Below are 141500 nucleotides of genomic sequence, written 5' to 3' on the forward strand. Positions count from 1 at the left end.
CTCTGCTTTTCCAATGGATTTTAAGGATTGGGATCTCCATCAATGAGGGCTTGAATGAGAAAATTCCTGGAAAAAACTCCTGGAAAAATTCCTCCCTTCACTTTTCCAATGAATTTTAACGGAAACACGTCCTCGGGATGTTGGAAAGCTGCGGATCCAGGAGGAAGCAGCATGGAATCACAAGGAAATCCTGGGATAAAAAGTTGTGGAATTTTTTTAATGGAAATATAAACTCAGCCAAAACCTAAAGGATGGAAATCCTACTAAATATTCCAAGGGATTTTTAGGGAACACCTTGGAGCAGCAGCTGGAAAACAGCTGGAATACACCCTGTGCCCAAAAAAATTCCCGATTTTTTTGGGAATCCCTCTGGAATGAGGTATTTCCTCCAGGAATTTTATCCCGAGCTGGGAATGAAAGATTATTCCCAATTTATCCTTCCGGGATTGGCTTGGATTCGGGATCGAGAAATCCCTCGATATCCCATTGTTTGCTGAGCTCCGGGATCAGGAGCAGGGAAGGATTTTTGGGATCAAGCAGGGATTTAGGGGCTCATCCTGGGATTTCAGGATTTCAAACCCATCCCGGGATTTTCTGATTCTCTTCCCAAATTTTGGGAGAATTTCCAGCCCTGGGAATTTTTCCGAAGGCCTGGGAGCCAGCCAAGATTTTCCTCCATCAAATCCAAGATTTCAAGGGATTTTTGCTTCAAATATTTCCTTGCTGTTTTCCCTTTATTTTTCCTTATCTTTGGGGTTTTTTGGGAATTTTTTTCAGCTGCCAGAATTCTTTTCCTCTCCAGCTTTTTTTTTTTTCCTCCTCTGTCTGCTCCAGTCTGGCTGAGCTGGAATCGAATTATTCGGGATAACTCCATTATCCAATTATTTCCAGGAATAAACTCCTCGCAGAGCTTTTGCTTTTCCAGGAAAAAAAAAAAGGGAATAAAAAAAGCAGATCCGGAAATTCTCGCTGTTTATCCCGATTTTTGGGGCTTGGATGTTTTATTTTTGTTTTCTGGGAATTGTCTGGGAAAAAAAAGGGAAATTTTCCGGCTGGCTGGATCGCCCTTGGGATTCAGGGAAGGATAATTTGGGAATTCTGCGTTGTCAGGGGAAGTTCTGCCTCATTTCTTCCCTTGGGAATAGTTGGACAGCTCGGAAAACCTGGAATTCTTCCTGGAGCAGCAGCCTGGCCTTGGAAAGGATTCCTGGATTTATGGAATGCTCAGGTAGGAGGGGATGGGGGAAAAACAGAGATTCGGTTGGGAATGAGAGGCCAGAAATCCTGGAAAAAAATCAGGAAAAGGGAAAGGACGAGAGGCTGGAAATCCTGGGATAAAAATATGGGAAAGGAGGGATGAGAGGTTTGAAATCCTGGAAAAATGGGAAAGGGAGAGAGAAGAGGCCAGAAATCCTGGGGAAAAATATGGAAAGTGAGGGATGAGAGGATGGAGATCCTGGAAAAAAATATGGAAAGGGAAATCCTGGAAAAAAATCAGGATAAGGGTAAGGGTGAGAGGTTTGAAATCCTGGGAAAAATGGGAAAGGAGGGATGAGAGGCTGGAAATCCTGGGAAAAATATGGGAAGGGAAATCCTGGAAAAAAACAGGATAAGGGAAAGGATGAGAGACTGGAAATCCTGGGGGAAAAAATATGGAAAAGGGAAAGGGATAACAGGTTTGAAATCCTGGAAAAAATATGGAAAGGGAGGGAGAAGAGGCCGGAAATCCTGTAAAAAATCAGGAAAATGGATGAGAGGCTGGAAATCTTTGGGAAAAAAAAAAAATCTGGATAAGGGCAGGGATGAGAGGCCAGAAATCCTGGGGGAAAAACAGTGGAAAAGGGAAAGGATGAGAAATTTGAAATCCTGAGAAATTCCTGGAATTTTCTAATCCCAGAAATCGCAGCCAAATTCTGCTCCAGGAATTCCCAGGCGGAGCAGGGAAAAGGATCCAGAGGGGGAAATGTGAAAGGTTTTGGGAGCTGGGATTTGTGTTCCAGGCTGGAATTTCCCTCTGGAATTGCAGCTGCTCTCCCCTCCCAGATCATTCCCGAATTTTCCATAAATTTGGGAATGCAGAGTCATCCTTAGGGAAAAGCTCCTGTGGAGGGGCAGGAATTCCATGAAATCCCACAATTCCATGGAATTCCACAATTCCATGAAATCCAGGATTACAGGGAATGAGGGAAGGCGGGAGAGAGAAAACCCATCCCAAATATTTCCAATATTTTCCAAATATTTCATGGGAATATCCACCAGGAATAGGATTTTTTGGGATCATTTTTGCCCTGCTCCTCAAATCATTGGAAAACCGGGAAAAACCCGCGATTCCAACCCGAAATTCCCAATCAGGAAACACCAAAAATTCCCCAAAAAAACCTCTTTGGATCCACCTTAAATTGCCAGCCGGGTGTTTTCCAGGGAAATCTCCCATTCCCGGCCCTCATTCCCACTTTTCCAGAGGGTTTTTCCAACGGGATTTTTTTTTTTTCCTCACCTCGATCAGCTGCGCCAGGGAAAGTCGGGATCGGAGCAGGACGAGGCAGGAAAATCCCCAAAAATCCCAGCTTGGATCCCACGCCATCTTCTCCTCCTGGGATTTTCCACCTCTTGCCGAGGCTGGAATTTTTTGGGGATTTCGGGAAAAGTCCCGGCCTGGCTTTTCCAGCGGCGTTCTCCGCGCGGGAGCAGCGCTGGACGCCGTTAATTAATTAATTAAATTAATGAGGCGGTGTCGATGACGGAGCCCCGGGAAGGGGGATCGGGAGCACCGGGAGCGCTTCCTGCTGCTCCACAGCGAGGAATTCCTGCTGCTCCAGGGCCTTCCCACATTTGCTTTCCAGGCTTTTTTTTTTTCCCGGTTTCTTTTCCAGGTTTTTTTTTTTTTTTTTTCAAGTTTTTAATTTTTTTTCCATTTTTTTCACATTTCCCCCCCCCCATTTTTTTCCTTTTTTTCTCCCGTTTTTCTTCTCCCTTTTTTTTTCCCGTTTTTTTTTCTCCCGTTCCCCCCCCCCGAGTTTTTTCCCCATTTTTTTCCCCATTTTTTCCAGTTTTTTTTCCCAGTTTTTTTCCCCCAGTTTTTTTTTTCCCAGCTTTTTCCAATTTTTTTTCCATTTCCCCCCCAGTTTTTTTTTTCCCAGCTTTTTCCAATTTTTTTTTCCATTTTCCCCCCCAGTTTCTTTTTCCCCATTTTTTCCCACCCAGTTTTTTCCCCAGTTTTTTTTTTTTCCCCAGTTTTGTTTCCCAGGTTTTTTTCCCAGGTTTTTTCCCCAGGTTTTTTCCCCAATTTTTTCCCTAATTTTTTTTCCCAGGTTTTTTTCCAGTTTTTTTCCCCATTTTTTTCCCCCAGTTTTGTTCCCCAGATTTTCCCCCAGTTTTTTTCCCAGTTTTTTTCCAGTTTTTTTTCCATTTTCCCCCCAGTTTCTTTTTCCCCATTTCCCCCCCCCCCCCCATTTTTTCCCCGTTTTTTTTCCCAGTTTTTTTGGCCCCAGTTTTGTTTCCCAGGTTTTTTTTCCCCAATTTTTTCCCATTTTTTTCCTCAGTTTTTTTTCCCTTTTTTTTTCCCCCAGTTTTTTTTTCCCTAATTTTTTTCCCATTTTCTTCCAGTTTTTTTTCCCCATTTTTTTCCCCAGTTTTGTTTCCCAGTTTTTTTCCTCCAGTTTTTTTTTCCCTAATTTTTTATCCCAAATTTTTTCCCAGGTTTTTTTTTTCCAGTTTTTTTCCCCAGATTTTTTCCCCCCAATTTTTTTCCCATTTTTTTCCATTTTTTTTTCCTCCAGTTTTTTCCTCCGAGTTTTTCCCCCTTTTTTTTCCCAGTTTTTTTTTCCCCATTTTTCCACCCCCAGTTTCTTTTTTCCCCAGGTTTTTCCCCATTTTTTTCCAGGTTTTTTTTTCCATTTTTTCCCCAGTTTTTTTGCCCCCAGTTTTGTTTCCCAAGTTTTTTTCCCCAATTTTTCCCATTTTTTCCCCATTTTTTCCCCTTTCCCAGTTTTTTTTCCCTATTTTTTTTTTCCCGTTTTTTTTTTTTCCAGTTTCCCCCCCCCCCCCAGTTTTGTTTCCCAGGTTTTTTTTTTCCAGTTTTTTTCCCCAGATTTTTTCCCCCCAATTTTTTTCCCATTTTTTTCCATTTTTTTTTCCTCCAGTTTTTTCCTCTGAGTTTTTCCCCCTTTTTTTTCCCAGTTTTTTTTCCCCATTTTTCCACCCCCAGTTTCTTTTTTCCCCAGTTTTTTCCCCCAGTTCTTTTTCCCCATTTTTTTCCAGTTTTTTTTTTCCATTTTTTCCCCAGTTTTTTTGCCCCCAGTTTTGTTTCCCAAGTTTTTTTCCCCAATTTTTCCCATTTTTTCCCCTAATTTTTTCCCCCATTTTTCCCAGGTTTTTTTCCAGTTTTTTTTCCCCAGTTTTGTTCCCCAGATTTTTCCCCAGTTTTTTTCCCCCATTTTTTCCCATTTTTTCCCATTTTTTTTCCATTTTTTCCCAGTTTTTTTCCCCAATTTTTTCCCCATTTTTTCCCCAGTTTTTTTTCCATTTTTTTCCCAGTTTTTTTTCCCCAGTTTTGTTCCCCAGATTTTTCCCCAGCTTTTTTCCCCCATATTTTCCCATTTTTTTCCCAGGTTTTTTTTTCCAGTTTTTTCCCAGTTTTTTCCCCCAGTTTTGTTTCCCAGTTTTGTTTCCCAGTTTTTTCCCACCTATTTTTTTTTTTTTTTCCCAAACCTTGTTGCTTTAGGGATTGAAATTCTGGAATTTTTTTTCCCCCTTAAAAAAAAACAACCTGGGATTGAAGCCAAGATGGATGTTTGGAATTCTGGGATTTCAGGGATGTGCTCCTGAATTTTATGGAATTCCTGATTTTTTTTGGGATTTAAAGCTCATCCCGTTCTACAGGCAGCAGCAGCTCCCAAGATCCCACGGGATATTCCAGGGATATTCCAGCTTTTCTGGGAATTCCATCCCAAAATCCCACAAAACCTTCCCTGATTTTGGAATTTTTGGGATTTTGCGATTTTGTCCTGGAAGAATCCTGGGATTTCAGGCAGCACAAAAAGGGATCCAGGAGTATCCCAACATTTTTAGGGAATCCGAGAGAATTCCAGGATCAAATCATTCCCATGGGAAAGGAAAATTCCAGCAGCTCCAAGGTTTAATCATGGATCAGCCTGGGAATATTCCAGCAATTCGGAATCTTTGGATCTGGGGGAATTTTCCTGGAGAAAATCCTTGGGAATTCGGGATGTGGGAAGAGCCACGTGGTGGCAGCAGCGCGACAGGGAATTCCCGCTTCCCAAATTTCCTCTGGAATTCCAGGCTGGGGCTCCAAGATTTTAAGGAATTCTTCCCGGTGAATTTTATTTTTTGGGAATGAGGCTCCTGCATCCCAGATTTTCCTTGTTCCTCTCCCGGATTTCCCAAATTTCCTGGTTTCCAAAAAAAATCGGGATAAAACTGTGGGAGATCTCAAGGAATTCCTTGGTTTTTTTTGGGTTTGGTTAAAAAATTCCCTCTGGAAGTGAAAGGGATCAAATGTGGGGAAATCCTGGATTCCAGAGGTTTGGGAATTCTGGGCCTGGCCCATCCGTGGGGAATAACCCGGAATTCCCAAATCCACAACAAAGTGGAATTCTGGAATTTTTCCTTTTGGAAAACACCATGGAAATTAGGGATGTGGATAAGAGGATTTGCTGGGAATTCATTCCCAGTGCTGGGAATATCAAACCTGGGAATTCTGGGATGGGAATTCTGGGTCATTCCTGTCCATCAGTTGGGAATTCCAGCTCCTTCCTTTTATTCCCAGAGGTTCGTGAATTTTGGAAAACGCTGTGGAAATTTGGGATCTGGTTCAGAGGATTTTCTGGGAATGCATTCCAGGTGCTGGAATATTAAAGCTGGGAATTCTAGATGGGAATTCCAGATCATTCCCAGTGCCTCAGCCAGGAGTTGAGCTCCATCCTTTTATTCCCGGAGGCTTGGGAATGGAAATCCTGGGATCTGGATAAGAGGATTTTCTGGGAATCCATTCCATGTGCTGGGAATTCTGGGATGGGAATTCCAGGATGGGAACTCCATCCTTTTATTCCCAGAGGTTTGGGAATGGAAATCCCAGGATCAGGTTCAGGGAATTTTCTGGGAATCCATTCCAGGTGCTGGAATATCAACTCTGGGAATTTTGGGATGGGAATTCCAGGTCATTCCCATCCATAAAATGGGAATACCAGATCCTTAATTTTATTGCCAGAGCTTTGGGAATGGAATTCTTTCTTTTGGGAAAATGCCGTGGAAATTTGGGATCTGGTTCAGAGGATTTTCTGGGAATCCATTCCAGGTGCTGGAATAGCAATGGGAATTCTGGGATGGGAATTCCAGCCCCATCCATTTATTCCCAGAAGTTTGGGAATGGAAATCCCAAGATCAGGTTCAGGGAATTTTCTGGGAATCCATTCCAGGTGCTGGAATATCAATGGGAATGCCGGGCCCGGCCAATCCGTGGGAAGCTGCGATTCCCAAATCCATAATGAAGCAGAATTCCCGATTTTTCCTTTTGGAAATCACTGTGGAAATCTGGGATGTTGTTCAGAGAATTTTCTGGGAATCCATTCCAGGTGCTCGGGATATATCAGTTCTGGGAATTCTGGGATGGGAATTCCAGGTCATTCCAACATCTCATCCATGAGTTGGGAATTCCAGTTACTTCCTTTTGTTCCCAGAGCTTTGGGAATGGAATTCTTTCCTTTTGGAAGAGGTTATGGAAATCCCAAGATCAGGTTCAGGGAATTTTCTGGGAATGCATTCCAGGTGCTGGAATATCAACTCTGGGAATTTTGGGATGGGAATTCCCGGTCATTCCCATCCATAAAATGGGAATACCAGATCCTTAATTTTATTGCCAGAGCTTTGGGAATGGAATTCTGGGAAACGCTGTGGGAATTCGGGATCAGGTTCAGGGAATTTTCTGGGAATGCATTCTAGGTGCTGGAATATCAACTCTGGGAACTCTGGGATGGGAATTCCAGGTCATTCCCGTCCATAAAATGGGAATACCAGATCCTTAATTTTATTGCCAGAGCTTTGGGAATGGAATTCTTTCCTTTGGGAAAATGCCGTGGAAATTTGGGATCTGGTTCAGAGGATTTTCTGGGAATCCATTCCAGGTGCTGGAATAGCAATGGGAATTCTGGGATGGGAATTCCAGCCCCATCCATTTATTCCCAGAGGTTTGGGAATGGAAATCCCAGGATCAGGTTCAGGGAATTTTCTGGGAATCCATTCCAGGTGCTGGAATATCAATGGGAATGCCGGGCCCGGCCAATCCGTGGGAAGCTGCGATTCCCAAATCCATAATGAAGCAGAATTCCCGATTTTTCCTTTTGGAAATCACTGTGGAAATCTGGGATGTTGTTCAGAGAATTTTCTGGGAATCCATTCCAGGGATTTCAGTCCTGGGAATTCTGGGATGGAAATTCTGGGTCATTCCTGGTGCCTCAGCCATGAGTTGGGAATTCCAGCTCCTTCCTTTTAATCCCAGAGCTTTGGGAATGGAATTCTGGGAAATGCTGTGGGAATTCGGGATCAGGTTCAGGGAATTTTCTGGGAATGCATTCCAGGTGCTGGAATATCAACTCTGGGAATTTTGGGATGGGAATTCCAGGTCATTCCCGTCCATAAAATGGGAATACCAGATCCTTAATTTTATTGCCAGAGCTTTGGGAATGGAATTCTTTATTTTGGGAAAATGCCGTGGAAATTTGGGATCTGGTTCAGAGGATTTTCTGGGAATCCATTCCAGGTGCTGGAATAGCAATGGGAATTCTGGGATGGGAATTCCAGCCCCATCCATTTATTCCCAGAGGTTTGGGAATGGAAATCCCAGGATCAGGTTCAGGGGATTTTCTGGGAATCCATTCCAGGTGCTGGAATATCAATGGGAATGCCAGGCCCGGCCAATCCGTGGGAAGCTGCGATTCCCAAATCCATAATGAAGCAGAATTCCCGATTTTTCCTTTTGGAAATCACTGTGGAAATCTGGGATGTTGTTCAGAGAATTTTCTGGGAATCCATTCCAGGTGCTTGGGATTTCAGTTCTGGGAATTCTGGGATGGAAATTCCGGGTCATTCCTGGTGCCTCAGCCATGAGTTGGGAATTCCAGCGCCTTCCTTTTAATCCCAGAGCTTTGGGAATGGAATTCTGGGAAACGCTGTGGGAATTCGGGATCAGGTTCAGGGGAATTTTCTGGGAATGCATTCCAGGTGCTGGAATATCAACTCTGGGAATTTTGGGATGGGAATTCCCGGTCATTCCCATCCATAAAATGGGAATACCAGATCCTTAATTTTATTGCCAGAGCTTTGGGAATGGAATTCTTTCCTTTGGGAAAATGCCGTGGAAATTTGGGATTTTCTGGGAATCCATTCCAGGTGCTCGGGATATATCAGTTCTGGGAATTCTGGGATGGGAATTCCAGGTCATTCCAACGTCTCATCCATGAGTTGGGAATTCCAGTTACTTCCTTTTGTTCCCAGAGCTTTGGGAATGGAATTCTTTCCTTTTGGAAGAGGTTATGGAAATCCCAAGATCAGGTTCAGGGAATTTTCTGGGAATGCATTCCAGGTGCTGGAATATCAACTCTGGGAATTCTGGGATGGGAATTCCCGGTCATACCCATCCATAAAATGGGAATACCAGATCCTTAATTTTATTGCCAGAGCTTTGGGAATGGAATTCTTTATTTTGGGAAAATGCCGTGGAAATTTGGGATTTTCTGGGAACCCATTCCAGGTGCTCCGGATATATCAGTTCTGGGAATTCTGGGATGGGAATTCCAGGTCATTCCAACGTCTCATCCATGAGTTGGGAATTCCAGTTACTTCCTTTTGTTCCCAGAGCTTTGGGAATGGAATTCTTTCCTTTTGGAAGAGGTTATGGAAATCCCAAGATCAGGTTCAGGGAATTTTCTGGGAATGCATTCCAGGTGCTGGAATATCAACTCTGGGAATTTTGGGATGGCAATTCTGAGTCATTCCCATCCATAAAATGGGAATACCAGATCCTTAATTTTATTGCCAGAGCTTTGGGAATGGAATTCTGGGAAACGCTGTGGGAATTTGGGATCAGGTTCAGGGAATTTTCTGGGAATGCATTCCAGGTGCTGGAATATCAACTCTGGGATTTCTGGGATGGGAATTCTGAGTCATTCCCATCCATAAAATGGGAATACCAGATCCTTAATTTTATTGCCAGAGCTTTGGGAATGGAATTCTTTCCTTTGGGAAAACGCTGTGGAAATTTGGGATTTTCTGGGAATCCATTCCAGGTGCTGGAATAGCAATGGGAATTCTGGGATGGGAATTCTGGGATGGGAATTCCACCCCCATCCATTTATTCCCAGAGGTTTGGGAATGGAAATCCCAGGATCAGGTTCAGGGAATTTTCTGGGAATGCATCCCATGGGCTTGGAAATCCCAGGAATTCTGGGATGGGAATTCCAGGTCATTCCTTTTATTCCCAGCAGTTTTATTTTCAATTTTCTTGTATTTTTATTTTATTTCTTTTTATTTATTTTATTTGTAAAAAACTAAGGGTTTTTTTTTTCTTATTTTTAAATTTTATTTTGAATTTATTTTTTACTTTTTTTCTTATTTTTATGTATTCAATTTTAAATTTTTTTCCTCTATTTTTATTTTAATTTATCTTAAACTTTATTTTTATATTTTATTTGTCATTTTAAAAATTTCAAATGTATTTAATATTATTTTTCTTTATTTAACTTTTCTTTGACTTTTTTATTTATTCAATTTTCATTTTATGTTTTATTTATTATTTTCATTTAATTTTTCTCTATTTTTGTTTTAACTTATTTTACCTTAAACTTTATTTTTATTTTTTTTTTAATATTTTCAATTCCCTATTTTAGATTTCTTTAATTTAATTTTCCTTTATTTAATTCTTTATTTTTATTCATTAAATTTTTATTTAATTTGTTCTTATTTTATTCCGATTTGATCTCATTGCTGATTTCCTTTCCATTTAATTTTTATTTTTACTTTCATTTATTTCAATCTGAATTTTTAAGTTTTATTTTATTTTTAAGATTATTTTAATGTGTTTTAATAGGTTTGAATTGATTTCATTTTTATTTTATTTTATCATTTCATTTTATCAAATTTATTAAATCTGGGAAAATCCAAGAAAATCCTTCTCAAATCCCTTTGGCTGCAGGGAAATCCCTGGAAAATGAAAAATCCTCCCCTTCCCCTTCAGCATTTGGAATTCTTCCGGCGGATTGGTGCCGGAAATTCCTGGCGCGAAAAATTCCCCAGCAGCTTTCCCGGGAGGAAAATTCGGGAATATTGGGAATTGGGGAAATATTTGGGAATTTGGTGGCGTTTCCCTTTAAATCCCCTCCGAGCCATTCCCGGCTCGGATTGCAGCCGATGGAATTTTCCAGCGCCAGAGGTTTCCATGGAGACCGGGAATGCTGTGGTGCACCTTGGGAGAAAAGAATTCCAAGAATTTCGCTTCCTTCCCTTTGGAATTGGGGCTGGAAAGGAGCTGGAGCCAGGAATTTTCCCGTTCCCATGGATCCGAATCCCGGCTGATCCCGAGGTAAAAGGGAATTTTTGGTTTGTGGAGATGCCTCTGGAATTGTTCCCGTGGGATTTTGTGGGGATCAAGGGGTTTCAGCTCGGGAATTTTGGGATTTGGGAATGTCTGTGCCGATGTTTTGGAGCGTTAGGAAAGGATCCGAAGGCGCAAGGGAGGATGGGAAGCTGGGAATTCTGGAAAATGCTCGTCCATGGGAATGTGCCTCATTTCCTACAAATATTCCCAAATCCTGGAGATGGATGCAACATCGGGAATGGGATAAATATTCCCAAATCTCTCACAGAGATGGAACATTGGGAATGGGATAAATATTCCCAAATCTCTCACAGGGATGGAACATTGGGAATGGGATAAATATTCCCAAATCTCTCACAGGGATGGAACATCGGGAATGGGATAAATATTCCCAAATCCCTCCTGGTCCTGATGGATCATTGGGATATAATGGTGGGATAAATATTCCCAAATCCCTGCCGGTCCCGATGGAATGTTGGGAATGGGATAGAACAGTGGGACAAATATTCCCAAAATCCCTAAATTGGATGTAACATCGGGAATGGGATATAATGGGGTGGTAAATATTCCCAGATTCCTGCCAGTCCCGATGGAACGTTGGGAATGGGATGGAACAGTGGGATAAATATTCCCAAAATCCTTGAGTTGGATGGAAAGTTGGGAACGGGATAAATATTCCCAAATCCCTGCCGGTCCCGATGGAATGTTTGGAATGGGATGTAATAGTGGGATAATTATTCCCAAAACCCCTAAATTGGATGGAACATCAGGAATGGGATAGAACGGTGGGATAAATATTCCCAAAATCCCTGAGTTGGATGGAAAGTTGGGAATGGGATAGAACGGTGGGATAAATATTCCTGAATCTCTGCAATTCCTGATGGAACGTCAGGAATGGGACACAGTGGTGGGATGAATATTCCCAAATTCCCTGAGTTGGATGGAATATCAGGAATGGGGTATGATGGTGGGATAAACATTCCCAAATCCCTGCTGGTCCCGACGGAATGTTGGGAATGGGATACAATGGGGGATTCCCTGGAATGAGGAGTCTTGGCGTCTCCGGGTGCTGACGGATCTCAAGGAATGTCTGGATAACAATCCCAGAAATATTTTGGGATGTCCTGAGCAGGAGCAGGAGTGGGATGATCCTGGAGGATCCCGTTTTTTGTGGATCTTTATGGATGTCCCTCACCTTCGGAGGTGGGGACAGGGCCAGGTTGTCCCCATGGAGGTGGGAAAGGTTGGATAGGGATGGAAAGGTTGGATAGGGATGGGAAAGGCTGGATAGGGATGGAAAGGCCACTCCAAGGCCACCAACTCGTGTGGCCACAGGAAAAACGTCCTGGAATGTTTGGCATGGAAGGTGAAGGTTCTGAAGGTTCTGAAGCTTCTCCAGAGCAGCTAATTCCGAGATTTCGTCTCCGGGTGCTGACGGAACTCAGGGAATGTCTGGATAACAATCCCAGAAATATTTTGGGATGTCCTGGGCAGGAGCAGGAGTGGGATGATCCTGGAGGATCCTGTTTTTTGTGGATCTTTATGGATGTCCCTCACATTTGGAGGTGGCTTCCAGCGCAGTGGGACAGGGCCAGGTTGTCCCCATGGAGGTGGGAAAGGTTGGATAGGGATGGAAAGGTTGGGAAAGGTTGGATGTGGATGGGAAGGGCTGGATAGGGATGGGAAGGTTGCTCCAAAGCAACTCCAAGGTTGCTCCACCAACTCAAGTGGCCACAGGAAAAAAGTCCTGGAATGTTTGGCATGGAAAGAACTTCCAAAGGTTCTCCAGAGCAACCAGTTCTGAACCTTTGTCTCTCCTGTCTCTCCTCCATATCCAAAGGTTGGATGTGGATGGGAAGTTGGAGATGGATGGGAAATGTTGGATACAGATGGGAAGGGTTGGATGTGGATGGGAAGTTGGAGATGGATGGGAAATGTTGGATACAGATGGGAAGGGTTGGATGTGGATGGGAAGTTGGAGATGGATGGGAAATGTTGGATACAGATGGGAAGGGTTGGATGTGGATGGGAAGTTGGAGATGGATGGGAAATGTTGGATACAGATGGGAAGGGTTGGATGTGGATGGGAAGTTGGAGATGGATGGGATATGTTGGATGCGGATGGGAAAAGTTGGATGTGGATGGAAAGGTCATTCCAAGGCCACCAACTCCTGAGGCCACAGGAAAAACCATCCCAGTGGTGATGGAGCTCAAGGAATGTTTGGACAATGCCCTTGGAAGAACGGGATGAATCCAACGTGGATCCTTCCAAAGGAAGGGACAATCCCTTGATCCCGATCCAAGGGCTGACAAATCCCTGGGAATAAAATATTCCTGGGGCCTGTCGGTCGAGCCAGACTGGTTCCAGAACTCCTGGAGAAATTCCAGTGGCAGCCTGGTGGGGGAACTGCCCTGGGAATTCCCATGGAATTCCGGCCTCTCCTGGCCCACTCCTGTCCCATTCAATCCCACTCTTCCCTAAATCCTCCTGTTTATCCTAATGGGATTTTCCTAAAAGGGATTTTTCCAGAATTAACCCTGGAATTCCATCCTGGTTTCCAACAGCTCTTCAAAGCAAATTCCCACTGCTGATCCAAATTTTTTCTTGGGATTTGTTTTCCAATCCCTCCCTCATCCTTTAGGGAAAGGTTTGCGTTGCCTCAGTGAAAAAAGTGGGATTGGGTTTTGGGATCACAGCTCCTCATCCATGCCCCGTTTCCCAGGAACATGAAAACCTCAGCATTCTGGACTTGCAAGGCAAAAATTTGGGAATTTTGGGGTAGAATTTAGGATTTTTTTTAGGAGAAGCAGAAAGAGTTAAAAGTGGCTCAGGTGCAGCAGAGAACTCTGGGAGCTCCTGAGAGAAGGATTTGTGGGTTTGGGGTTGGTTTTAGGGTTTTTAGGAGGAGAGGAAATGGTTAAAGCTGGCTGAAGTGTCTGGGATATCCTGATGGATGAATTTGGGAATTTTGGAGTCGGATTTAGGATTGATAGCAGGAAGTGAAAGAATTAAAGGTGGCTGAGGTGCACGGAGAAGTCCAGAACCTCCTGAGGGATGGACTTGGGATTTTTTGGGTTGGATTTAGGGTTTTTTTAGGAGGAATGGAAAGAGTTAAAGGTGGCTGAGCTGGAGCAGAGAACTCTGGGATCTCCTGAGGGATAGATGTGCGGGTTTGGGGTTGGATTTAGGGTTTTTAGGAGGAGGGTGTGAGAGGCAGTCCGAAGTTCCCTTCATTTGCCTCACGACCGTGGCGAGGACCCTGCAGACGCTGACAGGAGCTCTGGCCTGGCCCGGGTGACGCTGGCCCGGTGACTGCCAGCGCTCCTGCAGAGCGCTGCGTTCCCGCAGGTTTTTGTCGGAATCTTCCCCAGATCGGGGTGGCTCCGGGTGGTGGTAAAGTCTCTCCTCCAACCCGTGCCTTCAAAGAAAGACTCAGCAGTCTTCAGTGGTCTGGTCTCAAGGCAGTTTATTGCAATAATCTCAAGGCACACACACTCCCTGGCATTGTCCCTGACTCCTTCTCCCTCTGCGTCTCTCTCCGTCTCCCTCCGTCTTCGTCTCCCTTCGTCTTCTTCTCTGTCTCCGTCTCTGTCTCTGTCCCTCGAGGGGCTGGTGCCATCTTTTATATCACACATTAAATGTTTATGGTTTTTCCCCAATGCCTATCACCTATGTTGAACAGTGGCTTTCTACTCTAAACCAATCTGGGAGTGCCAACACCACCAAGAACATGGGGAATAGGAAGGAGAAAGAAGGAGGACGGGGCAGGCCCAAATCCCTCCATCTTAGAACTCCTGACCCCCATGTGCAAAACTCAGACCCCTCTGTACAAAGCCTAAACCCCCCTGTACAGCACTCAAAAATCCTTCCTTTCACTTTGTGGCTACTTCTATTATAATATCTAAACTCTTGTGATTTATTGTTCTTCCTGCAAGGTTGGTAAATTGTTCCATGGGTCAAACTCAAAACCACAGGGGTTTCTGGCCGCCTGCCAGGCTCTCAGAGGCTTCCGCCCTGGACCCGGAACATCCAAGAGTGTCTGAGGGACACCTTGGGTTCCGACAGGTTGTGGCAAGCGGTGGCTTGTCCCTGCGTGCCAGCACCTGCTTCACAGGCCAACGGCTCTTCACAATGGCCCACTGACCTTCCCCACCTTCTGGCCAGTTGCCACTCGCTTTGTAAAGGCTCTATGAACCGTAACTTTTGGGAAGGCTTCAGAGCACCCCCGCGGACGACGGCAGATCCATGCGGCTGGACCATCGAGGATCTCACCTCTCCTCTGGTAGCTCTATTCCCCTTCCCCTCTTTTCTCTCTGTTCTTTATTTCCCTTTTCTGTCCCCTCTATGGCATTTGCTGTTGGCACCTCAATAAAGGGGCATTTGTTGGGATTAAACTGACGGTCCCCTGCCGTTTGCCTTTTTGCACTTTTGGGATCGGTTAAGGAACCATCACGACACCCCGCGCGAGCGGATCGTGACATAAAATTGGCGTCACGGGCAGGATTTCTGTCTAGACAGAAGGGCGCAGGTTGAAAGGCACCCACGCTGTCTTTGGAAATTCACAAAGGATCTCTCAGTGCAAAAGGCGGGACATTGGTGTTGTTTTGTTGTTGTTGTGTCTATCTGGACTGCCTGGGAAGGAAGGGACAACTTGAGGAACCTAAGCCCGGCCTCCCAGGCAGATTGTGTCTCTTCACCTGAAGCGATACGCGGAATAAATAAATAGACTCCGCACCCTGGGCTAGTTATGAAGTGGGTCTGTATTGTCAGATATCTCTCCAAAACTTGTGCCCCGAGCCTCGGTCTGACCCACACCCCTTTATTCCCAAAGATATTCCATGTGCAATACATTGCACAACCTTTCCATGCATATTCAACCCCTGGCCCCGCCTGTCCTCGCCTCTCACGCTAAATGAGTCCCCGCCCTTCTGGGCACGCGTGGCTTGCTGTGGTGGTCGCACGGGGGTCTCTCGGTGGTCCTGAGGCTGAAGATCGTGGTCTTCCTCATGGCTGAACTTCTGAACTTTTCCTCTCTGCGCGTGCGCTTTCGGTCCTTTGGTGTTATCTGAGTACGTCTGTCAGTCTTGATGGGCTTGGAGACAGAGGAGCTTCTTTATCTGGGTTCTTTGCCTCCTCTGGTATTGCTCTTTAGAAATTTGCATTTTCCTCCTCCCTTTGCGCCGTGGCAGAGGTTTGTCAAGTAAAAGGTTAAAATTCCGCACATGATTTTACAAGCCGAAATTTAAATGCTTCATTCCATTTGGTGGCTCAAGCGAACTCCAAAAATCTCTGTTTCACACCCGCCCAGGGAAGCGAAGGGCGACGCAGCGTTTGTGTAACCTCAGTCTTCACCTCCCTGCCGTGGCTTTTGGTCCCTTCACAAAACGAGCGATCACCCTAACCATAAAGCTAAAGCTGGATTTTGTGCTCTACACAACGCCAAAGCTTCTCCGGGAGGAGCGGAATGGGCACAGAGTCACTGGTTTAATTTGGAAAACTCGGTTAAAAGTGGCGGAAGTGTCTTGGATACCCTGATGGAATGGATTGGGGATTTTTGGACTCGGATTTAGGGTTTTTAGCAGGAAGGGAAAGAAAGAGTTAAAGGTGGCTGAGGTGCGCGGAGAAGTCCAGAACCTCCTGAGGGATGGATTTGGGAATTTTTAATGCTGGATTTAAGGGGTTTTAGAATGAAGGGAAAGAGTTAAAGGTGGTTGAGGTGCACGGAGAAGTCCAGAACCTCCTGAGGGATGGATTTGGGAATTTTTGGGTTGGATTTAGGGGTTTTTTAGGAGGAAGGGAAAGAGTTAAAGGTGGCTGAGCTGGAGCAGAGAACTCTGGGATCTCCTGAGGGATAGATGTGCGGGTTTGGGGTTGGATTTAGGGTTTTTAGGAGGAGCGGAAAGACTTCCTGGGGCTGAGGTGCCTGAGATCTTCCGAGGAATGGATTTGGGTATTTTAGGATTGGATTTAAGATTTTTTAGGAGGAAGGGAAAAAGTCAAGGGTGGCCGAGGTTTCTGGGGTCTCCATAAAAGGTTTTAGGAACTTTGGGGTTGGGTTTAGGGCTTTTTAGCGGGAGGAGAAAGAGTTAAAGGTTGAGGTGCAGCAGAGAACTCTGGGAGCTCCTGAGGGAAGGATTTGGGAGTTTGGGGTTGGTTTTAGGGTTTTTTTAGGAGAAGCAGAAGGAGTTCCTGGGGCTGAGGTGTCTGGGGTCTCCTTAAGAAGTTTTAGGAATTTTGGGGTTGGATTTAGGGTTTTTTAGGAGGAAGAGAAAGAGTTAAAGGTGGCTGAGGTGCACAGAGAACTCCGGAACCTCCTGAGGAATGGATTTGGGATTTTTGGGGTTGGATTTAGGGTTTTTTAGGAGGAAGAGAAAAAGTTAAAGGTGGCTGAGGTGCATAGAGAACTTCGGGATCTCCTGAGGGATGGATTTGGGAATTTTGGAGTCGGATTTAGGGTTTTTCAGAAAAGGGAAAGAGTTAAAGGTGGCTGAGGGTGTCTCGGGTCTCCTTAAGAAGTTTTAGGAATTTAGGAGTCGGATTTAGGGTTTTTAGGAGGAGGGGAAATGGTTAAAGGTGGCTGAGGTGCACGGAGAACTCCGGAACCTCCTGAGGGATGGATTTGGGATTTTTGGGGTTGGATTTAGGGCTTTTAGGAGGAAGGGAAAGAGTTAAAGGTGGCTAAGGTGTCTGGGATCTCCTGACCGATGGATTTGGGAATTTGGGGGATGGATTTAGGATTTTTAGGAGGAAGGGAAAGAGTTAAAGGTGGCTGAGGTGTCTGGCGTTCCCTTAAAAGGTTTTAGGAATGTTGGGGTTGGATTTAGGATTTTTTTAGGAGGAAGGGAAATGGTTAAAGGTGGCTGAGCTGTAGAAGAGAACTCTGGGATCTTCTGAGCGAGGGATTTGTGCGTTTGGGGTTGGATTTAGGGTTTTTTAAGGAGGAAGGGAAAGAGTTAAAGGTGGCTGAAGTGCACAGAGAACTCCGGAATCTCCTGACCGATGGATTTGGGAATTTTGGGGTCGAGTTTGGGGTTTTTAGGAGGAGGGGAAAGAGTTAAAGGTGGCTGAGCTGAACAGAGATCTCTGGGAGCTCCTGACCGAAGGATTCGGGAATTTCGGTGTTTCATTGGGGGTTTTTAGGAGGAAGGGAAATGGTTAAAATTGGCTGAGGTGCCTGGGACATCCTGGCCGATGGATTTGGGAATTTTGGGGTTGAATTTAGGATTTTTAGGAGGAAAGGAAAGAGTTAAAGGTGGCTGAGCTGCAGCAGAGAACTCTGGGAGCTCCTGACCGAGGGATTCGGGAAGTTTGGGGTTGGTTTTGGGGTTTTTAGACGGAAGGGAAGCGCCTCGTGGCGCATCCCGCGCCGCCTGTGAATGGCAGGAAAAATCTCCTTTTCCAAGGAATTCCTGGAATTTCCAGCAAATGGGAGCGAGCGTGGAAGGAGGAGGAAAAAATCCCAAAGTTTTTTTGGGAGAAGCGCTGTGGGAACAGAGCGAGGCTGAAAAGCGAAACCCCCCCAAAACCCCTCCTGACCTTTTTCCCTTTCACTTCCCCAAATTTCAACTTCCCGAAATTTCAACTTCCCCAAAATCCGGGATGACAAAATCCGGGATGACAAAATCCGGGATGATTTAAATAAAAAAAAAAAAAAAAAAAAAAAAGGGGGGGGGGGGTGGGGGGCGGGAAGAGGAGGAGCAGGAGTTTTGAGGAACCAAGATTTGGGATTTTGTAATCCCGGCTCCCGTGGGTGTTTGGGATTTGGGGCTCTGCCTCCAAATGTGGGAGGGAAAGATGGGAGGGAAAAATTCCAGCCTTGGGAACACCGACAATTCCCGGATTTCTGCGCCTCCCGGAGTTTTTTCCAGCCGGAAATTTTCCTGCGCTGCCTCATTCCAGGTGGGTCGCTCCAGAGTCCAGCAAATTTTGGGATTTCCCGCTTGGTTTCGGGATCATTTTGATTTAGTCCGGAGGAAATTTGGGAATGTTTTCCCTAGGTTGAACCGGGATCAAATTCCAAATTCCGGAGCGGATTTTCGCGGATTTCCCCACAAAACCCCCCCTTTCCCAGAGGAATTTCAGTTCTTTTTAAGGAATTTCACTCCCGGCGAAAATTAAACCTCAGTCTAAACCCCGTCCTTGCTCCCACCGCGGCTTTTCTAGGCGGGACTTCCCGATCCTGCTCCTGCAGGGAGGGATTTTCCAGCCTCGCCTGGAATTCCAGGGCGGATGAAACAAAGCTGGGAAAGCCGCGGCGGTGCCAAGAGATCGAGAATTAAAGCCGGGTTGATAAGCTCGGTTTAGCAGGTTTCTGTCCAGGAGGAGGCGATCCCAAAAAAAAAAAACCTTCCAGGAGCTCCGAAATTCCATGGAAAGTCGGGATCCAAGGCTCGGTTTTGAGGGGAAAGCGGCGCTTTGGAGGCTTTTTAAAAATAATAAAGAATTAAAGGCAGAGGAGAGGCTGGGTTTAGACTTCGGTTTCTTTTAGGGTTGGGTTTAGTCTGTGGTTTAAACTTGGGTTTAGTTTGGGGCTGGGTTTAAACTTGGGTTTAGTTTGGGGCTGGGTTTAAATTTTGGTTTATTTTGGGGCTGGGTTTAAACTTGGGTTTAGTTTAGGGCTGGGTTTAAACTGGGTTTAGTTTAGGGCTGGGATAAAGCTTTGGTTTAGTTTGGGGCTGGGTTTAAACTTGGGTTTAGTTTGGGGCTGGGATAAAGCTTTGGTTTAGTTTGGGGCTGGGTTTAAACTTGGGTTTAGTTTAGGGCTGGGATAAAGCTTTGGTTTAGTTTAGGGCTGGGTTTAAATTTTGGTTTAGTTTAGGGCTGGGTTTAAACTTGGGTTTAGTTTGGGGCTGGGTTTAAGCTTTGGTTTAGTTTGGGGCTGGGATAAAGCTTTGGTTTAGTTTGGGGCTGGGTTTAAACTTGGGTTTAGTTTAGGGCTGGGTTTAAATTTTGGTTTAGTTTGGGGCTGTGTTTAAACTTTGGTTTAAACTTGGGGTTCATTTGGGGCTGGGTTTAAATTTTGGTTTAGTTTAGGGCTGGGTTTAAACTTGGGTTTAGTTTGGGGCTGGGTTTAAACTGGGTTTAAATTGGGTTTATGTAGGCCTGGCTTAAAGCTGAGGCTGTTTAGGGAAAACCCCTTTGGAGTGTGCAGCTGCTCCCTGGAATGGTTTCAATCCCAAAGAGCAGGAAAACGGGAATTTTTGGGAATGTGGGCAGGATTAGCCAAAAAATCCATCCTCCAGTGCGTTTTGGAGGCCGAAAAAATCCGGGAATTCCAAAGAAATTTGGGAATAACAGGGAGGAACAGGGACTAAAGTTGGTAGTTTGGAGATTCCTGATTCCAGATGGTTTTTTTGGGAATAGGAACAGAATAAACCTTGGGAAGCTGCCAGGTTTAGGTTTGGTTGCTAAAACCAGCTCTAGTTAATCCCAGCCTAGTTGAGCCACAGGCCTGACCTGTTTGGGAATGTTGACATTCCAAAGGTGTTGGAAAAGGCCCCATGCAAAGCACCTGGAATTCCCTTGGGAAAGGCTTTGGGCAGGAAAGCGCCAGGGGAATTTCTCTGGGAATTGTGGGAAATTCCTCCAGGAATTGTAGGAATTCTTTCTGGGAATTGGGAGAATTTTCTGTAGGAATTGGGGGAATTTCCTCTGGGAATTGGGGGAACTTTCTCTGGGAATTGGGGGAATTTTCTTTGGGAAAAGAAAAACAATCCTGCTGAATTCTATTAATTCCTGAAGGAATTAATTCCAGGCTTTTCCGAATATTTTGTGGCCCTGGGATCATCGGGAATTTGGGAAAAGAGGGAGAAGAATGGGAATGAGAGGGGTGGGAAGAGATTTCTCCTTCATCCTTTGGATTTCCAGGATTTTCTCCCGGGAAAACCCCTCTGGAATGGGAAATTCCCCATCAGGATTAACACAAGGAATTAATTCCAGGCTTTTCCAGCCCTGAGATCATCGGGAATTTGGGAAAATTCAGGGAAATTTGGGAAAACTGGGCTGGCTTGTCTCCACTTGTGCTGTTTGGTTTCCGTTCCTTTCCCAACTTTTCCCGAAGATTTTTGGGATCGGCTCCACCCGGGAACGCCGCCAAGGGCAGGGAAGCTTTGCTGGAAATCCAAGGAAAAACCTTGGAGATGCAATCTGATGGATTTCCAGGGATTTGATTCATTCCCACTATTTTCCAGGCCATGTCCACAGCTGGAATTTCGGGAATTTTGGGATCATTGCTCCAGCTGGAGGAAAACTTCTCCTCCTGCCTGGCCCGGATTGACGCCCTCATCCTCAAACCTCTGCTCCAGGCAGGTAAATTTTGGGATTTTTTCTCTGGAATTCCCACCTGGAATCGATCTAGGAAAGGATTTCCAGCTGGAATTCCCGCTGGGAAGAGGAAATGTTTTGTGGGAATGTTTTCCCTAAAATCGGGGATAGGGAACGAGGCCAGGATGGTTTTTTTGGGATCAATCAGTGTTTTCACTGGGATCAGCATTCCTGATCCAGGAAAATTCCTGGCCTTGATTTTCCTGGGTGGGGCTTTTCCAGGAATTCTTTCTGGGATGACTCCAAGGAAACTGGAAATGGTTCCTTGGGAAAAGGGTGGGAATTTTCCCTCTGGGGCAGTGGGATGAGCGTCCAGAGAGTTTGGGATAGAGTTTGTCCCATTCCAGCAAAAACTGCTCCATGGCCTCCAAAAATTCCGGGAATTTCCCCTGTTTTTTCCATTTTTCCCATTGTTTTCCTCTCTATTTTCCTAAATTATTTAATTCATTCCTTCCAGCCAAAACAACTCTGAAAATTCCTGGAATTTTCCCATTTCCCAGAATTTCTCAACCACAAAATTCCAGAAAATCCCTTGGGAATTCCTCCTTTCCCATGGCATTTTCCTGATTTTTCCCTCCCAGAGCCGCAGGATCCAAAGGAAAAGGAGAACTTCCAGCTCTTGGTGCTCCTCAACGATCGCTTCCAAACCCTCTGGAATTTCACAGAGGAGAATTCCCGGATCCTGAGGGGGAAATCCCAGTTGGAAAATTCCGGTTGTATCCAGGATTTTTACATCCTTTGGAAAGGAGAACTTTTCCTCAGCCTCTACATCCAGTGAGTGCCAGGATATTCGGGGAAAAAAGGATCGGGTTGATCCCATTGGGAATATCGGGAAAAATCGGGATGAGAGCCCACAGAGGGAAAATATCCTTGGAGAATGGGTTGGGTGTGATTTTTCCCGGATTTTGTGGTTTTGGATTGGGATCAGAGATCCCAGCGGGAATGAAATTTTATGGAGAGCTGAAATTCCATAAAAATCTTCAATTCCATGTTTTTGCTTCTCCGTGGAAGCGGCCAAAGCTTTCCCAGTTTGGGATTTCCCAGGTGAATGAGGTTTTGGATGATCCAAAGGGATTTTCTTGAGATTTTATTCCTGTTTCTTTGGGAATTAAACCCGGGTTTAATGTGGGATTTGCATGGGAAATGTGGGATTTGCTGGGAGAAAATGTGGGATTTGCTGGGAATTTTTGGTACAGAAAATGCAGATCTTGGAAGAAAATTTTGGGAAATATGAGACAGAAAAAGAAAATTCCAAGTTTTACTTGGAAAAATAAAGCTCAGAGCTGGAGTGTGACAACTCCATTATTTCCATCCCAGAATTCCCAAATTTTCCCAGTTCAGATGGGAATTCTGTGGTGAAGAGTCTTCGAATGAACAGCTTGGAGCAGAAAATTCGTTCATGGAATTTCATTCCATAAAATCTGCTGGAAACGGATCCCGAGATTATCAGCACTTTTGCCTTATCTAAATCTGCCAGAAATCCTGGAATTAAGATTGGGAAAGAATTCCAAGATCCAATCCAACCTTTGATCTCAATCCATCAAACATCTGGGCCCGCATTTTTCCGGACGTGCTTTTATGGGATTAAGGGAACTTCCCAAAAAGTTGGGATCCATGAACTCATCCCGAATTTCCCTCTCGAACTTCTCCTTGGAATTTTTTCCAGGTATTTCGTCACCTTCGCCAACTTTGTTGTGGTCCAGGGTTTCGAGCAGGCCGCCAAGAGCAAGAGGTCAGCGGGTGGAAAATCCTTGGGAATTTTGGGAATCCTTGGGATATGGGGACACCAGAGAATCCCAGAATTCCAGAATGGTTCAGAAAATTCCCAAAAAAAATCCTCTCATTCCATCCCAGGCCAGCTCCCAGTATCCCAGGTTGCTCCAAGCCCTTTCCAACCTTGGACAATTCCAGGATTGGATTTTCCTCTTTCCAAGCACCCCCAGCTCCTTCTGAAGCTGGAAACTTGGGATTTGGGGATTTAGGGAAAAGATGGAATTGGAGAAAGGAATCTGTCTGGGAATTCCCACTTATCCCAGGTTTTTCTGGAAGCAGGAAATGAAAATGTGAATTTCTGAGGAGAACATTCCCAATTTTTCCATGGCTCCTGCTATCCCAGGTTGCCCCAAGCCCTGTCCAATTCCAGGATTGGAATTTCATCTTTCCAACCACCCCGAGCTCCTTCTGCAGTTGGAAACTTAGGATCTGGGGATTTAGGGAAGGGGTGGGAATCTGGCTGGGAATTCCCACTAATGCCAGATTTTTATGGAAGCAACAACTGCAAACGTGAATTTTTAAGAAGCGCATTCCCGGATTTTTCATGGCTTTCTCCATCCTCACCATGCAGAAAGTTTGGAAAACAGCAGAGTGGGAATTCCAGGGTAATTAACAACCCTTTCTCATCATTCCCAATTTTCCAGCGAGGCCTGGAAGCTGCACAAGGCGGTGCTGAAGGAATTCCTGCGGGATTTCACCTCGGAGAGCTCCCTGAGCCTGGCCCTGCACTCGGTGCTCCACAAACCCTTCCGGGAGCACATCCAGAGCTACCTGCGGCTCCTCTCGCAGCTCCAGGAGCAGCTCCAGGAGGTGGGAATTCCCTGGAATGCTCAGTGGATCTTCTTGATCGGTTTTGTGGGAAGAAATATTCCCGAAAATTCAATCTGGATCTCCTTTGCTAAATATTCCTGCAAATCTAACCTGGAACTTGTTTAGTCCAGGATGGACACATGGCTGAATATTCCCAAAAATCCAACCTGGAACTCCTTTCCTAAATATTCCCAAAATTCCAGCCTGGACCTCTTTTGATCCAGGATGGACGTATTGCTAAATATTCCCTAAAATCCAACCTGGACATTGCTAAATATTCCCAAAAATCCAACCTGGACCTTCTTTTCTAAATATTCCCTAAAATCCAGCCTGGAACTCCCTCATTCCAGGAGGGACACGATGCTGAATATTCCCGAATATCCTGCCTGGACATTGCTAAATATAAAATAAATAAATATTTAAATTTAATATTTAAATGGATAAATATTCCCTAAAATCCAGCCTGGACTTCCCCTTGACCCAAATTTGCAGCGTTCCTGGAGTTTTCCTGTCTTTTCCCAGGGGTCGGAGCGGGATGTGGTGGCCGCTGTGGCGCAGGAATTCGGGAAGCTGGAATCCTTCATCGGCCAGGTCCTGGATGAAGCCGGCTTCACCAAGGAGCTCTGGAAATCCTTGGGATACAAATTCACTGTGAGTCCCGAGGGAATTTGGGGTAGGTGGGAATTAGATATGGATGAGGAATTTGATGAGTGAGGACTTTGGTACGGATCGGGAATTTGGTTAGGATTGGGAATTTGATATGGATCAGGAATTGGAAGTGGATGGGGAATTTGATAAGAATGAAGAATTTGATATGGATTGGGAATTTGGTATGGGTCAGGAATTAGATATGGATCAGGAATTTGTAGTGGATTGGGAATTTGATGTGGGTCAGGAATTTGATAAGGATGAGGAATTCAATACGGATCGGGAATTTGATATGGATCAGGAATTTGATAAAGGCGAAGAGTTCAAAGTGGATTGGGAGTTTAATATGGATCAGCAATTTGGTGTGGATCTCAGATTTGATAAGGATGAGGAATTTGATATGAATCGGGAATTTAATATGGATTGGGAATTTGAGGCTGGAATTCAGTAGAGCAGAGCTGGGTGGAAGAGCTGGAGGAGCTCCCTGGGGGTTTCAAAGCTGAGTTTGTATCCCAAACGTGTCACTGCCACTGGAACCCTGAGCCAGAGGGAATTTGATGTGGATCAGGAATTTAATGTGGATTAGGAATTTAATGTGGATCGGGAGCTTGATTTTGATTGGGAATTTGATATGGATTTGATATGGATCAAGGAATTGAGGATTGAAGTTGACAGCAGAGCTGGGTGGAAGTCCTGGAGAAACTCCCTGGGGGTTTTAATGTTGAATTCTGTGTCCAGTGGTGTCACTGTCACTGGAACCCTGAGAGGCAGAGGGAATTTGATGTGAATCGGGAATTTGGTATGGATCGGGAATTTGGTATGGATCGGGAATTTAGAATGGATCAGGAATTTGGTATGGGTTGGGAATCTGAGGATTGAAGTTGACAGAGCAGAGTTGGGTGGAAGATGAATTTGTGTCCCAAGTGTGTCACTGCCACTGGAACCCCGAGCCAGCTGATCCCTGCAGGAATTCCTGCCTGGAATTCCATGTCCTCTCCCAATCCTGTTTTTTCCTGCTGCTCCAGGACATGCTGTGTGTCCCCGAGAGGAGGCTCCTGGAGGACAGCAGGAACCTTCCCATCGCTTCCGGCACCGCCCGCTCCGAGCGGCTCCTGCTCTTCGACGATGTCCTGGTGCTCATCCAGGTGAGTCCGGGATCCTCCGGATAAATGGACCTAAAATTCCAATGGAATGGCAGAAACTATAGGAATTTCCATAGGAATGGTGGTAAAATTCCAGTTTTTTTGATGTTGAACACACAGCAGAGTTTGGCTGTTGGGAAAACTTTGTCTTGGATCCACCTGCGTGTGGTTGGCTCTGGGAAAGAGCAGAGGAGATCCACAGAACATTTTCCCAGGAAATGTGGATTATCCACCACCACAGGCACCTTTTGAGTGGTCCAAACCCTTTTCCACAGGGAATTTTGGCCCTTGGTTATCCCAAGGGATTTGATGGATCAAGGATGACATTCCATGAGCTCCCACGCATTGGGATAAACAGGATTTTCCATGTTTGTGCCACGGCTGCAGACATTGGAGGTGGTTTTGGGGCTATTTTGGGAATTTTGAGGTGGGGGGATATGTTCCCATGAGGAAATTCCAGTTTGGATTGCGCTGGTGGCTAGGATGGGAACACGGGATCAGCAAATCCATGGAATTATCTCCATGTTCAATCCATGATTGCCATCTGTGTCTCACCTGCTGCTGCCGAGCTTTATGGAGGTTTGGGAATTCCAGCTGAATTGGGATTGGCCTGGTTGGGAATTTTGGTCCCTTCCTTGTCCGTTCTCCCAAATCTGGGAAAACACTGTGGAATTCTCTGGAAAACTCCATCCCTCCAGGAAGCAGCTCTGTGTGAACACCTGGATGTGAGGCAGGGAAACGAGATAAGAAATTAAAATTTTCCTTTTATTCAGATCGTTGGGAGTTTGTTTTGTTTGGGTGCTGCTGATCCCAAAAGTGACTCCTTAAATTTGGGATTTCTGGGATATTTCTGGTGGTGCCACTTGGAGTCCAAGTCCTAAGTAAATCCTGGAATGGATTGGATGGAAAGGGAGCTCAAAGATGATCCATTCCCACCCTATTCCATGGTTCCCGCCATCCCAGGTTGCTCCAAGCCTTGTCCAACCTTTCCTTGGATACTTCCAGGGATGGGCAACCACAAATCTCTGGGAATATTGGCTGGAATGATTTGGGAATGTTGCCATGTGATAGGGAAGGAATTCCTGTGGAGATCATGGTCATGTGGGAATGTTTTACTTCTGGATGTGGCCACGGAATTTTGGAAGAGCTTTAGGAGTGTTCAAATGAGAACTTCCCTCCTTTTCTGGTGGCTTTTCCATCTCCAAGGACTCTCTTCCCAATGTGGGATGGATGGACCAAAAAGTTGGGAATTTGTGCTGCCACTCCAGCTCTGCCATTCCATGGATGTTTCCAGCAATAACAGGACCATCTTTTCCCATTTTTTTCCAGGGAAACAGCTTCCAGAGTTTTGATCTGAAGCTGGTGTGGGTGGATGAAAACTGCGGAGAGAAATCGGCTCCAGGATTGTGAGTGAGAAATTCCCACTAGGAGTTAAAAAAAAAGGAATGATGGTTGATGGGAAAATGATCCAAAGCTTTGTCCCATCTCCTCTCCGAGCTGTGGGATTGGGATATGGATAATGGGGTCTCACCAGCTTGGAATCTGCTGCCAGATTGAAAGCCCAGAATTTTTGGGGTTGGAAAAGCCCTCTGGGATCATGAAATCCAACCTGTGTCCCATCCCCACCGTATTCCCAGCCCAGAATTCCTTGGACACCTCCAGGCATGGGCACTCCAAACCTCCCTGGGCAATTCCAATGCCTGACCACATTTTCCATGAAAAAATTCCTGCTGATGTCCAACCTGACCTTCCCGCGGCACAACCTGAGGCCGTTCCCTCTCATCCCATTCGTTGCAAATGAATCCCAAAATTCTTTAATCCAGCCCTGGAGAACTTGAGATCTCTCCAGAAAAACCACGTGGGAAAGCACCAGGATCTCCAGGAGGGGAATGGGAAGAGCTGATGGATTGGGAATTGTGTTTTCCATCCTTTTCTTTCCCCTCCCAGGTACAGCCTACGCATCACAACCCCGGAAGAGACGTTCGTCCTCTCCACCAAGGACCCTCAGATGAAGGTCAGGCTTTGGGATTTTCCCATCTCTTTATTACTTAAAACAGGATAATAATTCTGGTGAGGGTGGGTTGGGATTTTTGGCTCCTTTTCCAAAAAAAATCCTGGATTAGATGGCCAGAGGTGGCTCAGAGTTGATGGCTGGTGAGGAATGTTGGTGGGAACCCATCTGTTTCTTGCTGCTTTTCCTGAAGTTTCTCTTGCAAATCAACTTGAAATTTGTATTTCTTCTTTTTTTAACATCCAAGTGGAATTTTCCCCTGTTTTTTAACATCCAAGTGGAGATTCCTCCCTCACAGCTGTTGAGCCTTGCTGCAGTATCCAACTTCCAGGAGAAGTGGAAGCTGCAGATGGGCTTGGATGGGAACCTACGAGTTCCTCGCTGCTTTCCTGAAGTTGTCTCCGGTTGGTTTTCCTGGGGTGCGTGCTCATTCCCTGTTTTCCGTGCCCGCAGGCCGTGTGGCGGTGGAAGCTGGAGCAGGCCGTGCGCCAGGCGCTGAACGGGAAGCGGGATTTCCCGCTCTGGGGCCGCAGCGGGGAAGGCAGCGAGGCCCCATCCCGCCGCTTCTTCACCTACGTCTTCCGCATGGAGGGACGGCTCCGCGGGGCCACCTACGAGGGCGAGTGGCTCTGGGGGAAGCCCCATGGCAAGTAAGGAACCTCCTGGTCCCCCTTTTCCAAGTGGGAATAAGGTTGGAAGTGGCGGTTGGGCGTTTCCGTGAAAGATCTCCAAGGTCAACCCAAACATCTCCAGGTCACTCAACCACATCGTGAGGGGGCTGCTCCTTATCTGGGTGGGCTCAGGGGGACACCCATGAGGGCGAGTGGCTGTGGGAAGGAACCTTTTGGGCCTCTTTTCCAAGTGGGAGTAAGGCTGGAAGTGCTTGGAGTTTCCACGAAGGTTGGGAATGACCTCCAAGGTCAACCCAAACATCTCCAGGTCACTCAACCACATCGTGAGGGGGCTGCTCCTTTTCTGGGCGGGCTCGGGGGGGGCCACCCATGAGGGCGAGTGGCTGTGGGAAGGAGCCTTTTGGGCTCCTTTTCCAAGTGTCCAAGTGCTGGGATGCTTCCATCCTCAGAGTTTAGCTTGGAGTTTCTGTGAAGGTTGGGAAAGATCTCCAAGGTCAACCCAAAGATCTCCAGGTCACTCAACCACATTGTGAGGGGGCTGCTCCTTTTCTGGGCAGGCTCAGGGGGGACACCCATGAGGGCGAGTGGCTCTGGGAGAAGCCCCATGGCAAGTAAAGAACCTTCTGGGCCCCTTTTCCAAGTGGGAATAAGGATGGAAGTGCTGGGACGCGTCCATCCTCAGAGTTTAGCTTAGAGCTTCTGTGAAGGTTGGGAAAGATCTCCAAGGTCAACCCAAACATCTCCAGATCACTCACGAAGAGGCCGCTCCTTTTCTGCGCAGGCTCGCGGGGGGACACCCATGAGGGCGAGTGGCTGTGGGAAGGAACCTTTTAGGCCTCTTTTCCAAGCGGGAGTAAGGTTGGAAGTGCTTGGAGTTTCCACGAAGGTTGGGAAAGACCTCCAAGGTCAACCCAAACATCTCCAGGTCACTCACGAAGAGGCTGCTCCTTTTCTCGGCAGGCTCAGGGGGGACACCCATGAGGGCGAGTGGCTCTGGGAGAAGCCCCATGGCAAGTAAGGAACCTACTTGGCCCCTTTTCCAAGTGGGAATAAGGATGGAAGTGCTGGGACGCGTCCAGGAAAGATCTCCTTGGTCACTCAACCACCTCACCAAGGGTCTGCTCCTTTTTTGGGCACTTCCAGGGTGGGGAAAAGGTCAAAATTTGATTCTTTAATGAGGTTGTGGATGTGAATCCAGGCCTGGCTCTCTGATTCCTGCCTCACTCATTCCCAGAGGGAATTCTGGCCTTGAGGGCAGGATTAGCAAAGCCAGAGTCCTAAAACTTGGGATTTATTGTGGTTTATGGATTAAATCCTAAAGGCTGCCCCAAAAACGTGGTATTGGTCACCCTGAGGGTGCTGCATGAGCTGCTGCCTCTGCTTAGGATTTGGGCTTGGCCCAAAATCAAGATCTCAGCCTGGGGTATGAAAATCTCACCCTCACGATGAGGAAAATCCCCAATAAAAACCCTTTGTGGGGAATTTTATTTATACATTTTATTTATATTTGTTTTATTTTATTCTCTGCTGTCAGAATCTCTTTGGACTTTATCCAAATTTGAAATATCCAAACTTTTATCCCAGGAATTAAGAAAAGCTTAATTAAGAAAATTAAGCTTAGTTAAGAAAATCCAAAAGGAGCTCAAATGAGAACATTGAGGAATGTTCAATAAATCCAAGTTTAAGTGAGGGAATGTCTGTAAATCAAAGATCCCAACCAAAACTTTTTGGACATAGGATAGAGAACACTCTAGTTTTTTTTTGGGGAAGAAACCTGGAATATGACCTCAGCCACCAAACCATTGGGAAATTTTATTTTCCATGAGTTTTACACAGTTTGCTTTGGAAGCAAAATGGATGGAGAGTGACTCTGTTTGAGAAAGCCTTAAAATAATGAAAGAATTCAGAATATAAATGGCTTGGAAGGGACTTGAATCCAGTTCCAACCCCAAATCCAAAACTGAATCCTGAATATTCCATGGAAGAGGTTGTGCTGTGCCCTGGAACAGCCCTAAAGGAAGTTTTAGGGCAGGGGACCTTTGGGTCATCCCCCGCTTCGCTCCCTCAAAACCATCTCCGGGTTTTTGTCCTCTCCTGCTTTAGTGCTGGAAAACTGGGATTAATCCAAACCTCTCCTGCCCATGGAGTCACTCGGGTGAGGCATCCCAGGAAATTTCTGGCAGAACTGAGGGACTTCAGGTGTTCAATTCCTTGGATTTGAGTTCCCTTCTCACTCAAATCCCACTTGGATATGAATTCCCAGAGGAACTCCTGGAATTCCTCTGTTGTGATTTTGTTGCTGGAAGGTTCTGGAGCAGCATCCCAGCCTTGGAGGCTGCTCTGGGATTTCTGAGGGAGGGGCACGTGAGCGGAGCTGTGGGAGTGGGAATTTGGGCTCTTTGGCAAAAACATCATCGTTGTCCAGTGGCTTCCAGAGAGTCCTGGAATTCCAGAGTTCTCCAGCGGCTGTCCTGGAATTTTGGGTGACCTGGGCTGGGGGAAGGCCAGACTCCCACTCAGATGTGGCTTTAAACATCCTCGTGCCTGGAGCAGACATGGAATTATGGAATATCCTGAGTGGGAAGGGCTCACAGGGATCAAGTCCTGCACAGATCCCAACAATCCCACTCTGTCCACACTCCTGGAGCAGCCCTGGGAATGTGCCCATTCCTTGGGGAATGTTCAGTGCCCGACACGCTCTGAGGGAAGAACTTTTCCCTAAAATCCAACCTAAACCTGGCCCAGCTCCAGCTGTTCCCTCATCCCCTTTGGCCGATCGCCTTTTCCATTCCGACCCACGATGCCAAAGGAGATTTAAGTTAAAATTAAAATATTGGAATGTCAAACACGTCTGACCAATCCTCCGGAAAACCTGGAGAAGAGCCAGTCTCGTGGAGGTGTTTGAAACAACAGCCTCGGTGAAAGTCAAACAACCTCGTCACGGTTTTGGTGTTGCACCATCTCCTGGCAAACCGACCCAGAGGAGGTTTGGATTAAATGTTGGGAAAGAATTCCTGGCTGGGAGGGTGGGGAGGGGCTGGGAGGGAATTCCCAGAGAAGCTGTGGATGCCCCTGCATCCATGGAAGTGCCAAGGCCAGGCTGGACACTTGGAGCAGCCTGGGACAGTGGGAAGTGTCCCTAGCATGGGGTTGGAACTGGATGTTCTTTAAGATCCCATGAACCCCAAAAATTCCACAATTCCATGGTTTTGAATTGTTCCAACTGGGGCTTTGAGGCAAAGCAGACGAGCTCAGCATCAGCGTGGAGGGAAAATATTCCAACATTCCCTGAGGGATTCCAAAGCCTTGGCCTGCAGCTCCAAAAAGAGCTCAGAATTCCTAAAATCCCTGGTATTCCCTCAGCCTCATTCCCAGCTTTTATTCCAAGCTCAAGATCCATTTAAACTCAATTTGGGAGGGAATTCCTGGCTGGGAGGGTGGCGAGGAGCTGGGATGGAATTCCCAGAGAAGCTGTGGCTGCCCCTGGATCCCTGGAAGTGCCCAAGGCCAGGTTGGACACTTGGAGCAGCCTGGGACAGTGGGAGGTGTCCCTGCCCGTGGGATGAGATGATCTTTCAGGTCCTTCCAACCCAAAACATTCCAGCATTTTGTAATTCCATTGTGTCCGGCTGGGCAATGTGAATGTGCAGGGATCCGATTTTCTGGGATGAGGCCGGAATTAAAGCTGTCAGTGGGTGGGGGTGGAGTGGGATTCCGTGAGGGAGGGAAATCGCTCCAGAGCCGGGCAGGGCCAGGCAGGAATTTCACCAGCACTGCCCATTCCCGGCTCTCCTTGCTGCGGGATCACCTCCTGGAATCGCTTTTCCAGCCCCCACAAAACATAGGATGAACGATCCCTTGGGAATGGTTTTCCTCTCTGTTTTCCCAGTGGCTGAGCTGCAGGAATTCCAGGCTGTGCTGTCACCGTGTCCACGGGGATGTGCCAGGCTGGAACTGCAGTTGGATTAATCCCTGTAATTAATTCAGGATCAGGTGCAAGGTCCTAGAGGCACAAGGCAGCACCTCCACAAAATACTTTTGGGATTAGGGAATGGAATGAATTCTTCCCACTCATCCCAGAGCAGGAAGACATTATGGGATTAAATCCTCCCGCTGAAAACCAAGGCCTGGAGGTGCCTTTTGTGTCTCTGTCTTCCGAGGAATTGTTTGGGTGTTTGCCATAAAATCTGGGAATGGTTTGGGTCAGAAAGAACTTTGGGAAAGATCCAATTCCGACCCCCTGCCATGGGCACTTTCCACTGGGCTCCAAGCTCCATCTAAGCTGGCCTAAATATTTAGGCTGGGCTTTAGTAGGTGCTGTTCCATCTGGGAATGTCGTGATGTCCCTTGTGAGAGAATTCCTTGGATTCCAGGGGGACGCTGAAGTGGCGCGATGGACGCAACCACGTCGGGGATTTCCAGGAGGGCCTGGAGCACGGGTAAGCCTTGGGAAATTGGGTGTTCCCTGCTTTGGAAATAAACTGGAATGGTTCCTGCCAGACTTTGGAACCTGGACAGAGGGGACTGACCATGACTGACCCCAGGGGCTGGAATCTGATCCCAGATCCCAAAATCCGTGGGAATTTATTCCAAGGAAGTGTCTTAAAGTTATTTTTAGATCCCTTTAAAACCTCACTTAAATGAGTTTTTCCTCGCGATTTAAGAAACCAATCCATGAAATTCAAGTATTATTTATCTCAGTTTTATTGGAAGTAGGACTTTAAGATTCCTTATTTTTCCAAGTGTGGGGGAAACAATATCCCAAACACTTTGTGTTAGGAATCCCAGAATATTTAACTTAGCCCCTAAATCAGGGAAGGAAGAAATGGGGAACAGCAACACTGAAAGAAACTCTGCAGAAGGAGCAATGAGGATCTGGGAGTGCAGCTCCCAAAGGGATGAGTTTTCCTTTGGAAAAAGTCCAGCAGCACCTGGGGTACGTGTCCCAGGTACGGCTGATTCAAGCACATAAAGATTGGGAATCTGGACAATCCTTGGATTTTGAACTTCATCCGCTACAATGGAGTTGCTGTTTTCAATGCAGACATTTCCATCCAGCTGGAACCTGATCCCAGATCCCCAAATCCATGGGAATTTATTCCTAGGAAGAGTCTTAAAGTTATTTTTAGATCCTTTTAAAAACCTCACTTAAATGAGGAGTTTTACAGAAAAAAAAAAAAAAAAACAATCCCATGAAATTCAAATTGGTTTTTAAACTTCATCCACTACAACGGAGTCGCTATTTTCCGTGCTGACCTTTTCCATGGAGACATTCAATCCAGATGGAATCTGATCCCAGATCCCCAAATCCATGGGAATTTATTCACAGAAAGCATCTTAAGGTTGTTTTTAGATCTCTTTAAAACCTCATTTAAATGAGAAGTTTTTTACAGAAAAAAAAAAAAAAATCAATCCCATGATGGTAAAATTGGTTTTTGAAGTTCGTCCACTACAATGGAGTCGCCCTTTTCCACGCTGACCTTTTCCACGCTGACCTTTTCCATGCTGACCTTTTCCACACTGATTTTTCCACGCTGACCTTTTCCATGTGCCCCTGGTAGGTTTGGGATCTGCCTGGTCCCGCGGCGCTCCGAGGACCGCTACGACTGCTACAAGTGCCACTGGTACCAGGGCAAGATGAGGGGCTACGGAATCTGTGAGTAAGTAAAATCCAGGATGGATTCCAGGGAAAAAGGGGTTCCAGGGATTGAAAGGGGGAAATGTTCCCTGAAATCTTTGGAGCCTGATCTAGAAATGCTTTGTGGGCATTTAGAATTCCAGAATTGTTTGGGAGCTTAAGGATGATCCCATTCCATGGGCGGGGACATCTCCCGCTGTCCCAGGGTGCTCCAGCCTTTCCTTGGACATTCCAGGGATCCAGGGGCAGCCACAGCTGCTCTGGGAATTCCATCCCAGCCCCTCCCCCCTCCCAGCCAGGAATTCCTAATTCCCAATCTCCCATCCATCCCTGCCCTCTGGCAGTGGGAGCCATTCCCTGTCTCCTGTCCCTCCATCCCTTGTCCCCAGTCCCTCTCCAGCTCTCCTGGAGCCCCTTCAGGCCCTGGAAGAAGCTCTGAGCTTTCCCTGGAATTTTCTCCTCCGAGGTCACCCCCAGTGCTTGGGCCGCTGGGAACACTGGGCTGCCCCCGGCTCCTGCTCATCCCTATCCTTGATTTCTCCATGCCAAGTGGGACAGACCCAGCATTCCAGCTGGGATAGGCCTATGGGATAGGCCTGTCCTCCAGCCTGGATGTTCTGCTCCTTCGTTCGACTCGGAGCTGCTCTTCCCAGAGGGGCCACTCCAGGGAAGGGCTGGTGGCCACCACAGAGAGCTGGATCCAAGCCTGGCCTCCTTCCTATGGATTCAGTTTTCCAGCCTGGATTCACCAGAGCTTCCTGTGCCCAGGCTGATGAGAGGTCAAGGACTGAGTGGCCTCTCCCAGGACAATTCCAAGCCCATGTGTTGAGTCCTTGGATAATTTGGGAAGCTCTGGAATGTCCGGTTTGGGTGATGCACATTCCCAACAGCAAACAAGGATCCACTTCAATGCTGTTGGAAAAAAATCTTTGGAATATTTTGAGATGGATGAGCCTGATCTCCTCGCTTCCCTGGTTTTCTACTCCAGGAGTAGCTGTCAAATATTCCCAGGAATTCCGTCCCTCTTCCTGCAGGTATGGGAATGACCTGGTCTACAAGGGCTACTTCAAGGACAACGTGCGCCAAGGGTTTGGGATCCTGGAGAACTTCTCGGCTGAGCATCCCTTCAAATACACGGGACAGTGGGAAAAGGACAAAAAGAACGGATACGGAGTCTGGGAAGACAAGGAGAGGTAAAGATGAGGCGGATCTGAGGTGTGGGACAGCTTTGGGTTTGGTGGGATAAATCCTGGAGATTTGGGATGGATGGGGGGAGATGTAAGGCTTGAATTCCTTGGAGAACATTCCCGGAGCTCAGTTTGTGTGGGACAACCACTCCGGAGCGTTGTGTCAGGAAAAAAACCACCCTGAGCAGGACAAATCCAACGGATTGAGAGCTGGGAAAACAGGGAAAATCCATCACTGAGATCTTCCTTGCATTCCAGAGGGGAGAGGTACATCGGGATGTGGTTGGATGACCACAGACATGGAGAAGGCATCGTGGTGACCCAATCAGGGCTCTGCTACCAGAGGACATTCCATGCGGATAAAATGGTGGTGAGTCCAAGATCTCCGTGGAATCTGGAAATCCCTGGGATGGGGAATTCACCGCCGAGGGTGAGATCGAGGTTTCATTCCCGATTTCATCCTGGAGGACAAAGAGGGTTGGAGATCACAGGGAAAGGTTCTGCCCCCAGAGGGTGCTTGGGATGGACATTCCCAAGGGAATGGGCACATTCCAAAAGCTGCCAGAGCTCCAGGAATGTTTGGAAAACTCTCCAGGAAAGGGTGGGATTGTTGGGATGTCTGTGCAAGGCCAGGGGTTGGATTTGGATCCTGGTGTGCCCTTCAGGATATTCCATGATTTTCCTATAATCGTAGTTGGGAAGAACAAGGTCTTGGTTAAGTCTTGTTTCTTCTCCCCTTCCAGAGGGATTGATGGGATATTGGGAAGGAATTCCTGGCTGGGAGGGTTGGGATGGAATTCCCAGAGATTTGTTGCAGCCCCTGGATCCCTGGAAGTGTCCAAGGCCAGGATCTCTCCCCTGGGACAGTGGGAGATCCCTGCCCATGGATCCTGAAGGTCCCTTCTAGCCCAAACCATTCCAAGAATTCTGTAACGTTCCAACTTTACTGGAAATCACAAAATCCTTACTTTTCTGGTGGGAATTCACCCGTCCAGTTCATAGAAAGTTGGGAATTTGGTTGGGAAAACAAAGGGAATTGGCACTGGGATAAAACCATCGCTTCACGTGGAAAATCCATCCTTAAAAAAAACAACAACCCCATTCCTGCTTCCCGAATTAGGGAAAACCAGGTTTTATTTGGTTTCAGGAGACATTTTTGGTTGAGGGTTTGGGATTTTTTTTTTCTCTTTTTTGGGGTTTTTTTATTGGCTTTTGGGACATTTTTGGTTGAGTTTTTGGGGTTTTATGGGACAATTTTGATGGAGTTTTTGGGATTTTTTTTTAAATCTTTTTTTTTTGGGTTCTTAATTGGATTTTATGGGACATTTTTTGGTTGAGTTTTTCAGGTTTTTTTCATTCCAGAGGGAAATATTCCAGCTCTGGAAGTGACCACATTTCCTGGCTGGTTGGGGAATGAAGAAACCTTTGAATAAATCCCAGTGGGAAGAAAATTCCCTATGCATAGGAATTATTCCCTGGAATGGGCACATTCCCAACACTACCAGAGCTCGAGGATTTTCCAGGGATTCTTGGGATGGCTCCTGTGCCAGGAGTTGGATTTTGATCCTTCTGGATCCCTTTCCCACAGGGAATTCCACAATTCCACACAGTTGCTGGTTTCTTGGAATCATTTCCCAAAGAATTCCCTAAAATATCCCAGGATTGGGAGCACCATGAGTTTGACCCCGCGACAATCCTTGCTGGCTTTTCCTGGTTTTTTGTTCCCTTTCCATGGAAAATCCATGGAATAATTTTGTTGTTCCAAGTTTCCTGACCTCCTTCTCCGTGGATTTTCCCTGGAGCTTCTCCCAAACACTGAAAGGAGATGTTTGGCTTTTAAAAAATAAAAATTATTGGAATCTGCATCCCATAAATTTTTCTGGGATGAATTGGACCAGGTGGGAATTTCATTCCATGAATTCCTGACTTTTCCTTTCATCCCAAGGGCTCGGGAATTCTGCTCCTGGAAGATGACTCCGTCTACGAAGGGAACTTCACGGAAAATCTGACATTCGTTGGAAAGGTGGGAATTTTCATCCTGGAATTTCTCATGGATTCATCTCCCAGGTTCATTCCTTCCTGCTCCGCTTCCCCCGGCTTCCTAAAAAAAAAAAAACATTTTCCGAATTTCTGGAATATTTAGCGCAGAAGGAAAGCTGCAGCTGGAGATTTTGGGAATTTCAGGAATAATTTGGGATTTTCATGTTTTATTTACTTCAGGTTTGGTTGGTTTGGGTTTTTTTCATTGAGCTTTTGGGATTTATTTTGAGGTTTTACCGGACATTTTTGGTTGAGGTTTTGGGGTTTTTTTGGTTGGGTTTTAATTGGGTTTTATGGGACTTTTTTGGTTGAGTTTTTTGTTTTTTGTTGGGTTTTTATTGAGTTTTACAGGACATTTTTGGTTGAATTTTTTTTTTGTTTGTTTGCAATTTTATTGAGTTTTATGGGACATTTTTGGTTGAGTGTTTGAGGCTTTTATTGGGTCTTACGGAATATTTTTGGTTGAAGTTTTGGGATTTTTTTTCTCTTTTTTTCAGGTTTTTTTTATTGGGGGGACATTTTTGATGGATTTTTTTGTTTTGTTTTGTTCTTTCTCTTTTTTTGGGTTTTTTGTTGGGTTTTATGGGACATTTTTGATGGAGTTTCTTGGGGGTTTTTTTTCTCTTTTTTTGGGTTTTTTGTTGGGTTTTATGGGACATTTTTAGTTGAGTTTTTTGGGGTTTTTTTCTCTTTTTTTGGGTTTTTTTGTTGGGTTTTATGGAACATTTTTGGTTGAGTTTTTTGGGGTTTTTTTCTCTTTTTTTGGGTTTTTTGTTGGGTTTTATGGGACATTTTTGGTTGAGTTTTTTGGGTTTTTTTTCTCTTTTTTTTGGGTTTTTTGTTGGGTTTTATGGGACATTTTTGATTGAGTTTTTTGGGTTTTTTTTGTTGGGTTTTTATTGGGTTTTATGGGACATTTTTGGTTGAGCTTTTTTTTTTTTTGAGTGTTTTTATCAGTTTTTTTTTTTTTTGGGTTTTTGGCTGTGCTTTGCAGCTGCACCCAAAATCCTTTTTTTTTTTTAATCTTTAAAACAAAACCATTGCAGGCTTTGGGGCCGCAGGAAATGATGCAGAACCCGGAGCTGCCGCAACCGAGGCAGCGGAAATTTGGGATTTCGCGTTCCCCGACGCGTCCCGGCTTTTGCGCTTGGATTCCGACAGAAATTCCTGCTCCAAAGTGTTGGGAAAACCCCCAGGGCAGGGAAAAGTTTCCCAGAAATCCGGGAAGAGCGTGGCAGGAATTCTGGGAGATGGCACAATTAACGCTCGTTAATTAACGCTAACGAGCTTTGCCAGCCGAGGAAGAATTTGTCATCACCTTCCTCCTCCCAAGGACATTCCATGCTGAGAAAATGGTGGTGAATCCAAGATTTCCTTGGAATCTGGGAATCCCGGGGAGGTGGAAAATCTGGGAATCCCTGGGGTGGATTTTGAGGATTTCGATATTTTCCCTCCAGAATTCCTGGTTTGGATTTTGTGGCAAATCCGGAGAAATCCGGGATTTAGCTGCAGCTGGAATGTGCTTCCTGCTTTTCTGGCTGGAATTCCAAGGCAGATTTGGATTTAATTTTGGGGATTTTAATAATTAATAGAGAATTGAATAACGGGGAGTGGAATAATAATTGAGAATTTAATTATAAATAGGGAATTTATATAATCGTTGATTATATATATATATATATATATATAAATAAGTATATATATAATCTATAATTATATATAAATTATATAATTTAGCTATAAATAGAGAATTTAATAGTGAAGAATTTAAAATGAAAGAATTAATAATAGAGACTTGAATGATAGAGAATTTATATAAATAAAGGATTTAAAAGGAAAGAATTTAATAGTAAATAGAGAATTTTTTATCATAAATAGAGAATTTAATAATACAGAATTTATATAATACATAGAGTTTAATAATGAATAGAGAATTTAGTAATAAAGTGTTTAATAATAAATTTGATATGGAAATATTATATTAAATTAATAACACACAATTTAATAACAAATAGAGAATTTAAAAATTAAAAGGGAATTTAATAATAAAAATATAATTTGATAATAGAAAATTTATATAATTAATAGAAAGTGCAATAATAGAGAATTTAATAATTAGAGAATTCAGTAACAAATAGAGAATTTAATCAGAGATTTTAATAACAAATTAAAATTTAAAAAAAATGAAACAAGTTTAAAATAAAAAATATTAATAGAGAATTGATGTTGAGAAATTGAAATAAAGAATTTAATTTATAATTAAAAATAATGACATTTATCATTTTAATTTAATTCCTAATCCCAGATTTTTCCACAGGGAAAACTATCCAGAATTTAATACAAAAAAATTAATTAAGTAATAGAGAATTTGAGAACAAAGTATTTAATAACAATCAAGAATTGAACAGAGAATTGATACAGAGAAATTGAAATAAGTAATTTTTAAAAATTAAGAAATTTATAATTTTAATTTAATTTATAATTCCAGATTTTTCCACAGGGAAAGCTCTCTGGAATTTAATAATAGAAAATTTAATAATAAAAAGACAATTTAACACCAAAGAATTTAATAATAATCGAGAATTGTGTAGAGAATTGATGTAAAGAAATTGAAGTAAGTGATTTTTTGAAATTTAAAATTAATAAAATTTATAATTTTTAATTTTTAATCCTGGATTTTTTCCACGGAGAAGGCTCTCTAGAATTTAATAATAAAAAGAGAATTTCATAATAAATAGAGAATTTAATAATAAAAAGGGAATCTAGAGAATTTAATAATAAAGGGGAATTTAATAATAAAAATATTTAATAAAAAGGGAATTTAATAATAGAAAATTTAGTAACAAATAGAGAATTTAACAGCAAAAAATTGAATAATAATCAAGAATTGAATAGAGAATTGATGTAGAGAAACTGAAATACTTAATTAAAAAATATGTAAATTAATTAGTTAAAAAATTTTAATGTAATTTGGTTTTTTATTAATACATAATTTAAAAAAATATGTATAAATAATAACATTTATAATAAATAAAATAAAAATGACAGCTATTGTCATGGCTGGACACTGGCGCAATGCCAGCGCCCCCATGAAAATGCACCTTCCCCAAATAAATGCTGTGAGATGTGATCAGGAACAGAGCAGGGCAGGCCCAAGCTTAATAACAAAGGGAAAAAAAACTTTAATTATTAAACTACTACTAACACAGAAAACACATAAACTAAATCCAGGATGAAGACCCTTTAAACCACCCCTCCTCCTCCCAGTTTCTAAAACACCCACCATGAAACATCACCCGGGATTCCTGATCAAATTCCCACCCTTCAGATAATCAATACTCAGTCTATCAAGGGAGAGAGGAGTCTCTCCTGCACCACAGACCCCCCAGGAACCGCAGGTGCCACCTCCTGTGTTTCCCTGTCACACATGGCAACCGCCCGGAGAAAATCTGCCAGTGTGACACTCTCCTTTCCATGTGTCATGGTTGGACACTGGCGCAATGCCAGCGCCCCCATGAAAATGCACCTTCCTTAAATAAATGCTGTGAGATGTTATCAGGAACAGAGCAGGGCAGGCCCAAGCTTAATAACAAAGGGAAAAAACTTTATTAAACTACTACTACTACTGAAAACACATAAACTAAATCCAGGATGAAGACCTTTTAAAACACCCCTCCTCCTCCCAATTTCCTAAAACACCCACCATGAAACATCACCCGGGATTCCTGATCAAATTCCCGCCCTTCAGATAATCAATACTCAGTCTATCATGGGAGAGAGAGAAGTCTCTCTTGCACCACAGACCCCCCAGGAAACACAGTTGTCACCTCCTGTGTTTCCCTGTCACACATGGCAACCGCCCGGAGAAAAACATCTGCCAGTGTGACACTCTCCTTTCCGAGTGTCATGGTTGGACACTGGCGCAATGCCAGCGTCCCCATGAAAATGCACCTTCCCTAAATAAATGCTGTGAGATGTGATCAGGAACAGAGCAGGGCAGGCCCAAGCTTAATAACAAAGGGAAAAAAACTTTATTAACTACTACTAACACAAAAAAACACATCAACTAGGATGAAGACCTTTTAAAACACCCCTCCTCCTCCCAATTTCCTAAAACACCCACCATGAAACATCACCCGGGATTCCTGATCAAATTCCCACCCTTCAGATAATCAATACTCAGTCTATCAAGGGAGAGAGAAGTCTCTCCTGCACCACAGACCCCCCAGGAACCGCAGGTGCCACCTCCTGTGTTTCCCTGTCACACATGGCAACCGCCCGGAGAAAAACATCTGCCAGTGTGACACTCTCCTTTCCATGTCACAGTGCTCTCACCACCGTGCATGGACAGACTGCTCATAGGGCTCCTTTAAGGATGCTTTGCCACGGACCCAAGGATACAACAGTTCAGTTTCTCAACCTGGGACTTCAATCCCCCCCATTTTCCCCTGGGGCCGAGGGGTCCAAAAACAGGACTCATCTTCTTCCCGAAGACAGAGGGCATCACCATTCCCTCCTCAGCTTTCTTCGGTTCTTGCCATTCCTGTGCTGTTTGAAGCTGAAGCAGGTCTCCTTGGGTCACCACTGCATCCCCCTAAAATGCAGTCTCTATTGCAGGAGAGTTTGGTTCAGTCCATGGCTAACAAGAAAAGTCCAGCCAAAAGCTACTCCATCATCTCCTCCCACCTAAATATTTCTTCTTCTAACATCTCAGGTCCCGGACTGTCTCTCTTCCACTACAAATCAAGGAGGAGCAATATTTTACAAAGCCCTCATTTCCTGGAAAGGGTTAAAAGTTCAGACTCCCTGGACGGCTGATATCTCGGTCCGGCGTTCCGCCTCCCACGCTGGGCATTCCGCCCCGTTTCTCCTTCTCCTCTGCCGGCAAATTTCCAGGTGCCGCCAGGCTCTCTGTCTCTTTCCCTCTGTGGGGGAGGCAAAGGCATCTCCGCTTCTCTCCACCCTTCCATCCACAGGAGCTGGCTCGGTTCCAGACCCTCAGCCCCTCGGCCCACCTGGACAAGGCCGCGTGGCTTCCCCCACCCAGCCCATGGCCGGGCAGGGGAGAGTCTGCACTCTCTGACCACCGGAACCAAAGGGAGACAATTCCCTTGGGAATTCTTGCTTTTAACCCCCTGTGTTCTCAGAGGCGTGTCCATACTCTCAGTGGTCACTCCAGGTGCCAATATCCAAACCTGACCACTGATTGGTTTGACCCGACTTCCTGGAAAAAACTCACTTCCACGTCAAACCACGACAGCTATCTTTTACATTTAACAACGCATTTTAGGAAGGTTCCAAAATTAAATGCAATTAGTAAATTTTTCCGCAGGGGAAGCTCTCCATGGCCAACGGCTTCGTGCTGGAGGGGACGTTCAGCTGGCGCGGCGGCCGCGGGCTCAGCACCCACGGCGTGCTCAGCACCCACGGCGGGCTCGGCACCCACGGCGGGCTCAGCACCCACGGCGGGCTCGGCACCCACGGCGGGCTCGGCACCCACGGCGTGCTCGGCACGGCCACCGAGCCCCAGCGGCCGCGAGCCACAGCGTGAGCGCCGGGCCGGGGGCCTGGGGACGGGATCCTGGGGGCCGGAGCCTCGGGATGGGATCGCTGGGAATGGGATTGTTGGGAATGGGATTGTTGGGAATGGGATCCTCAAGATGGGATTGTTGCGAGAGGGATCATTGGGAATGGGATCCTTGGGATGGGATCATTGGGAATGGGATTGTTGGGAATGAGATTGTTGGGATGGGCTCATTGGGAAAGGGATCCTCAGGATGGGATCCTGGGGGCCGGATCCTCGGCAATGGGATCCTCGGGATGGGATCGTTTGGAATGGGATCGTTGCGATGGGATCATTGGGAATGGGATCTTCGAGATGGGATTGTTGCGAGTGGGATCATTGGGAATGGGATTGTTGGGAATGAGATTGTTGGGATGGGATCCTTGGGAAAGGGATCCTCGGGATGGGATCATTGGGAATGGGATCGTTGCGATGGGATCATTGGGAATGGGATCCTCGAGATGGGATGATTGGGAAAGGGATCCTCAGAATGGGATCCTGGGGGCCGGATCCTCGGGATGGGATCGCTGGGAATGGAATTGTTGGGAATGGGATTGTTGGGAATGGGATCCTCAAGATGGGATTGTTGCGAGAGGGATCATTGGGAATGGGATCCTTGGGATGGGATCATTGGGAATGGCATTGTTGGGAATGAGATTGTTGGGATGGGATCATTGGGAAAGGGATCCTCAGAATGGGATCCTGGGGGCCGGATCCTCAGGATGGGATCGTTGGGAATGGGATTGTTGGGAATGGGATTGTTGGGAATAGGATTGTTGGGAATGGGATCCTCAGGAACAGGATCCTAGGGATGGGATCATCGGAATGGGATCGTTGTGATGGGATCATTGGGAATGGGATCCTCGAGATGGGATCCTGGGGGCCGGATCCTTGGGAAAGGGATCCTAGGGATGGGATCATTGGGAATGGAATCCTCAGGAACAGGATCCTAGGGATGGGATCATCGGGATGGGATCGTTTGGAATGGGATCGTTGCGATGGGATCATTGGCAATGGGATCCTTGGGATGGGATCATCGGGAAAGGGATCCTCAGGATGGGATCCTGGGGGCCGGATCCTTGGGAAAGGGATCCTTGGGAATGGGATTGTTGGGAATAGGATTGTTGGGAATGGGATCCTCAGGAACAGGATCCCAAACAAAAATCAAAAACAGAGATCCCAATCCCGTGTTGTTTTCCAGCCAGCTGGGCCTCAAGGAATTCCCAGTGGAGAAGAGATGGACGGGAATCTTCGAGCAATTCCTGGAATTCCTCCATTCCGGCTGCAAGGAGGAAATGGAGGAATCTCTCACGGGATTTCACATCCAAACCAGCAAGGAGCTGAGGAAATCCCAGGAATATCTGTTCTGCCAGAGGTACTGAGGGAATCCTGGGAATTCCTGAGGGAATATCTGTTCTGCCAGTGAGGGAATCCTGGGAATCCCTGAGGAAATCCCAGGAATCCCTGAGGAAATCCCAGAAATACCTGTTCTGCCAAAGGCACTGAGGAAATCCTGGGAATCCCTGAGGAAATCCAGGGAATTCCTGTCTTGCCAATGAGGGAATCGCAGGAATTCCTTTTCCGCCAAAGAGGAAATCCCAGGAATATCTGTTCTGCCAAAGGAACTTTTACTGAGGAAATCCTGGGAATTCCTGTTCTGCCAATGAGGGAATCCCAGGAATTCCTGTTGGGAATGCAGGTCCTCATTCCCACCCAGGAGTGTTGTGTAATTCCAAGAATTTTCCAGTTGTTCCCACTCAGGAAAAAGGAGCAGGAATTTCCCACCTCAGTTGGAATTTTTGCTGTTGAGATTAATCCACATCCATAAAAATTTAATTTTTTGGCATTATTTTAATGCCCCTTTGGAATTTGCCAGTTGGGATTTATCCACGGGTGGTTTTCCCTCCTCAATTCCCGTTTTTCCAGAGGTGCTGAGGAGATTTCTTGGAAAATTGAGGAGATCCTGGAAGAGCTCGTCCAGCACCAGGAGCCGGAGTCTCTCCAGAGTTATTTGGAGAAGGTGAGGATTGAAATGATTTATTAAAATTATCAAAAAAAAAAAATCAAAAATTATTAAAATGATCAAAATCCAGGATTTGATGATAAATAATTGACTAACAGAGGATTTATAGAAGAAATCATTTCATAATAGAGAATTTAATAATAGAAAATTTAATAATGAAGAATTTACATTATAAATAAGGAAATTATTAATAAGTAATTTATACAATAAAAAGGAATTTAATAATTAAAATTTATTAATAAATAAGGAATTTATATAATAAACAGGGAATTTAATAATGGAGAATTTAATAATAAATAGAGAATTTCTAATAAATAGATAATTTATATAATCAGTAAATTGAATAATAGAGAATTTAATAATAGAGACTTTAATATTAAATAGGCAATTTAATAATAAAGCATTTAATAATAAATAGACAATTTACTTATGGAGATTTAAATAATAAATTGGGAATTTAATAACAGAGGATTTGCTATAATAGCTAATTTAATAATAGACAATTAATAGATAATTTAATAAGGGAGAATTTAATAATAGACAATTTATAGAATAGAGAATTTAATAATAAATAAAGAATTTATGTCATTTTAATGATATAACTCTTAACTCTTAATAACAAACTCTTAATTTAAGAGTAGAGATTTTAATAATAAATAGGGAATTTATTTTAAAACCAGTGAATTTACAGAATAGAAAAATTAACAATAAAGAATTGATCCAATCAATAGCAAGGTTATTTTTCCCTCACCCACTTTTCCCTGGAGCACCTTTTGTTCCCTCTGGAATATCCCAGCAAATCCCAACTGGAAAAGGGAGCAGAGAGCATTTATGGCATCCAAAAAACCCCAAATTCCAGCTGGGAATTCCGGGAGAAATCCAGGTGCCCTTTGGGGCTTTCCCTCTCCTCCTGATCCATGAAATTGGATTCTCCAGGCGTTGGAATCTTCCCTGCATCCCTTGGGAAAGCTGCTCAGGGCTCTGACCGTGGCGTTCCAGGCAACGTATTCCGGGATCGGCGCCAACCGGCACCTGCTGGCCATGGCGCAGGAGGAGGTCAAGTTCTACTCCAAGAAAATTTGGGAATTCTACCAGTGAGTCCAACCTGGAGGTTTCCCATGGGGCGGGAACATGGAATGGATCTTTGGGATCATGGGATTAGGAGCCGGGCCTTATTTGTGTTCCTGTTTTCTTGGGAGTTCTTTGGGAATTCTTGGGAGTTCTTGGGAATTCTTGGGAGTTCTTGGGAATTCTTGGGAGTTCTTCAGAATTCTTGGGAGTTCTTTGGGAGTTCTGGAGAATTCTTGGGAGTTCTTGGGAAATCTTGGGAGTTCTTTGGGAGTTCTGGAGAATTCTTGGGAGTTCTTGGGAATTCTTGGGAGTTCTTGGTAAATCTTGGGAGTTCTTTGGGAGTTCTTCAGAATTCTTGGAAGTTCTTGGGAATTCTTGGGAGTTCCTGGGAGAGTTGCTTCCTTGAGGTGACAATGTCAATCAGAGCACAAATCCCTGTGGTTGGAAATCCGTGACTGAAGGAAAAATGGGATCACGGAATTCTTTGGGTTGGAAATCTCATCCAGCTCCAATCCCTTCCTACTATCCCAGGTGCTCCAAGCCCCGTCCAACCTCTCCTTGGACACTTCCAGGGATCCAGGGGCAACCACAAATTTTCTGGGAATTCCATCCCAGCCAGGAATTCCTTCCTAAAATCCAACCTGAACCATTCCAGGATTCTCTGGCAAATCAAGACAAAGCCCAGCTGCTTTTCCAGAGTAGGATCGGGAATTGTGACCACTCTGCTCTTTAGAATCCATGGAAATTCTGGAATTCTCAGCCATTCCTGGTGCTTCTGCTGCTCGAGCAGAAACCCCTCAAACACTGCAGCAGCTCTGCTGGAATTCCAGGGATTTTCACTGATCTTGCACTGGATGCTGGGACAGCTCCTGCTTTGGGAACAAATTATCCTTAAAAAAAAAAAAAAAAAAGGGAAGGAACTAATCCTTGTTTTTGCTCTCCAGGGGTTTGCTCCGGCTGGCCCTGGAGCGGAAGGGCCGCGCGCCCTCCGAGGATGAGGATCCCAGGTTGGTGGCACCTCCGGAGGTTCCGCGTTCAGATCCCGGTGGGATTTACGAGGGGTCCTGAAATTCAGGAAGTGCTGAGCTCATGTTTGTCTGCTTGAGCCAGGCTTAGTGCCCAGGTTTTCCCAGGGACTCCAGAGATCTCCTGGAGCTCCAGGTTTTCCCAGTGACTCCAAAGATCTCCTGGAGCTCCAGGTTTTTCCTGGTGACTCCGGAGATCTGGAGCTCCAGGTTTTTCCCAGTGAATTTCCTGGAGATCTCCTGCTGCTCCAGGTTTTCCCAAGGACTCCGAAGATCTCCTGGAGCTCCAGGTTTTTCCTGGTGACTTGGGAGATCTGGAGCTCCAGGTTTTTCCCAGTGAATTTCCTGGAGATTTCCTGGAGCTCCAGGTTTTTCCTGGTGACTCTGGAGATCTCCTGGAGCTCCAGACTTTTCCCAGTGAATTTCCTGGAGATCTCCTGCTGCTCCAGGCTTTTCCCAGTGAATTTCCTGGAGATTTCCTGGAGCTCCAGGTTTTTCCTAGTGAATTTCCTGGAGATCTCCTGCTGCTCCAGGTTTTTCCTGGTGACTTGGGAGATCTCCTGGAGCTCCAGGTTTTTCCTGGTGACTTGGGAGATCTGGAGCTCCAGGTTTTTCCCAGTGAATTTCCTGGAGATTTCCTGGAGCTCCAGGTTTTTCCTGGTGACTCTGGAGATCTCCTGGAGCTCCAGACTTTTCCCAGTGAATTTCCTGGAGATCTCCTGCTGCTCCAGGTTTTTCCCAGTGAATTTCCTGGAGATCTCCTGCTGCTCCAGGTTTTTCCCAGTGAATTCCGTGGAGATCTCCTGCTGCTCCAGGCTTTTCCCAGTGAATTTCCTGGAGATTTCCTGGAGCTCCAGGTTTTCCCAGTGAATTTCCTGGAGATCTTCTGCTGCTCCAGGTTTTCCCAGTGACTCCAAAGATCTCCTGGAGCTCCAGGTTTTTCCCAGTGAATTTCCTGGAGATTTCCTGGAGCTCCAGGTTTTTCCCAGTGAATTTCCTGGAGATCTCCTGCTGCTCCAGGTTTTTCCCAGTGAATTCCGTGGAGATCTCCTGGCGCACCAGAACCTCTTAGATCAACCTGTGGCCACCACAACCCCAACCGTGCCAAGCTCGGAAGAGCAGAAAACAAGGAGAACCCCTTGGAAATCTCTCTTCCGTTGGTTTGGGAATATCCACATGGATTTCCCTGGAAAATCCTGGATTTTTTTCCCTCTTTTCCAGTCTCGGGAAGGGCTCCAGCCTGGTGCTGCCGCTGATCCTGCCCGGATTCTATCCCGAGCTCTACATGCTCTACATGCTCCAGCACCAGCGGGAGGACGAGCTCTACTGCCAGGGAATTGTGGAGCTCAGCCTCTTCCCAGATATCCAGCTCCTGGAATTCTTGGATGTGCAGAAGTAAGCGGGATTTTTCCATCCCCGGGGAAAATCCCAGAAAGGTTGAGTTGTTTTTGGATTCATCATTGGTTTTTTCCCAGTTTTTCACTGGGGTTTCTCCCAGAATTCCTACTCTGGAATGTTTGGCTGGAAGGAGAATTGGTAATGGAAAATTGCTTTTATCCCTATTAACCCTCATTTTTGTGTGGAAAATTCCCAAATTTTTTTGCTCCGAACCATCCAGAATTGATAAATGTCTTGGAAAAGGAATGTTCATTCCAGGGTATTCCCTGTTAAAATGTGGGAATACCGACTGAAAAGATGGAAAAAGTGGAGGCAGATGTTTCCCTTATCCATTCCTACTCCTGGATCCACCTCTGGAAGTGATTGGAAGCAGCTTGGGAATTTTCCTCCGGGAGTTCAGGAGCGCAGCAGATCCAGGGTCTCAATTGGATTCTGTCCAAAAGAAATGAGAGGAATTGGATCCAAAAGTGCCAAAATTTCTCATGGATTATCCCAGGATCATCCCTGAGGAAAGCAAACTCCAATGGGATTCCCAGGAAAGTGGGTCCATGGGATGGAGGCTCCCAAAGAGGTGGATCCATGGGATGGGAACTCCCAAGGAGGTGGATCCATGGGATGGGAATTCCCAAGGAGGTGGTGGGATGGAGGCTCCCATGGAAGTGGATCCATGGGATGGAATTCCCAGGGAAGTGGATCCATGGGATGGAATTCCCAGGGAAGTGGATCCATGGGATGGAGGCTCCCAGGGAAGGGGATCCATGGGATGGGAGCTCCCAAGGAAATGGATCCATAGGATGGAGGCTCCCAGGGAAGAGGATCCATGGGATGGAATTCCCAGGGAAGTGGATCTGTGGGATGGGAGCTCCCAGGTTCCTGAGGCAAATCCCACCTGGAGCAGGGCCAGGAGAGGAGCAAACGGAGCCTCCGAGGCTTTGGCAGCACCTCGGAGGAGGAGACGGAAGAAGCGACGGGATTTAGGATGGAATCCATCCTAAATCCCGCTTTTCCCTTTCCAGGCACCTGTGGCCTCTCAAAGATCTCACCCTGACCTCCAACCAGGTAAGGAAAACCCTCGGAGCCAGCCGGGAATGGCAATGGGACATGGAATTAGGCTTGGATGAGGACGGAGCTTCTCCGAATGAATCCCAGGAATCCGAGCTCCATGATCAGTTCCCATCCTGAGGTGCTTCCTGTGGATTTCCATGGAGATTTTGTGGGATGGCTCCGGAACCTCTGCCCCCAGTATTCCAAAGGTATCCCTGTCTCTTTTCCAGAGGCGCTCCCTGATCAAGGATAAATGTTTCCTGTCTGCCACCGAGTGTCTGCAGAAGCTCATGTGAGTCCCTGTCTGGCTCTTCCCACTGAAATCCAGGGATTTTTTTTTTTGGGAAGTGTCAGGAATTTGTACCTGTTTCAAAAGCATTCTCGGGCCATTCCATTCATTATTTAGGGAAAAGTTGTTTGGGATGTTCTTTCTAGTTCAAAGTGAATTCCATGGAATCTTTTCCTCCAAAATTCCATGAAGACGTTGATTGATGATGAAATCCAGCAACTCCCTGCTCAGCATCTTCACTTCCCACAGATATTCCCTGGGAAGGAATTCCTGGCTGGGAAGTTGGGGAGGGGCTGGGATGGAATTCCCAGAGCAGCTGTGGCTGCCCCTGGATCCCTGGAAGTGTCCAGGGCCAGGCTGGAGCAGCCTGGGATAGTGGGAATTGTCCTTGGCCATGGAATGGGATGATCCTTAAGGTCCCTTCCCACCCAAACCATTCCATGGTTTCTCCCGGTGGAAAATGGCACTGGAACAGCTCCTGCAGTCAGAGCTGGATTGGGATTTGGGTTGGGATTATTCCATGGCCATGTTGGATTTGGGATCCCTTAATATCCATTGCCTTTTCTGGGAACATTCCCATTCCTTCAAGTTGCCTTCCCCCAGCTCTGCCTTTCCTTCTCCAGCTGGAAAAGAACCTTGGGAAGGAATTTTCCCTGTGGGAATGGGGAGGGGCTGGGATGGAATTCCCAGAGAAGCCGTGGCTGCCCCTGAATCCCTGGGAGTGCCCAAGGAAAGGCTGGATGGGGCTTGGAGAATGCTGGGATAGTGGGAGGTGTCCCTGCCCATGGCATGGGATGAGATGTTCCTTAAGGTCTCTTCCAACCCTAAACCATTCTGGAATGATGATTCCACACAAAATCTTGGATCAAAGGGAATTCACTGTTTTCACCTGGAGAGCAAATTTGGCTTGGCTGGGATTTCCTGGGATTCCGTTCCTCTGTATACGAGCTCCAGGAGGTTCATCCATCCACTGGAGTATCCCAAGAGCTTGAGGGGATCCATGGGATGGAGGCTCCCAGGGAAGTGGATCCATGGGATGGGATCCACCTTGCAGATACCAGGAATTCCAACCTGGGAAAAATGGACAGGAATGCTCCATCCCATATTGGAAATCCCAGGAATGTCCCATTCCATATAGGAAACGCCAGGAATGTCCCATCCAATATTTGAGATCCCAGGAATGTCCCATTCCACCTTGGAGATCCCAGGAATGTCCCATTCCATATGGGAGACACCAGGAATGTCCCATTCCATATGGGAGATCCCAGGAATGTCCCATCCAATATTTGAGATCCCAGGATTGTCCCATTCCATATGGGAGACACCAGGAATGCTCCATCCCATATTGGAGACACCAGGAATGTCCCATTCCACCTTAGAGATCCCAGGAATGTCCCATTCCATATGGGAGACACCAGGAATGTCCCATCCAATATTTGAGATCCCAGGAATGTCCCATTCCATATGGGAGACCCCAGGAATGTCCCATCCCACCTTGGAGATCCCAGGAATGTCCCATTCCATATGGGAGACACCAGGAATGTCCCATCCAATATTGGAGATCCCAGGAATGTCCCATCCCACCTTGGAGATCCCAGGAATGTCCCATTCCATATGGGAGATCCCAGGAATGTCCAATTCCATATGGGAGACACCAGGAATGTCCCATCCCACCTTGGAGATCCCAGGAATGTCCCATTCCACCTTGGAGACACCAGGAATGTCCCATTCCATATGGGAGATCCCAGGAATGTCCCATTCCATATGGAAGACACCAGGAATGTCCCATCCCACCTTGGAGATCCCAGGAATGTCCCATCCCACCCTAGAACATCTCCTGGCCCAACCTTGGTGCCTCCTCTTTCCTCCACCCTTTGCAGCCAATCCATAAATCCTTTCATCCCTAATTTTTTTTTTTTTTTTTTTTTTTTTTTATTTTTAAATCCCGCTTTTCCGGGTGCAGCTTTTCCGGGTGCAGCTTTTCCATGGCTCTTTTATCCCCACAGCACCACGGTGGATCCCAGGGAGAAGCTGGAGATCCTCCGGAAGACCTACGAGGAGCTGGAGCGCACGGTGTCGCGGCTGCTGGACGCCGACTACCGGCTCCCCATGGACGACCTCCTACCGCTCCTCATGTTCGTCGTATCCCGAGCCAAGTGAGCGGAATTTTTTCCCTCTGGAATATTCCCGGGTGGAAGAATTCCAATGAAAACTTTTGGGATTTGGGGTTGGATGTGTTGGGTTTTTTTTTTTTTTTTCTTCCAAGAGGCACGGTTGGGTTTTTGGGATATAAAGTGCCGACGGAATTCTGGAGTGTCCGTGTTTTATCCCAAAGGATATTTCATGGAAATGAGATTCCTTTTATCCCAGAATTCCAGAGTGTCCGTGTTTTATCCCAGACAATATTTCATGGAAAATCAGATTCCTTTTATCCTGGAATTCCAGAGTGTCCATGTCTTATCCCAGAGGAATTCCAGGCTTTTAATGGAAAAAGTGATTTCTTTTATCCCAGAATTCCAGAGTGTCTGTGTTTTATCCCAGAGGAATTCCAGGCTTTTAATGGAAAAAGTGATTTCTTTTATCCCAGAATTCCAGAGTGTCTGTGTTTTATCCCAGAGGAATTCCAGGCTTTTAATGGAAAAAGTGATTTCTTTTATCCCAGAATTCCAGAGTGTCCGTGTCTTATCCCAGAGGAATTCCAGGCTTTTAATGGAAAAGTGATTTCTTTTATCCCAGAATTCCAGAGTGTCTGTGTTTTATCCCAGAGGAATTCCAGGCTTTTAATGGAAAAAGTGATTCCTTTTATCCCAGAATTCCAGAGTGTCTGTGTTTTATCCCAGAGGAATTCCGGGCTTTTAATGGAAAAAGTGATTCCTTTTATCCCAGAATTCCAGAGTGTCTGTGTTTTATCCCAAAGGATATTTGATGGAAAATCCCAGAATTCCAGAGTGTCTGTGTCTTATCCCAGACAGTATTCCAGGGTTTTCACGGCAAATGAGATTCCTTTTATCCCAGAATTCCAGAGTCTCCATCTTTTAGCCCAGAGAAAATTGGGATAATTGGAAGTCCCTGCCCATGGATCTTCTTTAAGGACTTTTCCAACCCCAAACACTCTGGGATTCTGGAATTCTGGGATTTCTACAGGAATTTTCCATCCTCAGCAGGAACTGGGATTCCTTTGGGAGAAAAAGAATCCAAAATTCCATCCAGCAATTGGAATTTCTTATGGATGGATCTGGAATTTTCTTGGGATGGAGCATCCCAAGCTGTGGCTGCTCCATCCCTGGAAGAGTTCCCGATGGGAAGCGCTTGGAAAAAATTGGGATAATGGGATATCCCTGCTCATGGGTCATCCTGAAGGAGCTTTCCAACCCCAAACACTCTGGGATTCTGGAATTCTGGGATTCTGAGATCCCAGATCCCTCCAGCAGATCAGGATGCACCTGCAATCGGCACCGGAATTCCAGAGTTCCTCTCCTCCTCTCCAAAATTCCAACCCCTCCACGTGCCCGGAGATTTTTCCCAGATTTTGGGGATTTGTTTTTCCCTAGGATCCAACACCTGGGAGCTGAAATCCATCTGATCCGGGATTTGATGGATCCGACCAACCAGGGAGGAATGTTGGACTTCCTGCTGACGGCACTGGAGGTAAGGGGATTTCTTCCCAGGAATTCCAGCAAAATTCCATTTTTTTTTGAATGGAATTTTTGGGATTTTATTCCCTTGCTAGGCTGGGAAAAAATCCTAATCTTTAATTCCGGACAGATTGAATTCTGTTGGAATTCTCCTTGGGATCAGCAGGGATTCTCTGCCTGCAGGAGCTTGGATTTAATCCCAGAGTTCCCAAATTTTTTCCCTAATTTTTGCTCTATTCCCTCCCCAGTCATGCTATGAACACATCCAGAGGATCCGGCTCCATCCAAAGGAAAACTCCCACAGCTCCTGATCCATAGGGAAAATCCCAAATTTGGGAATTTTCCCAAATTTTCCAGACCAAACCCCGCTGGAAAAAGCGGGAATTGTATCCCTGGCTGCCTTAAAGGGAAGAATTCCTCCCCAGCCGAGGTTTTCCTGATCCCAAAAACACTGGAAGGGCTGGAATTTCCATCTCCAAGGTTTTTTTTTGAGTTTTATCCCCTTTTCCCACAAATAATTCCCAGGAAAAAAATCTCCTTTTCCTGCTCGGGATGTTTTTTTTTTTTTTTTTTTTTTTTTTTTTCACTGGAGAATTCCCAGAAAAAGAAAGAATTTCTTTGGGAAAAACCAATTTTTAATGGGATTTCTTGGACTGGGAAGGAGAGCTCATCCCAAAACTCCTAAAAATTCTGGGAATGAGAGGAGATTTTTCCCGCCATTCCTTTTCCTACTTTTCCCAACTCAGGACTTTTCCAATTTCATTTGGAAGCTGCTATTCCCAAATTTCCCAATTTTCCCATGCTCCAAGATTTTTATTTATCCTTGGGAGACCTCAGGGGTGATCCCACACCTTGGATAATCCCGTGTTTCTTTGGAATTCTGGGGGGCTTGGCAAAAAAAAAAAAAAAAAAAAAGGATTTTTCCCGGATTTTGGGAAATTCTGGGAAAACAAAGAGAAATTATGGAATAAAAACTCCAATCCCAGCTGGATTCCTGCTCTGCCAACCCCAGAGGTGCTTTGTACTCCGAGCTGGAATTTCCCTTTGGAAAAAGAATATTTGGGATATTCCCAATGGATATTTGGGATGCTGTTCCCAGCATCCCAAAATAATTTAACAAATAGCCTAAAAAAAATCTTATTTTTGACAGTTTTTATCCTGTTTTTTTTTTTATTTTTCCTGGGATTTTTTTTTCTTTTCTTATCCAGGAAAATAAAACTCCCCAAGCTTTTTCCAGCTGTTTTTTCCCAAGTTTTCCTGATTTTCTAAATTAAGGAAAGTGCTCCTTGGTATTTTTGGAAAAGAAGAATTGGAAATCCAACGCCTTCAAAAATTGGGATTTTTGTTGTTTTTCCCTTGGGATTTCTTCATTTTTCCCAGGAATTTTTTGCCTTATCCAGGTGACTCTGGGAAAAAAAAAAACAACCAGGTTTTTTTTTCCTCCCATTTTTCCCGAATTTTATAATTTAATGAATAACAGATTAATTACAAGAATTAATATATTAATGAGAGAATCCCATGGGAAGATTGCCAGGAATTTTTATTTCAATAAAACTCTTGGAATTTTGAAGAAATTCCAGGATCCACGTGCTCCTTCTTCCAATCTTCTTTGTTTTCAGGAATTTGGGGATTTTCTAAATGAAGGGAAAATGGATCCTTGATATTTTTGGGAACGAAAAATTGGAAGTCCAAAGCTTTAAATAAATGGAATTTTTGTCATTTTTTCCCTTGGGATTTTTTCTTTGTTTTTTTAGTATTTTTCTCATTTTTCCAAGGAATTTTTTTGCCTTATCCAGGTGACTCTGGGAAAACAAACCCCCCCCAGGTTTTTTCCTCCCATTTTCCCCAGATTTTATCCTTTAATTAATAACAGATTAATTACTATATTAACTAATTAAGAATTAATATATTAACGAGAGACTCTCACTGGAAGTTTGCCAGGAATTTTTATTTAAATAAATCTCTTGGAATTTTGAAGATTCCAGGCTCTGCATGCTCCTTATTCCAATCTTTGTCGTCTTCAAGAATCCGGGAATTTCCTAAATTACGGAAAAACGGCTCCTTGATATTTTTGGGAATGAAGAAAAAAATGCAAAATTCCTACTGGAAAAGAACATGCAAAGTGCAGGGGGGGGGTAAAAATTCCAAGGAATTCAAGGAAAACGAGGCAGATTTTCAGTTTGACTTCCTAAAACTTCCCGAAATTCCAAGTTTTTCTCGGTTTTGGTTTCGGGAAGAATTCAAGCGAGGCCTGAAGGTAACAGTGTGCAGCCATTTGTGCTTCCAGGTTTTTGATTTTTCCAAGGAAAAGCAGGAGGGGGATGTTCCACTGGGAATATTCTGGGTGGGAATTGTGCTGTGGAAGAGTGCGGGAGGTGCTGGATCCACAAAAAATTCCACAAGGAATTTTTTCCCTGAGTGCCTGCTCAGAATCCTAAAAAAAATGGGATTTTCCTTTAGCTGGGATGGTTTTTTTTTTTCCTCTAATTCCTCCAAATCACTCAGAACTTTCCTGATCTTTTCTGGAGGGAATTCTGGGCCTTGGGATAGAGCGCGGAATTTTGGGAGCACATTCCCATTCCTGCTTTTTATTGGGATGAGTCAAGGCAGGTTTTGCTCCGAGCTGAATTAAATTTAATCCTGAACATCTCGGCTTTGGAAATCCCACTTTGGAAGACACGGAATCAACATTCCCAAACCCAGGCTCCAGCTCAGGCTTCCATGGAATTCACCAGCTGGAATTCCCTAAAAAAGGATGGAAAAGCTGAGCTGCACCTGGAAGTAGGAGAGGTTTTAACAACGCTGAGCTTAAGCACAGGGAATTTGCATCATTCCAACGCCAGATGATCCATAGGGAATTTTTTCCCTGAGTGATGCTCACAATCCTAAAGGAAGTTTGGGATTGGCTGGGATGGTTTTTTTCCCCCAATTCCTCCAAACCACTCGGAACTTTGGGAATGCTGTCCCTCCTCCTGCTGGAGTAAAGCTCTTGTCCAAGTCCATTTCCTCCAAACCCTCTGAAAAAAATCTTGGAAAAGCGGGAATTCCGAGCAGGGCCGTGTCTATGGCCGATTCCAGGTGCTGGCTCCAGCTCAGGCTTCCATGAAACTCACCAGCTGGAATTCCCTAAAAAAGGATGGAAAAGCTGAGCTGCATCTGGAAGTAGGAGAGGTTTTAACAACGCTGAGCTTAAGCACAGGGAATTTGCATCATTCCAACGCCAGATGATCCATAGGGAATTTTTTCCCTGAGTGATGCTCACAATCCTAAAGGAAGGTTGGGATTTTCCTTTGGCTGGGATGGTTTTTTCCCCGAATTCCTCCAAACCACTCAGAACTTTGGGAATATTCTCCCTCCTTTCATTCTCCCATCTCCCGCTGGAGTAAAGCTCTTGTCCAAGTCCATTTCCTCCAAACTCTCTGGAAAAAATCGTGGAAAAGTGGGAATTCAGAGCAGGGCCGTGTCTATGGCCGATTCCAGGTGCTGGAGCAGAGCCTCCGGAGGAGGAGACAGGGAAGTCAGATCCAGCTTCCGGAAATCCTCGTTAGCGCTTAACGAGCTCAGCACCTTCACCGTCCTCTTCAGGTCGAACACGGCGTGCAGCATTCCCAAGGTGGAGATGGCGGCTTTGGAATTGTTCTGGGATGAGGATTCCTCATCCAGGCCCTTCTCCAGGATGGAAATCCGGTTTTCCGCGATGACTTTGAGGAAGTTGTAGAATTCCTTGTAGTCGATGCCCGTGCAGGATTTCATGATCAGCTAAAGGGAAGAAACGGAATGAAAATGGGAATGACAGTGGGGGAAAAATCCAGGAAAAATCCCTAAAATTGGATTTTATGAAGCTAGGAATTCTTGGAATTGCTTCTGGAACCAAAGGCACTAGGTTGTTTTTCCCAAATATTAATTGTGGGAATTTTCCCAACTATTCATTTTTGGAAGGAAATCAACCCAAGAAGAGGGAACAGCTTCTAGGAAAAAACTTGGAATTTGGTTCATCCAGAAGATTTTGGAAGGAATCCCATCCATCCTCTTCCTCATGGAATTTTGGTTGGATTATGGAGTTTGGTCTTTTGGATTCTTTCCCAGCTCCAGGGATCCAGGGGCAGCCACGGCTTCTCAGGGAATTCTATCTCAGCCAGGAATTCCTTCCCAATATCCCATTGAAATTAAGTGGGAAGCCATTCCTTGTGTCCTGTCATTCCATGTTTATCCCAATTCCCTCTCCAGCTTTTCTGGAGCTTCTTTAGGCTCTGGGAGGGGCTCTGAGGTCTCTCCCTGGAATTTTCCCTTCTCCAGGTGAACATTTCCAGCTCTCTTGATCCTGAAGTTTTCCATCTTTCCAACCAACATTCCAACCTGGACACACAGCCAATAACCAGAAGCAATTCCCAAACTTTTACAGGGAACATTCCCAAACTTTTACAGGGAACATTTCCCAACAAAACAAAGCTGTCCCCAACTCCCACTTCCTTAAAAACCACGGAAATTCCGCTGGTTTTTCTGTGCGGAAAAAATATTTCCCCTGCGGAATTCCGGGCTAACCCAGGATCCAGAAGCTGAGATCAGAACTTCAGCTCCAATAATCCCGGAATTCCGGCTCCCTGGATAATCCAGGATCGGGCTGTACCTGGCACTGGAGGTGCCAGTCGTCCATGGGATCTTTCCATTGGCTGATTTCCCTCTGGACGGCCGCCAGCTCATCCTGCAGGAAGCACCACATGACGGCCACGTTGCAGCCGTTGACCCAGTTGTGGTTGATGGAGATGGTGTCTTCCTGAGGGAAAAATTTGGGATAATCCACGGATAATTAGTGATTAGCCACTAATTAAGTTATTAGGGATGATAATATGGAATTTGCTGCTCCAAAGACCTAATTCCTTCTTTAGAAACCCAGAATGTCCCTAATTCCCAAAATGCAGCCGCTGACCCACTCGTGGTTGATGGAGATGGTGTCTTCCTGAGGGAAAAGTTTGGGATAATCCACAGATAATTAGTAATTAGCAACTAATTAAGTTATTAGGGATGATACTATGGAATTTGCTGCTCCAAAAAATCCTATTCCTGAGCAAACCAGAATGTCCCTCATTCCCAAAATGCAGCCGCTGACCCAGTTGTGGTTGATGGAGATGGTGTCTTCCTGAGGGAAAAGTTTGGGATAATCCACAGATAATTAGTAATTAGCAACTAATTAAGTTATTAGGGATGATAATATGGAATGTGCTGCTCCAAAGACCTAATTCCTTCTTTAGAAACCCAGAATGTCCCTAATTCCCAAAATGCAGCCGCTGACCCACTCGTGGTTGATGGAGATGGTGTCTTCCTGAGGGAAAAATTTGGGATAATCCACGGATAATTGGTAATTAGCAACTAATTAAGCTATTAGGGATGATAATATGGAATTTGCTGCTCCAAAGACCTAATTCCTTCTTTAGAAACCCAGAATGTCCCTAATTCCCAAAATGCAGCTGCGGACACAGTTGTGGTTGATGGAGATGGTGTCTTCCTGAGGGAAAAGTTTGGGATAATCCACGGATAATTAGTAATTAGCAACTAATTAAGTTATTAGGGATGATACTATGGAATTTGCTGCTCCAAAAAATCCTATTCCTGAGCAAACCAGAATGTCCCTCATTCCCAAAATGCAGCCGCTGACCCAGTTGTGGTTGATGGAGATGGTGTCTTCCTGAGGGAAAAATTTGGGATAATCCACGGATAATTGGTAATTAGCAACTAATTAAGCTATTAGGGATGATAATATGGAATTTGCTGCTCCAAAGACCTAATTCCTTCTTTAGAAACCCAGAATGTCCCTAATTCCCAAAATGCAGCTGCGGACACAGTTGTGGTTGATGGAGATGGTGTCTTCCTGAGGGAAAAATTTGGGATAATCCACGGATAATTAGTGATTAGCCACTAATTAAGTTATTAGGGATGATAATATGGAATTTGCTGCTCCAAAAATCTGATTCCTTCTTTAGAAACCCAAAATGTCCTTAATTCCCAAAATGCTGCCGCTGACCCAGTTGTGGTTGATGGAGATGGTGTCTTCCTGAGGGAAAAATTTGGGATAATCCATGGATAATTAGTCACTAATTAAGTCATTAGGAATGATAATATGGAATGTGCCACTCCAAAAATCCCATCTTAAGGGATCTGAACACTCATCCCATTCCATCATCCCATCCCACACTTCCCACTATCCATGGTACATGGTGCTCCAAGCTGGAATTCCTCCTTCTCGGGAAGGATTTCCATCTTTTCCCAGGATCTTCCTCCTCCTCACCCCACTTCTGTGCCATGGAATTCCTGGAATGGTTTGAGTGGGAAAGGACCTTAAGGACCATCCCATTCCCACTCTCCCAGGGTGCTCCAAGCCTCATCCAAGCTATCCTTGGACACCTCCAGGGATGGAGCTTCCCTTCAACAATTCCAAGGCCTCAATTCCATCCCAACATCACCCAGGAGAAGGGATCAACCTTTTCCCTGAAAATCCCAATTTCCATCCATCCCAACAAAACCTTTGTGATCCCACTTCCCGATCCAAGAGCAATTCCCAGCGGGATCCATTCCCTCACCAGGTTATAAACCTGGTGGTGCCATCCACTGGGAATGAAGACGATCTCTCCGGCTTCCTGGAGAATTTCCAGAGGGGGCTGGCTCTGGCTGTAGCGCGGATAAATCCTCTTATCCCGAAGATCCGGAGCCGTCACGTCGAAGGGGAGATTCCCGTGGCGATCCTTCAGGAATTCCTCCTGTCCCGCGGGATACAGGAGCCATTTCTTCCTGCCACAGATGTTGGCTGACCAGCTGTAGGAGCGGAAGACGTCGGCGTGGAACGGCGTCCTGGGAAAAAACAGGGATGGGTGGGAATCAATCCCGAAAAATTCCAACAGGGATTTGAGTCGCTGAGAAGCTGAGGTGCTGATCCCAAAATTCCTCGTGGAATTTTGGTTGGATTATGGAGTTTCGACTATTGAAAGGCCATTATATGGATACTGATCCCAAAATTCTTCATGGAATTTCGGTTGGATTATGGAGTTCTGGCTATTAAATCACTGTATCCATACCAATCCCAAAATTCTTCATGGAATTTCAGTTGGATTATGGAGTTCTGGCTATTAAATCACTGTATCCATACCAATCCCAAAATTCCTCATGGAATTTTGGTTGGATTATGGAGTTTTGGATATTAAAAGGCCATTCTATGGATACTGATCCCAAAATTCTTCATGGAATTTTAGATGGATTATGGAGTTTTGACTATTGAAAGGCCATTATATGGATACTGATCCCAAAATTCCATGAGGAATTTCAGTTGGATGATGGAGTTTTGGATATTAAAAAACCGTTGTATCCATACCAATCCCAAAATTCCTCATGGAATTCTGATTGGATTATGGAGTTTTGACTATTAAAAGGCCATTCTATGGATACTGATCCCAAAATTCTTCCTGGAATTTCAGTTGGATTATGGAGTTCTGGCTATTCCTGATGGAATTTTGGTTGGATTATGGAGTTTTGACTATTAAAAGGCCATTCTATGGATACTGATCACAAAATTCTTCCTGGAATTTCGGTTGGATTATGGAGTTCTGGCTATTAAATCACTGTATCCATACCAATCCCAAAATTCCTCGTGGAATTTTGGTTGGATTATGGAGTTTTGACTATTAGAAGGCCATTCTATGGATACTCATCCCAAAATTCCTCATGGAATTTTGGCTGGATGATGGAGTTTGGGATATTAAAAAGCCGCTGTATCCATACCAATCCCAAAATTCCACATGGAATTTTGGTTGGATAATGTAATTTGGCTATTAAAAGGCCACTATACCCATCCTGATCCCAAAATTCCTCCTGGAATTTCAGTTGGGATTGTGGAGTTTTGGCTATTAAAAGGCCATTCTATGGCTACTGATCCCAAAATTCCTGATGGAATTCTGGCTGGATAATGGAGTGTTTTATATCCTCTGTGCTTCTCCTCTTTAATTTATCCCAAAAATCCCTCAAGGGCAGGGAATTCTGATAAAAACACCCCAAATGCATCTTTAGAACCAATACTGGGCTGGAATTCTCACTTGGAATTTTCCCCTGGAAAACACCGGCGTTATCCCTGCCATTCCAGGCTCCTGCCCATTCCAAGTGCTGATCCCAAGGGAATTTCTCCTCTAATCTCCCAGATGATTTTTTTTTTTTTTTTGTGGGCACAATTTGGGGTTTTCCCTTTTCCCTCCCATTCGGAGCCATCCGGGACACCAGGAAAACTGCCTGGTTATCCTGAGGGATAACAGGATAATTTCCTGGGCTTTTCTCAGCTGGAAAAGGAATTTTTTGGGATGAGAGCCTTACCAGGATCCCTTGGGTCCCATGTAGACGAACCTAAAATCATCCACGGCCACGGCATCCCAATATTCGTTGAGCCAATCCGAGGAAAAATACACGGGAGTGGTGTAAACATCCTGCTCTGGAAAAGCTCTGGAAAACAAAAACGCTTGGAAAAGCAGCTTGGGAAAACGGGATCCCCCAAATGCAGGGGGAAGAGCAAGGTGGATCCTTTAGGATGGAATTCCAGGGGTTTGGGGTGGAAAGGAGTTGAAGGAGCAGCTTATCCCAAATGTTCACTATCCCAGATTGTTCCAAGCTGGTCGGGGGCACTCCCAGGGATTCAGGGGCAGCCACGGCTTCTCTGGGAATTCCATCCCAGCCCCTCCCCATTCCCACAGGGAAAATTCCTTCTCAAGGTTCTTTTCCAGCTGGAGAAGGAAAGGCAGAGCTGGGGGAAGGCAACTTGAAGGAATGGGAATGTTCCCAGAAAAGCCAATGGATATTAAGGGATCCCAAATCCAACATGGCCATGGAATAATCCCAACCCAAATCCCAATCCAGCTCTGACTGCAGGAGCTGTTCCAGTGCCATTTTCCACCGGGAGAAACCATGGAATGGTTTGGGTGGGAAGGGACCTTAAGGATCATCCCATTCCATGGCCAAGGGCAATTCCCACTGTCCCAGGCTGCTCCAGCCTGGCCCTGGACACTTCCAGGGATCCAGGGGCAGCCACAGCTGCTCTGGGAATTCCATCCCAGCCCCTGCCCACATTCCCAGCCAGGAATTCCTTCCCAAACTGAGTTGAAATGGATCTTGAGCTTGGAATAAAAGCTGGGAATTAGGCTGAGGGAATGATATCAGCCTGGAATATTGGGGATTTGAGGAATTTGGAGCTGCAGGCCAAGGCTTTGGAATCCCTCGGGGAATGTTGGAATATTTTCCCTCCACGCTGATGCTGAGCTCGTCTGCTTTGCCTCAAAACCCCAACTGGAACAACTGCAAACCATGGAATCATGGAATTTTTGGGGTTGGATGGGATCCTAAAGAAGATCCAGTTCCAACCCCCTGCCAGGGACACTTCCCACTATCCCAGGCTGCTCCAAGCTGGCTTTGGGCACTTCCAGGGATGGAGCAACTTCTCTGGGAACTCCATCCCAGCCAGGAATGCCTTCCCAAATTAAGTGGGAAGCCATTCCCTGTGTCTTGTCATTCCATGCTCATCCCAAACCCTTCTCCAGCTTTTCTGGAGCTTCTTTAGGCTCCGAGGATTCCGTGGATCCTTCCCTTCTCCAGAGGAACATTCCCAGTGCCGGAGTGTTGGGAATGAGCCCTGACCTGCTCAGGTGCCAGTCCTTGAGGTAGAGGCAGCCCCGGGAGGAGCTGTAGCCGTTCCTGATGTATTCCCGCCAATATTCCACGTATTCCTTGAAGGGCAGCTGCTCCTTGGGGTTGGAATTGTATTCCTTGACATCGCAGTTGGCAACGGGCACCATGGCTTCTCCTGGAATTACAAATCCCTTGGGAATTCTCCACGGGAATGAGAAGGATTCATCAAATCATCTCCACCTCAAGCTCATCCCTGTGGAATTCCAGGCTTCAGATATTCCAGAGGAACCATCCCAATCCCAGAACCATCATTCCAAGGGAACGTGATCCAGAAATTACAAATCCCTTGGGAATGAGGAGGACTCATCAAATCACCTCCCTCAAGCTCATCCCCATGGAATTCTGGGCTTTAAATATTCCAGAAGAACCACCCCAATCCCAGAACCATCATAAGAAGGGAACATGATCCAGGAATTACAAATCCCTTGGGAATGAGGAGGACTCATCAAATCATCTCCACCTCAAGCCCATGGAATTCTGGGCTTTAAATATTCCAGAGGAACCACCCCAATCCCAGAACCATCATAACAAGGGAACATGATCCGGGAATTACAAATCCTTCAGGAATTCTCTGCAGGAATGAGAAGGATTCATCAAATCATCTCCACCTCAAGCTCATCCCCGCGGAATTCCAGGCTTCAAATATTCCAGAGGAACCATCCCAATCCCAGAACCATCATTCCAAGGGAACGTGATCCAGAAATTACAAATCCCTTGGGAATGAGGAGGACTCATCAAATCATCTCCACCTCAAGCCCATGGAATTCTGGGCTTTAAATATTCCAGAGGAACCATCCCAATATTCCAGGGAAACAACATCCAAATCCAGAGTGAGAGTGTGGAGTGACCTGAATTTTCCTGCTGTTTATTCCACGTGCCCCAAATTTTCCTGGTTTTTCTTTGCCGTGACCTGAATTTTCCAGTTTTTTCTTTAAAGGGAATTTTCCCCTTAAGTCCATTAGAAGGGAGGTGTTGATTAGGAATAATGAAATTATCCAAGATTTTTAATTTCTTTAAATAATAAATGATAAAGAAAATTTGGGAATAAATTTTAGCTTGGAATCTGCAAACCAGACTGGGAAGAAATGGGAAAAAAAAAATCCATGGATTAATTTTGGACAAAAGCTTGGAATTTGGGTTTTTTTAATGCTTTTATCCTGAAAATTCAGTCCTAAAAAGTTGAATCCTTTAGGATTTGCAAAAAATCCCAGGATTTACCAAACTTCTGCAGGAGATGCTCCAAGTTGGGTTTCCCATGGAAAAAAAAATCCACGGATTAATTTAGGATAAAAACTTGGAATTTAGGGGTTTTTCAAGTGCTTTTATCCCTAAAATTCAATCCTATAAAGCTGAATCCTTTAGGATTTGGATGAATTAAATTCTCCAAGATTTTAAATTTATTTAAATATAAATAAAAAATAAAATTTGGGAGTGAATAAATGGAAAAAAATCCACGTCATAGTTTAGGAAAAAATCCTGGAATTTTGTTTTCTTTTTAGTGCTTTTATCCTGAAAATTCAATCCCAAAAAGTTGAATCCTTTAGGATTTGGATGAATTAAATTCTCCAAGATTTAAAATTTATTTAAATATAAATAAAAAATGAAATTTGCGAGTGAATAAACGGAAAAAAAAATCCACGTCAGAGTTTAGGAAAAAATCTTGGAATTTTTTTTTTTTTTTTTTTTTTTTTTTTTTTTTTTTTTTTTTTTTTAGTGCTTTTATCCTGAAAATTCAATCCTATAAAGCTGAATCCTTTAGGATTTGGGAAAAAATCCCAGGACTTACCAAACTTCTGCAGGAGATGCTCAAAGTTGGGTTTCCCATCCCACGTCACCCAATTTTTCCTGCTGCCCCAATCCTCGGTGAACTTGGCCGAGAAAATGCAGGGATGGTTGGGAATGAGATAATCCCGGAAAAAATCGGAATAAGTGAAAGAATCGGCTTTGTCAATAAAATCCACGTGGCCCCCGGGAAGAGCACCCGGAGAAGAATTCCCAAAATCCCGGAAAAAAGCGGTGGAACAGGCAAAGGTTGCTCTGTCCATGCAGGCTGCAAAAAATTCCTGGCTGAGCCAAGGAATTTGGAAAAAATAATCCCAAAAAAATCCCTGCTAAAAATGGGATTTGAGGCTTTAAAAGTGGGGGAAATCATGGGGAAATTGAGGGGGAATAAGTGTTGGGATAATTTGGGTTTTCCATGGTTTTTTGGGATAGCTGGGAATCGCCCTATGGATGCTTTTTCCTCTTGTCAGAGCTGGTTCCGTCCTAAAAAAAGCAGGAAAAGAAAAATTCAGTGGGATATTTCCAAGGAATAAATGAACTGAAGGGGTGGAGGGAAAGAAATTCCTGAAATATTTGGGAAAGCTCTGGGATCATCCCTTTGTTCCCAGGTCTGGCACCTCCCACTTACTGCAGAGCTTTTCCGTGGATTTGGAGCAATGGCAGGATAAAAATAGGGCAAAAAATGGGAAAAAAAAAAGAAAAACGAGGGAAGACTGAGCACAGAGGGAATAAAGCAAAGAGGCTGCAGGGACAGGATTTGGGATACACTGAGGGAAAAGGGGATTTAGGGATCTCTGCGAGGGAATTCCTCCCTCAGAAATCTCCAAGGGAACACCGGGATTTGGGAACCTCCAGGAGGGAAATCCTCCCTCACGGAGCTCCAAGGGAATATGGGAATTAAGGGACATCCATGAGGGAATTCCTCCCTCAGGGAGCTCCAAGGAACTTGGGATATGGCAGTGGGATTAAAGGATTTCCAGGAGGGAATTCCTCCCTCATGGAGCTCCAAGGGAATATTGGGATTATAGGATATCCATGAGGGAATTCCTTCCTCAGAAGTCTCCAAGGGAATATGGGGATTGAGGGACATCCATGAGGGAATTCCTCCATCACAGGTGGAATATTGGAATTAGGGGAAATCCCTGAGGGAATTCCTCCCTCACAGATCTCCAAGGGATATTGCAGTGGGATTAAAGGATTTCCAGGAGGGGATCCCCCCCCTCAGAGATCTCCATGGGAACACCGGGATTAGGGAACCTCCAGGAGGGAATTCCTCCCTCAGAGATCCCCAAGGGAAGAGTGGGATTATGGAACATCCACGAGGGAATTCCCCTCAGGGAGCTCCAAAGGAATATCAGGATTGAGAGACATCCATGAGGGAATTCCTCCCTCATGGAGCTCCAAGGAACCTGGGATATGGCAGTGGGATTAAAGGATTTCCAGGAGAAATTCCTCCCTCAGAAATCTCCAAGGGAATATCGGGATCATAGGATATCCATGAGGGAATTCCTCCCTCAGAAATCCCCAAGGGAACAGTGGGATTAAGGAACATCCATGAGGGAATTCCCCTCACGGAGCTCCAAGGGAATATCAGGATTGAGGGACATTCATAAGGGAATTCCTCAATCACAGAACTCCATGGGAACAGTGGGATTAGGGAACCTCCATGTGGGAATTCTTCCCTCAGAGATCCCCAAGGGAACAGTGGGATTTGGGAACGTCCAGGAGGGAATTCCTCCCTCATGGAGATCCAAGGGAATATGGGAATTAAGGGACATCCATGAGGGAATTCCTCCCTCATGGAGCTCCAAGAGAATATTGGGATTATAGGATATCCATGAGGGAATTCCCCCCTCACAGAAGGCTATGGCAGTGGGATTAAAGGATTTCCATGAGGGAATTCCTTCCTCAGAGATCTCCATGGGAACAGTGGGATTAGCGAACCTCCATGTGGGAATTCTTCCCTCAGAGATCTCCAAGGGAATATGGGAATTATGGGACATCCATGGGGGAATTCCTCTCACAGATCTCCAAGGGAACACCGGGATTAAGGAACCTTCATGAGGGAATTCCTCCATCAGAGATCTCCAATGGAAATAAGGAACATCCATGAGGGAATTCCTCCCTCACAGAGCTCCAAGGAAACACCGGGATATGGCAGTGGGATTAAAGGATTTCCAGGAGGAAACTCCTCCCTCACGGAGCTCCAAGGGAATATCAGGATTAAGGGACATCCATGAGGGAATTCCTCCCTCACAGAGCTCCAAGAAAACACTGGGATATCACAGTGGGAATAAAGGATTTCCATGTGGGAATTCCTCCCTCAGAAATTTCCAAGAGAACCCCGGGATTAAGGGAAATCCCTGAGGGAATTTTCCTTCACAGAGCTCCAAGAGAATATTGGCATTAAGGGAAATCCATGAGGGAATTCCTCCCTCAGGGAGCTCCAAGGAACTTGGGATATGGCAGTGGGATTAAAGGATTTCCAGGAGGGAATTCCTCCCTCATGGAGCTCCAAGGGAATATCGGGATTATAGGATATCCATGAGGGAATTCCTTCCTCAGAAGTCTCCAAGGGAATATGGAGATTGAGGGACATCCATGAGGGAATTCCTCCCTCACAGGTGGAATATGGGAATTAAGGGAAATCCCTGAGGGAATTCCTCCCTCACAGATCTCCAAGGGATATTGCAGTGGGATTAAAGGATTTCCAGGAGGGAATTCCCCCCTCAGAGATCTCCATGGGAACACCGGGATTAGGGAACCTCCAGGAGGGAATTCCTCCCTCAGAGATCCTCAAGGGAACAGTGGGATTTGGGAACATCCATGAGGGAATTCCCCTCAGGGAGCTCCAAAGGAATATCAGGATTGAGAGACATCCAGGAGGGAATTCCTCCCTCACGGAGCTCCAAGGAACCTGGGATATGGCAGTGGGATTAAAGGATTTCCAGGAGGGAATTCCTCCCTCAGAAATCTCCAAGGGAATATCGGGATCATAGGATATCCATGAGGGAATTCCTTCCTCAGAGATCCCCAAGGGAACAGTGGGATTAAGGAACATCCATGAGGGAATTCCCCTCACGGAGCTCCAAGGGAATATCAGGATTGAGGGACATTCATAAGGGAATTCCTCAATCACAGAACTCCATGGGAACAGTGGGATTAGGGAACCTTCATGTGGGAATTCTTCCCTCAGAGATCCCCAAGGGAACACCGGGATTTGGGAACGTCCAGGAGGGAATTCCTCCCTCATGGAGATCCAAGGGAATATGGGAATTAAGGGACATCCATGAGGGAATTCCTCCCTCAGGGAGCTCCAAGGAACCTGGGATATGGCAGTGGGATTAAAGGATTTCCAGGAGGGAATTCCTCCCTCATGGAGCTCCAAGGGAATATCGGGATTATAGGATATCCATGAGGGAATTCCTTCCTCAGAAGTCTCCAAGGGAATATGGAGATTGAGGGACATCCATGAGGGAATTCCTCCCTCACAGGTGGAATATGGGAATTAAGGGAAATCCCTGAGGGAATTCCTCCCTCACAGATCTCCAAGGGATATTGCAGTGGGATTAAAGGATTTCCAGGAGGGAATTCCCCCCTCAGAGATCTCCATGGGAACACCGGGATTAGGGAACCTCCAGGAGGGAATTCCTCCCTCAGAGATCCCCAAGGGAACAGTGGGATTATGGAACATCCACGAGGGAATTCCCCTCAGGGAGCTCCAAGGGAATATCAGGATTGAGAGACATCCATAAGGGAATTCCTCCCTCACAGAGCTCCAAGGGAATATGGGAATTAAGGGACATCCATGAGGGAATTCCTCCCTCATGGAGCTCCAAGGAACCTGGGATATGGCAGTGGGATTAAAGGATTTCCAGGAGGGAATTCCTCCCTCAGTAATCTCCAAGGGAATATCGGGATCATAGGATATCCATGAGGGAATTCCTCCCTCAGAGATCCCCAAGGGAACAGTGGGATTAAGGAACATCCATGAGGGAATTCCCCTCACGGAGCTCCAAGGGAATATCAGGATTGAGGGACATTCATAACGGAATTCCTCAATCACAGAACTCCATGGGAACAGTGGGATTAGGGAACCTCCATGTGGGAATTCTTCCCTCAGAAATCTCCAAGGGAATATGGGAATCATGGGACATCCATGGGGGAATTCCTCCCACAGATCTCCAAGGGAACACCGGGATTAAGGAACATCCATGAGGGAATTCCTCCCTCACAGGTGGAATATGGGAATTAAGGGACTCCATGTGGGAATTCTTTCCTCAGAGATCCCCAAGGGAACACTGGGATTAAGGGACCTCCATAAGGGAATTCCTCCCTCACAGAACTCCAAGGAAACACTGGGATCAATGAATCCCCAAGAGGAAATTTCTCCCTCACGGAGCTCCAAGGGAATATCAGGATTCAGGGACATCCCTGAGGGAATTCCCCCCTCACAGAAGGCTATGGCAGTGGGATTAAAGGATTTCCATGAGGGAATTCCTTCCTCAGAGATCTCCATGGGAACACTGGGATTAGCGAACCTCCATGTGGGAATTCTTCCCTCAGAGATCTCCAAGGGAATATGGGAATTATGGGACATCCATGGGGGAATTCCTCCCACAGATCTCCAAGGGAACACCGGGATTAAGGAACCTTCATGAGGGAATTCCTCCCTCAGAGATCTCCAATGGAAATAATGAACATCCATGAGGGAATTCCTCCCTCACAGATCTCCAAGGGAACACCGGGATATGGCAGTGGGATTAAAGGATTTCCAGGAGGAAATTCCTCCCTCATGGAGCTCCAAGGGAATATTGGGATTATAGGATATCCATGAGGGAATTCCTTCCTCAGAAGTCTCCAAGGGAATATGGAGATTGAGGGACATCCATGAGGGAATTCCTCCCTCACAGGTGGAATATGGGAATTAAGGGAAATCCCTGAGGGAATTCCTCCCTCACAGATCTCCAAGGGATATTGCAGTGGGATTAAAGGATTTCCAGGAGGGAATTCCCCCCTCAGAGATCTCCATGGGAACGCCGGGATTAGGGAACCTCCAGGAGGGAATTCCCCCCTCAGAGATCTCCATGGGAACGCCGGGATTAGGGAACCTCCAGGAGGGAATTCCCCTCACGGCCCTCCCCGGGGTAGCGGGGGAGGACCCGGACACCACCGGGCGTCGCACACGCCATCCCCGCCTCCCCCTCCCGTCCCAGCCGCACCGTCGCTGCCCGCAGGAACCGGGAGCGCCCCGAGGGAGCCACACTCACCCCCGCCCCCTTCAGGGCAGCCCCGCGGCGCCAATGGCGGCGTCGGCGGCAACAATGACCGGCTATGGCGGGCGCCGCCGGAACCTCTGCGTCGGGCGGGTTGGGGCCGGGGGGGAGGTGAAAAGAGGAGCGCAGCGGCGGGGGGCTCAACCAATAGGAACGCTCAGATGAGCGAGGCTCAGCCAATGGGAGCGCGCGGAGGGCGCAGGCGCGGAGCGGAGCCGGTGCCGCACTGAGGGAGGTGCGTGGGGGGCCGGGGGGGCTCGGACGGGCCCGAGGTGGAATTTGGGGTTGGAAATGGGGTTGGAAATGGGGTTGGAAATGGGGTTGGGGGGCACAAATTGGGGCTTGGGGGCCACAAATTGGGGTTTGGGGGTGCTCTGGATAGGGAAAGGGGGACTCCGATCCATGGCCGCGGTGGTCTGGGACCGGGACCGGGGGGCTCGGACGGGGCTGGGAGGCTCCAAATGGGGCGGGAGGGGCTGGAGGTGGAGCGGGGTTGGAAATGGGGCTGGGGGTCACAGATTGGGGTTTGGGGGGGCTCCGATCCGTGGCCTCGGTCGGACCCGGAGCGGGGGAGTCCGGCCGGGGCTGAAGGGACTCAAAATGTCCCGGGAGGGGCTGGAGGTGGAGCGGGGTTGGAAATGGGGCTGGGGGGTCACAGATTGGGGTCTGGGGGGGCTCAGATCCGCGGGGTGTGGTCCCGGACCGGTACCGGGGGGTCCAAATGTCCCGGGAGGGGCTGGAGGTGGAGCTTGGGGTTGGAAATGGGGCTGGGGGGTCACAAATTGGGGTCTGGGGGGGTTCAGATCCACAGCCCTGGTCCGGGACCCGCGGGTTGGAGCCGGGTTCTGGCGGCTCCCGGCGGGGGCTGGGGCGGGTTTGGGGTCGGGGCTTGGGGAGGTCCCGGCTCGGGAACCGGGAGAGCGGCGGGGATTTGGAGAGGGAGGCGGGAGTGGAGGGGCTGGGATTGGGGCTGGGGGGATCCTGTGCTGGATCCGGAGCGAGACCGGGATCCAGGGAAAGCTCGAGCGGGGCTGGGATGAGCTCTGGGGCAGAGCAGGGATTTGGAGAGGGAAGGGCTGGTCTGGGGAAATCCAGGAAATTCCTGGATAACGCCGAGTTGTGTGGGCGTGGAGGGGCTGGGGAATCCTGAGGGAATCCTGAGGGAGCTGGGAATGTTCAGCCCAGGGAAAAAGAGGCTCAGGGGGAGCTTCCAGGGTCGGGCTCTGCTCCCAGGGAACAGGGACAGGAGGAGAGGGAGATTTTGGTTGGATGTTGAGAAAATTCCTTCGTGGAAGTGTCCAAGGTCAGATTGGATCCACCAGGAAGAGTGGGAGGATCCATGGGATTGGGATCATCCTTAAAGTCCCTCCCAACCCAAACTGTTGGAATCCTCTGGAATTCTCTGTTCCTTTGGGGTGAGGAGGAGGAAAACTCCTGGGAAAAAGGAAGAGGAGGGGATGGAGGTCCTTGGCAGGAGGGAGGGAATTCCAGGGAAACAGAAGTGAGGAATGAAGGAACGAGGTCAGGCCTGGATACGTCACAGCTCAAAGAATCCTAAATTTGGAATTTGTGGATTTATTAATCCTGGAATTGAGTCTTAATTAAAAAAGAGGGAGAGTGGCTGGATAGGATTTCTAAACTCATTTATTGAGTGTGGCTCCCAGGGGTTTTAAGCTCAGCATTTCCCAGATTTAATTCCGGGATTAAACCACCCTGTGGAATTCTCAGCCGTGCAGGAGGAGAGGAAAGAAACAATAAAAAGTGCAGGAAAGTTCTGGCCATCATTCCCAAAAAACCTGGGAATGAAACGTTGATGGGAACATCACCCAGGGATGGTGCCAGCTCCTCCTCCTAATTAACTAATTAGTAACGCTCCCGGTTAATTGATGCCACCGAAGGTGAATCAGCTCCTTTTTATGGAAGCAGCCCCTGGATGATGTTCCAGGGAAAGAATTCCTGCGAAATCCCCGTGACGCTGCTGCTGCCAAATCCTCATCTCCCTGGTGCTAATCCAGGCCCTGCTGGGGATGGAATTCCAGGAATTTGGGGCAGATGTGGCCAAAAACCCAATTATTTCCTAAAAAAAGAGTGTGGATAACGCGAGAGTCCCCATTTGATCTGAGAGCAAAAGGTGAGGGAACGTTTTGGGAAGAAGCTGAAGGAATTTCTTGTGGAATCCCTCAGGTGTCTCCTGGATGAAGGATTGTGACATTCCCAAGTTTGTAAACCTGTGACATTCCCAAGTTTGTAAACCTGTGACATTCCCAAGTTTCCAAAGCTATTCCTGAATTTACAAAGAATTCAGAAGCAATTTGGGGTTTTTTTGTTTCATTTTTCCATGGATTAGCTGCCAGATGTTCAATCCACATCTCCCTGGTGCTAATCCAGGCCCTGCTGGGGATGGAATTCCAGGAATTTGGGGCAGATGTGGCAAAAAAAAATCCAATTATTTCCTAAAAAACAAGTGGATAATGAGAGATTCCCCATAAGGAAAGACTTAATCTGGGAATAAAAGGTGAGGGAACGTTTTGGGAAGAAGCTGAAGGAATTTCTTGTGGAATCCCTCAGGTGTCTCCTGGATGAAGGATTGTGACATTCCCAACTTTCCAAAGCTATTCCTGAATTTACAAAGAATTCAGAAGCAATTTGGGTTTTTTTGTTTTATTTTTTCCACCAATCCCAACCTTTTCATGGATGTCAAATCCACCTTTCCCTGACAGAAATCCCAGGGGTTCCTGTGGATGGAATTCCAGGAATTTGGGGCAGATGTGGCCAAAAAAATCCAATTATTTCCTAAAAAAAGAGTGTGGATAATGGGAGAGTCCCCATTTGATCTGAGAACAAAAGGTGAGGGAACGTTTTGGGAAGAAGCTGAAGGAATTTCTTGTGGAATCCCTCAGGTGTCTCCTGGATGAAGGATTGTGACATTCCCAAGTTTCCAAAGCTATTCCTGAATTTACAAAGAATTCAGAAGCAATTTGGGGTTTTTTTTGTTTCATTTTTCCACCGATCCCAGCTTTTCCATGGATTAGCTGCCAGATGTTCAATCCACATCTCCCTGGTGCTAATCCAGGCCTTGCTGGGGATGGAATTCCAGGAATTTGGGGCAGATGTGGCAAAAAAAAATCCAATTATTTCCTAAAAAACAAGTGGATAATGAGAGATTCCCCATAAGGAAAGACTTAATCTGGGAATAAAAGGTGAGGGAACGTTTTGGGAAGAAGCTGAAGGAATTTCTTGTGGAATCCCTCAGGTGTCTCCTGGATGAAGGATTGTGACATTCCCAAGTTTCCAAAGCCATTCCTGAATTTACAAAGAATTCAGAAGGAATTTGGGTTTTTTTTGTTTTATTTTTTCCACCAATCCCAACCTTTTCATGGATGTCAAATCCACCTTTCCCTGACAGAAATCCCAGGGGTTCCTGTGGATGGAATTCCAGGAATTTGGGGCAGATGTGGCCAAAAATCCAATTATTTCCTAAAAAAAAAATGTGGATTATGGGAGAGCCCAGATCTGATCTGGGGACAAATGGTGAGGGAATGTTTTGGGAAGAAGTTGAAGGAATTTCTCATGGAATATTTGGGATAGTGGAACTGGATGATCCTTAAGATCCCTTCCCAAACCATTCCCTGATTCTCATCCTGAAATCCAGGATAATTCAGCCCTTTGGTTTTCCAAGAATTCCAACCAGTTCCTTTGTTTAACGTTGGGGAAAAAAATCCTTTTGTCTTTTAAGTGGAAATTTAAATTTCTTCTCGGAGAGAGAAGAATTCTCCAGATCTGTTGCTAGTGAGAATATCATTTTATTGGAAAAAAAAGGATTTTATTCCCAGCTGGATTTTTCCTTGGAAAAAAGGGATTTCATTCCCAGCTGGATTTTTCCTTGGAAAAAAAAAAAGGATTTCATTCCCAGCTGGATTTTTCCTTGGAAAAAAAAGTATTTTATCCACAACTGGATTTTTCCTTGGAAAAAAAGGATTTTATTCCCAGCTGGATTTTTCCTTGGAAAATAAAAGGGATTTCATTCCCAGCTGGATTTTTCTTGGGAAAAAAGGGATTTCATTCCCAGCTGGATTTTTGTTTGGAAAAAAAAAAGGATTTCATTCACAGCTGGATTTTTCCTTGGAAAAAAAGGATTTCATTCCCAGCGAGATTTTTCCTTGGAAAAAAGGGATTTTATCCACAACTGGATATTTCCTTGGAAAATAAAAAGGATTTCATTCCCAGCTGGATTTTTCCTTGGAAAAAAAAGTATTTTATCCACAACTGGATTTTTCCTTGGAAAAAAAGGATTTCATTCCCAGCTGGATTTTTTCCTTGGGAAAAAGAAAAAGGATTTCATTCCCAGCTGGATTTTTTCCTTGGAAAAAAAAAGGATTTAATTCCCTGCTGGATTTTTCCTTGGAATAAAAAAAAGGATTTCATTCCCAGCTGGATTTTTGTTTGGAAAGAAAAAGGATTTCATTCACAACTGTATTTTTCTTTGGAAAAAAAAAGTATTTTATTCCCAGCTGGATTTTTGTTTGGAAAAAAAAAAGGATTTCATTCACAACTAGACATTTCCTTGGAAAATAAAAGGGATTTCATTCCCAGCTGGATATTTTCTTTTTTTGAAAAAAGAAAAGGATTTCATTCCTGGCTGGAATTTTTCCTTGGAAAATTTGCCCTCAGGCAGAGCACGGAGCTGAGTCAAGCTTGGAGCTCTCAGGTGAGTCAGGAATCACGAGACTGGAGACAAATCCAGGTATAAAAACCTCGGGAAGTGACGGCTCTGCCAGGCCTTGGATTCATTTCTTCAATACAAATCCTGGAATTTTGGAGGAATTTTCATTTTGGGAACAGCCTCTGTCGTGTTTTCCTTTAGCTTCAAGGTTTGGTTATTTTTTTCCCCAAACTTGGAAGAGAAAAAAACTCTGAAGGGAAAAAAAAATTCCTCCCTGAGGGGGAAAAATGCTCCTGGAGAATTCCATGGATAAAAATCCAGGTAAGAAACTTGGGATAAGGATCAAGAGAGCTTCTTTTAATTTATAATTAGCTATAAATCCTTGATTTTTTTAAAGGAATTTTCATTTTTAGAACGCTCTTAGTTGTATTTTCCTTTAGAATTTTTTTTCTCTTGTGAAAACTTGGAAAAAAAAAAAAACCTGAGGGAAAAAATTCCTCCCTGAGAATTCCATGGATACAAATCCAGGTAAGAAATTCAGGATAAGGATCAAGAAGAGCTTATTTTAATTTATTATTAAATATAAATCCATTGTATTTTAAGGAATTTTTATTTTGGGAACAGCCTCAGTTGTATTTTCCCTTGGAATTTTTTCCCAGCTGAAAACTCGAAAAACCCTGAAGGAGAAAATTCCTCCCTGAGGGGGAAAAAATCCTGCCTGAAAATTCCATGGATCCAAATCCAGATAAGAAATTTGGGATAAGGCTGAGGAAGAACTTTTTTTTAATTTATTAAATATAAATCCTTGATTTTTTTTTTTTTAAGGAATTTTCATGTTGAGAACAGCCTCGGTTGTATTTTCCTTTGGAATTTTTTTCCTTGCTGAAAACTTGGCTGTAACCACTCCTTGAAATCAGATTTTCCTGGGATTTTGCTCCCTCGCTTTTCCCACAATTTTCTCCAGGGTTATGGATTTACTGGATCAAAAGAAGCAGAGAATTTTCACTTTAAATTCCAATTTTTTTGTTAATTTATGGCTGATTTTTTTCTCCATTTCATCTCTAAAATTAATAATGAAAAAAATTATTAAAAATCTGTGGAAATAAGGGATGGAAACCAAATAAAGGAGTTTTTTTTTTATATATAGCGTGGATTAATCCTGATCTTAATTATATTGAAATTTTGAATGTATTTAATTAAAAGAAATAATTAAAAATTATTTAGCTTAAAAGAATTTATTAACAATAATAATTAAAAATCTCTGGAACCGGACTTTTTAAGGAATTAATGATGCAGCAGCCTGAAAACGCTGGGAGATCTCAGGGTGGGATCAGGAATTCAGCATTCCTGAAGAAGGAATTTTTTTGTTTTCCTGAGAATTCCTCAACTTTTCCTGGAGGGAGCGGGTCGGTGTGAAACTAAGGAGGGTAATTAGTGGACACTTCATTAATGGCACAGCAGAATTCCAGAGCTCCTGGAATTGATCCTTGATCCCGTGGAATAGCAAAGCCTTGGAGAAGATGATGGATCGTGGAGCAATGAAGTCCCAGTGATGTCATCAGCATTCCCAAATTAATTCTGGGATGGAACCAGGCCTCGGTGCTGGAAACCGCAGCCATGAGGAAGATATTCCAGGAAAATTCCAACCATTGGCTCCAAGAAACTTCTGGAAGCATGGAGAGAAGCCATTCCATGGGTGGAATTGCCCATTCCAAAGTTGGGATTGTTTGGACGGAAGGAATTCCTGGGGAATTTTGGGAATTCCTGGAAAATACTGGGATTTCGTGGAGAATATTAACAAATCCTGGAGAATACTGGGGAGGAAGATATTCCAGGAAAATTCCAACCCTTGGCTCCAAGAAACTTCTGGAAGCATGGAGAGAAGCCATTCCATGGGTGGAATTGCCCATTCCAAAGTTGGGATTGTTTGGACGGAAGGAATTCCTGGGGAATTTTGGGAATTCCTGGAAAATACTGGGATTTCCTGGAGAATATTAACAAATCCTGGAGAATACTGGGAATTCCTGGGGAATACTGGGAATTCCCAGAGGATATTGACAAATCCTCAAGAATACTGGGATTTCCTGGAGAATACTGGGAATTTGCAGAAAATACTGGGATTTCCTGGAGAATACTGGGAATTCCCAGAGGATATTGACAAATCCTCAAGAATACTGGGATTTCCTGGAGAATGCTGGGAATTCCTGAGGAATATCGACAATTTTATGGAGAATTCCTGGAATGTGCTTAACGTGCCTGGATGTTGAGGTGCCAGAGGGGAAGGGGAGTGAGCAGGGATTTATAAAGAGGGATGAGCTGGAATTTTGGGATATCTGGGATTTTCCTCAGTGCCTGTTTTTCTGTGGGAAGCCAAGATGAGCTGGGAATGGGAATATTCCAGGATATGGATGGAATTATTGGGAAGTTGCATGGCCAGTGATGTTGATGGGCTTTTCCAGAGGAAATCTGGAATTTTGGGCTATCCTGGATTTTCCTCAGTGCCTGTTTTTCTGTGGGAAGCCGAGATGAGCTGGGAATGGGAATATTCCAGGATATGGATGGAATTATTGGGAACATGGGGTGATCAGTTTATGTTTATGGCTCTTTCCAGAGGAAATCTGGAATTTTCAGGTATCCTGGATTTACCTCAGTGCCTGTTTTTCTGTGGGAAGTTGAGGATGAGCTGGGAATGGGAATATTCTGGGATATGGATGGAATTACTGGGAAAATGCATGGCCAGTGATGTTGATGGGCTTTTCCAGAGGGAATCTGGAATTTTGGGCTATCCGGGATTTTCCTCAGTGCCTGTTGGTCTGTGGGAAGCTGAGGATGAGCTGGGAATGGGAATATTCCAGGATATGGATGGAATTATTGGGAACATGGGGTGATCAGTTTATGTTTATGGCTCTTTCCAGAGGAAATCTGGAATTTTCAGGTATCCTGGATTTACCTCAGTGCCTGTTGGTCTGTGGGAAGTTGAGGATGAGCTGGGAATGGGAATATTCTGGGATATGGATGGAATTATTGGGAAAATGCATGGCCAGTGATGCTGATGGGCTTTTCCAGAGGGAATCTGGAATTTTGGGCTATCCGGGATTTTCCTCAGTGCCTGTTGATCTATGAGAAGCCGAGATGAGCTGGGAATGGGAATATTCCAGGATATGAATGGAATTATTGAGAAAATGCATGATGGGCTTTTCCAGAGCAAATATTCCCGTGGTTAGAAATGCTTCCCAAATTCCTTGGATATCCAGCTGAAAAGAGCCAGGAGCCAGATTAATTCATGTGTGTTTATTCAGGATTCCTGCTTTTTTCCCCTTGGGTTTTAGTGTCTCCCGCTGGATTGGAGAGCATTTCCCTGGGAGAGGAGGCCGGGAAGAGCGAGCTGATGAACGAGGACATCCGGATCCACTCCTGGCCTTGCTCCTACTACCTGGACACCAGCAAACAATGGATCCCTGGGAAGCTCTCCCTGACTCCCCTTTCCATCAAATTCACGGCTGACAAAACGGGAGAGCTCCTGGTGGATTTCCATCTTTCCGGGATCAGCGAGATCAAGAAGGAATCTTCCCATTTAATCTTCAGCTCCCTCACCATCCTGGAGAAGAGCACCAAGCACTGGTTCAGCTCCCTGCATCCCAACAGGAATGTGGTGTTCAACATCCTGGAGCATTTCTGGAGGGAGCAGCTGGTGTCCAGCCAGGAGGCCGGAGCGGGAGCGGCCTTGGAATCCAGCAAGGGCAAGGAATTGACGGGAATGTTGGAGGGATCCCAGAAACGCCTGGAGGACACGGCCAAGGTGCTGCATTCCCAGGGGGAGCAGTTCGACAACATCATGAGGGGACTCCACAAGATCGAGGGGGACATGGATGTGGCTGACAGGTTCGGAATGGGAACGTTCCCGGAGCTGGGAATGGTTTGGTGGGCCTGGAATTTCTGGGGGAGGTCTTCGGGAAATGAAACGATTTTTCGTTGGAAGGATGGAGCAGCTCCATGAGGAAAGACTGAGGGAGTTGGGAATGCACACCTGGAGAAGGGAGAAATCCAGGGAAAGCTCAGAGCCCCTTGCAGAGCCTGAAGGGGCTCCAGGAGAGCTGGAGAGGGACTGGGGACAAGGCATGGAGGGACAGGACACAGGGAATGGCTCCCACTGCCAGAGGGCAGGGATGGATGGGAGATTGGGAATTGGGAATTCCTGGCTGGGATGGAATTCCCAGAGCAGCTGTGGCTGCCCCTGGATCCCTGGAAGTGCCCAAGGCCAGGTTGGAGCCCCTTGGGGCAGCAGGAATTCCCTACCCATGGAGTGGGATCATCCTTAGGATCCCTTGCAATCCCAGCCTTTTGTGCCCATGGGCTCAGGGGATGTTGGGAATTCAGCTCTGGGAATTCGGGAGTGCCACAATCTCCTTCCTGCTCCATGGGAATAAAACCAGGATCAGTGGAGCTGAGCAGTGTTTGCCCAGCCCTGCTGCCATTCCCGGGGAATCCAGAGCTGTGCCAGCTTTTTTTCCTGCCTTTTCCTTCCAGCCCTTTTTTCCTGCAGTTTTTCCCTCATGATTTTTTTCCCCTCACAATTTTTTCCCTGCCATTGTTGTTTCCCTTTGATTTTCCCTTCCCTATCTTCCCTCCCTTTTTTCCTTTCTCACCATTTTTTCCCTCACCATTTTTTCCCTGCTATTTTTGTTTCCCTCTGTTTTTTCCCTCTCCTTTTTCCCTTCCAGCCCTTTTTTCCCTTCCCACCCTCTTTTCTTCCCTCCCTTTTCCCCCACAGCTTCCCTGGAAAACCTTTGCCTTGATTTTCTATGATATCCCCAAGCCTTTAAAAATTTTTTGGATTTAATGGGAAAGAAGCCGGAATTGGGAATTTTGGGCCAGCTTGTGGCAGGATTGGAATATCCAATATTCCAAAGCCAGGGAAAAGCAGGAATTGGCAGGAGTGGGAACAGCCAGAGCTCCTGGGGAATATTTGTGCCAAGTATTTCCTTATCTTGGAACCCTCTGGATAAAATTCCAGCAGGAGTGAGGGGAATGCAGCTCTGGAGGAGAGGAAAGGAACGGGAAAGGACTTGGAATTCCATGGATTCAAGAGTGGCTAAACATTACCCAGCTTGGAGCTGCAGCAGGGAATTCCAGAGGGCTCTTCCCAGGTTTTATTGAATTTATGGAGCAGGGAATTCCTGGAAGTATCCCATAGTTTAAATGGATTTAAAACAGGGAATGAAAACGGAATTAAATTGGGATTTTAGGGATGATTATTGTTGGTTTTCCCTTGAAAAAAAAAGGGAATATTTTCCTTGCCCTTGGAGCAGGAGCTGAAGCTGAACAATTCCAGCCCTGGCTCCCTTCTCTGTTTGCTGGGAATGTTTTCCTTAGGGAGCTGCACCAACACTGCTGGAAAGGTGGGGTCTGGACACTTCTGGGAAGTGTCTCCTGGATTTTGGAGCCTCAAGCTGGAATTTTTAGTGTTTTATCTGGGAATTTGGGTGTGGAGCAAAGGAAGAGGCATCAGGCTGAGGGGGTAAAGGAAAAGGAACAGGAAAAGGCCTTGGAAGTGGTGATGGATGGGCAGCAGTGGGAATATTGAGGAACAGACACGTGGAAATGGACCTGGAAAAATCCACTTCCTTCCCTCCCAGCTGGGATTCTGGGAGTTTTTCCAATGGATTATGAGGAGAAGGTGGAGTTTGAACCGCCTGCATCCTGGGAAATTGTGGATGGGTTTGAGGAGGGATTGGGGAATTTCCATGTCCGTGGGGATTTTTTTGGAATTGCTGGAATATCCAGAGCTTTTCCCTCTCCCAACCCTGCCTTCCCTCTTCCAGGCTGTTGACAGAGCTGGAATCTCCTTCCTGGTGGCCCTTCAGCACCAAACTCTGGAAAACCCCTCTGGAAGCAAAGCCCAAGGAAACCCCCGCGGCTCCGGATCCCAAAACCCAGGAAGGAATCCTGCTGCGAATTCCCGTGATTATCACCCACAGGACAGACTCCAACGCCAAGCCGGGAAAACTCACGGTGCTTCCCTCCGGCCTGGAAATCAAGGATTGCAATTCCCAGCTGCTGCACCGCTTCGAATCCCGGGACGTGGATGATATCCGGGTGCACACTCCCTACGAGATCAGCATCCGGCAGAGGTTCATCGGCAAGCCCGACACTTCCTACCGGCTCCTGGCGGCGCGGATGCCGGAGGCCATTCCCATCCTGGAGATGCAGTTCAGCAAGAAGATCCAGTTTTTGGAGGATGCTCTTGGATTTGCCGGAGCCAGGAAGTCTCCTCAGGCGGATTTGGGAACGTCCATCTGGCAGGCAGGTGGGTGCCAGGGGATTCCAGGCTCCAAAAGTTTTTCCAAGGAGTGTTCCAGAGGGAAATTGGCCCCGCAGCGAGTCCATGGTGAGGATAAATCCAAGGAATAAAATCCAGGTGGCTTCAGAGCCATTGGCACTGCTGCTGCTTTTCCTGGAGTTAATTCCCAGCTGGAAGGGAATATCCAGTATTCAACAGCCAGTAATTAACACCATATAATTACTGTCCAATACCCGCTAATTAATATCCGGTATCCTGTATCCAATATCCAGTGTTTAATATCCAATATCCCATATCCAGTATCCCATATCCAGTGTTTAATATCCCAAATCCAATATTTACTATCTCATGTGTCATATCCAATATCCCACAGCCAACATCCAATAGTCAATATTCAGTATCCCATATTTAATATCCAGTATCCCATATCCAGTATCCAATATCCAATATTTAATAATTGATATTGCATATCCCATATCCAATATTTAATATCCCATATCCAATATCCAGTATCCCATATCCAATGTTTAATATCCCATATTCAATATCCCAAATCCAATATTTACTATCTCATGTCCCATATCCAATATCCCATATCCAATATCCCACAGCCAATAGTCAATATTCAGTATCCCATATTTAATATCCAGTATCCCATATCCAGTATCCCATATCCAATGTTTAATATCCCATATTCAATATCCCAAATCCAATATTTACTATCTCATGTCCCATATCCAATATCCCACAGCCAATAGTCAATATTCAGTATCCCATATTTAATATCCAGTATCCCATATCCAGTATCCCATATCCAATGTTTAATATCCCATATTCAATATCCCAAATCCAATATTTACTATCTCATGTCCCATATCCAATATCCCACATCCAATAGTCAATATTCAGTATCCCACATCCAATATCCAATATTTAATAATTAATATTGCATATTCCATATCCAATGTTTAATATCCCATATCCAGTGTTCAATATATCCACCATATAATATTTAATATCCCATATCCAGTATCTTATATGCAATGTTTAATATCCAATATCCCATATCCAACATCCAACAGTCAATATTCAGTATCCCATATCCAATATCCAGTATTTAATAATTAACATTGCATATTCCATATCCATTGTTTAATATCCCATATCCAGTATCCAAGGTTTAATATCCCACATCCAATATATAATATTTAATATCCCATTTCCAGTATGCCATATCCAATGTTTAATATCCAATATCCCATATGGATTATCCCATATCCCACATCCAATAGTCAATATTCAGTATCCCATATCCAATATTAAATAATTAACATTGCATATTCCATATCCAATATTTAATATCCCATATCCAGGGTTCAAGGTTTAATATCCCACATCCAATATATAATATTTAATATCCCATTTCCAGTATCCCATATCCAGTGTTTAATGTCCAATATCCCATATGCATTATCCTATATCCAACTTCCAATATTCAATATCCCATATTTAATATCCACTATCCCATATCCAATATATAATATTTAATATCCCACATCCCATTTCCAGTATCCCATATCCAATGTTTAATATCCCATATCCCATATCCAATTTCCAATATCCAATATTTAATATCTCATATCCCATGTCCAGTATCCCATATCCAATATCCCATATCCAATGTTTTAATATCCCATGTTTCAATATCCCATTTTCAATATCCCATATTCAATATCCCATATTCCTTATCCCATATTCCTTATCCCATATTCCTTATCCCATATCCAATATCCCATCTCCAATATCCAATATTTACCTTAAACCTTTAATTCCCTTAAATCCTGAATATTTACCCCAAATATCCAGGAATCTTGAATTAAAACATGGGATAAACCTGATTTTCCCAGATTAAAAACCCAAGATTTTGATATTAGACAAGTCCAGGTATGGGAATTCCAGAGATTTTGGAATAATTTTAAGAAAACTTTGGAGACTGAAAATTCCCAACAAGAAAATTGACATTCCCTACTATTAATCCTAAAATTCCAGGATGGGTTTTTTTAACCCAACCTTGGGAATTTTCAACAGCTTGGAATTTATTCCTGCCACCATCCCTGAATCCTTTTTTTTCCCCTAATTTTTAATCCCAAAGGAGCAAAGAGAAGATGGATCCAGTGCCAAAAACAACTGGAAAATTGGAATAAATACATAAATCCACCAATTTCTGGTTGGAATTGCAGCAGGGAAGGGAATATCCCGTTTTTGAGGAATATTCCAGCTTGGAAAAGCTGCTTGATTTTTTTTTTTAAGGAAGTGAATTTTGGCCTCTGGAGTTTTCTGTTATTCCAAAAAATTTCTGGTTCCTGATGGAATTCCAGAAAATTCTTGGATCTCCAGCCCTTTTCCAGAGGTTTTCCAGCTGGATTTTGTTCTCCTTCCCTGGTTAATTTAGAAAACCTTGGGGAGCTGATGGAAATCCTGACTTTTCCCGGTTTTTTTTGTGTTTTCCTCGGATTTGTCACCGTTCCCATTCTGTCACAAGATGGCACTCACGGACTGTGTGGGATCCTTTGGGATTTTTCCATGGAAAACTGATTTTTTTTTTCCTTCTTTTTTTACCATTTTCCTCAAATCAGGAGGGAAAAAAATCAGTTTTTTCTGTTCCCCTCTCTGTATTTTTCAACAGGGAATTGATCCAAGGATTTTTGGGATAAATATCCCTGCAGGGCATGGAAATCTCTGGGAAAATTCTGGATTTTCCCTCAAAACTGCCACAATCCCACTTGGATCTTTTGCTTACACCAATCCTGCCCTCGGTTTATGCATAAATTTATAGAATTAAATTAAAAAAAAAAATATTTTGGCTCCATTCCATGTGGAAAAGGAATTTAGGGAATTATTTTTATCCAATACCTACTGGCTATTTTTATTAAAAAATATTATTATTAATTAATTTATTTATTATCAATATTTTTTCTGGAATTTTTTTTAGCTGCTTTACACTTTTTCCCAGGGTTTTTTTTTTTTTGGTGGGGGGATAAACACTGAAATTTTGGAACAGCTTTGATCCAATTTTATCCCAAAAAACAGCTGAGAATTCCCAGGATTAAAAACCTGGATTCAAATCCTAAATTCCATTTGCAGTGGCATCATTTAGGGCAACTTAATCCTGGATTAAATTCCCAGAATAATTCCCAAATTAAAATTCTCCGATTTTTCTCCCTGGAGAGGGTAAATTTTAATTCCCCTGCTTATCCTTGTGAACAAATTCCCCCATCATTTGGATTTTCCAGGAATTCCTGGAAAAATTGGGTGCATTTTTGGCTTTGACAGAAATAAACCCAAATATCCCTGATTTTCAGCCAGTTCTATCCCTAAAAATTTCCTGGGAATTCCAGCTCTCCTTCCCACATTGGCATTCCCATCTTTTCTTCTTTATTCCAGGAATTCTTCCTGTCCTCAGTGGGATGAATGGTTGGGAAGGATGGATTGATTTTCATGGAATAATTAACAGATGTTGGGAATTCTGTGGGGAATTTTGTCTTTCCCACTTTTCCTGATGGGAAGCAGCACGTAAATCCCAAATAAACAATGCCTGGCTCTTCCCCCTTTGGAAAACATGGATAACAAGGAAAAACTTCCTTGTTTTCCATTTGGATGGAAGCTGGATCCGGGGATTGCAAGGATTGGGAATTTGTAGGAAATCTTGAGAGGGATTTAGGGTTTGGTGCTTTTAGGGCAGCTTTTCCTAAGGAAGAGTGGTTGGGATAGGTGGGATATTTGGGGAGGAATTCCTGCCTGGGATGGAATTCCCACAGAAGCTGTGGATCCTTGGAAGTGTCCAAGGAAAGTTTGGAGCAGCTTGGGATAGTGGGAGGTGTGGAATGGGATCATCCTCGAGGTCCATCCCATCCCAAATCCTGGGATAATCCTGGTTTGTGGATTGGGAATGTGTTGCTCTGCTCCCATGAATCCTCACATTCCAAATGATCTGGTTTTCCAAAGGCTCCCTAAATAAGAAATAAAATTTTAAAAAATATTGACTTAAAAAAGAAAAGATAAAATAACGTAAATAACATAAAAATAAAATAAAAATAAAGAAAACAGAAATAAAATAAAATGAGGAAAAATCAAATAAAAGAGAGAATTAAAAAATAAAGAGAAAAATAAAGAGAAAGTGTAAGGAATACACTTTGATTATTCCCAGAAAAACAGAATTTAATGGGAAAAATCGGATCTTGATTCCTCCCAAATTCCCGTGGAGCAAAGCACAGCTCAACCGCTTTGATCCCAGAATTCCAGAGCAATCCTTAAGGATTCCATGAGCAGCAATTCTGTTGTCCCAAGCTACCCTGGGACATTCCCAGGGATTCCCCAGCTTCTCTGGGAATTCCTGAAGCTTCCCCTCCTTTCCAGGCAGGAATTTTTCCTTAATATGGAATTTCTCTGGCAGCCACCGGATTCCTGGGAGCCGCGGTGAATCCCGGAGTTCCGGCGGGAAGCGCCGAAGGGACGGACAAGGAGCAGGTGCAGCTGCAGAAAATATCCCAGGAGGAAGCCAAGGAGCTCCGACAGGTAAAAATGGGGATGGAATTTCATAGAATTCCCAGAATTCCCAGGTTGGAAGAGACCTTCAAGATCATTGAGTCCAACCCAGCCCCAACAGCTCAACTCAACCCTGGCACCCAGTGCCACATCCAGGCTTTGTTAAACACACCCAGGGATGGGGACTGCACCACCTCCCCGGGCAGCCATTCCAGAACTTTATCACCTTTCTGTGAAAAACTTTTTCCTGATATCCAACCTGAATTTCCCTTGGTGCAGCTGGAGGCTGTGTGCTCTGGTTCTGTCAGTTCCTGGAGAAAGAGCCCAAGCCCAGCTGAGCACAGGCACCTTTCAGGAGCTGTGGAGAGCAATGAGGTCAGCCCTGAGTCTCCTTTTCTCCAGGCTGAGCACCCCCAGCTCCCCCAGCCGTTCCTCACAGGGTTTGTGCTCCCAGCCCCTCTCCAGCCTCGTTGCCTCCTCTGGACGTGCTCGAGCGTCCCAATGTCCTTCCCAAACCTCGAGGACGTGGCACTCGAGGTGTGGCCTCACCTGTGCCAGGTGCAGGGGCAGAATGACCTCCCTGCTCCTGCTGGCCACAGCTCCTGATCCAGGCCAGGAGCCATTGGCCGTTGGCCACCAGGGCCCGCTGCTGGCTCGTGTCCAGCCTGCGTCCAGCGGGTCCCACTGTCCGGCCACGCCGTGCTGTCCTGGTTTAGGACAAATTAGGGGAAAACATCTCCAAAGGAGCCCCTTATAGGAAACAAAACCCTCCGCAACTTCCCCCCACCACCGGGTTTGGGAGGAATTCCTTCAGAGGGGAAGTGGAAAAAACTTGTTTATTAAGGAACAACAAAAAAACACTTCCCCAGCACAAGAGAAATAGCCTGAGATGACCACAGATGTTTTCACCAGTCCAAGGGGGTTGAGCTGTGTCTCTGCCGCAGAGGGTACGAAGCTTCTCGCAGACCCCGAGGGAGCTCCTGGGAAAGGGAACAACAGAAACCGGGGAAAAAGGAAAAAAAATGGCGAAAAAAAAAAATACCAAGCAAGCGAAAAGCAAAGAAAAAAGAAAGGAAAACAGAGCTAGCAAAGCAGCAAGCCAGCAGCGAGCCGGGCGGGGGGAAGACAAAACAAACAGAGAGCAGGGAACAGACACCACGATTGGGATAATGAGCATGGAAATGTCCTGTCCCCACGCCGTGCCCAGCCTGGAACGCTGCAGGGCGTTATTGTGGCCAAAGCGCAGCACTGGGCGCTCGGACTTGTTCAACTTCGCCTTGGTAGACTCGGCCCATCCCTGCGGCCGTTCCCGGTGTCCCTGCAGAGCCCTCCTGCCTTCCAGCAGATGGACACAGCTCCCAGCTCGGTGTCCTCTGCAGATTTACTGGTGAAAGGCTCAATCCCCTCATCCCTGTGGTCCATAAAAACAATGAATCTTTAGGGTAGGGATCGTTGAATTCCTTCATTTCATTGTTGCCTTCCTCAAATCAAGTTCCCCTGGGAATATTTGAAATATTCCTCAAGTTTGGGATGGAAATTCTCATTTGGTTTGGATTTTTTGCTGCAAATCCTTGAATTGATTGGAGTGTGACCTGTAGAAATTCCTTATTTTTAATACCTCGATTCCAGAAATTTGGGGATTTTCCCTCTGATGTCTTATTCTAGAAAAATCCACAAAACCCAGGGAGAATTTTGATTGAGGAATTCAATGTGGATTCCAGGAAATGAAGGAAATTTTTTCTTGAGATTTCACTGCAAAAAAAAAAAAAGAAAAAAAATTTTCAAGGAATGCCATTGGATATTTTTCCTTAAATAGATTTTTCAGGAATTTCTCTCATGGAACTTTATGGGAAAAAATTCCTCTTTTTAATTTGTTCCCTCTGACTTCTTATTTTTTCTGAATTCTTTGCTAATTAATTTGCCTGCAGTTTTCCAGCTATTTTATTGGATGGTATTTCATTGTATTTTATAGTAATTTATTTTGGTTTTATTTAATTTTATTTTTTTTTTTAATTTTATTTTAATTTTTATTATTTTTAAATTTATGTTATTTAATTTTATTTATATTTATATTTTGTTTTATTTATATTTTATTTTTGTTTTCTATTTGTTATTTATGTTGTTTTATGTTATTTTATTTTTTAAATCATTATTTAAAAATTTTAGTTATTTTTAAATTTATTTGGTTTCATTTGCTTTTAATTTATTTTTAGTTTATATTATTTGTGTTATTTTATTTTTTAAATAGAATTGTTTTAAATTTTTTTATTTTATTCCTTTTAAAGTGTATTTATTTTATTTTAATTTATTTTTATTTTATTTATGTTATATTATTTCATTTAATTTTTTTATTTTATTCCTTCATTTATGCTTTATTTCTTTGATTTTATTTGAATTTTATTTATTTCATTTGATTTTTTTATAATGGGAAAAATATCCTGCCAGAGGGCGGGGATGGATGGGATATTGGGAATTGGGAATTCCTGGCTGGGCTGGAATTCCCAGAGCAGCTGTGGCTGCCCCTGGATCCCTGGCAGTGCCCAAGGCCGGGTTGGACATTGGGATCACCGTGGCATGGTGGGAAGTGGATGATCCTCAAGCTCCTTCCCACCCAAATTCTGGGATTCTGGGCGGTCAAGCCATGAATTATCCCATTGTTCCAAAGCCCGAACCGCGAGCTCTCCGTGTTTCCCTCTGGCAGATCCTGAAGAAGCTCAAGGGGCTGGCCCTGGAGACGGAAGCGGAGCTGGAAAGGCAGGACGAGGCCCTGGATTCCATCAGCAGCTCCGTGGATCGCGCCACGCTCACCATCGATCGGCAGAACCGCAGGATGAGGAAGCTGACGTAACTTCCCGCCGGGAACGGGAACGCCGGGAAGAGCAGGAGGGTGGGGGAGCCGGGGTTCTCAGGACTGGTTTTTTCCAGAGACACTTTGGGAGGGGTTTGGGATGAGGTTTGGAAAATGGCGCTGCTGGAGGTGAGTTCCTGAGAGAATTGAAGCAGTTCCTGGACCTGGATGATGGTTGGATCTTGGATGATGGTTGGATCTTGGATGATGGTTGGATCTTGGATCATGGTTGGATCTTGGATCATGGTTGGATCTTGGATGAGGTTGGATCTTGGATGAGGTTTGGATCTTGGATGATGTTTGGATCTTGGATCATGGTTGGATCTTGGATGAGGTTTGGATCTTGGATGATGGTTGGATCTTGGATGAGATTTGGATCTTGGATGATGGTTGGATCTTGGATGGTGGTTGGATCTTGGATCATGGTTGGATCTTGGATGAGGTTTGGATTTTGGATGAGATTTGGATCTTGGATGATGGTTGGATCTTAGATGAGGGTTGAACCGTGGATAACGTTTGGATTTTGGATGAGGTTTGCATGTTGGATGATGGCTGGATCTTGGAGGAGGTTTGGACCTTGGATCACGGTTGGACCTTGGATGAGGTTTGGATCTTGGACCGTGTTTGGATTTTGGATAATGTTTGGATCTTGGGTGGCAGTTGGATTTTGGATGAGGTTTGGATGTTGAATGACGGTTGGATCTTAGATGAGGGTTGGATCTTGGATCACGTTTGGATCTTGGATCACGTTTGGATCTTGGATCATGGTTGGATCTTGGATGAGGTTTAGATCGTGGATGAGGTTTGGAAGCTTTTTTTGGGTGGAAAGATCCAAATTTCCAATTGGGATGAAACAGAACTTGTGGATTCTCCACTGCCAAACCCTGTAAATAGGAAGGGATGTGAAAACCTGACTTAATTAATTAATTAATTAATTAGTTCATTGATTCATTAATGTGGTTTTTGATTTTGCTGCTTTCCAGCCCATGAATTCCCTCTCCAGCTCTTTCCCTAAAATCCTTTGGAGCCAATCCTGATTTCTTTCTTTATTTGCACTCAGTGGTGATGAAACATTTCAAGGCTTTTCCAGAATTCCTTAAAAAAAGGGAATATTTTCAATTAAAGTCTGAAGTTTACACTTGGCTCTGTTGAGAGCAGAGATTCCCCTCCTAAATTATTTATATTCCATAGGAAAAATTCCCATTTCGTTAATCCCTACCTTTTCCAGCTATTTTACCTCCAAGGAGCCGTCGTTAAATATATTTTTTAAAATTATTTTTTAGATTTTAATTTAAGTATTTTTGGTGTTGCTTTCAAATCCAACACTTTCAGTGCAATATTTTTAAACAGTGAAGCTTCAAATCCTTGGATTCCGTGGGAATTTTTCCCATTTTTTTTTTGGAATCCAGCCTAATTTTGGGAGAAAAAGACATTGTGCCATGTCGAGGGTGTTGTTTGCAAGGTTTGTATTTCTTCAGCTTAGTTAGAACTGGAGTAAAATTTATTCCAAGTTTTTCCTGGCATGCACTTTATTGGAAAATCCAGTGATAATTCCATATCCATCAATTATTTCCTGGGAATAAAATCCCCTCGGAGCTCCTCCTGTTGTTTCCCGCCCCCAAATTGTTACTGGTTTACTGAGGGAGGAAAATGAACTTCCCACACCTCATTTTTCCATGGATTTCGCACCAAATCCGTGTTTGCTGAGGCTGGGATGGGAACTGGGGATGGGATGAGTCCAAACCAGAATTCCCAAAAGGAAATCTTCTGGATTTGAGCGGTTTTTGGATGTTCTTTGTGCCATATTTTTTATTGTTGTGGGGTTTTAGCACCAACTCCGTATTTTGTGGGTTGTATTGAGTCCAACATATCCCAAAAAACTTGGAATATTCCTTGGAAAACCCATCCTGGAGCTGTACATTGGCTGAATTCCATGTGCCAGAAGGATTTTCCACCTGTAATTCCTTCTTATTAAAAACTCTTGGAATTGTGATTTTCTCTCCTGTCTTCACTTGGCTGGGGATTTGTGGGAAAAATCCCTCCTTGTTTTCCTGTGGAATGGGATTTCATGGATTCTGTGGAGCTGGGCTTTAGGGTGGCTTTATTTGGGATTAAAAATATGGAAAATATTCCCTGCTGGAAGGTGGCCCTGGATGAGCTTTAAGCTTCCAACCCAAACCATTCCGGAATTCCGTGATCTTCAGCGAGGTTGGGAAGAGTGGCTGATATTCCAGAGGGGTCTCAAAATCCTGGAAAAATGGGCTGGTGGGATCCTCATGGATTTGACAAGAAGAAATCCTGCCCTGGGAAGGAGCAATCCCGGTAATCGGGACGTACTGGGAACACCCAGCTGGAAAACGGGAGCTGGAGGTGCTGCTGGATGGAATTCCCAAATGGATTGGGTTGGAAGGGATTTTTTTAGGATCATCCAGCCCCATCCCCAGGGACACTTGCCACTATCCCAGGTTGCTCCAAACCCTTTTTTCCATGAGAGGTGGATTGGAATGGGATGATCCTTAAGATCCCTTCCATCCCAAACCATTCCGGGATTCTGGGATATTCTGGGATTCTTTGTGCCGTATTCCCGACTCCTTTTGTGGGCTGTAGATCCTGAACTCAGTGGAGTCCCACACCAGCTTGAAATTCCATAGGGGAATCCCAAAATTTGAGGGATTCCAAACAGGAATTCCGTGTCCCAGGTGCCAAATGTGGAAACGGGACCCAAAATGGAGGTTCCGGAGACCTCAGCGATGGCTCCCTCTGGAACAACCTGAACTTTGCCATGGACCGTCAGAGGAGCCTGGAGATTCCTGGATTTGGGAATTATTCCTTACCCACATCCTCTCCAGAGCCGTTCCAGCTCCCGGAGGTGAGTCAAGCTTGGAAAACGCATCCCAAAAAGAGAGGAAACATCTTGGGAGCCGCCCCTGTTGTATCCCGGAGAGCGAAACTCCGCGATCCCGATGCCAGCCGCTCTCCGTGTCCTTAGGGCTGCCTGGTTTTCCACACTTTTTTTTTTTTTTTTTTTTTTTATGGATTGCTGCTTCCAAGCACAGCAAATTCCCCGAGTGAGAAAAATCCCGTTCCGGCTTGGGTTTGGCTCCTCTCGGGGAGTTTGGCCTCGTTTTTGTGCTTTATTACAGCAAATGCCCATGGGATGTTTTTTGGGAGAGCCATTAGGGAAAGGAGGTGGGATGGAGGGATGAAGGGGGGCCAGGAAAAAAAAAAAAAAAAAGGGAAAAAACTCCTGAAATGCATCTTTTTCCACCTTTCCATTAAAAAAAAAAAAAAAAAAAAAAGTTGGGAAAACTTGAGCTCATAAACACCCCTGGAGAGCGGGGTGAGGTTTTCCTCCCCCACACCCTCCTTGGTTGTAACCACAGTTGGGGTTTGGGTTTTTTTTAAATGCATGGAAATCATGGAAAAAAATCAAATCCTGTTCCAACATACAAGGAAATACCTTGGGCCAAATTCCTTAAAAAAAAAAAGATTAAAGAAGAAAAGGAACTGTGGGACTTGTGGAGGGATAAGGCTGGATCAGCTGGATGGGGGAGGTGGGAGTGGGAACATGGATTTGGAATTCAAATGTTCCCCTGTTCATCCTGTTTGTGGGGGTAACAGAATTCCAGGATGGGTTGGGTGGGAAGGGACCTTAAGGGTGATCCCGTTGCATTCCATGGGCAGAGACACTTCCTGCTATCCCAGGGTGCTCCAGCCTGGCCTTGGACACTTCCAGGGATCCAGGGGCAGCCGCAGCTTCTCTGGGAATTCCATCTCAGTGAGGAATTCCTAATTCCCAATCTCCCATCCATCCCTACCCTCTGGCAGTGGGAGCCATTCCCTGTGTCCTGTCCCTCCCTGCCTTGTCCCCAGTCCCTCCCCAGCTCTCCTGGAGCCCCTTCAGGCCCTGCAGGGGCTCTGAGCTTTCCATGGATTTTTTTTTCCCTCTCCAGGTGAGCATTCCCAGCTCTCCCAGCCCTTGGAGCATCTCTGTGGGATTTGATGGCTGAAACTCTGTGAGCTGGATCCCACCAGGGACATCCCACCTGTGATCCCAAGGCCAGCTTGGACAGGGCTTGGAGCACCCTGGGATAGAGGGAATTGTCCCTGCCCGTGGATGATCCCTAAGGTCCCTTCCGACCCAAACCATCCTGGGGTTCCATCATTCCATCATAAGGAGCTTTTTTTCTGCTCCACAAAATCTCCAGTAATCCCATTTTATAAACTGAGAAGGCTTTTTGGGAAGTCCCATGTCCATAAGCTTTGTCCCGAGGGAAAATATTTTGTTGGGAAGTGGAGCAGCTCTAAAATGGGTTCATTTCCGTCATTTTTGGGGCCGTTGTGATTTGTGTTAGCTCCGTGTTAATGTGAGGGATCGATTTTATGGTTCATCCAAACTCTGGATAAACAGCTCCACTTCCAGAGAGTCGCAATCCCAAATTCCCTCTTTTCTGGAGCCACCTGGATGTGCCAGTTGTGCTGTTATTGGGTTTTGTGGTCCCAAAAGCTGGGAATTTCAGAGAAAGAGGAGATTTGGATGGTGGAGGAGCCGTTTGCCTTCATGGCTCTGGCTTGGAATCTGAATGGAACATTCCTGGAGCTGTGGAAGTGCTGGGATCGCCTCCCTGACAATTCCAAGTCACCCCTGAGACTCCTGAAGTCCAGGCTGTAGGAAGAGGGATGGAAAACCCAAGTGCAGGGCCAGGACTTCGACTTCCATGATCCTGGTTGGTCCCTTCCAATTCAAATTCCGGGATTTTATGATGAGATTCCCTGAGGGATACAGAAAACAAGGGAACAGGGATGAGTTGAAACTCCTTTGAGGTTTTTTGGATGCTTGGATCAGCTTTTCCAGCTGATTTTTTTGGTGGCCTTGTCAGCTGGATTAGGGACCAACCTGTTCCCGAGGCTCAGAATTCCCGTGGCATCTCCTGGGACAAATATGGAAATCCCCAGCTTCAGCACTGGACAAAAAAAACTTCCCAGTTTAGGTTTTCAGGGCTGGTGTCTTTGGAAAACCTGGAAAACCTCACTTCTGGCATGATAAAATTTGGAATTTTTTGTGGCCTTGTCAGCTGGATCAGGGACCAACCTGTTCCTCAGGCTTGGAATTCCCGTGGCATCTCCTGGGACAAATCTGGGACTCCCCAGCTTCAGCACTGGGTAAGAACATGGGAATTTTGGTTTTCAGGGCTGGTGCCTTTGGAAAACATGGAAAACCTCAAACATTTGGATTTTTTCGTGGCCTTGTCAGCTGGATCAGGGACCAACTTGTTCCTGAGGCTCAGAATTCCTGTGGCATCTCCTGACAAACCCGGGACTCTCCAGCACGGGATAAGATCATGTAAATTTAGGATTTCAAGGCTGGTGCCTCTGGAAAACCTCAGGAAAAGCTTGACCCTGACATGAATCCCAGCTCTGTTGTCACCTGAAGTAGAGGTGGGAGGGCAGAGCTGCTCCCGGCAGGAAGCGGAGAGGAGGGAAAGAGCAGGGAAGAGTGTTTGATCCTTATCTCCTGCTCTCCCACTTGCTCTTATCTCCAGGCCCTGTTTGTTTTTCCCGGGTGGCTCCTTCTCTTTGTGGTTTTTTCCCCGATGGAAAATGGGAGCGCTGGGATGAGCTCCGGGCAGAAGGGAAGCAGCCAGGGGAGGTTATCTGGATTTTGTAAAAGTTTATCAACGCTCCTCGTTATCCGTGTGGGATCGGGGGCTCCATCCAACCCAACTTTGGATTTAAAGGATCAGGAGGAGGTGGCGGCTCCCTGGATCAGGGCCAGGAGCAGCCAGGGCAAGGCGAAAGCAAGTTTGGACTTTGGATCAAATTTGGAAGGTTGGAGGGGAGGAAAATCCAGGATCACAGGGAAAATATCGGCTACCAGCCACTGGAGCTGTTGGGAAAGGGGAAAATCCACACTGGGACATCTCCCACTATCCCAAGTGATCCAAGTGTCCAGCCTGGCCTTGGACACTGCCAAGGATCCAGGGGCAGCCACAGCTGCTCTGGAAAATCCATTCCAGCCCTTCACCACCCTCCCAGCCAGGAATTCCTTCCCAATCTCCCATCCATCCCTGTCCTCTGTCAGTTTGAAGCCATTCCCTGTGTCCTGTCCCTCCATGCCTTGGAAATTTTCTCCATCTTTCCTGCAGCTCCTTCAGGTCCTGGAAGGTCGCACTGAGCTCACCCCAAAGCTTCTCCTCTCCAGGCTGGACATTCCCAGCTCTCCCAGCCTTTCCTCCCAGCAGAGCTGCTCCATCCCTGGGATCATCCTGGTGCCTCCTCTGGGCTCTCTCCAGCAGCTCCAGCTCCTTCCCGTGCTGGATCCAGGCCTGGGGCAGCTCTGCAGGTGGGGCCTCACCTGAGCATGGGGCACAGGGACAGAATTCCCTCTCCCCTGGATCCCACAGCCACATTTCTTCTGGATTCTCATTTTTCCAACAAGACTGTTGCCTTAAACCCTCCCAGGATCGTGTTTAATATCAAGTTTGATGTTTTTTAATTTCTCTCTGGTTTAGGATTTTTAGACTTTGTGCTTTCCAGTGTTTCTCCATGGAGAGCGGCACCTTGACTTTTTCCACCTGGGATCCACATCTTTGTGGCATTTCAAGAATTCCATCCCTGTAGCACTGAGATCCTCCAATTCCTTCAGGCTCATCCCATCTTGGAATCAACCGGAGCAAATTTTATCCTGCTCACTCCTTGAGCACAGGGACCACATTCCAGGTGCTGCCTGAACTCCTCCCCGCTTTTGGGCTCCCAGGAAAGCGCAGATTCCAACAGAAAACAGGAGGGAAACTCCGCCAATTCCCAGCTTCTCCAGTGCCAAGGAGTTTGGCACTAAGCAGCTTTTTGCTGCCTGGTGTCTGGCAGTGCTGGGTCTTATTTTCAACAAACCCCGTTAAAGGATTACGAGGGCCTTGTTAAAATAATGCCCTCGGAGCTTATTCCTTATTGGAAGGAAAACAAGGATAAACAGAAAGGGTTCTCTCATCCCCAGGGTTATTGCTTGGAGTGCTTTGAAAGGAGAAAAAAGGAGGAAAACTGGCAGGAATTAGGGAATATATAAACACACGCACACATTTGTCTGGGGATATAAAGTGAGTTTTGTTTCATTTCTGCTTTACAGCCCTCGGAAAAAAAAAAAAAAAAATTAACAGCTCCCCCCCGCTAATTAATCTAATTAATACTGGTGTTTGGCCATTGCATGAAAAGTTTTACCTTGGAGAAATAATCAGTTAAAAGGGAAAAGGGAAAGGAAGCCACTCCGAAGGGGAGTTGCTATATTTACCTTTTTAATGGAGTTTAATAAATGGGAATTAGAAATCCAGGGATTTTTTTGCGTCGGCCGGGACGACGACAACAAAATGGGAAATTTTAAATGGTGTTTGCCACAAAGTGTTCACGTTTTCCAAATAAAATGTGGAAAGGCTGGATGGCTCCATGGAGAGCTCCGGGAGCAGGGGGCATTTCCCTCAAGGCTTTGACTTCATCCAGAGCGGGAAAACAGCAAACAGGGAAGATCCCGATGGGGCTGATCCCTGAGGTCTCCTGTGCTTCATGGGGATCAGATCCACCCTGTCCTTCTGCAGGTGGAGGAATGGAGCATCTGGAGCCAATGGGAACTGAGCAGGAATCTCTGGGATGTCACCCCAAGACGGCAGCTCAGAAGATTGGATGATGAGTGGGAAACGGCGTTCCTGGTGGGATGGGGAATATCACAGAATCCCAGAATTCCAGGTTTGTGTTGGAAGGGCCCTTAGGGATCATCTTGCCTCAACCAGGGACACCTTCCCCTGTCCCAGGCTGCTCCAAGCCCTGTCCAACCTGGCCTTGGGCTTGTGACAGCTGCTTAAAACTCATCCATTTGGAAAAAATTCCTGCTGTCAGAGGAATAAAACCAAGCTGATCTCTGTTTCTTGTAATGTTCAGGATGACAGGGGCTCTTGAGCTTCAAATGTTTTTTTTTTTTCTGATTCTGGCCCAACTTTTGAGTCATTTTTCTTGGGTTTCATTGGTGGACGCTCAGCTGCAGGAAATCCGAGGTCTTGAGTGGGGTGGGTGCATTTATAGAACCCTGGAATGGTTTGGGTTGGAAGGGAACTTAAGGATCATCCCGGTGCCATGGGCAGGGACGCCTCCCACCGTCCCAGGCTGCTCCAAGCTCCATCCAGCCTGACCCTGGGCACTTCCAGGGATCCAGGGGCAGCCACAGCTTCTCTGAGAATTCCATCCCAGCCAGGAATTCCCAATTCCCAATCTCCCATCCATCCCTGCCCTCTGGCAGTGGGAGCCATTCCCCGTGTCCTGTCCCTCCATCCTTTATCCCAAATCCTGCTCCAGCCTTGGAGAGGAGTGGGGAGCGCCCAGGCTGAGTGACTGGAATTTCATGTCCCAGGTCAGTCCCTGGCATGGATTTCTCTCCCCAAATCCACGTCCGACCGTAGAATGGCCACGCTGGGGCAGCCAAAAGTCCTTCCTTGCCTCCCTGCTGGTTCCTGGAAGCGGGAATGGAACAGGGCAGGTGTCCATTGCTCTTCTCCCAAATAACCCAAGTCCAGAGGTGGGAGACCTGGAGATCAATCTGCTTTTGGAATCTTGCTGGTTTCAGGCACCCATGGATTCTTTGACAAGGAATTTGTGCTGGATACTCCAATTGCTGATTTAATTTGAGCCTCTCCGGTTCTTCTGCTGAAACCAGGAATGGCCAATCCCTTTTCCCTTTATCTTTTCCCATGGATTTGAAAGCCCTCCATCATCTCCCATCAATCCATCCTCAATACTTCCATTAATCATTCCTCCTATCCCCCCCTTTTTTTTTTTTTTTTTTTTTTTTTTTTTGATCTTTGCCTCTATCCCAAAGGACTTTTCCATCTTTATTGTGGTTTTCAGACCTATTTTGGCTTTTGGAGCTGCCGTGACCAGAAATGTTTGGCAGCAAGATCCTGCTGACAGGAAAGGGGATGTTTTCCTCATCCCATTCCAATGTCGCCATCACACGCTCACACCTTCACTGGCCCCTATTCCCAAAATTCCAGCCTGCATTAATCAGATTAATGGAGCAGGCAGAAAGCCCCACCCTTTAATTAAACTTAATCAAATGAAAATGTTACATCCCAACCAAGTCCGTTGTTTTCTTTGCTTGTACACAAGCCTGAATGCCCTGGAGGCAGGAGCAACAAATTCCCAATGATTTTCCAGGAATGCTTTGTGGAGGTGATTGTTGACCAGGGGGAAAGCGGTGCCATGGATTGTTCTCAGAGTTTACTGGGACTGAGTTGGAGCTGAGTGTCCGGGAACATTCCTTGGCACAAATAATTTGCTAAAATTGGTGCAGCCATCCAGACTTTTGGCTGAGGGCGGAAAAGATCCGGCGTCTCCTCGGATCCATCGTTTGGTGAGTACGAGCAGCACAGCTGTTCTTCCCTTAAAATTCCTTGTGGATGCCTCAGGGAGCCTTTGGTGAGGGGAAAAAAAGGCTGGTTATGTCCCAGATCATCAATATTTGAGATTTCATCTGATTATAAAGTCAGGGGCATCCAGAGGGGATTTTAATCTGCTCAGGGAATCTTGGAATGGTTTGGGTTGGAAGAGACCTAAAATCCCATCCATTCCCACCTCCTGCCTTGGACTATCCCTGGGGGATCCAACCTGGCCTTGGACACTTCCATGAATCCAGGGGCAGCCACAGCTTCTCTGGGCACCTCTGCCAGGATCTCACCTCGCTCAGAGCCAGGAATTCCTTCCCAAAATCCCATCTAAATCTACTTATTTCAGCTCAAAGCCATTCCCTGTGTCCTGTCCCTCCATCCCTTGTTCCCAGTCCCTCTCCAGCTCTCCTGGAGCCCCTTCAGGCCTTGGAAGGAGCTCTGAGCTCTCCCTGGAGCCTTCCCTTCTTCAGGATGAACATTCCCAGCTTTCTCAGGAATTCTCCAGGCCCTTCCCAGCTCCCTTCTCTTCCCTGGACGCGCTGGTGGAAACTGGAGGTCCTGCTCCTTCGCATCCCTCCCATTCCTTCATTCCCTCAAGGAGAAGAACCATGCCGTGTTTGCTGAAAATCTCCAGTTCCACTTCTCCATGTCCTGGAATTCCGTTGGTTTATCGCTCTCGTCGGAACTCCTAAGATTGTCTTTAAAACCATCAGAATTTTTAGCAACAAAATTCCAAGATTTTGGACTTTGGTGGCAGCATTCCCAAAACTTCCTCGGTGGTTGCACCAGCTGGGAATGCACTTCTGACTCCCAAAGGAATCTGAGGTTTTCCTTGGATTCTGAGAGTTGGAATTTTCCCAGAAAAAGAACAAAGCGTAACATAAATATTCCAAACTTTTTTTCTTTTTAAAGAGGGGGAAATTCTGTTTATGTTGTGTTTGCTTTGTTGTCCCTGCTCTGTTTGGAATGCCGAGTGTTTCCAACCCTTGCTTGTCTGGGAACGCGTGGTCCCAGGGATTTCTGCGGGAATGCTGATGCTCTCACACGTGCTTGGAAAGGCTTTGTGGAACAAAGATAAACGGAAAATCAAATAACTGACAGTGAAAACTTTTGGTCTCATTTTCTACTTTTTTGTCTCCTTTTCCTCTGCCAAAATTGAAGGAAATTTTCTTTCTGCTTTTGTCCTATTTTTGCTAATTTTTTTCCCGTTATTTCTTTAAATCAGATTAAACTTCAGGAGTTTTTATGGAGGAAGGCCTGACTTCAGGAGCGTCCTTCCCAAATTTTTGTTCTAAGGAAGCTGAAGCAAAATGTGCTGGAGAAGGGTTTGGATTAGATTTAGTCCCTGATGGCTGGGAGAGGGTGGTGAGGCGCTGGAAGGGATTCCCCAGGGAATGGGGACATTCCCAAGGCTGCCAGAGCTACGGGAAGGTTTGGACAACGCCCTCAGGGTGGGATTGTCTGTGCAGGGCCAGGATTGGGACTGGGTGATCCCTGTGGGTCCCTCCAGCTCAGGACATCCCATGGTTCCGTGATTCCATGACAATCGTGTTCCCATTCCGTTTCTAAACCCCAGTTCCCGGGCACAGCCACCCTGAGACTCCCCTGGGGGCAGCCAGGGGGTCGGGCTCTGCTCCCAGAGAAACGGCCTCAGGGGGAGGTTTGGATTTCAGGGAATATTCTCATGGAAAGGATTGTCCAGCCCTGGCAGTGGTGGAGTCCCCGTTCCCGGAAGGATTGAAAATCCATGTGGATGCGGCACTTTCTGGGGACTTTGCGGTGGCCTGGGAAGCGCTGGATGATTGGACCCAAAAAAGGCTTTTCCAACCTCGACAATTCCATGATTTTTTCCATGTTTAGGCCTGACACCTTAATTCCATCATCCATTCTCATGGCATTACAATATTTTTAGGGGATTCACCAATCTTTTGGGATAAATGCCAGGAATACCCAGGAAATTTCTTTCCAGAAGAAAGGCTGGGACACCCAAGGCCTTCTAAGTTTAAAGAGGTTTGAACAGGATTGGTTTATGTGGAATTAGGAATGAAGGGTTGGATTCAGGAATACCAAGGAAACGGGGTGGGGGAAAAAACCCTGAAGAAGAGATTTTGAACTCGGAAAAGGAATTTTTTTTTGCTGCCACATTGTAAGAAATGGAATTTTAGTGGAATTTATCAACTCACAAATTTCATCCTTGCAGTACTTGATGCTCCTTTCTCCAAATCCCAAGTCCTGGCTGATTTCTCGGCGTGAAAGATCCCAATGTTGGCACTGGCGAGGTCCAGAAAGGGAAAGTGTTGCTTGTTCACCAAGGAGGAAATAATGGTGCAACTCCTGGAATGTGAAAACATCCAAAACTTTATAAAAGAGGATTAAAACTCCGAGGGAAAAAGCCTTGAGCTTTGCAGGAAGCAAAACAATTCCAATGGGAGCCAGCAAGGGAGAACCATGAAAAAAAAAATTATCTATTTATCCTGCAAACTGAGGGAGCTTGGAAATAATAAAAACTTCACAAAAGCATTCCTGTTCATGGGAATATTGTGGGGATATTCAAAAAAGAGGGTTTTTTTGCTCCTTGAAAAAAGTGAAGAAATTTAAAGTTTATCAAGACTGACCCTGTGTGTCTGAGATTTTTATAGAAAATAATTCACTCAGTTTGGTAGGGAATATGGATAAAGTGGAAATGTTGCCTGGAATAATTTAGAGGAACAAGGATTAAGTGGAATTTTTTAATTTGGGCTTGAGCGTAGAAAGGAATTTTGAGAGATTAAAAGCTGCTCAATATTTAATAAAAGATGGATAAAAATGGATATTGGCCTCAATCGGGAAAATCTGGGACACAGAGAAAACAAATGGAGGCACAAAACTGATTTATGGCTCATGGAAGTGGGTACTGGGGAATGTGGATAATTCCAGAAGTGGGAAGAAGTCTGGGAATTAGATGGAGATCCCTCGGAGAGGTGGTGAGCTCATAACCAGCCTGGATTTGCCGATGGCTCCAGACCTCCTGCTCCATGCCCAGAAAAGCTGGAAATTCCTTCCAGGGATGTGCTCCGTTTGGGAGGAAATCTCAGGAATTCTCCTCTTTCCAGGGGCAGAAGCTGTTACACCAGGAATGGTTAGGGATGCTTGTCCAGGAGAGTGGGAAATTCCAGAAGGTCTCAAATTCAAGGGTTTTAAACAATTCCAAAGCTTCAGGCAAATGGAAATCCCAGTGTCCAGCCCACTGGGTGGCATTGGAAAACTCGTCTTTAAGCTGCTCCTAAGTGAGCCAAGCTTAGCTGCATAAATTAACCCAATTGATTTGGGCTGAAATGAGCTTTTAAATAATTGCAGAAACATCTAAAGCAGGATTTTCAAGAATTAAAATAGATTTGAGCCAAAATAGCTCAGAGAATGTGAGAAGTGTCCGTGAAAATTCCCGACTCCTGGTTGCTTCCTACTCTTCATCCCTGAGCAGTTTAACTTAATATTAGAGAAACGTTAATTAATATTAGCAAAAATGAACCATATTTTAATTAATATTCATACACTCCTCCCAGAGAAGATGAGCAGCCCTAATTTGAAGTCAGGGAGGTCGAGGCTGGATCACCACAGACCTGGAATGGGAATCTTTGCACATGGAAGTCATTCCAGACATGGATTTCACACCTGGATCACCACAGACCTGGAATGGGAATCTTTGCACATGGAGGTCATTCCAGCCTTGGATTTCACACCTGGATCACCACAGACCTGGAATGGGAATCTTTGCACATGGAGGTCATTCCAGCCTTGGATTTCACACCTGGATCACCACAGACCTGGAACGGGAATCTTTGCACATGGAGGTCATTCCAGCCAAGGATTTCCTACCTGGATCACCACAGACCTGGAAGGAGATCACTGCATGGAGAAGTCATTCCAGCCTTGGGTTTCCTGTCTGGATCAGTACAGACCTGGAATGGGAATCATTGCACATGGAGGTCATTCCAGACATGGATTTCACACCTGGATCACCACAGACCTGGAATGGGAATCATTGTACATGGAGGTCATTCCAGCCAAGGATTTCACACCTGGATCACCACAGAACTGGAATGGGAATCTTTGCGCATGGAAGTCATTCCAGGCAAGGATTTCCTACCTGGATCACCACAGACCTGGAAGGAGATCACTGCATGGAGAAGTCATTCCAGCCTTGGGTTTCCTGTCTGGATCAGTACAGACCTGGAATGGGAATCATTGTACATGGAGGTCATTCCAGCCAAGGATTTCACACCTGGATCACCACAGACCTGGAATGGGAATCTTTGCGCATGGAGGTCATTCCAGGCAAGGATTTCCTACCTGGATCACCACAGACCTGGAAGGAGATCACTGCATGGAGAAGTCATTCCAGCCTTGGGTTTCCTGTCTGGATCAGTACAGACCTGGAATGGGAATCATTGCACATGGAAGTCATTCCAGCCTTGGATTTCACACCTGGATCACCACAGAACTGGAATGGGAATCTTTGCACATGGAAGTCATTCCAGCCTTGGATTTCACACCTGGATCACCACAGACCTGGAATGGGAATCATTGCACATGGAGGTCATTCCAGACATGGATTTCCTACCTGGGTTGCCACAAACCTGGAATGGGAATCTTTGCACATCCCAGCCAATGATTTCCTACATGGATGACCAAGACCTGCAAGGGAATCATTGCTCATGGAGGTCATTCCAGACATGGATTTCCCACCTGGATCTTCACATACCTGGAAAGGGATCACTGCATGGAGCGGTCATTCCAGACTTGGATTTGACCTGGATCACCCCAGGCCAGCTCAGTACTGTGGCTCCTTATGAACATCCCATCTCCTCTCTGGAGCACTTGGAATATCCAGAAAGGAAAGGAAACAGCTGTGGACAAGTTCAGGGATTGGAGGTACGAAATTCCAAGCTCTGCTCTGGGAGGTGCAAATCCCTGGAATCCTGTGCCATTCCTCAAGGTTCCCACCAATGCTCTTCAGACCAGAATTGGACTTTCCAGCTCTCTCATTCCCGCACATAATTCCCATTTCATGAGGCTCAGGTCTTCCAGGTTGGAATGAATCCCCCTCCTCTTCCCTTGATGTCATGGATTAAAGGGAGGCTGCTGGCTGGATCCTCCTGGCATTCCCAGGATACGGAGATTTACAGCTCCCATTACCTTCCAGAGGAGTTAAGGGCCTCATCAGAACCTGCTCCTCATCAGAATCTGCTCCTGGTTTATGGCTGTGGCCCTCCAGCCTCACTAATGATCCCAGAAAATCTTTGGGAGTGTTCCCAGTCACCTGGACTCACTGGGAGTCATGCAGGGAGTCTGGGGAACAAAAATCCTTTCTTGCATCTGGCTTTAATTACCTTTGGTTTTAATTAACTTCTGGGAGTTTCATATCAGTAATGTGGAAAAAGCAGCTTTTCGTGGAGGTTTGTTTTCCGTACAGGGAAAAATTGCATTCCATTTATCCCGTCCCATCACCTGCGGCCTCTGAGAGGCTTTGTCCAATGCCACTGGAATTCCCCGTGCTCCTGGAGGGATCATGGAGATGATCCTGGGCAGTTCCCCATCCTCTTATTCCCCTTGCATCAACCACAAAGTCTCCCCTCTCTCTGATTTTTGATTCTAGCGGGTGATAATTCCTCATTTGGCCAAAAATTCCAGTTGGATTTAAGGATCTCAGTGGATTTGAGAGCTGGAGGGAGCAGATGGAATTGGGAATCTCCAGGGAGATTTGTCGCCTTCTCGTGCTTAAAGCGGGCTTGTAAAAAAGAGGGAGAGGGATTTTTTACACAGGCAGGTGGTGATAGGAAAAATGGGAATGGTTTTAAATTAAAAGAGGGAAAATTTAGATTGGAAGTGAGGAGGAAATTCCTCCCTGTGAGGCCCTGGAGAAGCCGTGGCTGCCCCTGGATACCCCTGGAAGTGTCCAGGGCCAGGTTGGACAAGGCTTGGAGCAGCCTGGGATAGTGGAAGGTGTCGGGGTTGGAATGAGATGATCCATAAGGTCCCTTCCAACCCAAACCAACCTGGGATTTGGTAATTCTGGGATAAGGAGTGAAATCCCTGAGTCAGGGAATATTCTGGACGCGCCACTCGCACTTGACCCGTGGCAAAGACACCGCAAATAAAACGGTGGGGAAATGAAACCCTGAGAGAAGGAAAAGCTTTTCCACACCCTATGGAAGCAGGCCATGGAGAGCACCGCCACGGGAATGCCACAGGATTCAAGGAATGGGATTTTCCCTACCCAGGAAAAAGAGCCACTCCATCACTAAATATGAGCGGATTGAAAGGTTTTAGGGTTGAGGGAATCTTTGAGCAGCCTGGGAGAAGCCTTAGGAGGTCACGGATTTTTCCGTAGTGTCTGGCAGAGCTGGCTGATCCCAGTTGGAGAGGGAGCACATTCCTGGAGCAGACATTTGTCCCCCTGCGGAGTTTGTGTCCAAAAGGGGCAATGAAACATCAAATCCGGGCTCCTGAAATCCACGAAGTGTGAAATCATCCGAGTCATGACTGGGAATTTCCGCAGCACTTGGAATTTTCTCCTCATTATACTGGAGAGCAAAAATCCGGTGGTTCTGGAGGGTCAGGGGACACTTTGATTTCCAAATATCCTTCGGGCACTTGGGAGTGTTGAGTTGAGGATTTGAAGAGTCTTTTCCAAACTAAATTATCCTAAAATTCCATTATTTTGGTGGTCAATCCTGCAAAGGCAAATCCACAAAGAAGCTGAGTCTCTCCTAAAATCCCTGCTTGGGGATCCTCCACAGGACAACTCTCAAGGCCAGGAATTCACCAATGGATTTTGATATCCCTGAATATCTGCCCAATAATCCTGGAGCTGGATATAAACTCCAAATCCTGCTCCTGCTCAGCCTGATCCATGGGAATGTCCCCAGAGGGGCCGGAAAGGACAATTCCCAGTCGTTGGTGTGGCCAAGGACCCGATCCCACACAAATCCCACAGCATCCCCCAGCTCTATCCCAGATCTGGCTGTCCTGGAGACTGGAACAGGAGAAAATCCCATGGGACATGTGGGATTATGCCAAATACCACCAGGGAAAAGGCTGTAATATTAGGGGAGAAGCAGGAAGGAGAAGCTGGAGGATGATGCAGAATTGGATAATTTGAGGGGACATCACTGAGCTGAAAAATCTGGGAACGTGAGGGAGAATATGAAATTAACTGGTGGAAGCCAATAGGAAAAAGCATCCTTAGGGAAACATCTCCAGAAAATTCCTTGGAAAGGTTTCACGGCCAATGCAGTGGGTTTGCTGCCCAAAATTCCTGGGGGAAATTCCAGGGCACAGAAGCCGTTTCCAGATTCCCTGAGCAGCTGCGGGTTGGTTTCCCAGAAGGGGTCAGTCTTTCCCAAGGATTTGTGGGGAATTACCTGACTCTTCCAAAGGGAAGCGCGATGCCTGGATGGATAAAATTTGGGAATAGCAGCTGCAGCCTCAGGTGAAATCGAGCTCATTGCAAGTGGGAACTCACCTGGATAATTTGACAAATTACTGACCGCATATTCCTGGGATATGGGAATTAACCTTGGAGCAAGTGGGGATATGAGGTGGGAACATTGTGTTCAGAAATCCCAGGATGTGGGACTTCAGCCTTGGAGTGAGCAGGGGATGAGATGGGAATATTGTGCTCAAGAATCCCAAGATTTGGGAATTAGCACTGTCTTTGAGTGACAGAGGGGGCGGAGGTGGGAATATTGTGCTCAGGAATTCCAGAATGTGGGAATTAACTCTGCCTTGGAGCAAGCAGGGGGATGGAATGGGAGTACTGAGCTCTGGAATTCCAGAATGTGGGAATTAACTCTGCCTTGGAGCAAACAGGGGGATGGAATGGGAATATTGTGCTCAGGAAAGTGCTCGACATTCCCATTTTTTTTCCCTAAATCTCCTCTCAGGTGCTGTAGCAGGAAAATCCTTTTCCCTGCTCTGAAGTTCTGGAAAAGTCCAACTCTGGTAGCAGAGCTTTAAAAGCTGATCCTGGGATGAATCCCAAAATTTGGGGAGACCCTGGAACCTTCACTCTGTAATTCCATCCCTCCTCTTTTCCACTCGTGTCTTATCCAAATTTGAGCTTGAAATCCCTGGGAAGCCACCCTGAGGAAAGGCACTGGTGATTCTGGTGGATGGAAAGATTGGAAAAGTGGGCATGAAATCCATGTGGAAATCCTTGGATTCCTGCAGTGAGGGGGAAGATCCTAAAAGAAGAACCTAAAAAGAAGATCCAAGGTAAGAAACAAAAAAGGGAGAAGAGGAAAATGGGGACACAGGTGACAGCCAAGGAATATTTTAGTTGGTCACAGCAAGGATAAACTTTTTCCTGGTGAAATGAGCTATAAATCATTGGAAAAATAACAATTAAAAGCCATTTTAAAAATGATATTTCCTGTTTCAAGCCTGAGATTAAATATTTCACCTCATAAAAGCCAGCGCTTCCTCCTGGATCTCCAAAATCCGCTGACTCTGGACTGGGTGAAGGATACAGCCCAGATTTCCACCTGGAGGCGTTCCCGGAGCAGGATCCCACCTAATTCCTTGTATGGATTGGTATTGCTGGAAAACCCAACCCCAGCGTGTCAGAATCCTTCCAGTCAGGGCAAAATGTTGCCTTGGGATAGTTACAAAAAGCCAGGAGGGAAATATTTCCTTTCATTTTAACGCTGTTCCCTTTTCTCCATCCGTCAAAAAAAAAAAACCAAAAAAAACCAAACCAAAACAAAACAAAAAAACCCAAAACAAACAAAAAAAAAAAAAAAAAAAAAAAAAAAACCCAAAAAATCCCATCTTTCAAATTCTGTTTGTTCGTTCTTCCTTGTTATCCAGGCAAATTTCAGTCACAAGGACGATTCCTTGGATTTGAAAAAAATTGTTGGGAGTTTCTGGGAATTCCATGAGGAAATCTCAGTGGTTTTTGGCTCTGGTTTGGCCATTTTCTTGTTCCATTTCTCTCTGTGTATCAGAGGATAGAAATAAATATATTTCAGAATATTTCTAAGGATGTTTTCCCATAATATTCTTAAGTATATTTTCCATAATATTCCTAAATATATTTTCCCTATGTGCAACTGTCGGGATCAGAATTCCAGCATGAAATGGATCGGATTAAATACAGACATCTACATTTTCCTAATAATCTGGGTTCTTCCATGTCAATGGAGCCTCAGGATGAGTAGAATCCCACCCATCCTAAAATTGAATGATTTAGGAATGAGCCCATCCATCCTAAAATTGAATCCTAAGGTTGGAAAAGACTCCAAGATCATCAAATCCTTTGTTGTCCGTCAAATCCAGGGGAAAGTGCTCAGGTGGATTTCTGGAGTTTTTCTCAAAACGTTGCTTTTCATAAAGAGCTTGGTTTTCTGGTGCAGTTAAACCAAGGGGATTCTTTTCCCCTTCCAGAATCTTCTCCATATCCACCACTGTTCCCAGGTTTTGGGATAAAGAGGAGGAATTGGAAGGGACTTTCAAGCTCATCCCATTCCACCTCCGGCCATGGGAAGGGACACCTCCCACTGTCCCAGGGTGCTCCAGCCTGGCCTTGGGCACTTCCAGGGATCCAGGGGCAGCCACAGCTGCTCTGGGAATTCCATCCCAGCCCCTCCCCACCCTCCCAGCCAGGAATTCCTAATTCCCAATCTCCCATCCATCCCTGCCCTCTGGCAGTGGGAGCCATTCCCTGTGTCCTGTCCCTCCAGGCCTTGTCCCCAGTCCTTCTCCAGCTCTCCTGGAGCCCCTTCAGGCCCTGCAAGGGGCTCTGAGCTCTCCCTGGAGTCTTGTCCAGCTTGAAAAATCCCAAATTTCCCAGCCTTTCACACATATTCCCATTCTCTTTCCGTTCTCCTTCCCAGAGTTTGTGCTCTACCCCTCCCACAGGAGCTGGTGCCTCTCTCCCCTTTGGATGCAGCTTGGAAAGAGGATTTTTAGTTCCTCTTTTCCTTTTTCCTTCTCATCCCCAATTTGCAATTTTCACTTCCCAGCACTAAGACCAAGTCACTCTTTCCTTTTTCTCCTCCTTCCTGAAGTAAAGAATTAATTAGGAATTTAAACACCATCAGTCACTCCCCTTTTCCCCTTCCCCCATCCCGCTCTCCCTTTCCCCCCCATCCCAACTCCTGGAATATAAATCATTTGCTGTGGTCTGCAGCTCAGCTGGAAAAACCAACAAGCCGGGTCTATAATGTCACCAGCATCTCATTTAGGGGATTTATGGGGTCTGGCCTTAAGCACTTGCTGCTTTACAGCCTGTGAGTTCACTCCTGCAGGAATTCCCTCCGGATTCCACCTCCTTGTCCTTGACTCCGGCTGTCCGGCTGATCTCGGGAGCTTTTCAAAAGGTAGATCCCCATCCCTTGGAAAATGGGATCACGGCTTTGTTTCCATCCCTGGTTGGTCCTAAAGAGGATCACAGCACATTCCTGCAGCCAGGAAAGGCTTGGAATTGGGATGTGCTGGGTGCGGGAGGCAAATGGAATAATTATCCAAGGTGGACTTGTCGAGGTTCACACATTGAGTGGGAAGAACGTGGCTGCCCCTTCCTTTGGGCTCCCTCTGAGTTTTCTGATTTTCCCTCAGTTTTCTTATTTTCCTTTGAGTCTTTCCCAGTGCCTGGAATTGTCAGGGAGAAGGGAATCACCAAGTTGCCACTCCCTGCAGGGTTTTTCCTAGACAAAGGAAGGACGAGGTGAGGTTCCTTCACCAGCTGGTGGCAAACACCCCTCAGCTGAACCCTGCTGGCTCCAGTGGCCTGGTGACAACATTCCAGGAGCCGTCTGTCCCCGGAAGAGCCAACCCTGGGGAGCAGCAGCTCCAAAAGTCCATTAACACCCCAGCACACATCCCGGAGGAACGGGATCAAAACTCCTTGGAGCCAATCCGTGCATCCAAGCCCAGGTGTTGTTCAAGGACCAGCCAAAATCTAGGTCGCACCTTTTTTGACCAAGCTCTGCCAGATTTAGGTTGGATTTTAGGAAAAGGTTCTTCCCCCAGAGGGTGCTGGGCACTGCCCAGGCCCCCCAGGGAATGGGCACATTCCCAAGGCTGCTCCAGGAGTGTTTGGATAACGCTCCCAGGGCTGCCCAGGGTGGGATTGTTGGGGTGTCTGTGTTCTGGATGATCCTTGGGTTCCTTCCCACTCGGGATATTCCGTGACTCTCTGACAGACCCCAGGCGCACGGGAATGAGACCACTGACAGGAATTTCAGGATTAGGTCCTTCCCAAGGACAACAGACCCTTCCCTTTAGCTCCAGATGTCAGGGAAGGGTTCTTCCCCCAGAGGGTGCTGGGCACTGCCCAGGTCCCCAGGGAATGGGCACATTCCCAAGGCTGCTCCAGGAGTGTTTGGATAACGCTCCCAGGGCTGCCCAGGGTGGGATTGTTGGGGTGTCTGTGTTCTGGATGATCCTTGGGTTCCTTCCCACTCGGGATATTCCGTGACTCTCTGACAGACCCCAGGCGCACGGGAATGAGACCACTGACAGGAATTTCAGGATTAGGTCCTTCCCAAGGACAACAGACCCTTCCCTTTAGCTCCAGATGTCAGGGAAGGGTTCTTCCCCCAGAGGGTGCTGGGCACTGCCCAGGTCCCCAGGGAATGGGCACATTCCCAAGGCTGCTCCAGGAGTGTTTGGATAACGCTCCCAGGGCTGCCCAGGGTGGGATTGTTGGGGTGTCTGTGTTCTGGATGATCCTTGGGTTCCTTCCCACTCAGGATATTCCATGACTCTCTGACAGACCCCAGGCGCACGGGAGTGAGACCACTGACAGGAATTTCAGGATTAGGTCCTTCCCAAGGACAACAGACCCTTCCCTTTAGCTCCAGGTAGATCCAGAGCCAGCTGGGACCTGGCCCAGCTCCTGGGACAGCTCCTTCCCAATCCAGTGAAGAGCAGGGATCCCAGAGTGACTTTTCCTGGTGCCAGTGTCCAAATTCCTCTGTCATTTGGAGTAGGGACACCTGGGTGGCTTTGGAGGCACTCACCCAAACTGGCAGTGCTGGGGGTTAAACTTCCTGGTTGGAAAATGGTTCTGCCTGGGGGAATGTTCTGGAAAGGCATCTCCATGATCCTGAAGTGTGGGACAGACACCAAAATTGGGTTTGGCAGCAGAAGAGCCAATTTTTCCTTGTTCTCAGCCACCTCCTCCATGTTCCCAGCTAACTTCTCTATGTTCTCACCCATCTTCGGGCACAGGTTGGATTCCGTGATCTTGGATGCCTTTTCCAGCTGAAGTAATCCCGTGATTCTGTGATCTCCTCAAAGTTCTCAGCCACCTTCTCCATGTTCTTACCTGTCCTGTCAGAGTTTGGACTCCAAGATCCTGGAGATGTTTTCCAATAGAAATGATTCTGTGGTTCTGGGATCTCCTCAGTGTTCTCAGCCACCTTCTCCAAGTTCTCATCCACCTTTTCCATGTTCTCAGCCATCTTTGGTCACAGGTTGGACTCCACGATCCTGAAGGTCTTTTCCAACGGAAATGATCCCGTGATCCTGTGAATTCTGTGATCTCCATGTCCTCATCCACCTTTTCCATGTTCTCAGCCATCTTCATCTCAGGCTGAACTCGATGATCCTGGAGGTCATTTCCAACCAAAATGATCCTGCGATTCTGTGATTTCCTCAAATTTCTTATCCACCTCCTCCATGTTCTCCTCCATCTTCTGTCACAGGTTGGATTCCATGATCCTGGAAGTTTTTTCCAGCTGAAATGATCCTATGATCCTGTAATTCTGTGGTCTCCTCAAAGTTCTCATCCACCTTTTCCATGTTCTCAGCCATCTTTGGTCACAGGTTGGACTCCACGATCCTGAAGGTCTTTTCCAACGGAAATGATCCCGTGATCCTGTGAATTCTGTGATCTCCTGCTCCATCTTCTCACACCTGTGGCTGCACAAGGATGTCGGTGTGGATTTGTAGGCATTTATATCCCAGGGATAAACCCAAGGATAATTCCAGTTCCAGGCTCCGGAGGGAAGAGATGTTGTCTCTCTTTCCTACCCCTTCACTCGGATATTTCCAATCTGGATCTGTTTTCCAGGACAAACTTTCCTTGGGACAGAAAGATGTGCTGCAGTGTGGGTAATTTCCCTCAGTTTGGGATAAATAACAGGATGATGATGATGATGATGATGATGATGATGATGATGATGATGTTTCTTCTCTGGACTCCACCCTGGGAGATATCTCACGGAATCCAGTGGAAAACTGGGGAAAAGGTCTATTTTCAAGGATAACCTGGCTTGCTGAATTATTCATGGCACATTCCTGCTTTGAGCTGCAGGGATGACTTCAGACACTGAGAAGAAGTGGGTTTAATTAAAAAAAAAAAAAAAAAAAGAAAAATAATGAAAAAATACGGATGCAGATCCTCATGGAGCATTGATTGTGTCCGGTTGCTCTCCTCACCCTCAGGAATCTGTAAAACTTCCCAGAAGGACAACGGGAGCAACTCGCAAAGGACAGAGAGAGTGGGGAAGGGTTTGTGGATGGGAATCCACCCAAAATCACACCACAAATGTGTGGGAGAGCCAGAAGGAAAGGCTGGATCCGTGGATCCCACCGGTTTATGTATGTGTGGGAACCACGGAGGCCATCCAGAGTCACTCCCAAATCCCACAAAACAGCTCCCACCGCTGCTCCAGCGCTATTCCCAACCATTCTGTCGCTGTTATTTGCTTTTCCAATTGGGCTCATTCCTGAGGGAAAGATGATCTCATGGGGAGGGCATGGATCTAAGACTAAGGAGAGAAAAGGCTTTAGAAAAGATCCTTTGTTTCAGGGGCAATTTTTGGGAGAGTTTGTTGGAAGATTTTCATTTTCTACCCTGAAAACATTGAATTTTTCTCAATTTTATTTAATTTTGACAACTACAAGTTAAAAAAAAAATAGTGTTTATGGGATGAAATATTTCGGCTGTGTTTTCCAATCAATTTCTCTCCAATGAAAAAGCTTGAATGCTGGAATTTTCTGCTCAAATATTCCAAATAAATCCATTTTCTCTTTCCCACTTTCCCTCCAAAGTGAGAGGAGCTCAGGAAAACCACTTTTTATTCCTTGGGTTCTCACCAGATCCATTCTCATCACAGACAAAGAAATAAAGGAAATGACACTGGAATTTTTGGGATAATAAAGGGCCCTCTCCTCATTCCCACAATTTTTATGCAGATCAGTTCTGAATAAACAGAAATATTCCCATTTTTCTTTTCTCCATGGTTCAATCTGGGATTGGGAAGAGTGATGTCATTTAACAGCTGCCTCCACAGAAGCCAAGCTAGTAAATATCCTGTCTGTCATTCCTCAGGAACTCTGGAAAACCTTTTGGAACAGGAAGGAGCAAAATCATTGGGACAACCATGTCTGGATTCTATTTTGACATTAAATCTCTCGTCTTGGGGTCTCAAACTCCTTAATGAAGCCAAATTCTGCCAAAATGGGTGAGAAAATGATGATTTTTGATGGAAAAATGGAGTGGGATTCATCCTGCTGAGGGTTCCATCTCAGATATCCATGGAAAATCAGAGCCAAGGGACACGGGAACTTCAGGAGCTGATTTGCCTCAAATGTTTGTGGATCATCAAAATTCCAGGGTTTTCTTTTTGACTCCCTGGAGAGTGGAAGGAGCCAAAAGTACCAGCTTAAAACTTCCAATAAATCCAGTGCAAGGTGTCAGGGAAATCAGGGATAAGCTGGATTCATTCCCTCCCCACAGTAAATCGTCTTTTTCCCGGAGGATTTTTTTACTTTTCCTTTGTGTCGTTCCTGTTTTAGGGAGGATTTTAGGGGGGTTATCAATGAATCATGGAATGCTGGAATCCTGGAATGGGTTGGGTTGGAGGGGATTTAGGGCTCCTTTAGTTCCTGGAATCCCTGGAAGTGTCCAAGTCCAGGTTGGAGCAACTTGGGATAGTGAAACTCCTGCTGATGGACTGGGATAAGTTGATCCTTAAGGTCCCTTCTAACCCAAACCATTCTGGAATTCTGGGATTCTAGGATAAATTGTTGCTCTTTCCCCGTGCTTAATGGAGAATGACACCTCCAGGAGATGAGTATTCCCAAATCCACCTCCGCAGATCACGGAACCATGGGATGAACCAGCTGTCACAATCTGACCTTACAGCATTCCTAGGATATGATTTTCTTGAGGAAAATCCCTTTGCTCCGTGGATCTCTGGGATGGAGAAGTTACAGCTGTGTCCATCCACTGGGATCGTCCTGGAAGCTCAGTGGGAATATTCACCCCTGCTCCAGGATAGGGGAACCCTTTCTAGTGAACCCTTCTGGGATTTCTGATCAGAATTTTGGGGTTCTGCTTCTCATCCGCTGCACATCCCAAATCCGACCCCACATCGTTGGCTTCCTTTTAAAAACATTCCCGAAATTCGGACCTTAATGACACGGCGGTAAATTACCCACTGAGAGCTCTGCTCCTGAAAAACAGAGCAATTCCATCTCCCGGCACCACCACCTCCACTCTTGGAGCGAATCCTGTGGAATATAAACAGTGGGAAGCCAAGGGATTAGGGGGAGGTAAAAGAGTGGGATTTTTGTTGTGTAACACTGAGGTGTGACGAGGGCCAATCAGGAGCTGATCCAGCTCCACTTCCAGCCCCTTCCTTAACCTCATTCCCTTCAAATGTTTCCCCTGCACACAATCCAGCAAGGGAAGAATTCCCCTCTTTGAGGTTTTTCCATGAAAAAAAAAAGGGAAATCAAAGAAGCTGAGAACCTGGAGGGTGAGTTTTAATTAATACTGGTTTTAATATTTAATTAATACTGGTTTTAGTTGAATGTGTCCCCACCTACGTTCCTAAAGTCTTTCCCAGCCCAAGCCACGCTGGAATTCTAATTCACACTAATTTATTTCTAAGATTAGTTTAAAATGAATTAAAAAATGGGCTTTCAATTAAATTAAGCCTAATAAAAGATTAGGCTTAATTTAAATTGAAGTAAAATTTTAATTTAGTTGAAAATGAATTAAAAATTAGGGTTTTGAGCACAGGAAATGCTTCAGCTCACTTCCAGCTGGGCTCCAGAGCTTCACTTCCAATGGCATGGAAAACCAACTGGAATATCAGATGTAACTCCTGGATCTTTCTCTTCATAAATCCTGGGGGTCATTCTGCTACTAAAGTTCACTGAGTCATTGAAAATATTAATTATCAGTTTCACATTCCAAATTTCATCCATTAAAATGTCCATATTTGGAAGAATCTTTATTTTTAACCTCCTTTCCTATTTTTAAAGCAAACTGCAGATCTTGATTTGTCCCATCAGTGATGATTTATACCAAAAAAAATGAAGCATTTTGAAGCATTTTTGGGTGTTTTTTTTCCTTTTTTTTTTCTTTTGGGTGGGAGTGTTTTTTGGTCCTTTTTTGTGGGTTTTTTTGTGGATCTGGTTTGGAATATAATTAGAAAAGAGGAAAAGGGATTAGAGAAGGAGAACAAAAAGCCAAAAAAACAGGAAGGGATATTTCCAATCGATTTTGCCTTGGTGAGATATCGAGTGATTAAACATTAAATAATTGAACAGAAGGAATGGGGATTTATCCCAATGTCTCCCAAGTTTCCTTTCCAGCTGATAAGCACTAGAGCTGCAGGAATATGGATGTGCTGGCTGGAATTTTTCCTGGGAGATCTCTAATCCAACCTTCCACTCAGAGCAGGGAGAGGTAAAGGAAGGTTGGGATTTTGGATCAATCAGGAACGAGGATCTGGATCAATCAAGATCAATCGATTTGAATCTAGATCAATCAAGATCCAGAACAGAAGCCAAGCTGGACAGGGCTCGGAGCAGCCTGGGGTAGTGGAAGGTGTCCCTGCCCATGGAACGAGATCATCCACCCCAAACCATTCCATGATCCTATAAAAACATTCCCAATTCTGTATTTCCCTTATTATTAGTTTAAAAATAGCTCTTTTTAATGATCATTTTCCCTCTTACAGGAAGCAGGTGCATTCCTAACTCAAAACCCCAGAATCCCAACCCCCAGTTTCCCGTTGGGAGCCAGTTGTGATGGAACATTTTCCCAAAAATGCGGGGCAGAATAGAATTTGTTAAGAAATAAATAATGAAGACAAGAGCAAAACTGACGGGCAGCAGCCAAAGAGAGGCAACATCCGCCCATCCCTGATTCCCTGCTCCCAAATTCCTGTGCCAGCCTTTCCCAGGCTTTTTCTCTTTCCCTTTCATGCCGCTGGGAAGGGCAGGGCGGGATCAGGGATCCCTCTGTCTCTGTTTGATGCCTCGCTGAAGGCTGATAACATTCCCTGCTGACAGCAGAGGGATGATTAGCACGGATATAAAGGAGGGAAGTGTCCGGGAAGGAATTTTTTCCATGCCTTGGCCGCCGATGGCCTCAAAGCCTCCATTGTTGCTGGTGGCCAGGTGAACAATTTGTGCCTCTGAAGGAGGGAGATACGGATCTCCCGCATCCCTCTGGAGTGCCATCCCAGCCTCCGGGACTCCTCCGACCTGCTGGAATGGCTTCAGAGGGCGTCGGATGTCAGAAGGGATGTGGAGGCTCCTGGAATTTCCTCAGCTCCGGCTCCACGCCGCGTTCAGCTGTGCAGGTGTTGGATAAAGACACCGAGGTCTAACTTGCAGGGATATTCCCAAAAATCCCTCCAGGTAGAAGTTTCTTTGGGAAATTCCTCATTGTGAGGATTTTTTCTTTATTCGTCTACACCAGGACCAGGTGAGAGTTTTAGGGATGTAATTCCCTGGATAATTCTCCAGGTTTGTCCTGACTTGAGCAGAATGAATCCAAGGCCAAATTGGACAACCAGAATAATCCTTGTGCTGCTCCAGAAAAATTCCCACCTTGGACAGGTTCCACCTTCCATCAGGATGAAAACCTCCTTGGGGGTCTTACAGTTTTGGAATGATTTAAGAAAAGACTTCCCCCAAATTTATGGAGCTGTTCCAGGGGAGGTTTAGGTTGGATTTAGGAAAAGATTCCTCATCCAGAGGGTGCTGGGCACTGCCCAGGCTCCAGGAATGTTTGGACACCAGTCCCGGGGATGCACAGGGTGGGATTGTTGGGGTGTCTGTGCCGGACTGGGAGCTGCACTGGATTATCCTTGTGGGTCACTCAGGATATTCCATAATTCCATGGTTATTTCTAATGCAGAACATGAGAGTCAAGCCAAATTCCCAACTCTTGCTTCCAGCTGCGTTCCTGTCCTGGGGATAGGAATGAGTTGATCTTTAAGATCCCTTCCAACCCAAACCACTCCGTATTTCTTCCCTGAATCCCACAGGAATTTGGGGATGCTGCTCCCTGTGTGTTTGGAGGCTTTGGGAACAGAGCTCAGCAGAGCTTCTTCTGGGCTCAGTTTATTTTCACCCATTGAGACTCGATCCTTAATATTTTTAGAAGAAATTAATGGAATTTTTGGCCACCAGGAGCAGCACCTTTATGGGATTTTGGGGGAGTTGCCATCTCCCTTCCAAGGCAAGCAACCTTAAAAAAAAGGGGGAAAAAAATAAAAAAAGAGGGAGAAAAAGAAAAAGGACCCATTAAAGTGAGTTTTAAACCCAGAAAAAACAGATTGAATGTCGGACTTCATCCCACTTCAGAAAGCGGAGGAGGATGTGGTTTGTCTTTGTTTTATCCAGCCGTAGCTTTGTCCCAGCTTGGAAAAGCGGGATATTAACTCCAGTGGGACATCACCGAGGGATCAGCAAACCCTTCTGCTGCTGCCTGAAGGCTCCCTCAGTTGTGTGAGTTGTTTTTTTTCCTCGGTGAGAATTTATGGCCGGTGATTCACGGAGCGAAGCCGTGTTTATTTTCCTTTTCCAATGATATTCCGCACTGCCCGTGTTCCAGGAAATATGACATAGCTGTTATTGCTAGGAATGAGCTGCTGCCGGTGGTTTGCATCCACAACGGCCTTCGGAAGGAAGGAATTCCTGGCACTGCTCCTCACGCTGGAGACTTTCGTCCTTTCCGATATTCCTTGTTTGTTTTTTTTCCAGATTTGCAAATCCAACCAGGAGATAATGAGGAATTTCCACCTGGGAAGGGGGATTTGGGGTGCGTGTGTCATCTCCTCTGGAATAGCTTAGCACATTCCCGGTGTTTGCATTCTGCAGGATCCAGAAGGATTTGCATCCATTTATGGCCACGTTCTCCATCCTCAGTGGGGGAAAAATGGGAACGCCTCATCCAGAGCCACAGGAAAATCCTACCTGTGCAAGGGGGTCCAGCTCCAAGGTCGTGGAATCATGGAATGAGTTGGGATGGAAGGGAATGTAATCATCCCATTCCATGGGCAGGAACAGCTTCCACTATCCCAGGTTGTTCCAAGCTGGCCTTGGACAATTCCTGGGATGGGGCAGCCACAGCTTCTCTGGGAATTTCATCCCAGCACCTCATCACCCTCAGAGACGGGAATTCCTTCCCAAAATCCCATCCAAACCTCCTCCCTGTCAGTTTGAATCCATTCCCCTTTGTCCTGTCCCTCCATACCTTGGAAATATTCCCTCTCCATCTTTCCTGTCGCCTCCTTCAGGTCTTGGAAAAACACAGTGAGGTCACCCCAAAGCTGGAAGAAATCCACAGCAGATCCAAGTTTTTCAACATTGGTGCCCAGAATCCAATGGTTTGAGGGAAAACTCTGCCTGAAGAGGGGAATTATAATCCTTGCACTTGGAATGAGCAATTTTCCAACAGATAAAGAGGGGAATTCCAGTTGTGGGTTGGTAGAACAGCACTGGAAGGACGTTGGATGGGCTTGGAGCAACCTGATCTCCATGGAGATGTCCCTGCCCATGGCCAGCTGGGTGATCCTTAAGGTCCGCTCTGATCCAAACCTTTCTAGGATTCCATGGAGATCGGGTAGTGACGTCATAGTTCCACCAAAACTCTCAAGGAGAAAATCATGGAAGCTGTTGGAATATCGGACATGAACCATGGCCAAAGACAGGCAGTGGGCAGCAGGATCATTCCACATTCCAACAGGCACAAAGGATGTTTTCCTGAGGTTTTTCCCCCCTCCCAGCTCTCATCCAAACCCTGGCATTTTCTGGAGACCAGGAATTTGCTGAGCACCCTCTGGTTTTGCTGGTTTTGGCCGGCATCGAGCCGCCCCCATTGGCTCTATCTGCATCTCAAGGAAATTATAAGTGGTTAACGAAGAAAATCTGAATTGTGCCAAATGTGGGACGTTTTGGCAGCCTTTGAATCCCAAAAAATCTAATTCCCACCCCTTTTTTCCCCCTTGTTTTTAGGGAACAAACCCTCGTAACAAAGATTTCTTGGAAACACCACCAAAATTGATGCTTTTAATTAAAAAAAAAAAAAAAAAAAAAGAAAATAGAAGAAAAAAGCAAATTAAAAGAGTTAATGCAATTGAGGGCTTTTTGTTTTTGGGTTCAATTTTCCTACTGGAAAGTTGGAAAAGGTTATGGAAATAAACATTTCTTTTTGCTGTGCCTAAACATTTTTGTTCCAAGGAATAAATGTATTTCCTGGATGAGGAAAACAAAAATACAAGGGCAAAGCAGCTTTGCTTTCAAAGGTGGAATTAGAAACCAGATCAAGCAGATCCACCTAGATCCCTGGAATATTTGGAGGAGGGTCCCAGACCTTGGAGTGGGAGCTCAGCCTTTAAATGGGAAATATTTTGTGTCCCACCAGGCAGAGATTTATTCCCATTGATTTTAAATCCTCTCGGACATGGAGACTCCATCACTGCCCTGGGCTGGAAAACCCTTTCCATGAAGGAATTGTTCCCAAAATCCAACCTTAATCTCCTGTGGAACAACTTGAGGCTCTCATCCTGTCCCTTTTTCCTTGGGAGAAGATCCCACCTCCCACCTGGATCCATGCTCCTGTCAGGGAATTTTGAACACTGATCCAACTGAAAGTCCTGTCTTGACCAGGATTGCTGGAGCTGAAATTCCCGCCAGCTCCAGTGGGGAAAAACTGGGATTTAAGGAAAAATCCCCCTCTCATGGATGAGAAAATGAACCCACAAAGTGAGTCCTGCATCTCTCTGCTCTCCTCTTCAGGAATATTTTTCTGCTTCCCAGACTTTTCTTATTCCCTTCAAATATTTCCCGTTGTAAATTCCTTCTCCACTTCCAACCTGACCCATCCTGGGTCTCTCTGTCTCTCAATTTCTGCCCCAAAACAAGCAAAAATGGGGATTAAACCCAAATTTTCTGCATTTTATGGAATATTTTAAACCTGGATTATCCAACTGACAAGGACACAACTCCTGCTAATGCTGCTCTGGGAGAAATTTAGAATTAATTACAATTAAAAGATGAGATTGTTCTGAATTTGTGCGTCCTGCAGCTGAAATCCAAGGATTTGTCGGACTTTGGCACCGCTGGAGTTGGGTGGGATTTGGAGACCCCACTGTTCTGGTTATAAAAATTGAATGCACAAAGCACGAAATAAACACGGGATAAACAGGGAATAAGCCCAGGATTCTTGGGGTTGGATAGCACAGGATGAGCTGGATTTTTCCAGAAAAAAAATCCTCATTTTTCCACACAAAATCCCAGCGTTCCAAATCCACCCAGGACGGGGAGAGTCCTTGGAGCTGTGCCAAGGGGATATTTGGGAAAGCGGGATCGACCTGTCCCAAAAATGCGCCAGGAAAACCGGCGGGATTTGCATCCCACTGGTCGATTTAATGGTGGAATTGATGGAATTTTCACCATTTTACCTTATTTTTTTTTAAAAAAATTAATTTTTATTCTTACCATTTAAAAATGTTTATTTTTACCATCGTTGCCCCTTTTTACCATTGTCACCATTTTTATCGTTTTTTATTTTTAGTTTTACCCTTCAACCATTTTTTAGCGTTGGTTTCGCCGTTTTTCCATTTTGAATTTTTCATTTTGACCATTTTTTAATTTGTAGTTTTAGTTTTACCGTTTAACACTTTTTAGATTTTATTTTTACCATATTTACAATTCTTGTAATTTTTATGATTTTACCTTTTTTTACTTTTATTTTTACCCTTCAACAAATTTTTTTTGGTGTTTTTACCATTCTGTAAAATTTTTACCAGGTTGCCATTTTAATTTTTTACTGTTTTCCCTTTTTTATTTTTGCCATTTTTTACTTTTACAATTTTACAATTTTTAAATTTTAGTTTTACATTTTTTTTGTTTTATTTTTACCACCTATCAAGTTTTTATTTATGTTTCTACCATTTTTTATTTTAGTGCTATAATTGAACAATTTTTTAGTTTTAGTTTTACCATTTTGCCATTTTTAATTTTTATTTTTACCACTTTTCTAATTTTGTTTTTTGTTTTGACTATTTTTAATTTTTATTTTTAGTTTTACCATTTAACAATTTTTCTTTTTTATTTTTAACACTTTTTCATTTTTTATTTTTACTATCTTTCATTTTATTTTTACAATTTATTAGCATTTTTCACTTTTATTTTTATAATACTTTATTTTTATTTTTACTATATAACAACTTTTTATTTTTATAATTTAACAATTTTTTTCATTTTTTTACCTTTTTAAAAATTTTTAACCATGTTGCCATTTTAATTTTTACCATTTTTCCATTTTTAAATTTTACTTTTACAATTTTTTGGTTTTATTTTGATCATTTTTTAGTTTTAGTTTTACCATTTTTAATTTTTATTTTTACCACTTTTCCATTTTTGTTTTTTTATTTTGACTCTTTTATTTGTAGTTTTAGTTTTACCATTTGACAATTTTTAGTTTTAATTTTTGCCATTTTTGTCATTTTTTACCATCTTACCATTTTTATTTTTACCATTTTTTAATTTTACTTTTACGATGTTACCATTTTGTTATTTTTATTTTTACAATTCTTTATTTTAATTTTTCCGAACAACTATTTCTATTTCTATTTCTATTTCTATTTCTATTTCTATTTCTATTTCTATAAAAATTTATATTTATATTATATTTATATAAAAAATTTTATTTATATTTATATAAAAATTTATATATTTATATTATATTTATATTTGTTGTTATTTTTATTTTTGTTTTTCCCGATTTTCATTTTTACTGCTTCACCATTTTTTATGATTTTACATTTTTACTTTTATTTTCACCATTTTTGATTTTGATTTTTACCCTTTAACAATTTTTTGTTGTTTTTACTTTTTTTTTTTTTACCATGTTGCCATTTTTTATTTGTTACCATTTTTCCTTTTTTTTTTTTTTTTTTTTTTTTTTTTTTTTTTTTTTGTGGTTTTTTTTTTTTTTTTTTTTTTTGGCCGCTTTTTATTTTTATTTTTTTAGTTTTACATCCAAGATTTAAATCCCTCTGGGATGGGGATCCCACCCCTCCCTGGGTGGCTGTGCCAGGGCTGGACAGCCCAAAAATGACCCAGAAAATCCAAAGCACTCTGGGTTAGCGATGACATTAATTAATTCTCTCTGCAGAGATTCATTAATGTAACAAACCCATTTAAAGGGCTCAGAGAAATTCCAAAACTTTGCCTCACAGTTTTTCAGGATTTCACACTTTGTACAACAAAAGTGATGAAAAATTTCTTAATTTTTAACTGTAGTCAGAAGTAGAGCTCAGAGGGAAAGAGTGGCTGGAATCCTTTTCATTTATAATTTATCTAGAAATAGCTTCTATAAATTAAGGGATAATTCAGTTAATATCACCGCTTATTTTTGTAATGATTTTTGATGAGGAAGAACGTAAATGTCGTAGAATCATAAATCCTGGAAGGGTTTGGGTCGGAAGGGGTTTTAGGGATCGTTCAGTCCCAAATCTCCTGCCGTGGCCAGGGACACCTCCCACCATCCCAGGCTGCTCCAAGCCCCATCCGAGCTGGCCTTGGGCACTGCCAGGGATGAGGCAGCCACAGCTTCTCCTGGAAATCCATTCCAGCCCCTCCCCACCCTCACAAAAAAAAAGTCAGGAATTCCTTCCTAGCAGGCTGGAAAACTGGGAATTCAAGCGTTGACCGAATCCATGGAGCTCTGTTGTAAGGAATTGGTAAGTAACTGGTCATTATCTCCTGAATTTCCCTAAAACGCTCTAAATTCTGTTTAATTTAAGAATAAAAATCAGCTGCTGCAGCTGGAGGATTCGGGCAGGCTGATTTTTGGCTAAAAACTTCGGCGCAAAAAATTCCCCTAAAAGTTGTGGATGTCGGCAGCCCGATCCCCAAAGTTCGAGCCTTCGTTTACCTCCGTGTGGAAAACAAACAGAAATTTTGGGATGCCACTGGTTTGATGCCATCCACCAACTCTAGGAATGGCACCCTCAGTTCCTCAAATCCCAAGGGTGGTTGGGATGGAATTCCATGGGATGTTGGGGGAGCTCTGGATGATTCTCTGGGATGCTCCTGTCGGCATCGCAGCTTAAACGCCACAAACTCCTCAGGGCACCATTCCAGACTGAATTCCCTTCCTGGAAAAGGAAACCTTGGGGTGAAAGCTTCAAAATCCTTCAATTTCCAGCCTTGGAGCATGGATCGACAGCTTGAGTGGAATCCCATTCCTCACATTCCAAATGTTTCCGAGCACTGCATTAATTATTCACTGCGTTAATTATCACCGCCTCAGGCTGGACTTCCAAAACTTCCAAAGGCTCTTCAGCCCAGCAAATTTGTCATTCCAGCATGGAGCAATCCTTCTTCCCGGCTGGATGGCTGGAATTCCTTCCAGGAGCTGTAAAGCTCCACGTGTGGCTCCGAGTTATTTTAATGAGGATTCCCCTCAGGGCTGTCCAGACAGCAAATCCCATCAACGGGGGAAATTCAACTCCTGACCTGAGGCTCCGAATCCATTCCGAGCCTCATAAAATCCACCTGGAGGCTTTGGATGGAGCGGGAATGGCTGGAGGCTGTGGAATGCACAGGTAGGAAAGTCCCTGCTTTATTTCCCGGCGCTGATTTGTCTCTGATTTCTCCTCACGAGTCCCAGGGTGGAGTTAAACCCGCTCTCGTTCCGTGAGCTGCCGGGGCTTTGTGCCCTATAAATTTCCAGACAAACCACTCATTTTTACCCCTTTTTTTTTTTTTTTTGTTTTCGGTCGTTCCTTCAGTTCTCTTGGAGTTGCTGGAGGGCAGATGTGGGGTTGGTGAATAAATAAAAAGTCAGTGGGGATGTGGGAAAGTTGGGCTTCCACACAAAGCCTAAAAATCTGGGAATAAGCAAATAAATCCTAATTGATTTGGAGGGCAGGTGATTTCTGAGCCAGAATCCCAGGATGGATTGGGTTGGAGGGGATTTCGGGATCACCAAATCCATCCCTGCCACGGCAGGGACACCTCCCACCATCCCAGGGTGATCCAACCTGGCCTTGGACACTTCCAGGGATCCAGGGGCAGCCACAGCTTCCCTGGGAATTCCATCCCAGCTCCTCCCCACCCTCCCAGCCAGGAATTCCTTCCCAAAAATCCCATCTATTCCAACCCTCTGGCATTTTCAAGCCATTCCCCATCGTGAACAAATTATTCTGCTCTTGTTTATCCCCCCACACCCTCAAAGACAAGGTGATTCCTTTGCTCCCGATTTTCTGTGGGATAAGGAACGAGGACATGGCTGGGTCCAGTGAATATTTTTCAATCAGATCCAATGAATATTTTTCAATCAGATTTCCATAAAATCCACACGCAGAGAAAATAATCCTAATACTGGAATAGAGCCGGTGTTGAAACTTCCTTTTGGCTGGGGAGAACTTCTGGTTTCATCAATTTTCCTGTCAGAACTCGACCATTTTTTTTTTAGCAGCCCAGGAATCTGTGGAAAATTCAGGATGGGAAAGTGATTTGGGGGATTTTAGGTCTCTAAAAATGCAAGAAAAATCAAGGAATGGGACTGTCAAAGGAAGAAGCATTTAAATTTTTAATTAAAAGCTTTAATTAAAGCTGTTTCTGTAGGGCAGGAGCCTCACAAAGCTCATCCTGAGTCGGGATTTAGCCTGGAATTTAGCTGGGATGAAGGAAACTGGAATCAGCCTCTTGCTGTCAGATCTCCCTCATTTTTGTTATCCCAAGGTTTCCCCGAAGGCTGTGGGATGAATTCCTTCTGTCAGGAAGTGCTGGGGCTGCGAAGGAAAGTGCTAATCCAGGAGTTCAAAGCCTGGAGGAGGAAATCCAACCCTTCCTCCAGGGAATTTTTTGAGGGAAGAGCGGTTGACCACAAGAAAATAAAAGCTCTCGTGGCTGACTGGGAGCTGAGTGAGGAGGGTTGGTGAGGAGGAAGCTGGGAATGACGAAATTCCAGCTGAGGAATTCCAGCAGGGAGGGAGCAGCTTTTGGGAGATCTGCTGCTTCTCAGACCATGGGAATTCTGCAGGGAAGGAAAGGGGAGAGGGATAAGCCAAGGATTTTGGGAATTCAAAGGAAAAGAACTTCGATTTCCTCCCTCTTCTTGGATTTTAGGGACAAAAATCTTATAGGAATGAATTCCCTTGGTTTTATCCTTGGATAATATCAGTTTCTGGGTATCTGAATTTCCTCTGGATTTTCCCACATGAGTGGGAAGTCAGATGGCTTCAAAACCTACAGCTCATCCCATTGGGAGAATCTCAGGGTTCACTCACAATTCCAAGAGGTTCTGATGGATTTCCTCTGAGCATTTCCCAGCACTGGGAATTCAAATTTCCTTAAAACCAAATGATTTGAACTCTCCTGGATGTGTTTTCCTTGATTTTCCACCTTCCAGGATAGGACCAACCCTACCTCCACACGGATTCTGTCAGCTTTTTGTGCTGTATTGAGGTTAAAAAAAATTATTTGGGAAAGAGAAGGGAATTCCTTTAAATTTAAATTTATATTTTTATCACCGTTATAATAATTATATGTAGCACTTTCTCCTTGCTCCAAATAAGAATAAACACCAAAATGTCCATGGAACCATAAAGATAAAAAGCTCTGGGAATGACAACCTGGAAAGGAGGAAGTGATGCCTCTTTGCCAGAAGTTTTAGGATCTGGATAATCAAGGAAATTATCCTTGGAAAGGTTTGTGTCTTCAGTGTTGTCAGGAGCCCTCCAGCTCTGTTAATTCCTCATTCTCTGCCCTTGTTGGGCTGCTTTTGAAATCATTAAATCAATCAGAATTGTTAATAAATCAATCAGAGTTGTTAATTATATTCACATAATTAGTTGTGTGTGTATATATATATACAGAGATAGATACCCATATATACATATACATAGATATGTATATATTTTATATATATATATTTATATATATTTATTTATATGTATATATTTTTATATAAATGGATATTACATATGGATATATATTGTGGATATATGGATATATATATAGTGGATATAATATATATAACATATTATATAACATATTTTGTATAACATAATTTGTATAACATATATATAACATATATTGTATAACATATATGTTATATATATATATATATATATAACTATAATTAACATCCATATTAATTGTGCTAATTCTCTTCGCTCACAATTGAAGGGGAAGATGTCCCTGCCCAAGCAGGGGGTTGGATCCTTAAGGAATATTCCTCAAAGTCCCTTCCAACCCAAACCATCCCTGGATTCTGTAATTCTCTAGGTTTAATCTCAGTTTTATCTCTCTAATGACATCCAAGTCTTGGTATCTGATGCGAATTTTTAAACTTTACATAAATTCTTCCTTTTCCAACCTTGTATTTCCGTAATGTTAATGTGTTGCTTGAACTTACCGGGAGAAATAGTCAGGATTAAATCTCCTATTTAAATCACTTTCCCTCACTCCACATTTTGAATTTAATGGTTTTTTTTTTTTGTAGCTTCTTCGAGCCACCCCCACCCCAGTGTAAACCACGAGGAATTGGGGTGGAATTCCAGCCCAATCCATCAAAACTTTTAGCACCCCCGCTTTCCCAATGAATTTAAATCCCAGTTATCCACACGGGGAAAATCAAGCATCCAAGTCGTTGCTGTTTCATACCTCCCCCAGATTTTTCTCCCAGGAGGGTGGGAAATGCAGGATTTTATCCCAGCTCTGAGCAAACCAGCCACAGAGAACCCAGAGTATTTAATCCTGCCTAATTAAATCCCACTTTGCTTAATTAGGTGCTGCTCCAGGTGTTTGGTGACCATTTTTTGGTTTTTTTTTTTTAGGTTACCCCTCCAAGCTGAAGGGAAAAAAAAATAGGGAGACTCCTCCCCTCCCTCATCCCATCTCCAGGTTTATGAGCTCCACTCCACCAGGAGCAGCCCAGCCCAGGCTGAGGAGATGAATGAGCTCCCAGTCCCCTCGGCATCCTAAATTTTATGGGGTAAAACATGACCTAATTCCCTGAATTTGTCGTGCTTCGCCCCCCTCAGAGGAAAACTCGGTGGTTTTAAGAGCAAATAGCTGGGGGAGGTTTGGTGTCCAACTGGGAAAAATAACTGAGGTTGGAGGGAAAGTTGGTCAGGAAGAGCTGAGAATTCGGAGAAGACCTGCCTGGATGTTATGAGGGAAAGAAGCAGATTTATCTGATGGTTTTATCTTATTATCTAATTATTCTATTAGTATTTTGTTAGTTCCCAAACCAGATCAATTATTTGTTATTTATAAATGTTAACATTTGTGTGGCTGCGTCCACATCCTGCCAATGGAATGGGGTTGGAATGAGATGATCTTTCCCACCCCGAACCCCTCTGCGGTTCCGCAATTTTTTGGGTATTTCTTTATTATTGAATACAATTTTGGACCTTCTGCTTGAGGACCTTCTGCTTTGGACCTTTTACTTGGTGTAAATTAATTTTTGTGGCACTTTCTGAAATGTCTCCTACTGGTGGCATTTTGGTTCTCGTCCAGAAATATCACGGAAATGTCCAGATGGAAGTGTTGTCCTCTTGATCAAGAAAACGGGAATGCTCAAAGCTGGAATTCAGTTTGCTGGCTTTGGAGACAGGGAACGAGCTCCTCAGAGGATTTTGCTGTCTTGATTTTCCCATATTTTCAAGGAATTTTTGAAAGTTTATTTATTTTTCCAGTTTTCCAAATCCCGGTGGTCATGACACCACTTGTCATGACCTGTCTCAGGTGAGGCCCCACCTGCAGAGCTGCCCCAGGCCTGGATCCAGCACGGGAAGGAGCTGGAGCTGCTGGAGAGAGCCCAGAGGAGGCACCAGGATGATCCCAGGGATGGAGCAGCTCTGCTGGGAGGAAAGGCTGGGAGAGCTGGGAATGTCCAGCCTGGAGAGGAGAAGCTTTGGGGTGAGCTCAGTGTGACCTTCCAGGACCTGGAGGAGCTGCAGGAAAGATGGAGAGAGAAAATTTCCGAGGCATGGAGGGACAGGACACAGGGAATGGCTTCAAACTGACAGAGGGCAGGGATGGACGGGAGATTGGGAAGGAATTCCTGGTTGGGAGGGTGGTGAATTGATGGGATGGAATTCCCAGAGAAGCTGTGGCTGCCCCTGGATCCCTGGCTGTCCCTCCATGCCTTGTCCCCAATCCCTCTCCAGCTCTCCTGGAGCCCCTTCAGGCCCTGCAAGAGCCTCTAAGTTCTCCTGGAGGAAATGACTTCTCCATGAGGGCAAAATGTGCTCTGGAGCATTTTTTGGGAGCTGCTTTTCCAGCTGGTGCTGGGTGGCTCATGGAAAATGAAGGATGGGACGAGGACATGGAATGAAACCTCTTTTCAGGGAGCTTGAATTGTGGAGGTGAAGTAGGTGATTATTATCTGCAATTTTCACATTTGGATTATTCTGGTTCAGACCACTTTTGGGCTGCTCCAAATTGAGAGATCTGGGGGAGAATGATCCAAACCAGTGTCATCAGAGAACTGAATTTATTTTGGGGCTTAGCCCCTGGCTGTGCTAAACAAGGAAGGGTTTTGCTGTTGGCTTTGGGGTGGTTGAGCCATGGGATGGTCCCTCCTTGAGGAAGTTTCCAAGCTGGAACACAAACCAGAGCAGGAATGCGAAGGAGCTGCTGTTTTCCCTCATTGCCTCCTCTATTTTTCCGCAGTCAATCAACTCCTGCTTTAATTACACTTCGGAGATCCCGCGGCCACCAGGATTTGCAGGGCTGATTCCCAGGAGAATTCCCAAAGCTGCCGTGTTTTGAAAGGGGCTGGATTGTGTCGCCTGTTAAATAAATGTACAAAATCCTCTTTTTTCAGCAGCCTCGCCTCACACCTCGCCCTGACGTGGGAATAATGGCTGGAAAAACAACTCAAGGGCCACTTCCTACATCCAGCAGCTCCTCAGTCCTCAACGGAATGGGAAAAAATGGGGTGAGGGAGGGGGAAACACTGAACCTGCCCTCTAGGATAATATCCCAGGGTTTAGCCCCTCTGGCATCACTCCCAAAGGTTGGAGAGGCTCAAGGAGTTGGATGCTCCTGAGGGAAAAGAAGCTGGGAGGAACTGATGGAATATTCCACGTGGGTTATTAAGGGAAGGATTGAAACCTGCTCTGCTCCTGAGATCTGAGGCTTTGGGATGAAGGGGCTGTTTGGCAGCTGGTGGATCCCCTGAGGGATGTGCCCAGAAGCTGGAAGTCTCTGGCTGGTCCACAGGTTCAGGCAACACTGGAATTCCACGTGCTGGTGATGCCTTGTGCAGGCTGACCTGGAACAGAGACTGGACAGAGCTAAAGAATAAAGCAGGGATTTATCCAAAGGATCTCCTCCATGGATCCACCTTGGGCAGCACCAGAGCCCAGCCAGGGCTGCACCCAAGATGAACCAAAATGGTCCCAAAATGCACGAGCGCTCCCGGGGGCTCTCACTGGGATCAGCTCTGCTCCATTTGCACCTTGCAGTTCATTGTCCCATTCCAGCTTTAGCCCATGCACTCCCATCCTGCTTGTTTTTCTCTCTCCAGCCCACGCTGTTTGTGCTCCTGGGCCTGAGGTTTGGATCATTTGTCCTTGGTGCCCAGCTGGAGAAGGAATTGTTTTGTCTCCCTGCTCTGTGCACAGAGCTCACCATGCCCTCATGTGAAGCTCAGACCCCACACACTAAAGCAGCACAGAATCTGAAAATATAAAAGCTCAAACCTGAGGCATCACTGGGAGGAGGGGATGGGACCAGGCAGCTCCCAGCATGGAATAGGAGAGTTGGATAATGGAGGTTGGAATCCAGGCTTCTCATCCTTTCTTCTCCGGCAGAAATGGGTCCCTGGAATGTCGTAATTCCCCCTCTCCACTCGTTCCATCCATGGAATCAACAACCTGGGGGCTCCCATGCAGGCAAAGGTGAAAGTGGAGCAGAGGGACCTTCCTGTCCCCCTGCCACTGTAACAGTGACCTCACTCCACATTCCAGGAAATCATGGATACTGTGGGACCTTGGATTATCCTGTAGACAGGAGCAGCCAGAAATCAGCTGGAATATGGTTATCCCAAACAGAGATGAGCAAATCATGGAACCATCCCTTGGGCAGCTGTTACAAACTCATTTTCCCAGAATTTTGGGACTTTTCCAGGTTGGTGGTGCATCTTCTCTGTCCTGCTGTCTGGAATGAATGCCTTTAATGCCTCTGAATGCCTTCATGGTCCCTTCCCAAAGTCTGAGTCCCACTGGGACTTCGTGCCCGGATCCACATTTTTTTGGGGATGGGAGTCTCCAATCCCTGGATCATGGAGACACCAAATGCCACACAGAATGAGAGGAGGAGGGATCAGTGTCTTCATGTGGAGAGGTTTAATCCAGGGGGAAAAGGATGGCTCCTACACATAGCAGAGTGTGGGAATTACTGAATTTCCAGGTTTTGGGACATTTCTGGTGAATCCAGACTTTGAACTTGAATTCCTTTCAGTGGAAAAAAAAAAAACAAAACTGCTATAAGTACAAGCCTTCAACAGGGAATTTGGGAGCTTGGAGAGCAAATTTTAGGGGGGAAGTTTAGATTAAAAAGGAAGAAAAAATTCTTCATGGGAAGGTTCTTCAAATCTGGCACAGCTGCCCAGGAAAGTGGTGGAATGCTCATTTCTGGAGGGATTTTAAAATGTGGATTTGGCACATGGGGACATGGATTAGTGGCGGCCTTGGGAATTCTGGATTTACAGACTTGATGCTCTTTTTTCCCCATAGTTGTCTCCACCAGTCAATCCCCACGGGCTTTATGGGATGTCCCTGCCCATGGAGGGGCTGGAACGGGATGATCCTTAAGGTCCCTTCCAGCTCAAACCATTCCAGGATTCCCTGATTCACATGGGAGCCCTGAGTCTTATCTCCACAGCAGCGATAAGGAAACCACAGAATAGAGAAACAACATGAGCCATCCAAAATAAATTATCCAGCTGCCAACAAAGGCAGAAATTCCTATTTCCCCCCTGCATCCCAGTTGGAGCTGGGTGCTTAAATCCCAAATTATCACCTGGAAAAATCCTGGATTTGAAGCCTTTTCTTGTGCCTGTTCAAGAAAGAATCCAAATAATTCCCACTTACCCCCACTTGGATGCAGTTAAAGGGTTAAACCCCTTCCCACCGGGACACAGGAACAACTTTTCCAACTGCATCTGCAGCTGCCAGCAGAATTCAGGGACAGCTTTATCAATCCCACCTGGAGCAAATAAAAAGCTGTGCTCCAAACCCTTCCTTATCTCCCGGTGTTTGCCTTGGGCTGTTTGGTTTCCAAAGGTCACCGGTGGAAGCAGAAGGATCCATCCAAGGGTGATGTTTCCTTTGGAATTGGGTGACAAATTTGCTGGGAGGGCCCTGGGAAATGATTGGAAAATGGGGTAGGGAAGGTGGGGGGTGGTGGGGGGCGGTGAGAAGAAGAGGCCAAAAAAAAGTTTTAAAGCAAAATTTTTAAAGGAAAAAAAATTTAAAATAAATTTAAAGGGGAAAAGGAAAAAAAAAAAAAAAAGAGGGATGTGTCTGCACAGCCTTCAAAAGTCTTGCAGCTGTTGTGGAAAAAAAGGAAGGACAGATGAAAAATTAGGATTTCATCCAGCTTCTGTCTTAATTTTTTTCTAAATTTTAGGGAATTATTTCTTTATTATTCTTTTACTTGCCATGCCACAGGTGTCATCTTAGGTTTAAATGCTGATTAGGGGTGACCTGCTGAAAATGCCAAATTTACTCCTGGAATTAATAAACTTCCAGCCTGGAAAAGAGGTGGGAAGTGGGAGAGGAGCCATTGCAGCCACTGCAGCTCTTAATAAGATAACACGAGAGTTTGGAGCAGGGTATTTCCCTCAATATCCACAAAATCCTCTAAAAACCCTTCTTTGGGCTGGGTCATCACTTTGGAAAGGCATTGGAAGATGGAGAAATTATTTTAGAGGCCAAGACACCTGGATCAAAAAAAATCAGGGGTTAAATTAAAGCTGAGTATGGAAATTAATTTAATGCTGTGCCATTGGGTTTCTCCTCCTGGTAAACTGCAGGATCTGCCTGTAGTTGGACAACGTGAACACAGGGGAAAAAATCAGGAATAAAATGATGATATTTACAGTTTTTAGCAGGGATATGTAAAAAAAAGAAGATTATTTAATAAAAAAAAAAAAAATAAAATTTGTGGGTAAACTGGTGAAAATTGGATTTTCTTCTGGTACAAACCAGCAGTTCCTGTCTGTGCCTTGGATCTTAAAACACAAACTCAGGGAGCACTTCAGTGACCTGCAGGAAATGCTGAATACAGAATTATTTGGAATTTTTAGAAGTCCATCCTTTCTGCGGCAAAATTCCTTTCCCATATTTAATGTAAAACCACAATCAGTTTAGTGGAGATTCCCTGAAAATTCCAGGTGGTGAAGGGATCAACTGAGCACCGGGAGGACCAATTTAATCTCAAATTGTGCACCCCAGAATTACTTCCCTGAGAAAATTTAAGCCAATTCTCCGTTTCAGGAAATATGAAAGAATTAAGGCACTTTGGAAATATGAAGGAATTAAACCATGTCTGGTCTGAAGTAAGGAAGTGCTTTAATCCCATTTTTTTTTTGGCTGGGAGATCTTCAGTGACTCGTTCCGGGTCACAGCCGGATGGGGAATGGAAAATGTTGACCAGGAATTGTGTTTAAGCCCATTTGCTCTGGGGTTCCTCTCCCTAAAAAAAAAAAAAAAAAACCCAAATTCCATTTAAAGCAGATTCCTCGTGCAGGGAGCGGGAACGGAGCCTGCGGAAGGAGGAATCCGGGTCACAGCCGGATGGGGAATGGAAAATGTTGACCAGGAATTGTGTTTAACCCATTTGCTCTGGGGTTTCTCTCCCTAAAAACCCCCAAAATTCCATTTAAAGCAGATTCCTTGTGCAGGGAGCGGGAACGGAGCCTGCGGAAGGAGGAATCCGGGTCACAGCCGGATGGGGAATGGAAAATGTTGACCAGGAATTGTGTTTAACCCATTTGCTCTGGGGTTTCTCTCCCTAAAAAAAAACAAACCAAAATTCCCTTTAAAGCAGATTCCTCGTGCAGGGAGCGGGAACGGAGCCTGCGGAAGGAGGAATCAAGGCGAGGTCAGAGGGGAACACCAGGACAAGCTGGCACAGCTGGGGCTGGATAAAAGGATTAAGGAGCTGGCTGGCTTTGGAAACAGGAAACGCTGTCTCCTTCTGGAGGGACTGGAATGAGTTCAAAGCGCCCTGCATGGGATGGGAAAGCTTTGAGGGGAACGGGCAGGCCCAGAATCCCGGGATGTGACCCAGGAGAGCTCAGAGCTGGATGGATCCATAGCCCAGGTTAAGAGGTGGAATTCCATTCCTCGCCTCTTTTGGTGCCTCCTTGAGTGACTCGAGCAAAGAACGGACAACAGGAACCACCTGGGATGTGCTGGAAGTCCAAACTGGGCAGGAATCAGCTGCCAAAAGTCACTGGAGGTGCCAAAACGCAGGAGAGTTTCCAGGGAACACGTCCCTCTGGAGCTGGAGGTCCTGTGGACACTCCAGAGCTCTCCATGGACGCACTTTGGATCTTTTTCCCAAATGAAGAGCTCGCAGGTCCGCGTCTCCGTGGGATCAGAGCTGTCCATGGACACGTTTGAGGCGTCCCAGGTTCCAGCTGCTGATCCATGTGGTCACAGTTCCTTTTCCTTTCCTCTCCGTGTCCATGTGGGACACTTCTCCCACACTTGGTCCCTCTAGCCATACAATGGAATTAAACCCCTAATTAGCACAGCCAGTGTATCCCAAATAATTGTCCAGGTCACCCCAAATCCCTGAATTTGGTCCATATTTGGACTTTTGGATTAATTTGGCCTTCTCCTGACTCTTCACCAGAGTGACCCACATTTAGTTGTGTAAATTTGCATATTAATTAGCACAGAGGAAATGAAGGGAGTTCAATCCCACATTTACACATTCCAGGGCTCCATTCCCGAGCTTTGTAAAGAGCTGGGAATAAATACAGCAAAAAACGGAGGTGATTTGCACCCTGAGCACCTGGGAGCTGCATTTCCTTCGGGAAGGTGGATTAACCTGGATAACAATTAAATCAGGCAGTGGAATAGGATTTTTGTCTGGATTTGGGAAGGGATTAAAGATAGGATGCAAATTGATGGATAGCCCTGATTTTTTCTGGAAATGGGCCCAAATTTTTCCTTAAATAACTTATGGAAAACATCTTCTGTCCATCACTTCCTGGCCAATTCCTGCAGTAGCATCCCTTGGATTTTGTGGTCTGGAAATTCCAAATTTTATATTGAAAGCTGTGTTTTTATATTGAATTTTTTGTACCCGTTTTTGAGAAGGATCAGCGAAGAATTTGCTCTTTGATGTATAAATAAAATTTATTTCTGTAAAATAGAAATGGAAATAAATATAATTAAAAATATGATTTTTATAAAATATAAATTAATATGTTTGTAAGTTTATATAGAACCTCCAGGAAATATCTTGGGTGTAGATTTAGACTGAAGGAAAAGGGAAAATCTGAAATAATTTTTGAGGGGTTTTAGATCTTGAGCATTCAAAGTTTTTGCTTTAATTGATATTTAAACACCTAATTAAAACCAGCACCTCAACAGCTGGCTTCACTTGGAAATAAAATCACTCCCTTAGTTTAGGCTGAACCTTAGTTTTAACTCCGAGATTAGTGGTGACGTTAAAGCCAAACTGAGATTTGTGTGATAAGGGAATCTGGTACGGAGAGAAAGAGATGCTTGGAAATGCTTTGAGCAATCCATGGGATAATCACGATTATCTTGGATGCCCCTGGATCCCTGGAAGTGCCCAAGGCCAGGCTGGGCAGGGTTTGGAGCAGCCTGGGATGGTGGAAGGTGTTCCTGCCATGGCAGGGTGGGACTGGATGGATTTTAAGGTCCTTTCCAACCCAGTCCATCCTGCGGCTTTAGGATCCTGCCTGGAAAAATGTGATGATTTCAGCTATCTCCTCTAAATCCTCCTTTATCTTTCCCTATCTTTGCCAGACATAATTTTCCCATAAATTCCAAGATGTCCTTTCAGCTGGGACTTGCAATTCCCATGGCAGCATCACCCAGCACAGGGACATCATTTCCCTGCCGACCCGTTGTTTTCACTCCTCTTTTCCCTTTGATTGCTTCTCCTAAAGAAAAAATGCTGATCCCATTCCTGATTCCAGCCACCCTCCTCCCGTGGTGACGTCACTTTGCTGCCATGGGGACGGTGACATCACGGGGCCGTGGGGCAGATGTGGCATTCCAGGTGGTGACAACGCAGCGGAGAGCTCTTCGGAACACAGATCCTGTTTGATTTTCCATCCTTGCTCCGGACGGGAATTGTGCGTTGTAGAAGAAATATCCGGCTTTGGATAGAGAATATTCCTGCTGAATTTCGAGGAGTCGCCTCTGGCCACAGGAATATTCTTCAGGGAACCACCTGAGAGGTTTCAAAGATGATAATCCATAATTCCATGATAATCCAAGTGCAGCATCAAATACAGAAATTTCCACTCAGGGAAGATTTGTGGAATTAAAACCCCTAATAACAAAGGCTCCAAGCTTTTTCCAAAGTGACAAATGCATCCATCGTGTTCCAGGTGCCACTGGAAAGCTCCTCAGAGATAATATTCCTGTCAGATCTCTGGAAAATTCTCTTTAAACCCCTGCAGGTGAGCTTGTTCACCCTGGGCTCACTTTGCAGGACATCAAGGGATTTCTAAAGTAAGATTCCCTGGATTCATCCCAAATTTCCATGTCTGCATAATTTGCTCCCTCCTTGATTCCATTTCTGTATCTTCAGCAGCACAAGGAAATCCTGTCCCAGTTTTTTTGGCGTTCCTTTGGAAGAAATATGCCATGTGCACGTGGTCTTTGCAAAAATCTCTCACATATTTATGATATTTGTTTCATTTTCCTTCCATATTTTTGCTTCCAGAATGATTTTTCTTTCCTTCTGTCCATGATCCCCTGTCATTTTTTCATACCTCCGAGCAGTTTTGCTACACCCCATTCCTAAAATTCACCCCATTCCTGATCCCAAAAATGTGTTAGAGGGAAAAATAATGATAAAAAAATATGGGTCAGAGTGACAGAAAAGGGACATAAAGTGTAATGAGAAGGCAAAAAAATAATGAATTTTTTGGATTTGGCTGGAATCTTTCCTGCTGGGCTCTCCATAGGAGCCACCTTTGGCCAGGAAAGATTTTCCTTTCCTCAGAAACCCCTTTAACCCTTGGCTTTTCCACAGAGGTTGCCAAGGAGCAGCTCCAAAAGAGCAGGAATAATTTGGACAACCAAGAATCCACCTGGGAAGTGCCACCAGCTCATCCCTACGGAAGCCATCAATCCCAAACCCTCTGGGATCCGACCTTCCGACGCCGTTGGCCCATTCCCACCTGGGAATTGCTGACCCAGGAGAGTGATGGGGCTTAAATCCCATTTTCTAAATCTTGGGTTTGGATTGTTTCAGCCCGATCGTCCCCGTTGGGATCCCTAATTGAATTATTTGCTCCGTGTGGAGCAGTAATTAGGGAAGAGCTCCCATTCCCTGGATTTTGGCTGAGCCGGAGCAAACAGGATTAGAATTCTTCCTCCCAGCTCGGCAGTGCAAATTAAATGTTTATTCTTTCATGGAGGGGAAATGTCAGCTGCTTCAAATTACCTGGGAAAGATCCCAAAGGATTGGGGAGTTTGGGAGATTACAAGCCTGAATTCTGGGCAAAAATGTATGTTTGGATTTTTTTCCCACTTTTTTTTTTTTTTATCTCTTTGGATAGAGATAACCTGTGAACTGAATACTGAATTTACGCTTTTTTTTTTTCCTTTTTCTTAATTTTTAAATTTATTTGTTGAAGTCAGGAAGGTGCTCGAGTCAGAACTGATCATTTTGCTTTTATATCCTGTAAAATTCCAAGCTTACAAAGATCCTGTCAAGTCAAATTTGACTCCAAATTAAATTTTGGGCTGGGAATCAAGAGACGTGGATTCTAATCCCGGTGACCTGCTGTGTGACCTCTCTGGGCCTCAGAATTCCTCTGGATAAAATAGGGATACAAACCTCCTTTCTCCATGACCTTTATCTCCCAGGATGATCCCACAATTCCAGGCACCACGGAACAATTTTTCCTCCTTAAAGAATGGGAAAAAATGGGGAAAAAAAAAAAAAAAACAACAGGGAGAAAAGGTTATTTAGCAGTGAAAGAAACAGGTTTTGGAGTCCGTTGGAGAATGCCAGGGTCAAAGTTGTCCCTTTTGAGCTCTGCTGACGCCAAGTGCTGCTGAACGGGATCCAATGTGTACATTCCGCTTCCTGCGCTGAAACGCGGCCAGTTGGAAAACTCATCCCAAAAAAAAAAAACAATCCCGGAGCTCCACCTGCTCGGACAAGTCCTCTCACATCCTTATCAGTGCTCGGCCCAGCTCTGACCTCACACGAATTTGGAATTGGAGAGGCTGTGGGGAGGAAGGAGCTTCCTGAACGTTGCAAAATCCAACCTAATTTTCCAAATCGTCCCATGCCCTGACTTGCTCTCAGTTCCAGACGGGACCCACGGAGAATACTGGATTTTATTTTGGGAATTCTGCTGCACCCCTGTGACTCTGCGTCCTCCTGGAAGGGCAGGTTGGAGGGATTTAAAAGACCTGTGGATGTGGCACTCAGGGATGTGGTTTAGCGGTGGATTTGAGCAGTTGGACTCGGTGGATTTAAAGGTTTTTCCTTTTTAAAGGACTCTGGGATGTGATAATCCCATGATGGCGCTGCCTCTGACAGCAATTCGGTTTTTTTTAGGGCTCTGCCTAAGCAAAACTTTCTCCCGCTGCCATTCCATAAACGCAACTTTTCTCCTGCTCTGTAAATCCCACCTGGTGCCTGCCTGAAATGAAGGAAATTTGGCACAAAACAAGGATTTCCTCACATTGGAATTTGGCTTTCCAACACCCCCCCCCTGGGCTGGCCAGGGATGGGGAGGGGTGGCTTTGGTAGAAGGATGGGAAAAGAACAAGGGAGAAAAGGGTCTGTGCCCCTCTCGTGGCAGCTCAGGTGATCATGGAATCGTGGAATGATGGAAAGGATCCCTGAGGATCACCGAGTTCCATTCCATGGGCAGGGACACCTCCCACTATCCCAGGCTGCTCCAACCTGGCCTTGGACACTTCCAAGGATCCAGGAGCAGCCACAGCTGCTCTGGGAATTCCATCCCAGCTCCTCACCACCCCCCACAGCCAGGAATTCCTTCCCAAAATCCCATCTAACGAGTGGGAAGCCATTCCCTGTGTCCTGTCCCTCCATGCCTTGTCCCCAGTCCCTCTCCAGCTCTCCTGGAGCCCCTTCAGGCTCAAAATTCTCCCTGGAATTTTCTCTTCTCCAGCCTGTGCATGCCCAGCTCCTTTCCAACACAGCTCATGCCGTTTAACCCCCTGCAATTCCTCAACCCAAAAAATCCTGAGGGATTTCCCATCCCGAGGGTAAATCCACGCCAAATCCGCGCTCCTGCTGATCCGTGCTGCATCCCAAAATTCTGAACGCCCTGGCAGCCGTGGCTCAGAGCCAAGGCAAGGCTTGGCTGGGGGTGATTTTACGAGCCCTTCCATGTGGGGCTCTTTTCCTGCCCCCTTTCCTGGGAATTACGGGGGGACAGCCATAAATTTGTGCCACATCATCGCTCCCATTCCGGGCCGAATCCAATATTCCCTCGGCGAGGTTTCATTAGGAGGAAATTCATGCCTTAAACACCTTGCAGGCTGCGCTTTTGACAAGTCATCACATTTTTGTGTGCCCTGCTTTATTTTAAAGCTCCTCTCTAATGACATTCCTGAGCTGGGGCTGCTTTGCCGCCTCCGGAGGGGGAGAAGGGAAAATGGGATTCGGAATATTTATTACAACGCACGGGGACAACCTGCTGGGAAATTCTGGCTCCTCAGGCTGTCCCTGTTTGGCTCAGGACAGAAAGAGATCCCATATATTCAATCAGGAAATAATCAGGAAAATAAGGAAATACTCAGACACGAGCAGGGGTTGAAATGTGGATTAAAGCACATGGAAAAATGGGAAAATTGTCTTCAAACTTCCCATTCCACTCTGATTTTTCATTGGAATGCTGTCCTTACCCACCCAGCTTTCCTCAGAGGTATCTCAGGTGAATCCCTCTGGTCTGAAAGTCTTCAGGATAACCTGGGACAGCTTTTCATTACTTATTTTATATTAATTTAAATTAAATTAAATTAAATTAAATTAAATTTAATTTAATTTAATTTAATATGTATTTTATTTTATTTTATTCTATTCTATTCTATTCTATTCTATTCTATTCTATTCTATTCTAATATTTTATTTTATTTTATATTATTTTTTATATTTATTTTATTCTAATATTTTATTTTTTAATTTTATTTTATTCTATTCTATTCTAATATTTTATTTTATTTTATATTATTTTATTATATTTATTTTATTCTAATATTTTATTTTATTTTATTTTATTTTATTTTATTTTATTTTATTTTATTTTATTTTATTTTTATTTTATTCTCCTAGCTTGGATGACTAAGGAGGGCTGCCCAATTCCGTGTGTGGGTATCAGAATGAATGGTCTTTCCTGACTGCTGGTTTGATAAGAGATAAAAAAATATTTCAATTTGAGATTTACCTCTATTAAACTCTCACACCAATAAAAATGAAATAAAGACAAGTCCTAACTCCTAAATATCCATTATCCCCTAAAAACACCTTTATCCAGGATTCCAGGGAGGAAAATCTCCTTTAACAATGTGAATTTTCCTGCATTCCTAAAAGCAGAGAAATCTTCCATGTCCTGAAGGTTTAGAGGAGCTATGGAGCCACTTTTAATGATTTAATTGACTCTTTCCATCCAATTAATTTTGGCCAAAATCTCTCACCCATCTCTGATGAATTTTGTTTGTGTAAACTCCAAGAAATTTGATTAATTTGGTTTAATTGGGGAATTTCAACTAAATGCAACGGATTTTGGACTGAAAAAAACCCCAAATGTGCTGACATCCCAATAAAATAAATAAAATTATGTGGCTATGTTAAATTGGGTTGGTGAGTTGGGACTGGAAACTTCTGGGATGATCCAACTCCCCTTTCCCTGCCGAATTCCTTCTGAAAAACCATTAAATGGCAGGAAAAATGTGAAATCTCCCGAGTTTGGGTGAATCTTCACCTCCAGCCGATCCTCTGGACTTCCCAGGGCAGTGAACCGGGACAACCAGGACACAAGCAAGGACTATTTCTCCTGCAGGATGGGAATTTCAGGAAGGTCTCAGAGGGTCCCTTCTTGGTTGCGCACCCACTGAAGGCACTGCAAAGTGATCTTTTTGAATTAATTAATTAAGGCATTAATGGAGTTCCTAGAGAACTAAAGGGTGAGGTTGTTGTGGTCCGTGGGGTGATGTTTAATCCCAAACCCCGTGAGTGTCAACTGAGATGAAAAATGAGACCAAAAAAACTCTTTAGGGACTCCTAAGGTCAAAGCTCAGCTCTGTCCCACCAAGGCTTAACTAAGCCAGAGCTCGTCGTTCACCTGGAGGTGCTGCACATGGGGCAGGGACTAAAGCTGAGCTTTAAGCTGTGAACTCGTCAGGCCGCTGAACTTAATCTCTCCCTGACCACAGAAAATAAATTTATTGTCATTCTTAACTGATTTATAACTCAATATATCTATTTATATATCAATATATCTATTGATATATATTTTATTTTTCCTATCCAAATAATTTCTGCTGTTATCAACGTCCAGTCTGAATTTCAAATTCCACCTTTCTCTGGTGGTTTGTCGTCCATTTGATGAATGGAAAATTGGGCTGAAATTTTACAGCAAGGAAAATTTCACTCTGGAAATGACCCGTTCCCCTTCAAGGTGGATTTGATTTTGCAGCGGGAGAACGTTTGGGATAAAAAAAATTTTCTGAGATGATTTTCCTTTGATATGTGATCACTGAAAGGTGGGAATCTGGAATAAAAAGAAGCTGCTGATTGGAAATTCAGGGAGTTCACTGGAGCTGCCTGTGGGATATCTGCAGGATCCTTTATTTTTCGGGAGCCCGAACAAGGGTAGAAATCATGGAAAAAATAAATATTTTATTTAGGTTTCCTGTGGGCTCAAAAGGGGCGAAAGATTTCTGGGTCTAAATTCAGACTGGAAGCTCACAGGGATCTGTCCAGGAATATTTGAGCACCAGGAGCTCCTGGAGGCCAGGGGGAGTGGGGAACTTAAATTGCTTAAAAAATTGGGCCAGGAATTGTCCTGTGCCAATGCTTTACAAAATCCAGTGGTTTCCAGGAGACTGGCTATTAATTATGGATAAAAAGCAAGGGCCGCTCTTAGGAAGAAATCAGATTTAGCTATTAGGAAGCTAAATCTGGAACGGGAATATCTTGAAATTGTAGCTTAAAAGCACAAAGAAAGAGGAAAGCACTCCACCTGAAATTCCAACATCCTCACTTTGGGAGGGATCGCAGTGCTCAGTCTCTTCATTTCCATGAAATGCATGGAAAAGCTCTCTGCGAGGCGGCTGGGCGGGAGCAGAAGGTGACAAAAGCCACCTCTGTACCTTTTGTCACCTCAAGCTGGGCCCGCATTGCAAAACCATTTCTAGTCTTCCTTCACTTCTCCCTGTTGGGGGGTAAATCTTTAAGGTTGCCTGAAATACTTCATTTTTCCTTCGAAGACATTTTCCTGTTCGCTTTCCTTCCGCTCTGTGGATTTCTCTCCTTTCTGTCCCCTCAGTCCAGAGGATGGAATAAATTAACGAGCAGCATGTGAAGCCCTGCTCTGCTTTCGTTACACCTAAATACTACTAAGCCTATTAAGTTTATTCCTGGAACTGTCCTGGGCTCCCACCCCCAATAATTTTCCGTTCAGGAGATTTCATTCCCTTTGTTCTGACTTAATTTCCCTGCAGCCAGTCACAAGCTGGCTGTTAATTAGCTGGCACTAACAGCCTCTCGTTAGTCGGGAGGCTTGGGGAATGTTTGCTGGCTGTCACATGGCGGGACAGCCTTTAAGAGCTGCCATCCTGGAGATTTCTGCTTTTCCTTGGATCCTCCTCGGGGTGTCCAGGCTGGATCCATCGAGGGTGTTTTTAGAACAGGTGGCAAAGGAGAAGAAGCTCTTTGGTGACACCTTTTTCCCCCGGAGGTGGCTCCTGCTCGGACGTGTCTGGGATGAGGTGAGGTGTGGCTGTCCCCACAGAAGGGAAGGAGGAGCAGTTCCCTCCCTCTCTGCTGGGCCAGGAGGTTGCTGATGGCCCCCTCATCCTGTTCCCTGCCACCACACGTCCCTCAAGGAGATCCCTAATTTGGGGATCATCACCGAGCTCCCCTCTTCTCCCCTGATACGTTCGCCGTGATCTCCTCAGGGTTGGGGATGGATGGTCCAGGTCTGGGTGGGATCATCCACCTCTGGCCCACAGTTTTCCCAGTCACCTCCCCAGTCTGGGCTGGGGAGCGGGGTCCAGGATGCCATCCCACCCCGTGGTGTATCTTTAAGATGGATTTTGGGTGTCCAAATCCCAAAACCCAGAGGTTAGGACACAACCAGGAGGTCGGAAAGCGCTACAAACATCCCAGCTCCCGCCCTGCTTTCCAGCAGATCAGGTGGTGTTTTTCCTGGCAAATGGAGAGGTCTGGTGATCCAGGGAGCCCAGCAACCATCCCCACACCCTCCCCAAAGCCCAAAGATGCAACTTTTGGCACTTGCCGGGCACCAGGTGCCTCTTTTCCATCTGGGCAAAACAGGAAATGAGTCAGGCAGGGAAACAGACTCACACCAGGAATTGCCCGCA

The 141500-nt window shown here is 45.2% G+C and overlaps 4 protein-coding genes and 2 long non-coding RNA genes across 12 annotated transcripts in view; 3 read left to right on the forward strand and 3 right to left on the reverse strand.

Moving 5' to 3' along the window:
- Positions 1–2656, reverse strand: part of TMIE (transmembrane inner ear) — a 10295-nt gene extending 7639 nt beyond the window's left edge. For both annotated transcript variants that reach the window (XM_053995896.1, XM_053995889.1), the window contains exon 1: positions 2498–2656. In XM_053995896.1, the coding sequence (XP_053851871.1) occupies positions 2498–2584 (87 nt within the window). In that variant the 5' untranslated portion in view covers positions 2585–2656. The remainder of the gene's footprint in view (positions 1–2497) is intronic.
- A 7855-nt stretch (positions 2657–10511) lies between these two features.
- ALS2CL (ALS2 C-terminal like) lies at positions 10512–53429 on the forward strand. Of its 2 annotated transcripts, none has more exons than XM_053995820.1 (26): positions 10512–10594; positions 20801–20918; positions 21515–21707; positions 22600–22665; positions 23351–23516; positions 24039–24167; positions 25190–25309; positions 26636–26712; positions 27254–27320; positions 27771–27967; positions 32323–32388; positions 33511–33609; positions 34622–34780; positions 35033–35144; positions 36720–36797; positions 42147–42361; positions 43579–43752; positions 44304–44397; positions 45337–45494; positions 46416–46478; positions 47718–47891; positions 48911–48953; positions 49169–49230; positions 51234–51383; positions 52779–52875; positions 53111–53429. In XM_053995820.1, exons 2-26 carry the CDS (start codon positions 20804–20806, stop codon positions 53171–53173), a joined length of 2937 nt encoding a protein of 978 aa, XP_053851795.1. In that variant the 5' UTR covers positions 10512–10594; positions 20801–20803; the 3' UTR covers positions 53174–53429. The 2 variants fall into 2 exon arrangements, with proteins under 2 accessions (XP_053851795.1, XP_053851787.1); XM_053995812.1 differs by lacking the exon at positions 10512–10594 and adding an exon at positions 18427–18509.
- Positions 53430–53434: 5 nt separating this feature from the next.
- On the forward strand, positions 53435–54841 carry LOC128817442 (uncharacterized). Its single transcript, XR_008440198.1, has 2 exons — positions 53435–54262; positions 54659–54841. It is a non-coding gene; the product is annotated as an uncharacterized LOC128817442 (long non-coding RNA).
- JMJD4 (jumonji domain containing 4) lies at positions 54784–69714 on the reverse strand. Its single transcript, XM_053995865.1, has 7 exons — positions 69626–69714; positions 64360–64838; positions 62523–62688; positions 61212–61337; positions 59438–59705; positions 57490–57636; positions 54784–56621 (listed from the first exon to the last, which is right to left on the reverse strand). The coding sequence occupies exons 2-7, from the start codon at positions 64616–64618 to the stop codon at positions 56310–56312; spliced, it is 1278 nt and encodes a 425-aa protein (XP_053851840.1). The 5' UTR covers positions 64619–64838; positions 69626–69714; the 3' UTR covers positions 54784–56309.
- Positions 69715–69834: 120 nt separating this feature from the next.
- SNAP47 (synaptosome associated protein 47) lies at positions 69835–89981 on the forward strand. Of its 4 annotated transcripts, none has more exons than XM_053995847.1 (5): positions 69835–69866; positions 77624–78176; positions 80117–80601; positions 85049–85170; positions 87842–89981. In XM_053995847.1, exons 2-5 carry the CDS (start codon positions 77683–77685, stop codon positions 87986–87988), a joined length of 1248 nt encoding a protein of 415 aa, XP_053851822.1. In that variant the 5' UTR covers positions 69835–69866; positions 77624–77682; the 3' UTR covers positions 87989–89981. The 4 variants fall into 4 exon arrangements, with proteins under 4 accessions (XP_053851822.1, XP_053851808.1, XP_053851816.1 ...); XM_053995833.1 differs by lacking the exon at positions 69835–69866 and adding an exon at positions 70724–71046; XM_053995841.1 differs by lacking the exon at positions 69835–69866 and adding an exon at positions 74542–74615.
- Positions 89982–111312: 21331 nt separating this feature from the next.
- LOC128817422 (uncharacterized) lies at positions 111313–117199 on the reverse strand. Of its 2 annotated transcripts, none has more exons than XR_008440191.1 (3): positions 116909–117199; positions 112821–112920; positions 111313–112039 (listed from the first exon to the last, which is right to left on the reverse strand). It is a non-coding gene; the product is annotated as an uncharacterized LOC128817422 (long non-coding RNA). The 2 variants fall into 2 exon arrangements; XR_008440190.1 differs by lacking the exons at positions 111313–112039; positions 112821–112920 and adding exons at positions 115011–116526; positions 116629–116764.
- Between the last annotated feature and the right edge of the window lie 24301 nt (positions 117200–141500).

This window comes from Vidua macroura, chromosome 1 (genome assembly GCF_024509145.1).
Source record: "Vidua macroura isolate BioBank_ID:100142 chromosome 1, ASM2450914v1, whole genome shotgun sequence".
Lineage (NCBI taxonomy): Eukaryota > Metazoa > Chordata > Aves > Passeriformes > Viduidae > Vidua > Vidua macroura.

Coding starts and splice junctions, on each gene's coding strand:
- ALS2CL (XM_053995820.1), top strand. CDS start 20,804: ATGTCCACAGCTGGAATTTCGGGAATTTTGGGATCATTGCTCCAGCTG. Junction 21,708..22,599: donor TTCCTCAGCCTCTACATCCA/GTGAGTGCCAGG, acceptor AATTTTTTCCAG/GTATTTCGTCACCTTCGCCA. Junction 46,479..47,717: donor TCCGAGGATGAGGATCCCAG/GTTGGTGGCACC, acceptor CCTCTTTTCCAG/TCTCGGGAAGGGCTCCAGCC.
- JMJD4 (XM_053995865.1), bottom strand. CDS start 64,618: ATGGACAGAGCAACCTTTGCCTGTTCCACCGCTTTTTTCCGGGATTTT. Junction 61,338..62,522: donor AAGGACTGGCACCTGAGCAG/GTCAGGGCTCAT, acceptor TTTGTTTTCCAG/AGCTTTTCCAGAGCAGGATG. Junction 56,622..57,489: donor ACTGGCACCTCCAGTGCCAG/GTACAGCCCGAT, acceptor TCTTCCCTTTAG/CTGATCATGAAATCCTGCAC.
- SNAP47 (XM_053995833.1), top strand. CDS start 70,971: ATGGGATTGGGATCATCCTTAAAGTCCCTCCCAACCCAAACTGTTGGA. Junction 78,177..80,116: donor GACATGGATGTGGCTGACAG/GTTCGGAATGGG, acceptor TCCCTCTTCCAG/GCTGTTGACAGAGCTGGAAT. Junction 80,602..85,048: donor AACGTCCATCTGGCAGGCAG/GTGGGTGCCAGG, acceptor TTTCTCTGGCAG/CCACCGGATTCCTGGGAGCC.